This window comes from Amphiura filiformis, chromosome 12 (assembly GCF_039555335.1).
Source record: "Amphiura filiformis chromosome 12, Afil_fr2py, whole genome shotgun sequence".
Lineage (NCBI taxonomy): Eukaryota > Metazoa > Echinodermata > Ophiuroidea > Amphilepidida > Amphiuridae > Amphiura > Amphiura filiformis.
Window position 1 is genome coordinate 9,161,505 of NC_092639.1, and position 121,896 is coordinate 9,283,400.

Here is a 121,896-nt window from a genome sequence, read left to right on the forward strand (position 1 = left end):
TACTATGCTTACTTTTACACATAGGATAAGGTGCAGTTATGCTGTTTGTTTATTTATCATTATTGTTGATATGGTTCATGTTAGAAAGTAGCAAGTAAAAGTCATTAAAAACTATTTTAAAGGAGAAAATGCAAAATATAAATAAAATAATTAAATATTTTGCAATTTTGGACGCGGGCGGTTAACAGTAAACTAAGAATCAATTGTGAAGAGCCTTTAAATATGTTTACAGGAAATGACAGGAAAATACATTAAAAAAAACCCAGAAATGATCAACATTCAACAATCATCATGCACTTCTCTAAAAATACTGCTAGCCGCCCAGCACGTACTATTATTTTGCACAAGGTCCAATGCACATGCTTGACGTCGCGCACGTATATGTATACGCAATATTTAAAAGAGCAGGTCTATTGTGAAAACAACATCATATCATTGGCAAGCTAATATTATGAGGACAATGAATGAAAATGACTCCTTTTTTGAGAAAATAAGACGTTTAATTAAAATTGATATTCCGCAAAAAACAACTTAAGCGGTGAGTTCCTTCGAACGAGACAGATTTGGCCTAGAAAAACGGTGACGTCATGAAATGAGATGTGCCCGCTTTGAGAAAAGGGACTATAAACACTCTCAATGGACAGAACGTATACTGTTGTTTTTCACAGAAAAAAATCCAAATTAAGTATTACAAATTTAATGGTTTTAAACATATGGATAAAATCAGCCGCTTCTTTTTTATATATTAGACAATTGTGATATTACGATTCATACATGTATACATGATCAATATCATGAGAAATATTAGGCCTAAAAACTAAATACATAATTTGAGCTTCGACGGGGAGCTTAGAATTTCATCTGAGAACCGTGTTAAGTCCACAAACTCATGTATTTGATTTCCCTGTATATTGCAATGCTATAGTTTCAGTTGGATGAAATATTACAAAGCAAACGCATAGTAACAATAATGTGCTTGCTTTGTTCCCGAAATGAGAACAATAGTGTGCATATTGTTATGCAGCATTGTTATGGTAAGTGATAGTACCGGTACAACTCTTTGTTGCTAATGTCAAACTTGTCAAAGTGATTGTGATTGTACATGTATGATGAGAGCGTGATATAGTGCCCGCTTCATTTACATACGTCATCAGCCAAACGGGGGGATAACACGTACGCTTCAAACGGGGGAAGAACACGTACGAGGCTGAACTTTACCCACACAATTTCTCCTTTTTCAGGAGAAATACACACAAAAAAATTGCAACAAGTGTCAACTTGTAATGTAATAAATATTCGCTTCGAATAGAGATAAACTTGTTTTTGCAATAGACCTGCCCTTTAACACTGTCAAAGGAACCTTGGAAAAAAATATAGAAATATATTTATATATTTACCAAAAAGGGCGGATTTTGAGGGACATTTTACAACACTTGATTTCTTTCTTTTATCCAAGCAGCAGGTCCTTAAAGGAGTATTTCGTGATCCTAGCATCCTCTATTTATGTCATTTTTCATTAGATATCCACGAAAAAATCCTATTCCCAAAATTTCAGTTGCTTCCGATTTTGTGTTTATGCGAGTTATGCATGATTATGTGTATTACACTGCTCCATAGACAATGCGTTGTAATTTCGTTCTGGTGCACCAGAACGAAATTCAAATTTCACGATATCTTTGCTAAACGAATTAATCTGCAAGAAATATTTTGTACATAAACATTATGTAGCCAGAGGTTTCCAGTGATATAAAAATCTCAACTTTTTTTGAGAAAAGTGGGGGATGAGGCTGTGGATCACGAAATGCCCCTGTAACACACACGTTTCATTATTCATACTTTTCAACAAATTCTGTATAGAAACATTGGAAATATTTCCAATTCTGCAGTGCAAATCGGTCAACCGTGGGCGGTCACACACATAAAACATGCATCACAGGATATTTTAAGTGGATGTCTACTATATATATATATCATATCATAATTGATATGACAGTTACAGTATGAATAGATTATAGATTAGAATTTAGACATGTTTTATTTGTTTATCCATGCACATAATGACATATCATGACATTAATTTATGATAATTTACTTAAGGCCAAGTAAAATAAAAAACATGTTTCACGTCCGGGTTTTTGAAAAAAAGGAGAAAGAGGGGGCTTTTTATTTTTTATTTTTTATTGCAAAATCGGTGTAAATACCCATAATTAGAGCTGTTTTAGCATATACAATAATGCCTGGAAAAAGGAGGAGGCCCCTTTTTATTTGTTGTTCTGAGAGATAGGCCCCCTCTAACTATCACAAAACCTTATAAAAGTGTTTCTTGTATATTAGCAAGGCTATAGAAAGAATCTCTACTTCCTAGACATATTTTTTGAAAAGTTATAACTGAAATTAAAAAATAAAAATAAAAATGAAGAAACCTCAAAAAAGGAAGCGAGAGGGGACGTGAAACATGTTTTATTTTTTATTTGGCCTAATACACAGGATTATCTCAAGTACCCTGTTCACCCTCCTCTTTCTTACATCTTCTCTTACCCAGGCCAGGCCAGTCTCGCCTTAATACTGTAGCTAGTTTAGCCTACGTACATTTATAGAAAGGATTGTTTTATAAATGGTAAGCTTACTAAGCTGAATTTATACTCAATCGCTTTTGCAGAAAAGCGATTTTCACGCATGCTCAATGTTTACTTACATTTCCAGAGCGTCAAGCCGATCAATCGATTCAAATCGCTGAGGCAAAAACGACGTCGCTTTTGCAAGTTGAAAAAATCTCAACTTCCCTGCGATATCGCTTGACACGTGAATGCGTCAACCAATCATATACAACCATCTGGATCTATTATTTTGCTAATTAATTTACCTTTCTCGATTATTAATTTTTCGTGATGAATTAATTCAAAGCAATAATTATTGACAGCAACTGATGTTTTAAAAATGTATTTTGTGGCATTTAGAATATTTTAATTGCCGTCTGCAATCGCTATCGCCGTGATAAGTATAAATGCAAAAGCGACGAGCGATGCATCGCAAAATTCGGCGATTGCAAATCGCTTTTTCAAAAGCGATTAATCGCATCGCTCGGCGATCGAGTATAAATCACAGCTTTAGACTAGTTCAGCAGTGCAGTGTTCAGTTGGTTTCTGATCTTTAATTGATCAGCGTTTCTAAATGTAAATTTGTTCTCTAAATTTTACACCAAGTTCTTCTCCAAAATAACTTTATTTAATCCAATAATATATAACTTTCAACTATCCAGTAAAAACATGCTATAGAAAAGAAAATACAAATTTAAAACTAACTTAAATGAAGAAATTTTCTCCATGTCTGTAAACTTTCTCTAGAAAAACCGCAATCAGCTGATTGATGAACTCTGACCTTGTAAATGTAAACACGGCAGCAACATGTCGACACGAAAAGTTGGTCAAATTGTTCTTAAAAACTCGGCGGTTTTCCTGTGCGATATACAGGAAAAATTTAGCAGTCAAATTCAGTATTTTCCTCAGATTGTTGAGGTGGCATCCAGAATGTTTAGAGCTGCGAAGACTTTGGATATGCCGGTAATAGCTACAGAACAGTATCCAAAAGGTAAGCTTTAAATTCATCTGTGCATGTGTGATTATATTGCATAATTGCTCATCACTCTTGTGTCTCAGTGTGATTTTTATCTGCTGTGTAAACACCGGGTATAAAGAACAAGTACAGGGAAAACAGGCGAGTGCATAAGTGCACATATCAGCTGAAGACATTGCTGATTAGATTATGATTTTTATAATCATGATAGTAGATGGTGCCGGTTGTCGGATTCGATGGTTATTCAATATCCATCAGACCATATTGTAACATTTGCTGAGCTGAGGATGCCCTCACTGCTTATTAAAATTCTTAATTTTTAAACGATTGCACATGCTACTGCTCCTTTTCAAACAAATAAAACCTTTTACAGGTGGGAATGATTTTTTTATATTTTGATTGTCACAGGCAAATACTCCCGGCAAATACTTAAAATTATAAAATTTGATTTATGGTATAATATGCAGGGGCGTTTATTCTTCCGTTAATCGCCCCCAAAGGGGAGGGAATAATTTTACCCCTTTGGGGAAGAATTTTGCATTTTGAAAAAAGAAAAAAAAGAGAGGGGAAAAACAGAAGAAAGTCAACAGGATTCAAGGAAGATTAAAAATAAAATTAACTAATTTGGGGCAAAATGTATAACTGGAACATGTATTATTATGTTTTATGGTATTTTTGGAATGAAATAGATGGTCACTGGCTGGCAGTGGCTACTCTACAGGGTGGGTTAATTCATCAAGTGTCATTTAGGGAAGAATTATAATGGGTACATAACATGAGCATACATGTAGTGGTCCCTTGGCTTTTACCCATTTCCATCCCAAAAATAATTATTTGAGGGAAACTATGGACTTTATCATAAAACCGGGAAAAGTTGGGTCAGTAATTCTTCCCTGCCTGGGCAATAGTGACTAGTGGTCATACTATACATGTAGGTAATAATGCACAGTTTGCACACTAAGATTAAGGGAGCTCTGCTTTGCATATTTCATACAAAATCCATTTTCTTTTTAGTTTGGACATCTGCATATCTAGGGAAGCATATGGGGTTCTAAGGGAAGAACCATCAATTCGTTAACAGCTCTATTGTCCAAGTTTATCTTCCCTTTTAAACCTCATCTTCAAATCCAAATCCTTGATTATTCTTCCCTAGATGCAATAGTTCAGTGGCATTCTCCGAACTCTGCAACAGAAGAATTTTAATTCCAAGGCTTTATAAATCAGGGGCATGCGAGTCAACTCACCACATATATAAAAGAGCTGAAAACGCAAAAACCAGATAGCAAAAAGCTCAAAACACCTAGCAAAAAGCTGCAATTTGGGAAGTTCAGGCTATACTTGTATACAGAGCAAGTGTACTGGTACAAAAAAAACCTGAAAATCAAAACAAAAAAGCTGTCAAACTTTCACACTCCTGTAAATAATAATCACAGCTAGCTCTGAAAATAATAAAGAGCCTAGAGGTGTTTACCAGCCTCTCTTCCCTTTGAACCATTAGTCCTTCAATGCATTTGGTTCAGTCTCCAGACTGTACCATCTAGGAAAGAATTTGATGTTTTTAGGGAAGACAGAATAGAACAACTCACAACTCAGTCAGGGAAGGAAGGGAACAAGAAAATAAGTAAAAGTACATGTAGATAGCACCCGGGGGAGGCACTCAAATATGAAAGTGACATACCTGTGCCCACCAGCATATGAAACTAGGGGTCTATCGGTGGGAAAATTTTCAGAAAAAAGGGGGTCATTCGGTGTTGGCAATGTAAAAAATGGAGTGATTTTGTATGGGAGCGCCTAAAATTTCACATCATTGACAATCAAAAATAGCTTTTTACCCAATTTTACAGTACAACATAGACAAACCTCATTTATTTTGCTCAAAATGTGTGTGAAGCGCGCCGAAATTTCAATTTTGAGGACTAATTGTTCAAGAAAAGGGGTCATTCGGAGATAGCAACCAACCTAAAATTTTCCCTTTTTGGTCCATTTTTTTGGTTTCAGTTGGGGAAGAATCTGGGGAAGGAAGTGACACAGCGCGGTAGGGTGAGGGAATAATTTCAATTTTCTGGAAGAATAGACACCCCTGATAATATGACCAGTGTGAGTGTGTATCTTGATTTTTTTTTCCAAGAATTTCCCTGCACCATAATATTTCTTTAGTTTTCCCCATAATAAAGGTTTCTATCAATTGAAGAGTGGGTTAGTTGGCCCACTGGGTTTGTTGGATCATTGAGATTTTCTGACACAGAGCTCTATTAGGCCCTTCACAATTGATTCTTAGTCAACTGTTTCATGGTTGAAAACAAGGGATGAGGTGACTTTTAATTATTAATTATCTATTATTTTCTTTATTTTAAAACAAGTGGTCGCAACTTACATCAACCCGTTTTGACAAGGAACATGCATTTAATTAATTTACAACTATGTTTGATTTTATACATAAGTAATGGTACAGTTAAGTTCTTTTTTTATTCATCATTATAGTTGATATGATCAAAGTCAGGAAGTAGCAAATGGGAGTCATTAAATGTTATTTTAAAAGAGAAAATCCAAAATATAAATAAAATAATTAAATATTTTGCAATTCTCTACTTTGGATGCGGGCGGGAAACAGGAAACTAAGAATCATTATTGTAAAGGGCTTAATTGTATGATTTTAAAGTTTATGAAATATACTGTAATTAGAGTTTTGGAATTACTTTTTGCAACTTTGCAACATTGTGCCTGGAACCACCAGACTTCATCAGGCAACTGACCCGCTGGACTGGTCACATGATATACAGGTAGGTATCGTCCCAATCCCATGCATGAGCTAAGTTAAAGCGGAGTCCCCCTTTCTTGTTCAGTGATGGTTGCTCAATGCATGAGTCCATGGCTTCTTTTATGCCTCTCCTATGGCTGATGAGAAAATTGCTGAATGTACATTAATCGTCAATTATGGAAGGTCTTTTGTGTTTACATTACAGGTCTTGGTTTAACAGTACCAGAAATTGGGCTAGACAGGTCTGAAGATGAAGTCCACGCCAAGACTTGCTTCAGTATGATTTTACCCCAAGTAGAGAAGAAACTTCAGGATTTAGATATTAAATCTGTCATTATATGTGGTATCGAAACCCAGGCATGTGTGCAGCAGACAACCTTGGATCTTTTGGAAAGGAACATTGATGTCCATGTGATTGCTGATGCATGCTCCTCTAGGAGTATGGTAGATAGGTGAGCCATTCAGCTTGTTTTTACTGAGCAAACGGTTGATGGGTAATACAGGGTAATGCAAGGAATAACGACCTACATGTATTAGAAACAGATCGGGTGAAGGGGAATGAGAGTTTGTATTATAAGAGAGAATATGGTAGCTTTACTGTTTTCATCTTCTTTTTTTTTTAGAATGTATGCCTTTGAGAGAATGCGTCAGAGTGGTGCCTTCATCACAACAAGCGAAGCAATGATGCTGCAATTACTGAAAGATGCCAAACATCCCAAATTTAAAGAATGCCAGAAGCTTATCATGACCTCTGCACCTGACTCCGGACTACTACCAGCGCGTGGATCATAAATTGTCTGACGGGACTAAGCCATTATTTAGGCTATTAATTATTTTACTTCACCCTAAACAGCTGACCTTTGTGCAGTTGACTATACTCAATTTACCAAAACACCAACTTAAAAACTCCTACCAAAATCTGAACAGGGATATGCCAAGAAACTCTCAAGCCCAGCAGATTAGTTAGGAGTCCCCCAGGAGGATGTGTAGTTGAAAGTATGTTCAAATAGGCTAATGTTTTCATGATTTTACAGAAACTCCTGCTTAGCCCCAAAAATGTGAAGGGTTTTGTCATGTCAAGATTATAATAATACACTGTAGTGATCATTTTTTACTGACCCAATAGACCTCTTATGTTTGATTTCAATTTAGCATTTGATATCAGAGCAAACAATATAATATATTATTTATTTCCACATAATACTTATGTAGTGAGTCTGACCCTACACCCAGTGACCCAGCTTGTTTTCAAAAGCAATTTTAATATGCAAGCAAAAAGTTTTGAAGGTCATATAGAATACTATATGTGTGTGAACAAAACATTAGGAAACCCAAATGGACACTAAAAATCCAAATTTAAACCCTGTGGTTAACGAGAAAGCTACAAAATAACACTTGATTAGGGGAAATGCAATCAGATAGACCACCCTTATTTTACTTCATATGTGAGTTTTTAATTATAATTGAAGATTCACAAAATGTATAATTATGTTAAATAAAAACAACTTGTGAGAATTATATTTTAAAATGGTTGTGCAGCTTCAAGACTTGTTCTTTGTTTTGTTACATGTATTCAGCATATCAGGGATTAGAGCAAGAAAGGCATATCTGTAATAGCTGCCTGGTGTCATGTGTACAATATAGAATGCAGAAATGGTCAAATTGTCTATAGGGCAGCTATTGCAGATAGGGCCTTCTTGCACCAAACCCTCGATATCCAATGTGTTGCTGTACCTAATACTTTCACTAGTTAATCCATGATCTGGACAAGCCTGGACATTTCAGAACATTCCTGGGCATGATTTGTGTAGGTTTGGTGCTGGGGCATTTAATATGGATTCCAAAAGCCTTGTGAAATCCTTGAGATAATCCCCTCTCTGGACAACCCTGGGCAGACATGGACAAACAAGTGTATTCCTCCTGAGATCTGTTTCAGTATCGGTGGTGTGTGCTGGTTTTCAAAAGTAAATGATAGCTCCATAATTCCCCCAACTTTGGGTGCAATTTTGCAGACTGACAAACGTGGGGGACATGCCCCTGCCCCCCCCCCCTCCTCACCCCTTGTGCACGCCACTGTTCAGCATCCCATTTCAGTGTACATTTTGCCTGAAATTGGTTCAATCGCAGAACAATGTGGGAATCACTGGCTGCACCATTTATGCAGTTCTTATTTATAGTGAATAGTAGCAGTATTATTTTAAACTGTTGCGATTTGGTAGTTCACAGCATACTAGTATACCGAGCGTGTAGAAGAATTCAAATATGATATACTTTTGCAGGTCCTGTGGTTCTTGAGTTATGTTGTAAAGAGAGCTGAAACAACACTTTTGTAAAACGTAAATAACTCATTAACATCGATAAATCAAGCAGGTTTTCAAAATAATATGATTTCTAGAATGGAATTTTGAAAAACATCACAAAGTGCTATTTTTCCATAATATATATTGATTTATCCGTAAATAAATTCATCAGGATTGTCAATAATACATTATTTGCAAAAGTTCTGGTGTACAAAGGTATGTTTAACATCTATACCGAATTGTACACCATTACTTTTGTAGATAATATATATTGAAGTAGATAACAGTATTTATGATAAACTCTCCGTAAGGGCTTGGTCACACACGTTTGCATAATATTTTGGTGGGACCTGAGTGCACATCAGACACACCGAATTGCATTCTGAATACGAGGAATATCCTTTTGACTTCGAATAATTTAGATTTTTTGAAATTACCGAAATAATACAAAATTTTATGGCAAATTATTAAAAATGTATATTTTTGGCTCCAAGCTTGCTTGACGAGCCATCGTGATCGCGCTAAGTGGACGGTGTATTTTGCTTCATTTTTCGGCCACTTCCGATGGTGCTTTATTATGCTAAGGTTATTTCTGTGTGCGATATGTGCTTTTAAAATTGAGTTCTAACTTTCTAAAAGTTATTTTTCAATCGATTGCACTCCATATTGGGTTGAAATGAGGTGGGAAAAGTAGTTATTTTATGAAAGAAAAGTCCGAAATCGTCATGAGAAACGAGCAATTTCAATCGCTTTGCTTGGTTCCCTGTGTGTGCTAGAGATTATTTTGGTCTGTATAATTTAAGTTGTGAGAAGATGACGGAAATAGACGGATTGCACTATTTTTCTTTGGCAAGTCAAGTGCACCTGTTATCTGAACACGGACCGAAAAGTCATGCAAGCTCTTCGTATTTCGTCACGCTCTTTGTAGATTTAATTGTTAGCATAGTTAAAAACAGTAAATTAAACCATATTGTGGACATGATTCTGAGGAAAAATTATATTTTCAATGGGATTTACCCCTCTTCGCAAAATTGAAAATTTTTCGTATTTTTCTATAGCAAAAACAGTCTAAATAAATGATGTTCCACTTTGCCCAACAATTTTATACTTCAGAATATCAAAGATTAATATGTTTTCTCCTGAAAAACAACATAGTTTTTAGGTCAGGACTTCTTAAGAAATTCAAGACCACGGTTTATTTGATCGATGTTACATCGACTGTGCCGACCAATCTCGCCATTTTTGACTGTTTATTTTGGTTTCACCACACAGGTCATGACCTTACGGCGTATTGATTGATCATGTTGATTCTGATTGGACGGTCCCAAGGTCATCACAGTTATGAATGAATAATTCATAAGGGGGTGGCAGAAATAGAAAAGTTGAAATAAAATGTACATAATTATTGAATTAAAATGTGACTGAGATTAGTGGTTTCAGAAATCATTGATCATGTTAATTGAAAGTTGCCAAGTTTAATGTTTTGCTCTAGGCTGTGCAATATTAATCATGAGCTAATTTTTTGAGTGAAATCAAAAGGAATGTCAAGCAATCAATTACAGCCCGGGGGGGGGGAATCACTTAAAACAAATATTCCCCAATCAGAAAAAAGTTACAAAAAAAAAAATAATAATTTGACCCGATTGCTTCCGGAAATTAGTAACAACTGTCGTATGGGCATGAAACTGGGGTGGGTACAGTCAACATTTGGAGTCAAATTTTGGAAGGTCAATTCAGGGTCACCAGGGGTCATCTGAGGTCAAATTAGTAAAACTATCGTATGGGTATGAAACTTGGTGGGTACCGTCAACATTTATAGCCAAATTTTGTGAAGGTCATTTCGGGGTCACCAGAGGTCATCTGAGGTCAAGTTAGTAAAAACTGGTATGCATCTGTTAAAGGCCTTTATATGTCAAATTAGTAAAAAAATTTGGACGGGCATGAAACTTGGTGGATGCCGTCAACATTTGCAGTCACATTTTTAGAAGGTCATTTTGGGGTCACCAGGGGTTATCTGAGGTCAAATGAGTAAAAATTGTTGGAAAGGCATGAAACCTGGTGGATACAGTCACTATTTAGAGCCAAAGTTTTGGAAGGCCATTTCAGGTCACCTGGGGTCAACTGAGATCAAATTAGTCATACAGGTATTAAACTTGGTGGGTACAGTCACTAATTAATTATAGCCAAAATCTTATTCAGACAACACTATTCTTGAAATTTGCTTATGTATTTTGATACATTTTGATCAGTTTCGGTCCATTTGGACCCATTTCTATCCAATTCCACCAGATTCAATTCATGTCGCTAAATAGTAATTCCCTAAATTGATTGATGTATTCTTGTATGCTCTGCAAATGAGATAGCTACCAACCAACCAGATGTACCCATTGAATGTGATCTGTCACATTGCACAATCGACTCCAAGAACAATTACTTTCACTGTCACCAAAAAGCGCAGAGCCACAGCGCCATTGGTGCTCTTGTTTATATTTAACAGTCCTCAAAGCAATCTAATGATACGTACTTAAAGTGTATGTAGCTGGGAGGAAAAGCCGTTCTCTCATATGAAAATTTTGAATTTTGCATTGAAGATATAGGCGTACATTTTTTTTACCAAAAAGACCTAACATTTTTAGGTCTTTTGGGGAAGTGTATATCTTCAATACAAAAGGTCAACATTTTCAAATGATAGTCGGCTTTTCTTCCCAGCTACATACAATTTTAAATACATATCATTCGATTGATAAAGTTTACTTCGAGGACTGTTAAATGTCAAAAATATCAATTTTTAATAAGTTGCCATAAAATTTGTATTATATCGCGAATTAAAAAAAATATCAAAATTATTTGATATCAGAAGGACATTCCTCTGGATAAGACAAGATTATGGAACACCGGTGTTTTTAGTGGTCTAGCGCCCTCCTCTTATACCTATTACAGAATAGGCCTTTGATGTTGTTAAACTGGTTCACATTAATGTGACAAAATGTCAATCCGAATAAAAAGGTCCAATTTTTTTCTGTAAAAATATTGAAAATCAGCTCTTAAATCAAAAAAGGTCCACTTTTGAGCCGGTCGCACCCCAATAAATCCTAACTACGGACATGTTCATGGCCGCAGTGTCTGGTGCCCTTCCCTGCTGACTTATTCGTATCTCTCCTCAAATAGGCTATTTCTTTGATGACTTTGACCACAATTTTTTAATTTTTTCAAATATCTAAAAAATACAAAAATCTAAGCTAATTGAACAGACAGTAGAGCTCGTTTAATCGCCAAGCGGGCCGAATTTTAATTACTTCTTGGCAACATGGGCGGAACCCGGGGGAGGGGGCACATCAAAAATTTTGGTGGGTATATTCCCCCGGAATTTTGAGGTGGTGGGTCTTTGGGAGCTGATGGCATACCGATAAAAGGGGGTCTTTTGGAGCTGCGAACAGTCAAAAGGGTCTTTCTTGGCTTTCTGGTTGAAAATCGCCTGAAAAAAACAGAAATACAGCCCGTCTCAAAAAAAATTGTGCAAGTGAAAAGCGCCCTCTTTGGCGATTAGAAAATACCGTTGTGACATGATGCTTTCATCAACGTCAAGGGCACATTCTTAGCTCTGAAATACCGTTTGTTCTGTTCAATTTGCTCTTTTTAATCTCGAGATATGTTTAGTTAAGAACGAAAGGGTAAAATCGAAATTGTGCCACTTTTACTATAGGGAATAGGGTGGTACAATGTAAATCAACGATAGCTGATGTTGATGCGTCTAATGCACTCCCCCTTTGGGACTCGTGCATTAGACGCATCAACACCAGCGCGCGTGCATTATTTTGTCTAATTTCATTAATTTGTCAAATTTCATGAACTTGTCAAAGTTTATTAACCCATAAGTGTGAAATATTTGTTTGTCTTTTTACATGTCTTGAATGACAAAAAGAATATTATTTACCATGGTAAAATCATTGACATGCATTTAATTTTACAGCAGGATGTGAAATATTTATCGTTTAATTTGTCGTAAGAGGAAAAGACAATCATTATACCTTTATCATGTTAAAACATTAAAAACCATTTTGCATTGTTGTGTAATTGATGCATTCTTTTGATTTCACGAAGGAACTCTTGATAAACTTGATGCTATCATTGATTTACATGTTACATGTACAAGTAAAAGTGGCACAATTGTGATTTTACCCTTTCGTTGTTAAGTAAGCATATCTCGAGATTAAAACAAGCAAATTGAACAGACTAAACGGCATTTGAGAGCTAAAACTATGCCCTTGACGTCGATGTAAGCATTATGTCACAACAGTATTTTCTAATATTGCCACAGAGGGCGATTTTCACTTGCACAATTTTTTTTGAGACAGGCTGTATGAGGAATGAGCAATTTTGGGATAGGCCTATTTTAGAGCTGAATGATCAAAATCGAGGACCTTTCGGAGCTCCATTATGGTCAAATATAGGGGGTCTTTCGGAGCTGCGAAATCCAAAAAGGGGGGTCTTTCCGGGGGAACATACCCATATGGTCATTTGTGTTAAGTGCCCCCACCCCCGAGCGGAAGTGCCTATACACCGAATACAAGTCAATTGAAGTCATGCAACTTATCGCGAATTTAAGACCGAAAAATTTAGACACTCCTCTCAATCAAGTTTTCATGTCACAAATTAACATAGATCTCCAAACCGAAAACAATTAAATATTCACTTCCTTCAATTTTGTAGCAAGCAACAAAAGACTAGAATAAAAGGATTGTTCACACGTACCATGCTAACACTTCAAAATAACAGTGAGATCTGAAACTGAAAACAAACACAGAAACCAATACAAAGTGATGATAAAGTTGCCTTACCGACACCTGGTTTACTTGTAGTGATGATAAAGTTGCCTTACCGACACCTGGTTTACTTGTAGTGATGATAAAGTTGCTTTACCGACACCTGGTTTACTTGTAGTGATGATGATAAAGTTGCCTTACCGACACCTGGTTTAGTTGTAGTGATGATAAAGTTGCCTTACCGACACCTGGTTTACTTGTAGTGATGATAAAGTTGCCTTACCGACACCTGGTTTACTTGTAGTGATGATAAATTTGCCTTACCGACACCTGGTTTACTTGTAGTGATTCCATTGGGCCTCATGAAAGAACAGAGGATACCTTAAAACATCCACTGAATGAGTAACCCAGGCAAAAGAAGAAATAAAAATAAAACAAAGTGATGATAAAGTTGCTTTACCGACACCTGGTTTACTTGTAGTGATGATAAAGTTGTCTTTCCGACACCTGGTTAACTTGTAGTGATGATAAAGGCGCCTTACCGACACCTGGTTTACTTGTAGTGTTGATAAAGTTGTCTTACCGACACCTGGTTAACTTGTAGTGATGATGAAGTTGCCTTACCGACACCTGGTTTACTTGTAGTGATGATAGAGTCGCCTTACCATCACCTGGTTAACTTGTAGTGATGATAAAGTTGCCTTACCGACACCTGGTTAACTTGTACTGATGGTAAAGTTGTCTTTCCGACACCTGGTTTACTTGTAGTGATGATAAAGTTGCCTTACCGACACCTGGTTTACTTGTAGTGATGATAAAGTTGCCTTACCGACACCTGGTTTACTTGAAGTGATGATAAAGTTGCCTTACCGACACCTGGTTTACTTGTAGTGATGGTAAAGTTGCCTTACCGACACCTGGTTTGCTTGTAGTGATTCCATTGGGCCTCATGAAAGAACAGAGGATACCTTAAAACATCCACTGAATGAGTAACCCAGGCAAAAGAAGAAATGAAAATAAAACAAAGTGATGATAAAGTTGCTTTACCGAGACCTGGTTTACATGTAGTGATGATAAAGTTGTCTTTCCGACACCTGGTTAACTTGTAGTGATGATAAAGTTGCCTTACCGACACCTGGTTAACTTGTAGTGATGATAAATTTGCCTTACCGACACCTGGTTTACTTGCAGTGTTGATAGATAATGTTGTCTTACCGACACCTGGTTTACTTGTAGTGATGATAATGTTGCCTTACCGACACCTACTTGTAGTGATGATAAAGTTGCCTTACCGACACCTGCTTAACTTGTAGTGATGATAAAGTTGTCTTACCGACACCTGGTTTACTTGTTGTGATGATAAAGTTGTCTTACCGACACCTGGTTTACTTGTAGTGATGATAGAGTTGCCTTACCGACACCTGGTTTACTTGTAGTGATGATAGAGTTGCCTTACCGACACCTGGTTTACTTGTAGTGATGATAGAGTTGCCTTACCATCACCTGGTTAACTTGTAGTGATGATAAAGTTGCCTTGCCGACACCTGGTTAACTTGTAGTGATGGTAAAGTTGTCTTTCCGACACCTGGTTCACTTGTAGTGATGATAAAGTTGTCTTACCGACACCTGATTAACTTGTAGTGTTGATAAAGTTGTCTTACCGACACCTGGTTAACTTGCAGTGTTGATAAAGTTGTCTTACTGACACATGGTTTACTTGTAGTGATGATAAAGTTGCCTTACCGACACCTGGTTAACTTGTAGTGTTGATAAAGTTGTCTTACCGACACCTAGTTAACTTGCAGTGACGATATAGTTGTCTTACCGACACCTGGTTAACTTATAGTGTTGATAAAGTTGTCTTACCGACACCTAGTTAGCTTGTAGTGATGATACAGTTGTCTTACCGACACCTGGTTAACTTGTAGTGTTGATAAAGTTGTCTTACCGACACCTTGTTAACTTGTAGTGATGATAAAGTTGTCTTACCGACACCTGGTTAACTTGTAGTGATGATAAAGTTGTCTTACCGACACCTGGTTTGCTTGTAGTGATTCCATTGGGCCTCATGAAAGAACAGAGGATACCTTAAAACATCCACTGAATGAGTAACCCAGGCAAAAGAAGAAATGAAAATAAAACAAAGTGATGATAAAGTTGCTTTACCGAGACCTGGTTTACTTGTAGTGATGATAAAGTTGTCTTTCCGACACCTGGTTAACTTGTAGTGATGATAAAGTTGCCTTACCGACACCTGGTTAATTTGTAGTGATGATAAATTTGCCTTACCGACACCTGGTTTACTTGCAGTGTTGATAGATAATGTTGTCTTACCGACACCTGGTTTACTTGTAGTGATGATAATGTTGCCTTACCGACACCTACTTGAAGTGATGATAAAGTTGCCTTACCGACACCTGGTTAACTTGTAGTGATGATAAAGTTGTCTTACCGACACCTGGTTTACTTGTAGTGATGATAAAGTTGTCTTACCGACACCTGGTTTACTTGTAGTGATGATAGAGTTGCCTTACCGACACCTGGTTTACTTGTAGTGATGATAGAGTTGCCTTACCATCACCTGGTTAACTTGTAGTGATGATAAAGTTGCCTTGCCGACACCTGGTTTACTTGTAGTAGGGATGACCATCAAAATTTCACGTTGCCCCTATTGCTACAAAAGATTGTTTTCTGGAAAGAACTCATCAGCAGAAGTGTTTTGGTGGTTAAATGGTCAAAATCGGTCAAACACTTTTCGAATTATGAATTTTCAAAGTTTCCCATTCTGACCGGTCATTGGAACGAAATAAAATGACAAAGTCCAAAAATAGCAATGGGAGCAAAATTGGTAAATAAGCATATATTTACCTTTTCATATTTCTTTATTTTAATATATATGCAAACCTGAAACAAGCATATTGTGAAAGTATCAAAGGGTTTCTTATGAAATGGCACTTTACTAGTCAATAGCATAAATTATTTCTTCAAACCGAGGCACTGAAATCATGCTTTTAGAAAACATTTGCCAAAAATCATCCAAAATGGCCGAAATGGCACAAAATCAAAAGTCCAGGTGAACTTTTTTCCACAACAATATAGGCCTACACTGCACATAAAAAAAATACTACTACAAAGGATTTTCAACATAGGAATCCAAACAATCAAGTACCAACATGTACAGCTTTGTCGTGACGATGTTGCCTTACCGACACCTGGTTTACTTGTAGTGTTGATAAAGTTGTCTTACCGACACCTGGTTAACTTGTAGTGATGATAAAGTTGTCTTACCGACACCTGGTTTACTTGTAGTGATGATAAAGTTGTCTTACCAACACCTGGTTTACTTGTAGTGTTGATAAAGTTGTCTTACCGACACCTGGTTAACTTGTAGTGATAATAAAGTTGCCTTACCGACACCTGGTTTACTTGTAGTGATGATAAAGTTGCTTTACCGACACCTGGTTTACTTGTAGTGATGATAAAGTTGCCTTATTGACACCTGGTTTACTTGTAGTGATGATAAAGTTGCCTTACCGACACCTGGTTTACTTGTAGTGATGATAGAGTTGCCTTACCATTACCTGGTTAACTTGTAGTGATGATAAAGTTGCCTTACCGACACCTGGTTAACTTGTAGTGTTGATAAAGTTGTCTTACCCACACATGGTTTACTTGTAGTGATGATAAAGTTGTCTTACCGACACCTGATTAACTTGTAGTGTTGATAAAGTTGTCTTACCGACACCTGGTTAACTTGCAGTGTTGATAAAGTTGTCTTACTGACACCTGGTTAACTTCTAGTGATGATAAAGTTGTCTTACCGACACATGGTTTACTTGTAGTGATGATAAAGTTGCCTTACCGACACCTGGTTTACTTGTAGTGTTGATAAAGTTGTCTTACCGACACCTGGTTAACTTGTAGTGACGATAAAGTTGTCTTACCGACACCTGGTTTACTTGTAGTGATGATAAAGTTGTCTTACCAACACCTGGTTTACTTGTAGTGTTGATAAAGTTGTCTTAACGACACCTGGTTAACTTGTAGTGATAATAAAGTTGCCTTACCGACACCTGGTTTACTTGTAGTGATGATAAAGTTGCTTTACCGACACCTGGTTTACTTGTAGTGATGATAAAGTTGCCTTATTGACACCTGGTTTACTTGTAGTGATGATAAAGTTGCCTTACCGACACCTGGTTTACTTGTAGTGATGATAGAGTTGCCTTACCATTACCTGGTTAACTTGTAGTGATGATAAAGTTGCCTTACCGACACCTGGTTAACTTGTAGTGTTGATAAAGTTGTCTTACCCACACATGGTTTACTTGTAGTGATGATAAAGTTGTCTTACCGACACCTGATTAACTTGTAGTGTTGATAAAGTTGTCTTACCGACACCTGGTTAACTTGCAGTGTTGATAAAGTTGTCTTACTGACACCTGGTTAACTTCTAGTGATGATAAAGTTGTCTTACCGACACATGGTTTACTTGTAGTGATGATAAAGTTGCCTTACCGACACCTGGTTAACTTGTAGTGTTGATAAAGTTGTCTTACCGACACCTAGTTACCTTGCAGTGACGATATAGTTGTCTTACCGACACCTGGTTAACTTGTAGTGTTGATAAAGTTGTCTTACCGACACCTAGTTAGCTTGTAGTGATGATACAGTTGTCTTTCCGACACCTGGTTAACTTGTAGTGTTGATAAAGTTGTCTTACCGACACCTTGTTAACTTGTAGTGATGATAAAGTTGTCTTACCGACACCTGGTTAACTTGTAGTGATGATAAAGTTGTCTTACCGACACCTGGTTAACTTTTACTTGCAGTGATGATAAAGTTGTCTTACCGACACCTAGTTAACTTGTAGTGTTGATAACGTTGTCTTACCGACACCTGGTTAACTTGCAGTGTTGATAAAGTTGTCTTACTGACACCTGGTTAACTTCTAGTGATGATAAAGTTGTCTTACCGACACATGGTTTACTTGTAGTGATGATAAAGTTGCCTTACCGACACCTGGTTAACTTGTAGTGTTGATAAAGTTGTCTTACCGACACCTAGTTAACTTGCAGTGACGATATAGTTGTCTTACCGACACCTGGTTAACTTGTAGTGTTGATAAAGTTGTCTTACCGACACCTAGTTAGCTTGTAGTGATGATACAGTTGTCTTACCGACACCTGGTTAACTTGTAGTGTTGATAAAGTTGTCTTACCGACACCTTGTTAACTTGTAGTGATGATAAAGTTGTCTTACCGACACCTGGTTAACTTGTAGTGATGATAAAGTTGTCTTACCGACACCTAGTTAGCTTGTAGTGATGATAACGTTGTCTTACCGACACCTGGTTAACTTGCAGTGATGATAAAGTTGTCTTACCGACATCTGGTTAACTTGTAGTGTTGATAAAGTTGTCTTACCGACACCTGGTTAACTTGTAGTGTTGATAAAGTTTTCTTACCAACACCTGGTTAACTTGCAGTGATGATAAAGTTGTCTTACCGACACCTGGTTTACTTGTAGTGATGATAAAGTTGTCTTACCGACACCTGGTTAACTTGTAGTGTTGATAAAGTTGTCTTCCTGATACCTCGTTAAGTGTGATGATATATGGCGTCTTACTGATACCTGGTTAACAGTTGGTGACGATAATGTTGTCTTACCTTCATCTGGTTAAACCCAGAAAACCCAAAACTTTTTGACATCGTTCGCAAAAGGTTAGAGAAAGGTTGGCAGAAAACTTATACCAAGGGATATAAAACGTTTTCATAACATTCAAAAAAAAATTTTGATGACTTTCTGGAAATATTCTATAATGTTATTTAAGTGTTGACTAAATATTTGGCAAACGTTTGCAAAAAAAAATATATATATTTTACAATAACATTTTGAAAACATTTTAAAAATATTGCTGTTTTGTGTTTTCATGCAAAACGTTTTAAAACGTTTTCATGACCTCTAACCCGTTTATATAATGTTATCAAAACGTTTTTCAAAACCAAAACATAACCCATTTAAAACGTTTAAAAAATGTTTTTGCTGAGACCTTAAAATGTTTTTGCTGAGACCTTAATGTTTTGCTGAGACCTTTTTGCTGAGACCAGGTCTAAAGTTAAGTTAGACGTGGTCTAAGTGGAATTTAGTTTCAGCAGGAATGGTCCTTTACTCTTATATCCTTCCTAGAGTAGCTAGCGAATTCTAAAGATTTAAATGCAATTTTCAAAAATAATACAAAATAACTTAAGCAAATGTAAAGGAAAATGTCCTTTCTCCTGGGACTAAATTCCACTTAGACCAGGTCTAACTTTAGACTTTAGTTCGGTGACTGAAAAGATGATCAGTTGTGAACATCTATCAATTGTGCACAAATTAATAAATCGGAACTGCCATAGCGTCATTTCGCGCTGCTGTAATTGGTTAGCCCCGATTTTGGCCTATTCGATTTTTTTGAAGGGCAAAATATAGGTTGTGCTGTTCACTCAGGATAGAAGCGGGAGAGTCAAAACGTCAAATAATTTTCTTTTAACCAATCAATGAACAAAGAACATAATAATGAAGTATATAAAACAAATATATACTGCCTTTATTCGAAGTTCTGGTTAAAACTATGGTCCCTCGTTGAGATCAATTAATACTATCAGGAAAATAGTACTATTGATCTCACCTCGGGCCCATAGTTTTAACCAGAACCTCTCATAGCAGTATATATTTGTATAATATTTGTTGTCTTACTGATATCTGGGTAACCTTATAAATAATAATGAATTGATCTTTGTGATATTTGGTTAACCTTTAGTGATGATGTTGTCTTAGCGACACGTGGTTAACGTTAAGTGATGAAAATGTTATCTTACAGCCTAATCAAAATCTTTATTTCATTCCAAAAATATAACAACAACAACAACAAAATAATACACACTTGAATAAGGAGATACCTAAAAGGCCTGACACAAACACCTCATTAACATATATATGGGCCTAAGTATCTAATAAAAACATTTACATATACACACATCCCATACGCACCCCCCCCCCCCCCAACAAACATAAAAAACTAAGTAGAACAATTCAATGGGTAAAGAACATGCAGAACATAAGGGTAAGACAAATTAAAATTTCACAACATAATCACGTATATCGCACAAGAAAGCTGTCATATGATTTGAATACATGTATAGTATAAATGCTAGGAAATAAGTTAATTTAAGCGATTTTTTTAAAATGGAAGAAAAAGAAAACTAAGTAGTACTAAGTGTACATTTCAATATAAGGTTTGTTTTAATTTGGGGGCCTAAAGGGTGCCTCCATGGCTATAATGGTCAGCGTTATAAGTACTGTATCTCTGCCAAATGCAGCAAATTTAACATGATTTGCACGATTGTTACGGGAATTCGGCAATCGAGTGTCATTTTCTTGGCCAGGCAGATCTTGTTTCAGAGGATTATTTAAGGAAGCCCCATCATGCACCGTAAAAGTGTTATCACTAGAGTTTCAACTGCCACTTTACTTTTCAAATCCCATTGAATTCTGTGCAAAAGATGTTGTTTTAGAATAATGTGTGTCATTATTACCTGCTCGATTTCAGATCTAAAGTGATGTATGGTATGCATGAAGGATAATTCACACCTTCTGTAGATAACATAATATGTGAAATCAACCAACTTTTTGAAGGTGTTTTTATTGTAAATATATCTGTCCAAATTCAAATTTAACCATGCACATGTGTATGCAGTGGGCGGACAGTGGTGTCATGTTCACTCACACAGCTATGCTAACCGCAAGACTTTCTGGGTAGTGCTTAAATCATCCTCTGATCTTGTTTATAGCAAACTCTGTTTTTGTTAGACAGATCCTGTAATCTCCAGTGTTCTTATGCGATACCTGCGTTGAATTCTCTACTCAACAAAATAACTGTTGAATGAAGGCATTTGGAACTGATTTGTAGAGTAAAATACTTGTACATAAAAGTGGTTATTTCCGGTTCATAAACATTAAGCAAATTGTATTTCTTGAAAATGGGGGCTGAGTGACTAATAAAAAGTAGACTATGCCATAGTCGATTTTTGATAAATAATAAAAATCCCTTTAAAAAGGGATGCGTCTGGTCCAGAGAAAAGATTGGATGCGTTGCGGTCATGGAAACAGACTTGACGAATCAGGATCCAAGTACTAGTATATTCTCATGACTTTTTATTAATCGACATAAATATAAAAATGAATATAGTTGGTGGTATTTAAATAATTTTTGAGAATTATTACTTTTTATTGTTGATGGTATTGGACATATGTACTCAAGTAGCAGCACGATGATAGCGACACTGTTTCATCTCGTTGACCCCATATAACCTGACCCCGAATGACCTCTGTTGATGACATTGATTAATTAATTATTTATTTAACTGACTACTTTCTTCTTTAAAAAGGTTAATATTATAATGCAACCCTGGCACAAAATGGTATAATCCTAGTTGCGGCATGATAGTGGTACTGTTTCACCCCGTTGACCTCCATATGACCTTTGACCCCGGATGACTTCTGATTGATAACCTTTGACCTCGGATGGAATTAATTAATTTACTAATTATTAATTAATGAATTAATTAATTCAATTTATTTATTTATTTATTTATTTATCTTAAAACTCTTTCTGTCTCCATTTATTAAGGGTTAATATATTTAACCAATCCCTGTCACAAAATTAATTAAAATTAATTAATTAATTAATTTTAATTAATTAATTAATTAATTAATTAATATTAGTTATTACTTAAATCTAGGCTGGTCAAAACCCATCTCTGCTTTCTCTGTCTCAGTATGTTAATGATCACTTTGTGAAATGAAGTGCATTACTTTACCAGCGTGCTTCACAATTTGTGTAATATAATTAGCGTTGGATTTTAGAGAACAAAAAATAGTTTCAAATTATACTATTTCATATCATTAAGTTTGGAGGAACATTATTACAAAAATTACAGCAATATAATGTAATACATTAATATTATGGCAACACACGACTATATTCATGTAATTTTGAAGCTGTATGTACCGTAGGCCCCTATATCTTCTGATTTATTATATTGTACTTTCTAGCGTTGACCTATGAACCTATTATGGCCACAATTCTTCCTACTAAATTTATGACACCATATAAGCCGCCTTACCCTAAAGAGTCATAAAAGGCTGGTCGGTCAAATCCCATCTCTGCCGTCTCTGTCTCAGTATCAATGTATCACTGTATGTATATCTTCAGCTGAGTTATAACAGATAACTTCTAGAATGTGTCACTGGAACTCCCTGGAGATTTAATCCCGACACTAAATGCATTTGGCCCCTTAATTTGCAGCTATTCTGGATCATGAGTAACCTAGGAAATATAATCCACATCTACAAAGAAACCTGTATATCCGAATTTGTCTTTGGGGAAGGAAAGAGCAGAAAACAAGAAGATGAAAAGGTAAGCTTATACATAATTACAATACGCATTGGTTAGGCCCGCACAGTGTCGACGTCCTATACGATTAATATAAATTCAATACTCCGTTGGTGAGCGACGGGCGAGTGGTATTTCACCGAACGCAAGAAAAGGAGTTCTATCTGATTGGCTAGCAATCGATCGCTTAGGTCGCTTAGTAGTCAACTACAAACTCAAAACTGAGCAATGTGTTCAATTCGATTGAAATCGATATTCTATTATTGCCGTAGATAAAGAGAGTGATAGTGTGTCAATAATGTACATTGTATTGCAGCTGGATTTTACATGCATTCCTTTATATTATTATTTTCTCAAAGAGTTGAATATGATCACAATTTTTACCCAGGATTTCAAATTTTTACCCGCAAATTGCAGTTAAACATATCCACAGCAAAATACCGGTCCTCACTAATTAGTGTATTTAATTTCCAGTTAGTGTATTTAAGATAAAACCTGACAACAAATAAAATTTTCTTGCAATAGAAATATCATATGGGATACTGATATGGTAGGCCGCAACCGCCACAACGTGGAGCTGCTACGCGTAGCTGACTTTTTGCTCCGTGGAGCCAAATTGACCAATCATGATCATGTTAGAGTTTTTTATTACTCGGAGGTAAAACTGACCAATTAAGTACGACTTACTCATTACGTGAAGCGAATTTATTCATTAAGAATTTGCCAGACGAGCGTCACGTAGTTGCAAGATATCCTCGGTCACGAAAGTTATGATTCAAAAAGTAGTTTATGAAAAGTACGAACTGACTTATTATTAAGATGGACATGCACTCATAAGAAACTCATACAGTATTGTACATAACTATATAGCTAGGCAGAGTGGTGGTAAACTATGCACACAGTTATGCGATCTGCAGTGTATCGCCGGGAGCTAATTTGTATAACTTGCGCGGTGTCCCTGCGGAATTCGACCTTCAGCAAACTGCAAACCAGTTCGGATTTACTTTATATACTAGTAGTAGGCCATACATACTGTAGTTACTGTCCGTTTTCCTATACACAATACTCAGTGCGCTCACCACTGACGCGTGACCTCTACAAATAGTGTATGTTAGAAGTATAGGCCATTGCCTAGTTGACGTCACTGTGTAAAAAATAACCGGCCAATATCTAAAGTATTCTCTGAAATTCTAGAAAATATAGTTTTGTAACATGTCCTAAAATTTTAGCTAATTTAGGTGTTTGGAAATATTGGTACTTTAGTGTTTTAGGAAGGATATGTAAACGACAGATAACACCAAAAAATATGAAGAAATTATTTCTAAACCGTGTTAAGTCATTAAGCTTCTCATTTTCAAGAACGCTGGTTAACAATAAGCAGACTATTGTCTCATTTCGTAATCAAAAGCCCACAGTATTGTTACCTTACGTTCGCTTTATAATCGTTCACCCAACTGAAACTCTAATACCAGCTCATTGCTCATTGCACAGGTAAAACAGACACAAGTGCAGTGTGTATTTAACCAGAGAAGATCTGATGTAACATAGTTGAGCTGTTTTCATTGAGTGTTATCTTGGTTTAATAGCTTTTAATGGGGTTTAAGTCCTTCAAAGGTCGTGGTGAATTCTACTGTAGACATGACTGCATCATGATTATTTTAAAGTCAACAACATTCAACAATATGATCACCGTGATAGTATGACAGTATCAGTACCGTGGGTGTCAGTGATCCTGGCCTGACACAGTACACAAACAAACAAACACGCCACACACATGACACATGCATGCAAGGTAACATTGACTGTACACTAATCAAACAATGGTATTGATCCTGTACAACTGGTCGTGGTTTATTTACAATCGATTCATTTAAAATCCCCATAGTAAACATTAATTTTGGCAAGAGTTTTCTCTCTCTGGAACGAGGATGCATCCACTGGCTCCGCGTAATGAAAAGATCTAACATGATTGGTCAATTTAGCTCCGCGAAGCGAAAAGTAAGCTACGCGTAGCAGCTGCACGTTGTGGCGGTTACGGCCAGCCATATACTGATCATGCGAAAATCGTAAAAACATAGAATAGAAACAGTGTGGCAGGCTCTCAAAATCTCAAATTGTATGCTTAGCCTAAGTCGCTCGGCCTATCTCGAATAAAATCACCATGCGTAGCTGTTGAAAAACGTGAGGATTCATCGTACTATCACGGCAATTTTTGACACGAAGATATAGGGATGATGACGGTGTGGCCCGGTGGCTAGGTAAGCTTTAAAATTTTCATTTTACCGCAGAGAGAAAGCCTGTTTCTGTTTCTGTTTACGTAACTTCCCTTGGGAAACTCAGTATCCACAGACAAAGCTGCACCTTCACTAAGCTGGTTAGACCAGTTACATTTTAGATGAGAAACGTTTTACGTCTAGGTTAATCAGTCATGCTGGCTGACCATGTATGACCATATAAATAATAATAATAATAATATTGAATGGCTTTCGACTCGTGCAATATTTTTCTATCTCGTGCAATATATTCTTGTATCACGAAAATAAGCCATTCAATATTATATAAATATTAATGAGCTGATTCGAATATTTTGCCTCCATTTTCAATCCACTCTGCAGCTTAAACGCAATAACCGATCAACTTCATTATTATGTTTTCAGGGTTATTAGGAGTTAAGAAAACCTAATAATAATAATAATATTGGATGGCTTATTTCGCATGATACCATAACATATCGGATTCGTCATACAAATATCGAACTCGCCGTTGGCTCGTCCGATATTTTTTATGACTCATCCGATATGTTATGGTATCATGCTCAGCCATCCAATATTATATCAAACTTGGTATTGTGATAGTATGAGTATTATATGGTGGCTTGATGTGCTGTATAGTTTTGCCCCATGTTATTTGCATATTTATGAATATTAATTATTTGCATGGTGTATAGTATTTGCATTTGCAAATCTTTGTAATTTACACACCTTTGCGTGGTATGTGAAAGAGTGAAAAATCACTCAAAAAGAGTGAAATCTCACTCTTTCAAAGAGCCATCTGAGTGACAACTCTTTTAGAGTGAAGCTCACTCTCAAGCTAGAAAGAGTGAAAAATTCACTCCGGAAAAGAGTGAATCAGAAAAGAGCATTTATTTATTTATTTATTCATTGTGACCAAAACCCGAATTGAAGATCACAATGACCGGATTACTGAAACAAAAGCAAGTTATTGGGATGCGGTAGACACTAGATCTATACAATGAGTACTCCAGACAAAGTGTATACGTAATGTATCAGATTTGTTTTTATAAACCTGATTCCAACTCCAATACAAATAATTCGAGTACAAAAATGTTATAATTTATTTCAATAACACCAGTCGTTATATTAACTATATGACACGATAGTATTCTATTTAAATTTGAATTTGAAAACCATACACTCGGATTTGAATTTAATAATAATAATGATCAACAATAAGTTTCAATAAAGTTCAAGTGTATGATTAATCAAAAATGGTTTCCAAATGTAACGGTCAGTCAATGCTCGCTTCAATCAAGCGCCATATTGAAAGTGAAAATCCAACATTTAATATAAACTGATTTGACCGATTTATAATCCAAGTTTCTTGCAATTTAGATGTGTTTTGAAATACCAAAATTTAATATGTATAAACCTGTTTAATAATACACAACCTCGCAAAGGTGCATACACAAACCCACGGCCGTTCAATTGAATCTAATCAGAAGAATTGGTACCGATAATGTATTCGCGATGAGTTCATGCGTAAATGACGATGTAGAAATGCCAACGCTGATCGCGAAAGTTCATAAACCGGTAGAAAATGATGTTCTATCTCCAATTGAAGATCGGGTCGTCAAGTTGTGTACGAGGTGAAGTTCAAGTGGTGAAAGCGATTCCGGTCGTTGGTAAACAGTAGCAAACGAAGATATGGTAAAAAAAACCCTCGACCCATCCAGTTCCTCAAATGAAAATATGGACTGGAATATAAACAAACAAACAACCCAAAATTTGAAAATACGTGCGCATTTTGAATAAATTTTAATACAAAATACCAAAACAATAAATACGCACTTTCATTTTTAAATTGATGCACACAACCACTTTTAAACCCCATTTAATTAACAAGGGCGTGGCACTGACGTCATCTAATTTGCATACAGGTGCATCTCTTTTGCAAGTTTCCTTAACAATACATTTTCTTTCCAAAACAGTTGCTTTCGCAATTTACCAAAATTATATAAATATTTCTCAATGTTGTAAATTCTTATTTCACGATTGTAAATTAGGGCCTACATATATACAAATAATACAAACAATAATATAAACACAGCAACGATATTATTAGACTATGCCATAGTCGATTTTTGATAAATAAAATGTTATTAATCATGATGAACGCATTCAGTTGAACTCGAAATTATACTGATATTTAGTAGGCCTACATCAAAATACTAGTATAAAATGGTTATGAAAAAGTTTAGGCTATATAATTATATTTGTGACAGTAAAAGTAAAGTATAGGCCCTACGTGGCTTATATTATGCAACATATCATAATGGCATAATTATAATGACACTTCAATACTGAACAATTCTAATTTTAGAATCTGCCAGTTTATTATCCGAAAAACCGACTATGGACTTTCACTTTTAAGCAGAACTTTACCCCGGGACTCACACACTGTCAATCATACTTGTTTATCAATAAAATCTAACCACAAGACTAAGCATGGTGGTACAATACGCGCTAGATGCATACGTTCATCCACCAACTTTCGCGCCCGCACAAAAGCGCCGCATTCCCTAGATAGTTGTGTACCATGTATAGTTATAATGGTACCAGTACGCGTCGGGAGGATTTAAACAATAACGAGATCTGGGCGACCAATCACAAGCCAGATTCATTTTTAAAGATGCATTACATCATCACCAATTTTAGTTAGGCCAGAAATTGGCCTAACTCTCAAAACAAAGTCAGTAGTCCACTTGGGAAGCTAACAAACAGAGGGCGTACGGTGACTGAAAAGATCAGTTGTGAAAATCTATCAATTGTGCACTCATTAATTAAATCAGAGTTTTAAGCTTAAATGTAATAGCCAGAGTAGTGCACAATTGGCAAGTGGACTACGGAGAAGTCTACGATATTATAGACTCCCAACATTTTACGGGAAGAACTATTCTCACAAAACCGTTTTTTTCTAATTCATTCAATTACAATTTCTTTAGCTAAATTTTTCTTCCAACCCACATTTTGGACATTCCCAGCCATTCATTTCTTTAAACATGGTGTGACGGGATTCGAAATATTAAATATTATTATTTAGTATCCTTTAATTTTATTATCCAAATCACGTAGTGCGCCTTTTTAAAGGCGAATTTAAACGAATTGCATTACGTCATTATCAATCAATCAATTAACTGGTAATAAGCCTCGCTGATTGGCTGCTTACCATGCGGTCTCACTGGAGTGGAAATTTCCCCACTCCGGTGATGATCGTTCTAGGTAATTATATTTCTCTTGTTCTTTCGTTATTCTTTCATTATTTTGATTATTATAAATAATACTAGGAATTAAATCATTCCAACTCAACTTAGATTATTATGTATAGAACACGTAGAGGTGATTTAGGGGTCGTGAAATTGATTTTTGGGTATGTTTCGAGCGATTTTCTGTGAGCAATTCGAGTGATGCTTCGTTGTTTTATTTTCCGTGTGCGTGTATACGGAAAGCATAGCATCTCTGCACATTTCTTATCGGTTTTGGCCACAAATTCACCCCCAAAATCATGCTTTATCGTGTTCGTATTTCAAAATCATATGTTTTAAACAATATAGTATTCTTTGCTGCTCATTTTGGTGCGTAACAGGACTTTCTAGGTAAAGCGGAAAGAGAGAAATGGCTGATTTAGTTCGTCTATCTTAGATTTTTGTAATTAAATTTATTTGGGTTCCATTATTTGCTAGATGGCGTACGTGCAGATTGGTGCATAGTCACGTCATCGAGGTCAAAGGTATACGTACCGCACAGCGCATTACTAGGTAGCACATATACATGTACATGCGCTAATTGCGTTACTCGGGTTTTCCCCGAATATTATTTTGGATCTTGGATTTAATTAATTATTTGAGATGGCGAGTTGCGTATAATATTAATAGGGATTATTATATTTTCGCGTTGTATTATTTTCGTTTGGAAAATAATACTCTCACTCTCTTTCTCACTTTTTTTACAATGTATTATGTGTTTATTTATATTGTCTGACTTTTGACATTATTCATGATTATTATTAGTATGCAAACATGGTAGCCTCAGCTAAAAGCATTTGTTTAATGACGAAATTACATTTTGTCAAAAGGTTTTAACATTTGGATCAGAGTATTTATGTGAAACTCACGCAAGTCACACCCAGATACTATTTTAAATTAATTAGGTCTTTATTACAAAACATGTCGTGTGCAGGGCCTATGATCTCATATAAAGTGTGTGAAGTGTATTTAAATATTCGTGTATTTTTATTTTTATAATATGTGAATATTAAGTGCTCACGGAAAGTTATTGGTAAGATGATATGGTATATTTTTATCATTATTATATGTGATTTCAACAGACATGATTGTGTTATATTATGGTTCCGTGCACGTGTATGTTTACTTTTCAGTGCTTCAGACAGGCCTGTGTGAGAGTGCGGATCTACGGAGTAGTGCACTGGGTGAGGAAATAACACCCTGTAGGAAATAACGCCGAGGCTGCGGAGGCGCCCGGAGTTATTTCTGAGCGGTAGTGCATCAACTAAGGGTGAGGACACCCCGTAGGAAATAACGCCGAGGCTGCGGAGGCGCCCGGGGTTATTTCTGAGTGGTATATCAACTGAGTCAGCTGAGGAACATGAAAGGAAAGAGAGAGACAATGGATCAAAAGGTACTAGCACGGATCCATAAGAGAGGAGGTCTGGGGGCCTAACTACTGCGGGGAGTAATATTTGGCGAGTTAAGGGTAGCAGAGAGGAGGTCTGGGGGCCTATTACTGCGGAGAGTAGTATTTGGCGAGTTAAGGGTAGGAGAGAGGAGGAACACGTCGGGTAGGACTGGTGTCCTGGTTCTACGTGGACTGGTGTCCTGGTTCTACGTGGACTGGTGTCCTGGTGCGACGTGGACTGGTGTCCTGGTGCGACGTGGACTGGTGTCCTGGTGCGACGTGGGCTGGTGCCCTGGTACTGCGGGTATTTGGAGGAGAGTTGGGCCAGTCCGAGTTGGGTGATGGAGGAGTTTGACTAGTCCGAGTTGGGTGATGGAGGAGTTTGACTAGTCCGAGTTGGGTGATGGAGGAGTTTGACTGGTCCGAGTTTGGGTGATGGAGGAGTTAGTCGGTCCGAGTTTTGAGTGATGGAGGGCCTGAGCTTTGAGTGATGGAAGTAGTTGACCAATCCAAATTCTGAGTGATGGAGATAGTGACAAGGCCTAATGGTATAGTAGGGCCTAATGGTTTGTATGGTGCTATTGTTGATAACACATAGTCTGTTGAAATCTGTATTGTTGTTTACCATGTCGTAATTTTAAGAGTGATGATGCATAGAGATATATACGTCATGTATCGTAAAGATACATATGTATGTCATCTTTTATGTATTGTTGAAAATCTGGTCTGCACCTAGAGGGGGAGCCTCTATGTGCAAATTTTCAATTGCGTTCAAAAACTTAGCTGTATTTTTCAAAATATTAATATGTGCCAATGCATATTATATGTCATTTGCATGTATTATACCTATTGGCGTGGGGCCATGCTGCCCAATTTTTCGTATGCCAATAGGTAGTTGTGTTTATATCATATTTGTCAAACTTTGTGATGATACTTTGCCACTACATGCTTGCATGTCGTACGCGAGTGTCGTCAATATTAGCATGGCGCTTCGCGGGGCTACTATGCCCAAATTTTCATTTTGTACTAAATAACTTAGATTTTTGTAGGCCTAACATGTTATATAATTATATTAACACATTTTTCTTATTCACTCCGGTGATGATCGTTCTAGATTCTGGCGTGGTGTATTTTAGCATGTTAATGTGGCCCGGGTTTACAAATCAGACTGTTGCCGTTGTGTAGCGTGTTATTGGTGGTACGGCAACTTGTGTTTACTGTTACCTGCTGCCCGGTTACTGTGACGCGGGAGACAGCCTGCTGGCCAGATTAAAAGCTAGTGTTGATTGATATGTGAGATGGTATTACTTTGTGGAGATAAAGTGTATTTTGGAAGCCGTAGTATGTTATACAGATAAGACAAATGCCACGAATAAATCCGTATACATTGTTGAAGTAAAACGAGGTGTCACTGCGGTTTTCTTTGAGGTCCATCACAGTCTCCTCCAGTGCGTAGCCGGATTCTAGCTCCGGCAAGCCCACCTATAAAACCACTTGCTAAGTACCTAGCCGCTCGGTCCCGTCACAAGTGGTGGCAGCGGTGGGATTTGTTTTGAGATTAGGAGGAGTTGTGAGTTAGATGGACCCAGAAAACTGCGGGGATGTAAACGGAGAGTAACAAGTTGAGCAAGTAGTAAACCCGAAGTCGTGGAAGACCGTGAATTCAAAGAGAGGTGGAAGAGAAAGGTGAAGTAACAATAGAGGAACAGTGAGAGTATTGAGCAATGTCGGGAAGTGAAGTAGGAAAAGATGGAGGTAGTCCTGGATGGAAGGAGAAGTGGAAAGGGCCTCGGCCCGGTGATAGTAATGCATCAGAGTTAAAGTCAACAGAGGGCAAGGTTGAACCAGAGCAATTGGAGGAGGCAGGCAGTAATGAAAGTGATATTGAGAGTGAGTCCGGAAGTAGTTTAGGCGCTGTCAGTGACTCTGATATGTGGGACGAACCTGATGATAGAGGGCGAAAGGCTGCACGATCTAAGAACATGGCTCGGAAAAGAAGGGATAGTACTTCTGAGGAAGGGAGACAGACTCAGAAGAGAGAAGTAGAACGGTTGCAAAAGAGAGGTAGAAGAAAGACTCGAAATGTGTCTGAGGAAGAAGCACCTGGTAGTGATATAGGGATTGAGGGTGATGGCGCTAAACAGGAGCGAAGAGAGAGACGGTACAACCTTAGATCTAGGGGATCCGAGAAGATGGCGTCAAGGTTGGAGGCAAGAGAGGATGGTGATTCCCATGAGCAGGGTCAGGTGAGAGAACCAGGTGTTGTAGTGCTTGATGTGAGGAGTAAAGGGTCAGACCAGAGGTATGGGGAAATGCTTCAACGCCACCAAGCGAATACAGCAGAGTGTGAAGTGCTGGAAAAGGTCATGTGGGAGAAGGAGAAGGAACTCATGGATTGGCGATGGGGGTGAAAGTGAAGGAAAGTAGTATTGAGGATGAAAAAAGGGCTTTTGAGGAAGCAGCTCGGGATGCGCAAAACCTGGAGATGGCACGCAGGGAACGGGAAAAAGAACAAGTGGAGGAAAATGCCCGGGCAGAACGTAAAATGCAGAAATTGGAGGCTGAAGCCCAAGTTAAGAGACAGGAGAGGCAAAAGAGGAAACAGGAAATGCAAAAGGAGGAAGAGGAAGGGAAACATGAGTTACAGATGATGGATCATAAAATACGGGTGATGAAACAGGAAGAACGAGAGAAGCAGGAGAGAATAAACCAGTTGCGAGATAGTCGTAGAGAGCAGGAAGAGCGTGAGAGGGTGGAACGAGAAATGGCGAGAAAACGCGAAGATACTGCACAAGCACAACGTGATGAGCGGCAGTGGAAAGAATGGCAAGAACGAGAAAGGAATAGCAACCAGCAGGCACTTCAAATAGATATTGGGAGTCTGAACCGAGAGAGAGAACTACAAGAGGAATTGCGAGGCACGCAGCGTGAGCAAAAGTACGGGCCTGTGAATATGGCATGGCCATCCAGAGAAGGAGTGGAAGTAGGTTGTCAGACCGATGATTCCAATTCAGGAGAAGAAGTGAACCGGCAGTCTAAGAAGCAAGGTCGGCTGAATAGAAGAAAAGGACTGCGCCGAGGGCACAAAGATAGTGACACTGCAGAGCAAAGCCAACCGCCCCCCTTAAGGCGTGATAAGAGGCTGAAGGGGAAGAGCCAATTTGAGGCCAAGTTTGGATCCCTATCGGGAAAGGCAAAAGCAAAGGACACTCTGCATGGCCGAGAGGCTAAGTCAGGTCAAGCTGTAGAGAAACAGTCTAAGAAGCAGAAGAATAGGGTACAAATAGGTTCGAAGAAGTCACAATTGGCTAGCGAGACTGAAACTAGCAGTGAAAGTGAATCGGAGTCTGACTTTAGGCCTAAATCGTCTCCCAAGAGAGCATCGGTGTCAAAGAAGAAGAAAGCGATAGAAGTAGAGAGTGAAACTGAGAGTAGCAGTAGCAGTGGGAGTGACTCTGACACAGTGTCAGAAAGTGAGGACAAGCCTAAGAAAGTCAGGAATGGGGCCAAAAGGAGCACTGCAACGGCAAAGCTACTGAGAGAGTCCAAGGAGTCCAGTGAGGATGAGACTAAATCACACGCAGGAGTGAAGTCAGGCAAAAAGAAGTCTTCAAAGGGGAAGAAGTCGCGGGGAAGGAAGAAAAATAAACCTGCATTGACATCCACGGATGAGTCCACCAGTGCAGACGACACAGTTAAGAAACGAGGAAGTATGAAGCCCCAAAGTTCAATGGGAAAGGCTCATTTAAGGACTTTGCCGCCCAGTTCGATGCGTGTAGAGACTACAATGGCTGGTCAGATAGGGAGGCAGCCTTCCAGATGTTTTCTTGTTGCCAAGATGAGGCACTGGCCACGCTGAATGTGAATGATATTAATCCACGTGAGGCTCGTTATGCCAAAGTAGTGAAGGTACTTAAACGAGAGTTCGGTCCACGTGAGTGTCCCGAGAATTACTTCCTGTCTCTTTCTCGACGTGAACAGAAACAAGGGGAGAGCCTCCGTGAACTGGGGAAGCAGATCAAAAGACTTGTAGAGTTGGCGCACCCGAAGTCTGAGAAAGCGGAGAAAGATTACATAGCTAGAGAGCATTTCAAGAGGGCGATAGCTGATACAGAGTTGCGCAAGGAACTCTTCCGGTCAACCCCTAAAACTCTGGTGGATGCTATAGGGCTTGCTGAGAATGTAGAGTCATTCTGCAAGACAGAACAAACCAGGGGTCGTGGGAAACAGGTTGGCTATAGTAGAATAGCGAGTGAAGAGAGAGACTACTCACCCAGAGATTCTGAAGTGAGTGAGTTGATTGCACGTGTGAGCGAGATGGAACGTGATTTGAGGTCAGTTAAGCAAGCCAGACCCGAAGTTGCCTCTGGTAGGGGAGAGAGAAGTGATAGTCTTGGATACCAGAGCCAAGATGAGATGGTGAGGGTCTTGCTAGAGAAAGTGGAAGGAATGGAGAAGACGATGAGTACTGGGGCCCAAGGTCCAGTTAATAAGAGTCCTCGGCCATCTCCTGCAGCAAAGTCACAGCAACCACCGCCAAATGGTAGAGTGAGTCCGCGTTCTCCAGCTCGTCAAGACTTCCCACGGAGATGTTTCAACTGTGGAGAGCCAGGGCATATGCAGAGGTCCTGTCCCCAGCAAGCTGGTGGAAGGGTAGACCAGTGGAGTGAGTGTCGCAATTGTGGAGGCCGTGATCATGTTTGGTGGCAATGTGAACGCCCGTTGGCATGTTTTGAGTGTCATCAGGAAGGACACATGTATCGGAATTGTCCTGCAAGATGGCAGGGAAACGAAACGAGGCCAAACCAAAGGTCCTGGGGGAGGCCACCTATGAGGAGGGACCAAGGCTGGAGACCGAACCAATTTGCGAGACAGGGGAACAATCAGAGTCAGACACCTGGGAGACCGAACTTCTCACGGACATAGGAGAATTCGCCTTGGGGATAGGGGAGAATGAGCCCGGGGAAATAAAGGATCTATGGGTTTCAACTGTCATACAGGGAGAGAGAGTAATGCTTTGTGTTGATTCAGGGGCCTCCAAAGTGACATTAACACCAGAGCAGTACCGTCAGATGCCGCAGGCGAGACGACCACCCTTGAAAGAAGAGAAAGTATACTTGAGACAGGCTGATGGGTCCAGAGTACAGATAATGGGATCAGCCTACATGGAAGTGCAAGTTGGTAGTCATGTTGAGAGTGTGCCAGTCTACGTTGCACAAGTCAGCGATAACTTGCTGGGAACGAATTTTCTGAGGAAGTGCGGAGCTAAGATAGATTTTGATAGTCTGCAGCTGATAATTCGCGGCGAGAGAGTGGATTGTCGCACAAAAGATGACAAACCATTGTATTCAAAGCTGGTTACGTCATCAGAGATTCGTATACCTGCAGAACATGAAATGGTGGTCCCTGCATGCTTGGCTGGTAACAGGAGAGGTAGCATGATGTGCTTGGTGGAACCCATAGATCAGGGGATAGAAGATGATGACTTGATGGTAGCCCGAGCCGTAGTAGACGCGAGCTCGGAGATCATACCTGTGAGAATTATGAATTTGGGCTCAGAAGAAAAGGTGCTTAAGGCGGGAAAGGTAGTTGCCCGTTTGCTCCAGATTGAGGAAGAAGATGTGGAAGTTGAATGCGAACAGTCGGTACGCAGATGTGAGGAAGTGGGAGCGGACGTGGAACTTCCAGAGCACCTGAAAGAATTGTATGAGCGATGTGCCACTGACTTAGAGCCTGAGGGGAAGAGACAGATCTTCGAGTTGCTTGTCAAGTATCAGGACATATTCTCGAGGGCGAGTACGACATAGGGCGTACCAAGTTGGTCCAGCATAGCATTGACACACAGGGTGCCCAGCCTATTAGACAGCCATTGAGACGCTCTTCACCTGAGCAGAGGACAGAAGTTGAGAGACAGGTGGCTGAGTTATTGGACAAGGGTCTGATACAACCTTCTGACAGTCCATGGGCAAGTCCGGTGGTTCTTGTGAAGAAGAAGGATGGGTCAAAGAGGCTGTGTTTGGATTACAGGAAATTGAACGAAGCTTCCGTCAAAAGCGCTTATCCGCTTCCGCGGATTGACGACTCGCTCGATGCGCTAGGTGAGGCGATGTTCTTTTCTACTTTGGACCTTGCGTCAGGCTACTGGCAAGTAGAGCTGGACGAAGATGCCCGTGACAAGTCTGCATTCAGGACAACAAGTGGCCTGTATTCCTGGAATGTACTTCCCTTTAGGCTGTGCAACGCACCTGCCACGTTTGAGAGGTTGATGGACAATGTGCTGGCAGGTCTGCGTTGGGAAGCGTTGCTGGTCTACCTAGATGACGTCATTGTATTTGGCCGTACAATTGAAGAGTCCCTGACAAGGCTGTCCTCAGTGTTTGACAGATTTGGGAGTGCCGGGCTGAAGGTCAAGCCAAGCAAATGTTCCCTACTACAGAAAGAGGTCCGGTATTTGGGGCATATTGTGTCCGAGAAGGGGAGACACACAGACCCGGACAAGATAGAAGCCGTGAAGGACTGGCCGACACCAGTTACACAGACACAGGTCCGTAGCTTCCTGGGACTAGCGTCATATTATCGGCGATTCATACGTGATTTTGCTGATACGGCTGCACCATTGCACAGGTTGACGGAGAAAAGTGCAAAGTTCCAGTGGAATGAGGATTGTGAGAAAGCCTTTGGCACATTGAAGGAAGCATTGATAACGGCGCCAATTCTTGCTTACCCTAAATCAGCAGGACAGTACATCCTGGACACAGATGCAAGTAATTTTGCAATCGGGTGTGTACTGTCACAAGAGCAAGAAGGAGAAGAGAAGGTGATTGCATATGGTAGCAAGTCCCTGAAGAGAGCTGAGAGGAACTACTGTGTGACGAGGCGAGAGCTGCTAGCAATTGTAGAGTTCTTGAAGAAGTACAGACATTACTTGGGAGGGGCCAAGTGAAAGTGAGGACAGATCACAGCTCCTTAAGGTGGTTGTCGAACTTCAAGAATCCTGAAGGCCAACTCGCCCGGTGGTTAGAAGTAGTGCAAAGCTTCGATCTCTACCTTGAGTATCGCCCTGGTAGACGTCATCAGAATGCAGATGGGTTGTCCAGGCGCCCATGTAAACAGTGTGGTCGATGGGAAGGGCAGATGGCCAAAGAGGCAGAGGAAAGCCAAAGACAGGAGGCAGAAGTTGAGGCTGAGTTAATAGAAACAAATGAGATTCCTATGGCCACAAATGAAATTGGGACCCAGACAGAGCCAGAACTCGAGCTGGAAAGTCGTGAGGGGGCTGAAATTGCCCAAGTCAGCACTGAAAACGAGTATAGTAGCGGTGGAGAGCACACTCTTGAGGTTGAAGGAGTTGGTGTTATGCTGGACACACCAGTGACAGAAGCAGCAGAGAACAGTGACACTGAAGTATGGCTAAGGCATATCACTACCATGCCTGAGGTTTCACTGACTTCTATCCGAGAAGCTCAAATGGCTGATGGGACCATGTCACCCATTATAGTGTTGAAGGAATCCGGGGGTGAACGACCCAAATGGGAAGAAGTTGCACATCAGTCGGCTGCACTAAAGACATACTGGGGCCAGTGGGACATGTTGACGGTGAAAGAGGGCGTCCTTCTGAAGCGATGGGAAAGTGACGATGGCAAAGAATTCAAATGGCTACTAGTGCTTCCGAAGTCACTAAGGAGGAAGGCACTTGATGCACTGCATGCATCGAAGACTGCAGGCCATTTGGGTAGAGAGAAAACCTTGCCAAGGCTGCGAGAACGGTACTACTGGGTTGGTATGAGCGCTGATGTCAGAGTTTATGTGCGGCAGTGCGTAGATTGTGCCCGTAAGAAGAACCCTCCGTGCAAACGGAGAGCCCCGTTGCAGCAAACCCGTGTTGGAGCCCCTCTAGAGCGAGTGGCAATCGATGTCTTAGGGCCCCTTACAGAGACTCACCAAGGAAATTCATATGTCCTTGTGGTGGGGGATTACTGGACTAAATGGATGGAGGCATACGCCATACCTGACCAGCGTGCTGAGACAGTAGCAAACAAATTAGTGCATGAATTTGTGTGCCGGTTTGGAGTTCCCCTAGAACTGCACTCAGACCAAGGGAGGAACTTCGAGTCAGAAGTTTTCAGTGAAATGTGCAAGATACTGGGCATCACCAAGACAAGAACTACCCTTATAACCCGAAGTCTGATGGTTTAGTGGAGAGGTACAATCGTACGATAACCAATGCAGTGTCGCTGATGTTGTTGCCACTACAAGACCAGAAGGAGTGGGACAAGTGTCTACCCTATGTGGGCTTTGCATATAGATCAAGTGTCCAAGCATCAACCGGTGAAAGCCCTAATATGATGATGTTAGGACGCGAAGTATCTGCCCCAGTTGACCTAGTGTTTGGTGCCGTGCCTGGAGAAGGAGAATGTGCAACTGACTATGCAGAAGAGTTGAGAGAGAGAATGAGAGGGGTACACGAAAGGGCGAGGCATGCTCTTGAAGCGAGTAGTAGGCGCCAGAAGCGGAACTATGACCGCCGAACACGAGATCCTATCTATAAAGAGGGTCAGTTTGTGTGGCTGTTTGATGTCAAGAGGAGACCTGGCTTGTCAAAGAAACTCACCCTGCCATGGGAAGGTCCCTATCTAGTGGTGACAGCACTATCGGATGTCACCTTCCGCATTCAGAAAACAGCCAGAAGTAAACCAAAGGTTGTGCATGCGGACCGCCTCAAACCCTATGAAGGACCAGAGCTAGAACCATGGGTCTTCGAAGCTCCAGTCCCGGCGGAGAAACCGTCTGAGTTGGAGACTGATGTGTTGCCAGAGGTGGAAGGATTAGTGGAAGCACCTAAACCAGATGACCCTGTGGCAAATGGGGACAAACCTGTAGAGAGTCAAGGCACTGAAGAGAAGGACTCAAGTACGGAACAGGGCACAGAGAGGCCAAGTATCATAAGGAAACGTCCGATGAGGGCGGAAGAGAAAAAGAGGGTCCAGTTCAATCCAGAGGTAGCAGTGCGACACATTCCACGATGGGGAAAAGGCAATAGAGTCCCAGGGAGTGGACGTATGGTGGAGCAGGTTGGAGATATAGGAGAACCTAAAGGTGCACCTAATGTGAAAGACACATATGGACCCCAAATGTGGGTGGGACGTCGGAATCCAAGCCGAGTCCGACAGAGACCCATTAGGTACCGTTAGCCTAAGAGAGTCTAGAAGAATGGCCGCAGCTAGTGGCTGAAGAAGACTAGGGATCTGCTGTCATCAGAAAACCGACTCCATGTTGGACAAAGGGAATTTTGGCCTCGGGCATGTCAGATGATCAAGCTGACTACCATTGCCAGGAACTTGTTGGCTTCAGGCATGCCAGATGATTAAGCTGACTACCATTGCCATGACTGAGCCGGAAGGACCATAGGACGCTATATATTTAAAAATGTTGTAGAGTAAATTGTGTATATATATATATGTGTAGTGTAAGACAATTTCGAACCCCGTTAGTGTTTCAAAGATCACATTTTGACGGAGCGTCAATAATGTTAGGAGGGGGCTGTGTGACGGGATTCGAAATATTAAATATTATTATTTAGTATCCTTTAATTTTATTATCCAAATCACGTAGTGCGCCTTTTTAAAGGCGAATTTAAACGAATTGCATTACGTCATTATCAATCAATCAATTAACTGGTAATAAGCCTCGCTGATTGGCTGCTTACCATGCGGTCTCACTGGGTGGAAATTTCCCCACTCCGGTGATGATCGTTCTAGGTAATTATATTTCTCTTGTTCTTTCGTTATTCTTTCATTATTTTGATTATTATAAATAATACTAGGAATTAAATCATTCCAACTCAACTTAGATTATTATGTATAGAACACGTAGAGGTGATTTAGGGGTCGTGAAATTGATTTTTGGGTATGTTTCGAGCGATTTTCTGTGAGCAATTCGAGTGATGCTTCGTTGTTTTATTTTCCGTGTGCGTGTATACGGAAAGCATAGCATCTCTGCACATTTCTTATCGGTTTTGGCCACAAATTCACCCCCAAAATCATGCTTTATCGTGTTCGTATTTCAAAATCATATGTTTTAAACAATATAGTATTCTTTGCTGCTCATTTTGGTGCGTAACAGGACTTTCTAGGTAAAGCGGAAAGAGAAAATGGCTGATTTAGTTCGTCTATCTTAGATTTTTGTAATTTTTTTTATTTGGGTTCCATTATTTGCTAGATGGCGTACGTGCAGATTGGTGCATAGTCACGTCATCGAGGTCAAAGGTATACGTACCGCACAGCGCATTACTAGGTAGCACATATACATGTACATGCGCTAATTGCGTTACTCGGGTTTTCCCCGAATATTATTTTGGATCTTGGATTTAATTAATTATTTGAGATGGCGAGTTGCGTATAATATTAATAGGGATTATTATATTTTCGCGTTGTATTATTTTCGTTTGGAAAATAATACTCTCACTCTCTTTCTCACTTTTTTTACAATGTATTATGTGTTTATTTATATTGTCTGACTTTTGACATTATTCATGATTATTATTAGTATGCAAACATGGTAGCCTCAGCTAAAAGCATTTGTTTAATGACGAAATTACATTTTGTCAAAAGGTTTTAACATTTGGATCAGAGTATTTATGTGAAACTCACGCAAGTCACACCCAGATACTATTTTAAATTAATTAGGTCTTTATTACAAAACATGTCGTGTGCAGGGCCTATGATCTCATATAAAAGTGTGTGAAGTGTATTTAAATATTCGTGTATTTTTATTTTTATAATATGTGAATATTAAGTGCTCACGGAAAGTTATTGGTAAGATGATATGGTATATTTTTATCATTATTATATGTGATTTCAACAGACATGATTGTGTTATATTATGGTTCCGTGCACGTGTATGTTTACTTTTCAGTGCTTCAGACAGGCCTGTGTGAGAGTGCGGATCTACGGAGTAGTGCACTGGGTGAGGAAATAACACCCTGTAGGAAATAACGCCGAGGCTGCGGAGGCGCCCGGAGTTATTTCTGAGCGGTAGTGCATCAACTAAGGGTGAGGACACCCCGTAGGAAATAACGCCGAGGCTGCGGAGGCGCCCGGGGTTATTTCTGAGTGGTATATCAACTGAGTCAGCTGAGGAACATGAAAGGAAAGAGAGAGACAATGGATCAAAAGGTACTAGCACGGATCCATAAGAGAGGAGGTCTGGGGGCCTAACTACTGCGGGGAGTAATATTTGGCGAGTTAAGGGTAGCAGAGAGGAGGTCTGGGGGCCTATTACTGCGGAGAGTAGTATTTGGCGAGTTAAGGGTAGGAGAGAGGAGGAACACGTCGGGTAGGACTGGTGTCCTGGTTCTACGTGGACTGGTGTCCTGGTTCTACGTGGACTGGTGTCCTGGTGCGACGTGGACTGGTGTCCTGGTGCGACGTGGACTGGTGTCCTGGTGCGACGTGGGCTGGTGCCCTGGTACTGCGGGTATTTGGAGGAGAGTTGGGCCAGTCCGAGTTGGGTGATGGAGGAGTTTGACTAGTCCGAGTTGGGTGATGGAGGAGTTTGACTAGTCCGAGTTGGGTGATGGAGGAGTTTGACTGGTCCGAGTTTGGGTGATGGAGGAGTTAGTCGGTCCGAGTTTTGAGTGATGGAGGGCCTGAGCTTTGAGTGATGGAAGTAGTTGACCAATCCAAATTCTGAGTGATGGAGATAGTGACAAGGCCTAATGGTATAGTAGGGCCTAATGGTTTGTATGGTGCTATTGTTGATAACACATAGTCTGTTGAAATCTGTATTGTTGTTTACCATGTCGTAATTTTAAGAGTGATGATGCATAGAGATATATACGTCATGTATCGTAAAGATACATATGTATGTCATCTTTTATGTATTGTTGAAAATCTGGTCTGCACCTAGAGGGGGAGCCTCTATGTGCAAATTTTCAATTGCGTTCAAAAACTTAGCTGTATTTTTCAAAATATTAATATGTGCCAATGCATATTATATGTCATTTGCATGTATTATACCTATTGGCGTGGGGCCATGCTGCCCAATTTTTCGTATGCCAATAGGTAGTTGTGTTTATATCATATTTGTCAAACTTTGTGATGATACTTTGCCACTACATGCTTGCATGTCGTACGCAAGTGTCGTCAATATTAGGATGGCGCTTCGCGGGGCTACTATGCCCAAATTTTCATTTTGTACTAAATAACTTAGATTTTTGTAGGCCTAACATGTTATATAATTATATTAACACATTTTTCTTATTCACTCCGGTGATGATCGTTCTAGATTCTGGCGTGGTGTATTTTAGCATGTTAATGTGGCCCGGGTTTACAAATCAGACTGTTGCCGTTGTGTAGCGTGTTATTGGTGGTACGGCAACTTGTGTTTACTGTTACCTGCTGCCCGGTTATTGTGACGCGTGAGACAGCCTGCTGGCCAGATTAAAAGCTAGTGTTGATTGATATGTGAGATGGTATTACTTTGTGGAGATAAAGTATATTTTGGAAGCCGTAGTATGTTATACAGATAAGACAAATGCCACGAATAAATCCGTATACATTGTTGAAGTAAAACGAGGTGTCACTGCGGTTTTCTTTGAGGTCCATCACAGTCTCCTCCAGTGCGTAGCCGGATTCTAGCTCCGGCAAGCCCACCTATAAAACCACTTGCTAAGTACCTAGCCGCTCGGTCCCGTCACAATGGGAAATTCTTTCAAGTTCAAGAATTGGTAAATTGATGAATCAAATAAATACCTTTCCAAAAATTGAATAAAATTTTCCAACACAAACGTTTGAGATCAAACATGCTAAAAGAAACTTTCCAAATTTCCAAATTAAATATTTCGCCATAATTAGGCCCAAATTAATTACATATACAAAACAATATATTTTACTTACGTTGACTTCAGATATAGTTTATGCGGCGTTGCATGCATCGCTCTGGTAGTCTCTTGAGAACACCCACGTCCAGAACTGCCATCACAGTCTCAAGTGTATGGTTGGCTAAACAGATCATAACGTTCATTAATACGTGTATTCGAAATTTCGAATACGCGCAATGGAACAGACCAATCAGCGTTGAGTTTCGAGAACGTGGGAGGGAAATTTTAAAGCCCGTGTATTTAAATCGAAGCACGTAAACAACCTCGTTCACTGCAGATAAAAATTCGGAGATAATTTAATCCTCACCGTGCTACATCACGCGGTTTTTTGTAAGAAATGACGGGAATGAACAGAACATGCTAAAAGATCAGAGAATAAAGTCGTTTTTGGTATTTTCATACCTTTTAAGGGAGAACTGAGGGTTAAAGGTAGGCCTATCGGCTTCCTTTATACAAAATGCTTTTTCAAAAATTCTCTGGGGAAATTAAAATGCATCATTCCGTGTTGAAATATATTCTGCTGTAGCAAAAAATAGATAGGATACACTCCACTCTTAGTACCAACTTTATTCTATGTGGAATAGGGCCTACATTTATTCCGTCCTGGAATAAAAACATTTTAAACAGCGGATAGTGTATGTAACAAATGAATTAGCAATATCTGTATAATATCTGTCTCCACATTGAATCCTAAAGTATTAGGCTAGGCTTCATATAAATTATAATATGAATTATTCTTTGAAAGTAGAGAATATTAGAACAGTGACCGTATCCTGCCCCTAAAGCGGCCGATACCGAACAACACATACACAGCCTTGACCTATTGTTGTCTATATTCTGAGGCATTTGCATGCTGGTCAGGTAGAATATAAATATACAGAGTGACCTTCAGCTCCTCCGTGTTTGGTCATACCTACCGTATAGGCGTAGGCCCGGGGGCGTAGGCTGCATGGGGTGTATCCTGCATAAGTTAGTGTTTATGTTCAAACCTGGAACTAGTATTATGCCTACCTCAGGTTCAAACACATGTTTTAAAAGTGTACGCTGCATGACTGTATGTTTCTGTTTTTAGGGATGATTATCCGAATGTCTAATAAATGATGAGAAACAGTAATTTGGTAGTTTGCACCCTTACAACTCACATCGCGCGGTGTTTCTTTATGCAAAATAAAAGTTATGCAAAACATCATACTTTGTAAGTATGTAGAATAATCTTCATTCACATTCTTCTCCCGCTTCTTATTCTTGTAATAATTATAAGCATTTTGATTATTAAGTGAAGTTTGTTATTAGTGCACGAGGACAAGTGCCAATTGCTTTGATATCACATGCGGGCAGTCTCACGAGGTCGAAATTGTAACCCACGTTCTCGAATCTAAACGCTGATTGGCCTATTCTATTACGCGTATTCGAAATTTCGAATACACGTATCAATACACGTAATGACCCGAATAGCCAACCATACAAGTGTCTCTAAATATACCCGCGCCGGTCTAACCTCTAAAACCAGGAAACTTTACTCATCGTCAAATACATAATTGACCTCAATTGCTCATAGTACGCATGCAATTGCCCAATTGAGTAATTAATTTCACAGAGGTACTGTGACCGCGCCCATTAATAAAGGTGAACCACCAAGGCGGTGGCGATGAACCAACGTCTTTACACCGCAGAAATTATATCGAAAGTAAATGAAAACGCTCTTCCAATGCGCACGCACAGAGCATACCAAGGATTATTAAATCAGGATGTGACACTTCGTAATTTGCATGTGTCCAATTCATATGTTAATAGCATATTGTTATTTAAAATGATGGTCTGACCTGGCCAGAGGGCGTTAATATAATAGACGTTTGATAAAGTGACAGAGTAGTTTCCGTTTGTATCGGCTACCGAACGAAACATAATTATATTATGCACATTCCGACCAGACTAGCTTTGCCAGGCAGAGTAGGCCATGACGCGTAGGCCTATGTGCCGAACGTACATTTTAACAAAAATAATATTATTTGAAGTTTTAATTTAAAAAAATTACCCTATTTTACTCAATTACCATGTAAATTAACCGGTAATTTACCGACTCACAACACTGACATGAATACAAGTTTTAGTATTATTTAATAATATTATTTCCTCTATCGTTTGATGTACAATGGTACAGGTTGGGAGGGGGGGGGGGTAAAATAGTTTTGTACCTTTAAATATTAAAATATGAGGGTGGGGGTCATAACAGTTTTAGGACCATTAATTTGTGAGACCAGGGGTCAACAAAGTTTTTGGTTCACGAAGAGGGGGGTTAAAAAATTTGTAACACGATATTGCCACCCCACCAAAGTATTTCTGAACACTCCCTAAACTTAGTTGATTTTTCAGCAAATGTTATTTTTCAGTGAGTTTTGCTTTTATTCTGTGTTAAATAATGGCAAACGGAAACAATCAAAATATGATGTAGCTAGAAAACAAATAGGGTAGGTGCAGTAAATATGGGACAGCAGGTAATATGGGACACCTGTTTTCATTTTAACAAAAAGTAGCTTAGAGAAGGTAAATACTTTAAGTTGATTTGTTAAGTGTTTAGAGACATCAATTGTGCTTCTAGAAATGCAGTTTTGGAGTCTGTGTATCAAACTCTTGGAAATCAATGCCAAAAAGAGTGAAATTGCCCAAAAAATTATGTCGTTTTTTTGGCCTGATATAAAATCAATGACGTCACATTTTATGATTGTCCAAAAACTCTGGTACTGAGGGGGCATTTGTCATTTTTTATGATCTTTAGGTGATGGGTTAAGCTTATCAGCAGGTAAAATTCCACTGACAAGTGGCACTTTCCTTTTATAAATGATTATTTTCTCTGATTTTCAACTGAATGGGTGCAGGTAATATGGGACACATAGGAAATTGTGTGCATTGTCAATGCGAAAAGCAAAACTATTTAGAAAATTGAATTTTCTTGTAGAAATTTGCATTTAACATTCAAAATCATGTAACAAAAATGTTTTTAGAACAAAAGAGTGATTTTCTGAACTTTTTGATATTCACCATAGAGATAACACAGTGTCCCATATTACCTGCACATGCAGGTAATATGGGACACTTGACGATGACGTCATTTTGACGTCATAGCGTCCAAACAAACATAAAAAAAAGGTAACATTGCCTGTTTTATTAATCTTAAAGGACAGGTTGTTCATCATAACAATCTCTTGTGGGCATATCTTCTTTAGTTTTTATGCAAATAAGCTAAACGTCCTTAATGGTCCCATATTACCTGCAGGTACCCTACTATAATCGCTCCTGGGTGTCACCCATGCATACTTTTTAATGTAGGCCTACCGGTATAGGGGCCTATTGCCAATCACAAAGTTTGAAATTGTATTAAATTGTTTAATGTAGGCTACTCCCTAACAGAATACGTTTATAGGCACGCTAGCGAAGTGACGTACTTAAATCGGATTAACTACCATGATAGATGAATACAATTTTGACTATATCGCCCGCACTCACGTTCATGCAGTAGGACCTACCGATGCATTGAACCATAGATGTCAAAGAAATGCTAATCACTTGCACCTGTAAGATTAGTCTCTTTGAAAAGAACGGTATTGTATTCAATCTATTATATGATTGAAGACAGGTGTACAGACGGCTTGAAGTGAGCCTATGATTTTTTCTGGGGTCTTGTGGTGTACGCTGGTTATCATCGATGTTGAAGGGCCTATAATAGTTCAATGTAAGAAAATGAGCCAATAGACGTGATGAATAAAGATCGGATTTTTGGATTATTAGTGGCGGTATACAATTAAATGTCAAAATTACGGTGCTATTCTACTTTTCAACAATAATTCATACTGGCAGGCAACACCAATAAGTGTATTAGTGCAGATTGATATTTTTCGGGATACTTTTCCACAGGGAGGAAGCACATGGCAAAAACTATTGCCGCGGGCGCCATTTTGGAAGGTCACGTGAAGTGTCAAATGATTTTTTGACTTCAAATACTCACTGTATTTCATATCTTATGCTTGTCGTATATTTCCTTTCTATTATCGACAGTTAGTTTCAATTTCGACATTACTATATCAACAAGACGTTCCCTTATCAAATTAAAAGACTTTCTTGCAGAAACAAATCACGGTGGCCTGATGGGATCATAGTAGTTGACCCACTTCCGCCCGGTCTAACCTTGCTTGGGGGCGCTTTTTACTATCTTCAACAGGTTCGATTCGCTAAACTTACGACACCTTTATGTGGTGACCTCAATCACATGGGCTGAGTAAGAGTTGATGTGAATTATTCATAACCGATCGATACCTTGCCTCACTGTTGAGAGCAAGCCAACAAAATTTGCTATAGGTTTGCATGGCTAAACAAAAGCCGTGAATTTAGTGTCACCCCCCTGAGCATACCTTGAGAGGACACTTGGCTCATTTGCATGGCAGTCGGACTCTCCATTGTATTTGTTCATTTGTGTATGGAGAGCAATGGCGACCCTTCATTGTATTTGTTCATTTGTGTATGGAGAGCCATTCTTGGAGCCCATGGGACTCAGGCTAGGTCCTCAGGTAGAGTCAGACGCTGTATATACTAGAAACGCATATTCTTAATTCAGCGTTTATTCAATGTTAGCATTAAATTTGTATTGCCCGGCAGCGCGCGCAATGGAAAAACCTGAATTTGTTACATAAAAAGAAATGAAAATTTAAAAAGTCGGGTTCCACCTGAGTACATATTAAATGGGTGTAGAAATTGTTCTGAAAATATTAATTAATTTAGACAAACATACGGGATATAATGAACCTTTGACATGACGCCATGATGACATGATTTTATTAGTCGTTTTATATCACCTATACCGTGTGTCATAATACCAATATTTTGTAATTTTATATAAGAACTAATATTTTGCATCCTAAATGCGCAGTCCATATGTACAAACGAATACTAATCTTCAAGATATTAAGCTTTAGAAGACTTCAAAATAACATGTCACTAAGCAGGTCATATGTGCTGGCCTTGTCCTATTGTACTTGTTCATTTGTGTATGGAGAGCTCACTGACCTGTATAGAGGTCAATGGGAGCTAGAGCTTCTTTACGGGGCACTATCGGTTTCAGGGCGTAGTTCATTGAACTCAACGGGCTGTTATTTGAAGTGCTTTTATGTTATTGCAAAACGGATCGTGGCGAAAGTTAATAAATAATTCATACCAGGGTTTAATTGATCTGGGATGCGGACATGTCATTATTCGCAAACCACCGGGATTCGATATAGGTTTGCGTTGTAAAATGAAAATGTGAATAAGAGTGTCATCCCCCTGTGCGCACGTTAAAATCGGGTCACAATACTTCCATTGTGATTCAAAAATCCCGGTATAAATCCAGGTGGTCCGATTAACTTACAAAGGAAATACGAAAATATTGGCCGCGTGTGGCGCTATGCCTGAAAACTTAATGATCAAGTGAATCAGACGGCGCTGGACATTTACAGAAATAATATTTTTTGTTTTTAAAATGAGAGTTCTGACGTGACATTCATTTAGGCCTATTTTATATACAAGAATATCACAGCAGTTCATAACAGCTACTATGTACTTTAAATTGTTGTGAGGCTAGGCCCCAGGTTTATGGTAGGGCCCGGTCTAGGAATATTGAACTGGTCTAAAGCTTAAGCACATACACAATGTGTCGAACTTCAGTGTGGGATGAATGATGAAAAACTATGGATTTAGTGAAGCTAATAGTCAAACTGTTCAATGGTGAGTATACTTAGGTGTAGGACATAACACTTGGCAAATACCATGTTTACGGTCACAGTCTGGAGAAGCGTGATGCGGCGTAACCTACATAAGCTTACATATGCGTACATGTAAACCGGCACTGGGCCGGTAACAAACTGCTCACATATGACTTAAGCTTACTGCCGCCGTTGTCTCCAGACCAAGTGTATACTTGCTACGAGTTATGACCTACACATAACTGAATGTAATCACTATTGAGTATGCTGTCTATTTCTTCATCAAATCCGCTTTCTTTTCGCCATTCATTCACACACTGTTCGCCATTTTGTTACACAAGTAAACATCGGCCGATTTTCGGCGCTTCTGATTGGCTGACAGTTCACTCCAAGAAAGAGTGAGATTTTGCGCCACTTTTGAGCGAGTGAGGCTCACTCGAAATCGCGAGTGAAATTATGTGTACTGTTTTCACTCTTTTAGAGCTAAAACCCACTCTTTTAGAGCTAACTTAAATTTACTCTGAAATTCAGAGTGGTTTTTCACTCTTTTACATTTAGAGAGTGCACCTTAATTACGAACCGCGTAATTTTAGGGGTTTTTTTTATTCACCAAGGAGGCGAAGTTGTTGTGTTGTTTTTGTTTGTTTTTTGTCTACCTAGTGGGCGAAGTTTTTTTTTCTTTTTCAAAAACTCCCATGCCCGCCCCGGAAGTCGAATTGCGCAAAGTCCCTTATTCGCTCGGGAATAAAATGTTTAAGTTGGTTTATTACTCCAACACCTCTAGATATAATTCTTTGAGATGTTAATATGATACTTCCAAGTTGGATTTTCATCAATTGTCACTCCAAAGAATTATTATTATTATTATTATTATTATTATTTATGATTTGGACCAAGCACCATATAATTAGTCTTGCTTGCATTTACTCATAGCTTATTATTCACTTCTTTTAATTCACAGACAGCTATGCAATCAAGCAAAATTAGTCGGATGTCGGGAATATTGATCTTGAGATATAATCAATAAAAATATTCAACTTCCTTTGTATTTTATTGTTCTGAACAACACTAAAATGGCCATATCTCTGGAACCATAAGTCTAATTATGATGGGGTTTTCTGCAAAATAAAGCTCTGAGAATGGCTCATATAATGAGATTGAAAACTGAATTTTGATTTTGATCGACATCAGACTCATTTTGCTTGATCGCATCACCTGATTGTCCAAGTGTGACTAAGTTATAGTAGTATCGGCACACAAGGCGAATTTTAGAATGGTGGAACTTTTTATGATATCATTAACATAAAATGTATAATAATGGGCGGCCCTAGGATGAAGCCTTGGGGTACTCCACATATTATAATTATCTTTATACTGAGATTTACAAGAATTGTAATACACATATACTGTTTTCTGTTATGTAAGTAATCTTGAAACCATTTAAAACGTTTCCTCTAAACCCATAATATGCCAACTTTACCTTATGTAAAAGCTGCGATCGATAGTGTCAAAGGCTTTTGACAAGTCTATTAAAATCCCAACAATCGTCTCGCTGTAGGCTAGAAACTTTATCTCACTTGTCCCACTCCATCCAGGAACACCTCGACGTGCTTTTTTCAGCCATTACCGGGTACATCTATTGTGGACATGTCATTTGCGGAAGGTTTCGTTCCAGAGCCTCTTAAGACTGCCATCATAATCCCATTAAAGAAGGCTAACCTTGACAGCTTGACAGGTGATATTCCGCTAAAGTGGTTCACAACTCATTTAACTGGTAGATCACAGCGTGTATGCATAGATGGAAACTTCTCTTGTGCTCAGTTTCCACGTTACGATGATCCACAAGGCTCAGTTTTAGGGCCATTGTTAGTTCTAGTCTACACTCGGCCACTTGGGAAGATCATTCGCGACAATGGTGTAGCTCTGTATATTAATGTTGACGACACTCAAATTTATGCATCTGTCCAACTTCTGCTGATGGTGTACATCTTGCTGTAGTTGCTACTTTTGAGGAATGTATTAACGATATACGGAACTGGATGTCGTGAAACTTCTTGAAATTGAACGCAGAGAAAACGGAGGTCATTGTTTGTGGATTTCGGGCCCAGTTGAACAAATTTCATCTCTCCTCAGTTAACATTGCTGATGTGAACTTCCCAATGCAGGTAAACGCAGTTAGAAATCTTGGTGTGATGTTTGATTGCAAAGTGACCAAGATTGTGAAATCAGCAAATTTTCATCTCATAAGCATGCTCACAACTGAGTCGACCTGAATGGCTGTCCACTCCCTTGTAACATATGACAACATCTAGAATTGACTATTGTAATAGTTTGATGGTTGGCATGAGAGCTTCACTCCTGAAACGGCTAGTTAACATCCAACTTACCTCAGCTCGTATTGTAACTAGGAAGCGAAAATATGACTCAATTTTCAAAGACCTCGTTGAGTTGCACTGGTTGCCAATTAAGCAGCGCGTCCTAATAACAAATGCCTTCACCAGACAGCACCCGAGTACCTTTCAGATTTGCTTCATGTTTCAACATCTCATCGTCGTCTTCGTTCAACTTCGACTGCTTCTTTCATACTCGCACAAGACCAATAATTCAACCTTTGCAGACAGATCATTTTCTTGTTATGGACCAAAACTATGGAATGCATTACCAGAACATATCAAAACCGCCTCTTCAACTGATATTTTCAAGAAACTGCTGAAACAACATTTGTTCAATATTGCTTTCAATTAGTAACTGTATTCAATTTGCTTGATTTGGATTTTATCTGATGTTATGTTTTATTGATTATATTATTCTTGTTTACATCCATTGTTTTTGTTTTCATGCGCCTTAGTGCAAATTGTTTTGGTTTTCGGCGCGGTATTAAATGTCAATAGTAGTAGTAAGGCCAAGAAAAAAAGAATGTATGTCTCAGACACCCGCGCGCATTGCTATGTGAAATCCGATTTAGCGCTTTAGCGCTACGCGTTGGCCGTGTTTTATTATGTTAATTTTTTAAATATATTTTTCAGTATCGTATAGCGATCCAATCTTGTCTTTTTTTGCAGTTTGGTTGTTGTTTTTTGTACTGAGTCATTTCGCCATGATTGTAAAAGAGACTAACAAAACTATTCATTGTGTATGTATATTACTATGTTTCTGTATTTGAATATCAAAAAGTACATGAATATTGTGCCTTGACTGTAATAAAGAAATATATCGCATATCGCATAGCTCATTTTCAGAAATAAGAAAACGCATAGCACTTAGCTTTTTTACCAAATGTGTCTGAGACATCCTTTTTTTTGGCCTGATAGTAGGCGAAAATTGGGAGCTGTTAGGGGATGGTCATACCGGCGCCGTTGTTGTTGGTTATAAAATGGCTGATACAGGGGCGTAGCCAGCTTTCTTGGTCAGGGGGGCAAAATAAAATTTTGGGGCACAGACGAAAAATATTGCAGTTGCATCATACAATACATAGAGACTGTATGTCTTCGAGCTTCCCGAAAAGGGCCTTATTGGGATTATGTGCTCGCGTAGCGCGAAAAAAATGTGTATTTTACACTATTTTGGCCCTGAATTTTGCTAGAAAAGGGCTCCTTGCCCTTTTTCTTTCCTTTGCCCTCCTGATTTTCTCTTTCATTTTTTGGCAGAGGGGCACTTTTGCGTTCATTTTTTTTGTCAGGGGGCACTCAGCACCCTGTGTAAGCACCGCATTCTCTATTCAAGTCATTGTCATCATTTGCAATTTGATGTTATACTGATATAGTCATACGGTATATGCCACACAACTTTACACTGTTGATTCTCCAGCGAAGCTATTCGAGATCTCACTTATAATATTTTCAATTTGTTTCATGTTCTTATCCATTAGTACATCCACATTATCAACCTGATCTGGTCCTTTCAATCTCATTCCAGTGGACGGTGTCACTATCAACCCAGCGTGCCATTTATCGTTTTTATCCTGGATGGGTAAAAACAACAGAGAAAACGTAAGTATACAGTCGGGTACGGGTAGGTCCGTGTATATAACCGGCCAATCGTTTTTCGTATTTCATTCCCGGGGGGGCACTCAACTTTGGAAGTGACGGTATGTGCCTGTCAATAGGCCCCCTCTTCTGAAGTCGACTATACCCGATGACCCCCTTTTTTTAACGTCATACCCGATGACCCCCTTTTTTTTTAGTTGCGGCTACCCAATGACCCCATTTTTTTGGTTGCGGCTACTCAATGACCCCCTTTTTTTCTAGGTTTTCTAGAAGAGCATCATCAAAATGCAACAAAATAATGCCGAAACTTTCAAATTTTGCTCCATTTTTTCAAAATTATGCCAAAATTTTCTACCCGATGACCCTTTTTTTGAAATCTTATACTCAATGACCCCCTTTTTTCAAAATATTATACCCAATGACCCCTTTTTTATTTTGTTTGTACCCAATGACCCCCTTTTTTTAAATAACGCTTTGTTACCGATAGGCCCCTACTTCGCGACACCGGTAGGCACATACCCGTCACTTCTAAAGTTGAGTGCCCCCCGATTTCATTTTCAACCAAGCTCAATAAGGCCCACTGTGATCGTTTATTGGTTTCATTTCAACCAAGAAAAACGAAAAAAAAAGCCAATTATGATCGTTTCCGTTGTACATGTTCTATTTGATTCTTTTTGAATTTTTGATTCCTTTTGCCGATGCAAATCGTATGGACGTCAATAGACATTAAGATTAGCCTTTTCTACTTGTGATGCACAATTTTTGTGTTTTTTTTTTTTTTGTTTGTTTGTTTTGTTTAACCTAAGTCACATATTTATAAAAGTCTAGTATTCCAATCTGTAGTTCAAGTGAATCAGTGTCAATATGAGCTAATATGCATATTATAATTGTTTAACCCTAACCCTAACACTGACCCATGCTTTTTGATATCGGAAGTCAAAGAAGATCCGAATTTTTCAAGAAGAAGAAGAATTTTTGACTTGGCAGGACCTGGCGGGATTCGAACCTTTGACCCCCCGCATGCCAACCACACGATCGCGGACCGGTAGCTGCACGGGTTATTGCTGCCCGGCCAGCAATTCCGTGAGCATATCACACTTCGGGTGATTGCGTCATCGCAGACCCTGGGATGCATGCATGCTCAGAATTTTTCATCGTGGTATTTTGTGGTTTTTACTGGTGTTAGGGTTAGAGTATTGAAAGGGTACTCGTGGTAATGTGATTTGAGGTGACATACCTGTTCTAGCATAATCATACTGTGTGTTATATCCTCACAAGCCATTTTTGAATGATGTAATTCTCGTAAACATCGTAATAGATCCGCTTTGATCGACGCAATATCGGACTGGCTCATGAACAACAAGTCAGATCTCTTCCCCATCTCGGACAATAGAATTCGAGGTGGTACATTGTTGACGGATATCATGCTTCGTAATGGAGACAGCAATGTGCGATCCACCGCTGAAAAAAAGTGAAAATTGATCTCATATCAGTTCAGTAATTTAACTGGATATAAACTAACTGGATTATACATTTCAAACAAGACAAAAATTGTTTCGGTTTTAATACTCTACTCTCAGACTCTAAATCGATGTCATAACATTATGTTGATATTACAATTTTTATCATTGGTGTCTTACCACTATCTCCATCCGCAGACGAAAATTGATCTCCAATCAAAGCATGGATGTGTCTTTTAAGGTTAACAGTTGAAAATGTATACAGATATGGATTCAAGGATGAATTCAAAGGTAAAATGAAAACTGCCGTCCATGCGTAGACATCCCCAGGCAGCGTCACAATACCGGTCATTGACATGATAGCCATGATAAAAATAGGCATCCAGCACGAAAAATCTGTGGCGACGATGAAAGCCATTCGGGCGGCCATTTTGATTTCAGCAGCCCTCTTCTTGTTTCGACGCATTCGTTTTGATGTCCGATTTACAGTGCAATATATGTTTAGATAGCAAAAGCATATAATAATGAAACTACAAAGGTTTACACCTAGAAATAGCATCACCGAATATTCCCAACCAGGTGGGCGATCGGCAGTCAAAGGAAGGGCTAAGCACACACTAGATCTTCCATAGAAGTCATCACCAAAGTATTTCAATCCAACCACGGGTATTATGCTCAAAACAAGAGCAATTACCCAGGCTATTATAGTGATTATACGCGCATGTTCCAATTGTAGTCGTTTGCATTTTGTCGCAAAGGTGATACACCAAAACCGATCCAAACTAATGACGGCAAGAATGAAGAGTGAAAGCTCGCACGACAGAGTCGACAACAAACCGGCTAATTTACATAATTTTCCGGTTTGCCAATTATCAGCATGAAGTATGTAAACATCACGATAATACATGTCTGCCCCAGCAATGGTGATCATATAGACTCCCATCAGCAAGTCAGCCACAGCTAGATTCAGGATAAGGTATTCTTGTACTTTACTTCTTGCAGATTCTTCACCAATCTTTGTCCGCCAGAGTATGACGAAGATGTTCCCAACCAAGGCACTTAAACCCAGTATCCAGATACAAACGCGTAATACGCGATTGCGCATAAGATCAGCACATGATGAGAATTGGTCTGCTTCAGGTATACATGATTCGATTTCGCCAATCAAACAACAGAAGAGGTACCGATCAGCTTTTCTGAAAGTATTGTAATAGTAAACCTGTTAAAATAGCATCAAATGGACCAATGGTGGTGATAGAAATCGTTATATTACCTAAACTTGCACTTGTTTACCCTAACAACTAGTGAATATCTCGAGACATCGGGTGTATGTCTATAATATCTACTTACAAAGTCTTCACATCTATTAATCCTTGAAAGATGTCTTCCTGAACTTTGCGCAGTGGATTCTCGCGAATGTCTCTGCCAAAAATATAGAAATAAAACATTAAATTACGAAAAGATTAGTTAGCAAACTTTCTTGTGTAAAAATAGCAACTATTTTAATGAAACGAACTAGCGATGTTAGATTTTAATTAGAGACTGAGGATGATTTACCACTTACATTTCTTGTAGGTTATCTAATCCTTCGAACGCTCCTGGAACGATTTCGTTTAAAGAGCTCGATATGAGAGATCTTGAAGAAAATATAATGAGGTATTAGTCTCAATACGTTGGTAACGATTAAAAATTAGTCGGGCATGATACAAACTTTCTTAAATCTGATACAAAACTTTAAAATAATAGAAAGACAAAATGAAGATTTAAATTATCTTTAGCTTTTATCCTTTTATATCTCTTCTATTCTGTGAGGAGAAAATCAGGGAACTCAGAATTATTACTCAATTGCAATACGCATGGGATTGTGATGTTTGTTTTTCTCCAAACCTTAAGGGATGGGGTATGAACGTTTGGACAGTATTTATTGTGGGACATCAGACATATCGAATTGCATTCTGAATACGAAGAATGTCCTTCTGATATCAAATAATTTTGATTTTTGAAATTCGCAATGTAATACACATTTTATGGCAAATCATTAAAATTGATATTTTTGATATTTAACAGTACTTGAAGTAAACTTTATAAATCTGCATATTTATATTTAAAGTGTATGTAGGTGGGATGAAAAGCCGACGATCAATTGAAAATTTTGACCTTTCGTATTGAAGATATGGATTTTTTCCCCAAAACACCAAAAACAAAAAAAAAGGTCTTTTGGGGGAAAAAAATCCATATCTTCAATATAAAAGGTCAAAATTTTCAATTGATCGTCGGCTTTTCCTCCCAGCTACATACACTTTAAAATATATCATTAGATTTATAAAATTTATTTCGAGGACTGTTATATATCAAAAATTTGAAAAATATCAAATTTTAATAATTTGTCATGAAATTTGTATTATCGTGAATTTCAAAAATGAAAATTATTTGATATCAGAAAGACATGCTTCGTATTCAGAATGCAATTCGATACGTCTGAGGTGCTCTCATGTCCCACAAAAATACTGTCGAAACGCCATAAACGCTCATTCTAGATCCCTTAATGATAACAACAAATTATTGTTTAGCTTTAAGGGAATACACACGTATATTTATTATAGTAAAGAAGACAAGCAACCTGCTACGATGCTGTCAATATTAGTATGATTAGAAAATTAACTTACAGGTTTGCCAATGACACAAGGTCTTTGAAGGTCCCTGCTGGAAGATGAGTTACATGCATTCCTGAAAGATCGCTGTCATGGAGGGTGAAATGTCGACATAATTATTAGATCGAAATACAGGTTCAAAGTTGGAGCATAGCTCGAGATGATCATGGTACGGTGCAGGGGGAAGAAGTATTACAGTCAACAATGCATCAAAATAAAATTTAAAAAATACCAATCAAAGAGCAACGATTCTTGTTGAAACCGTTACACACTCATTTTGAACCTATAATAGATCCTCTTTATATGTATGATTTCGGTTACATATAATATTATATATAAGTATTATTTTTCAGGTGACTAACTTTGGAATTAAAAGTGCTCAAACCCATTACAGGTGAGCGTAGAAACAAATTCAAAGTATAGACCTCTGGAAAAGGCAACCGTTACTACATTATATTATATATTATATTATATATATTTATTAACTTATTCTATTCAGGTATCAAATGCAAAAACTTATAAAGAACACTACAGACTTTTTAGTGTATATAGAATACATATGTACGTCGCTGTAACATATCTACGTCATTTAATCTATTCCCCATTCTATTTCCAGTAATGTTTAAGTTCTAACGAATATTTGATGACGTAAAATCGATAATATATTTCTACCAGATATTATACGTAACACATCGATTCCATGTCATCAAACATTCGTTAGAACTTTTAATGTTTAAAAACATTACTAGAAATAGATTGGAAATGGATTAAATAATGTAGATATGGCACATCAAATATTCTACGTCGAATACTTGGAGTCTGTAGTGGCCTTAGTCTTGAGTTTCTTTAACAAATGAAAAATGATACAATTGGTAAACAAACTTACAGTTGTGGAAGCTTTGTTAGTTGTAGAAAAGCACCAGGTGCAATCCTAGTTAGTGGATTGCCGATCAAGTTCCTGTACAATTGAAAATTGTAAGAGTGATTTGTTTCTATTTTATCTCATTTTGCTTGCAATACATAAATTGAATACACAAATAGAGTGCTTACTGTTACTCTCCTTAATAAAAAAAGAATTGATGAAGCACTTACTTGGTACCACTTATTGAGTATTTTCATGTTTGCAGCATGCATGGCTCACCTTTAAATCTATTTAATTATCTATTACATTCTAAATCGTTTATGTGTAGTCTTTTAATATATCGTAATAGAGAAGCAAATAATTTCTTACAATGAATTGCATTCAATATTTTAAAAAAAAGAACTTGCTTACAAATGTTTCAAAAGACGCAAACCAATAAATGCGCTGTTGGGTAACTCGTTGATTTGATTGTAAGAGAGAGACCTGGGGTTGGAAAGAAACGAGATAAATAATAATATTAAACAACGGACAATCGCGTAGCTTTCAATATTAAACAATATTTGAGCCAAAACGTTAATCAGAATACTCGTATATATCTGATGATAGTTGTTGTTGTTATGCCATTGCCCTTGCTATAGCTTACAATGACGACGACAACGATGATGATAATGATGATGATAGCCTTTTATAAGATGACCTAAATGTTAAAGATTGGAATTCATATTTAGACTGACTATATATATTTACTTACAATCCCTTTAGGTTGTTCAGATTTATAAATGTCCCGTGGGTCAGAAGAGAAATTCCGTTTTGCGACAGGTCTCTGTGAAAATGAACATGATTTCAAATACTTTAACACACAGGAAAACAACCAGGACACCGATTTAATATGTTCATCTACTTTTATTGAATAAGATGTTAAGATTTAATCAATATTATGATTATTAACAAAGGAAAAAGTTACTTACAAATCAGCAAGGAGTAGAAACCGGTCTAGAGATGTTTGCAGTATATCCTCTATGGTAACGTTACTGGCTGATACATCGGCATCTCGTCTCCGTCTGGTGTTAGAAATTCCTATTAAATTGCTAATAAAATGTGATATCAGATAAAGGCGGTATAATCAAGAAAAACAAAAATATATTTCCCTTACCTTACTTTAATTATCATATTTATTTACTTCTATTTTTCTCATAAAAAGTAACTTAACTTTTATATCCTGGCTCTCTTGCTTATTGCTTTTACATGTAAATGGACATGATGATAATTGCGGCCCATAAATCAAAAACTCTCTTCAGTGTTTGGTCATTCGAAAATACAACATGTTTAATATAATAAAACTGACATACAGGATAACACACTCACAGTTGTCTGATGTTGTCTGGAACACTGGCAGCTATCGTTGAATCCCAAGTTACCTGCCGGCACTCCAAGGAAAGACCAGAGCAGGAGCACCCTTCTGGGCATATAATACCTATTTCAGATCAATTTAGTTTCATGTATTTGAGTTTTATACAAGTAAGAATCAGATTTGTTTAAATAGCCATATCTATTTATTTATCTATCGAAACATTTGAAAGTGGACCAACGGCTATGCCAATTTTGTGAGAAATCTGGACCCATCGCTCGCTTTACCAAGAGTCCACATTTTCCCCAAATCTTTGGGAAATTTAAAAATGTTGCTAACATGAGGATGTTTTGCGGGGAAAATGAGAAAATGTTTAAAATTACCCATTCTTATACCAAAATGGGCCATGAAAACGGTACAGTCCAGTATGACCATTTGTACTGACTAACCCCCTGGAATGAAACTAAGACAGTCAGAAAGAGTGACCAATGAATTTTCAATCTTAAGATGTCGCCTTACCACAAAACAACTCATCGTCTCCCATAGGACACTGTTGGATACCATCACAGACCTCCCCAGGTTGAACACAAAATGACGCACCATGACATCGGTAAGCTCCGGGACATGTGAACACATCTGAAAAAGTCAAGTCCCATGTAAAAGACTATATGCAGTTTGCGGTCATTCTTTTTATCGGTTGGTAACCAAGATATTTTGGAAATAAAGCGTCTTTATTCCGTATGAGAAGACACAGATTAGTAGAGATTCAAGAAAACATACTGTACATTATGAAGATACCTATTTTTGTAACATCATAGAAGAGACGCAAATAAGAATAAATGTATTTACCACACTTATATTCATCTTCACCATCCGGGCAATCGATGACATCATTACACCTAAAACGAAGTGGAATGCAGTATGACGAAGGACACTTAAGGGACCAAGACGGGCATTGGAATGACTCTAAATGAAAAACAAAATAACAACTATATTAAAACCAGTATTTAGCAGTATAAGGATACTGTTTCTGATAAAATAGATGAATAGACAATTTTGAATCATATCATGCAGACTCGACTCATAATCTTGAGGTTACAAGCTGAGAAATCAATGCCCGGCACTTTGGGAGTATGAAACTGCAAAGGTCATCTGAGATCAAAGGTCAGGTCAAATTTTAAGTTGCTCCGATTGGGCTGTAACCAATTTTCGTCCCAAGCCATCTCTTACAAGGATTGTGATTGCGTTATTTACGTCGTTTTTAGCCTAACTCACCACAGTACCGTAAATGTGAAACATCTCGACAACCTTTATTGTAGCCATATTGGTCAAATTCATACATGCAGAGAAGATTTGTATCGATGCATTCTCTGTTCATGCAGCTCAGTTGTGTATCTTTGCATGCAAAAGTTTCTTCATGATATGCTGGAATTAAAAGACAAACAACAAATTTCCATACGTTCTGGATTATTGACGATTTATTGAATTTGTCGGGTAATATGTATGATACTTTACAAACGGACTACACTGTTATCTGTGACGTCTTGGGGATTATTGCATAGTACCAAATTATGTGTCATTCAAGTTTTAATGTATCAATTAGTGATTTGGAATTGCTAGAACATTAGATCTCAAAGGGTGAATATAATTATTACAATTGTTTGAAATTGATTATTTTCTAATTTGGAGTTTATCTTTTGTAACTTACGGCACGTCTGTGGTTCGTCCTCCCAATGGTTCCCGGCACAGTCTTTGCTAGCATCACAGTAAGCCCTGGTATATAAACATGATCCGTCATAACATTGAAAGCCCTCGGAGCATTTGTCTAAACAAAATTAAAATCATATTAGAAGTTAAGCAGCTCCTTGTGACATAAATATAGTAGGTCAATAACACGTGAAAACCACTTGTGAAAGGCGATGAAAAGAGCACGTGTGTCTCTAAAGCTTTTCTAATAGTTTCATAGCAAGACATTCTATCCTTTGATGGTCAGGTTCAAACCATACTTACCACAAAAGCTTCCCTCATCTGTTCCATCAATGCAGTCTATTATGAGATTACATTCAAGGCCTTTTGGGATACACTCATCATTATCACAACGAAACTCATCAACGGTACAGTTACGGTAAGCTGAAACAGACATAATGATATACCAGGCATAAGAACGTAATAAGAACTCTAATGGTTATTGGAAATTATTAATAACTAGCGGTCACCCGTCTTTCGCGATCAGGGTCTTTCGCGGTTGGTAAATTTTGTTATATTTTGTGTACATGTAAATGTTTTATTTAATGTGAATAATGGTATGAGAGGAGATTATCATTTAGAACTTAGAAGTATAATATTTAGTATCTTTTCCATATAAATCAATGGCTTGAAATTGCAATTAGATCATGATCGAAGCAAGTCTTCTTGCCACCATATCATATCCACCGTGACTCCGTGAGAAGTCTTGCCCCTGTGGGATGCTGGCCGCTCTGCTATTTAAGATTTTTATGCATTTGTTTCTACAGTACTTTTTAGCCCATTTTGGACAAATTTGTTGTACCTTTTAGCTCATTTTTTATCATTTTCATCCAAGTTTGTTCCCCACCTTGAAATGTACCTTGCTGCCCCTGCCTCCTGCAAAAGTCCTGGCTACATCACTGAGCAGATGAACACAATTGATCTGATATTTTAGATTTCTATGCATTTGTTGTACTTTTTATTTGTTAGCCCATTTTGGATAAATTTGTCGTACTCTTATAGTCCATTTGTGACAATCCCCCATGAAATTTGCCTTCCCCCCCCCTCTCTCTCTCTCTCTCTCTCCTCTCTCTGAAAAAGTCCTGGCTACACCACTGTGCAGCTGAAACAATTTTATTCACATTTCCTTACACTCTATTTCATATAAAGTTATGATTTTTTTTTTTTTTTTTTGATTAATTTGTCCTTCAAAAGTTTCACTTACAAACTAATTCAATAAACAAACACTCTACTGTTGACTATAGGTTCTCCATAAAAACACAGAATACATGCTAATGTTGATAAATTAGTTGAATAAACAATAGATGTTAATTGAGTTTCTACTGTGTTTGAGACTACAGGCATACTTCTACTGTGTCATGTAATAGTTGAGACTACAGGCATAATATCCTCACACCGATGACAGGATCTTCTCTGGTCAACATTAGTGTATTGTGTTGGCCTGAAAAGTTTTAGCATGGAGGTGCTCTGGTAGTGGCTTTGAAACTAATTAACATAATTTGACACCCTTAACGTAAACAAAAACAAAATTGGACGTTTTATTGGGGTGCGGACAACTTTACTCTACGCAACGCAAAAATCCATTTTCCGAAATAATGTAAAACATAGAAGTTTTTAGCCTTACCAAGTCGCCAAACTCAGTAATTTATTATAGATATTATTTCATTACATATAATTCGTTAATGCTTTTTGGTTCACTAATCAATCAGTGTAAGGTTCATTGCAACATTTAGGGGGAGTAGAAATGAACTTGCGTTGCAGGAAGCAATATATTTAATTGGTTGTCTGAATGTTTCTTAAAGAAATACAGCTAAATTATTTCTATTGATTTCTTTAGGAACCAGGAACAAATAGGTTCGATCTTTGGATCGACCGTCAATGCTGCTTCGATGCTTGTTATTAATGAACTATCAACTAATTAATCAGAATTAACGCTTAATTTATATTGGTCAATATCCCTACAGGCAAAAAATAACTATTTTATCACAATTAACAATAGTAAATTAATTGATTTCATAAATAATAAGGATCGACTAAGAATCGATGGTCGATCGAAAGATCGAACTAATTTGTTTCTATTGCCTTAGTATTGTATAAAGCAACTAATTATTCTGATCGATTTCTTACGATTCGAAGTTAACATGAACTAAGGTGTGGGTGTTGATTCCATGCAATTGATAGGTAATACAAATGATTCTTGTAATTTCATTCACTGTTCATTGGAAATTGATACAGTTTTTGACACTGATCCATTGTATTCATTTGTGACACACTACCAAATACTTAAGAAAAATTTGTATAAAATTGTATTTATCTTTAAAATAAAACCGTGACTCACTGCAGTATTTTTCATCTGAGTTGTCGCTGCAATCATTGACAAAATCACAGTAGAAGGACAATGAAATACATTCCCCATTGTCACACTGGAATCCCAGGGAGCATGGCGTCTCAGCATTTGCTATGTATAAGTATGAAATAAAACAAGATGATATAATGCACTAGAAGTAAAAAAAACCCTATTAAGATGTTTCTCTTCCAAAACTCTGTCTCATACTCACATCCATGCTCCTGACGTTACACAGCTTATTAGTACACACGATATAATACTTTTATGCAAGCGTGATTAGACTTTTCTAGAACGGGCGTTTATTATCTGGTTGCCCGGGCCGGATGCTTAGAAATAAGCTGTACAGAAATGCCTTTGTAACCAGTGTCTGCCTCTTCGATCTACTTGACGCTAACACTCCGCCGCCATACGGCCAATACGCGCCAGCGAGCAAAAAACCAACACGGGGATCCTTTGAAATATTTCGGCCTTGGTAAGACAGATTCTTCGCCGGCTGCTTTTGTCATCAAATAGCAAGATCACGGGACGGTCATTATCCCAAATAACCGGTTAAACATGAATACAGATTATTAAAGTATGAATTTCTGCAGTTCATTCTTGTATAGAACTCTTATTATGAGTTTGAGGGCCAATGTTTGGAAAATTTTAAGAAGTAGTGACGTCACAGCATTGTATTATTTTGCCCCGTGGGACACACTTAGAATACAAATTACGTCCAACAGTGTTGCCGTCATATTGTCTGTTTTGCTTACGATATTGGCTGTTGCCGCATTGAATGACGTCGGCCACCGTCGTCTGGCAAATATGATGCCTACCAAACCTAATACCCTTGAACATAGGCGCCTGGCTATAGAGCTATGCGCTCTGTGGCCAAGCGTACCTATAGGCCCTAACCCAAAACCACCCTACTCACCACAACCCCAAAACCGGGACCAAAACCCATTGCATATCTGGGTCCTTTGGGTAGAGAAGGAGGGTGACATGTAAACTTAGATGGTCCTTCATAATCATCGATCCCTAGAAGTACTCGTACATCGCTATGCAATTGTATTGTAAATGTTATCATTATTTTACTCAATTTAATTGGGTTTTTCAAAGTATACTTACATTCTGTTACTAAGTTGGAGCACCTGTAAGTTGGATGAATGCATTCTCCATTTGAACACCGGATAAGTCCGGATATACAGATTGGTTCCTGATCTGTTTGAAATGTAATGTTTATACAGGGTCAGAAGTGCTGGCGAAACAATTAAGCATCAGTAATGATCTCATGTACTTATGTACTTGCGTAATATTTGTTTGTGTGTATTGTAATCCTCGACTGCCTACATTTAGTACCCAGTATCAACCACTCTTTATCAGTGGGAGCTGATGGATAGGGCATCCGTCTAGTGATCGGAAGGTCGTGAGTTCGAACTCCATGCCTGCACATTCCTTTGTTTTTTCAAGTCGGGTTGTGTGCCGGTCGGGATTTGTGTTTATTTGTTGTCTTGTTTAATTGTAACACTTTGGATTAGTAAACTGTTCTTTCTTATTAATTATATTCCGTTTCCTTTCCTTTAGTGGTTCAAAGAAGCTTATAGAGTTTGATCGAGACTTGTCTAGGAATGCAACCATTCAATTGTACACAATGAATGTAAAGACACATTTCCTAATTCTACACTTACCAGTGAGGGTGATATCGGCAATAACTGATGTTGTTTTTCGACCTGAAATATGATATTACAAAATGATGATGACGTTATAATGATATTATTTGTTTTTTATAATGATAGTATAGTTTTCGTGCTATTTTATGCGGTGTATGCCAAAGCAAACAAAAATACTTACTCTTTCTTTTTGACCTGACAAACCTGCTCTTCACTCTTTTGGCTTACCAAAATGCCAACATTTCCTTTCATACTTTAATTTATTCTCCCCTGACCAGGCCACGTATTAATAATTTCATGTCACTGTATCGCCCACATACCTTTAGATCGCTTCTTGCAGATGAATTGTTTGGCTTCTTTAGATGCACAGGAAACATCATGCCAATTGGCCGTAGAATGATATGTATCCAAGATGATCATTGTACAATCTTCTAGATTATCACCATCAGGCTGTGAACGTAGTACACTCTCGTCACTACAATGGTCAAAATCATAATCAAGTTATTGTTCTTATTTCTTTATTGCTATGACGCTCTTAAAGTTATGATAGTAAATCTACTATCTGCATTATAGAAATCTTATTGTCAGTCTCATTAATAGTGGGAGATTTATATCCACAAAAATAAACAACAATTCAAAGGATAGGAATGCAACAAAACTGACATACCATTTAAGCATAGCGGTTTTTTCCTCACCAAATACCATTAATCTTTGGCCAAAGAATCGCAATACACACCTTTCTGTCAAAAATTGTCTTGAAATAAACCAATCTGTGTAGCTCATCGGGGATTGGTCAATCCATGCAAAGTGACCTTCTTTGACCCTGTCTGTCAACCCTGCATCACATGAAAATATTATAAGACTAAATGCAATATGTACCAAACAACATCTTCTTGGATGTAAGGATTATAACAAAATGTCAGCCATTTCAGCTTTGAAAATGTACTCACCGTTAAATTATGGATATTACAGTTCCACTATTAAGCATTACAAATTATTATATTTTAATTAAAATGGGGAAACGGGTTCATGTAACTTACCAATGTAAGTTCTTGGATCCTCAGTAAACCAATCAGTCACCAGCATTGTTTGTATAAAATTGACTTCAGGGTAGTTTCTGATGCTAACCAGGTTGGAACCTATTCCCGTGCAATAACGCTGGGCAGCATTCCAGTGTAGAGGCGTAGACATATTAGAGAACATATAGCAATATCCGTCAACAAGAATCCAGTCTTCGTCACAGTGTTGTTCTTTGAAACAGAAACAAATGATTCACTATGAGATTTCACGTGAAATGGATAATACGAGATAGGAAAGGCTTCACTATTAACATGAGATTTCACGTGAATGGATAACACACGATAAGAAAGGATTCACTATTAAACATGAGATTTCACGTGAATGGATAATACGAGATAGGAAAGACTTCACAATTAACATGAGATTTCACGTGAAATGGATAATACGAGATAGGAAAGGCTTCACAATTAACATGAGATTTCACGTGAAATGGATAATACGAGGTAGGAAAGGCTTCACAATTAACATGAAATTTCACGTGAATGGATAATACGAGATAGGAAAGGCTTCACTATTAACATGAGATTTCACGTGAATGGATAACACACGATAAGAAAGGCTTCACAATTAACATGAGATTTCACGTGAAATGGATAATACGAGGTAGGAAAGGCTTCACTATTAAACATGAGATTTCACGTGAATGGATAATACGAGATAAGAAAGGCTTCACAATTAACATGAGACTTCCACGTGAAATGGATAATACGAGGTAAGAAAGGCTTCACAATTAACATGAGATTTCACGTGAATGGATAATACGAGATAGGAAAGGCTTCACTATTAACATGAGATTTCACGTGAATGGATAATACGAGATAAGAAAGGCTTCACTATTAACATGAGATTTCACGTGAATGGATAATACGAGATAGGAAAGGCTTCACTATTAACATGAGATTTCACGTGAATGGATAATACGAGATAGGAAAGGCTTCACTATTAACATGAGATTTCACGTGAAATGGATAATACGAGATAAGAAAGGCTTCAATTTTAACATGAGATTTCACGTGAATGGATAATACGAGATAAGAAAGGCTTCACTATTAACATGAGATTTCACGTGAATGGATAACACACGATAAGAAAGGCTTCACTATTAACATGATATTTCACGTGAAATGGATAATACGAGATAAGAAAGGCTTCACTATTAACATGAGATTTCACGTGAATGGATAATACGAGATAGGAAAGGCTTCACAATTAACATGATATTTCACGTGAATGGATAGCACAAGATAAGAAAGGCTTCACTATTAACATGAGATTTCACGTGAATGGATAATACGAGATAAGAAAGGCTTCACTATTAACATGAGATTTCACGTGAATGGATAATACAAGATAAGAAAGGCTTCACTATTAACATGAGATTTCACGTGAAATGGATAATACGAGATAAGAAAGGCTTCACTGTTAACATGAGATTTCACGTGAATGGATAATACGAGGTAGGAAAGGCTTCAAAAATTTACATGAGATTTCACGTGAAATGGATAATAAGAGGTAGGAAAGGCTTCACAATTAACATGAGATTTCACGTGAAATTGATAATACGAGGTAGGAAAGGCTTCACTATTAACATGAGATTTCACGTGAATGGATAATACGAGGTAGGAAAGGCTTCACAATTAACATGAGATTTCACGTGAAATGGATAATACGTGGTAGGAAAGGCTTCACTATTAACATGAGATTTCACGTGAAATGGATAGCGCAAGATAAGAACGGTTTCACTATTAACATGATATTTCACGTGAATGGATAACACAAGATAAGAAAGGCTTCACTATTAACATGAGATTTCACGTGAATGGATAATACGAGATAAGAAAGGCTTCACTATTAACATGAGATTTCACGTGAAATGGATAATACGAGATAAGAAAGGCTTCACTATTAACATGAGATTTCACGTGAAATGGATAATACGAGGTAGGACAGGCTTTACAATTAACATGAGATTTCACGTGAATGGATAATACGAGGTAGGAAAGGCTTCACTATTAACATGAGATTTCACGTGAATGGATAGCACAAGATAAGAAAGGTTTCACTATTAACATGAGATTTCACGTGAATGGATAGCACAAGATAAGAAAGGCTTCACTATTAACATGAGATTTCACGTGAATGGATAATACGAGATAGGAAAGGCTTCACTATTAACATGAGATTTCACGTGAATGGACAGCACAAGATAAGAAAGGCTTCACTATTAACATGAGATTTCGCGTGAATGGATAATACGAGATAGGAAAGGCTTCACTATTAACATGAGATTTCACGTGAATGGATAATACGAGATAGGAAAGGCTTCACTATTAACATGAGATTTCACGTGAATGGATAAGCACAAGATAATAAAGGTGTACAGTAAAGCATCAGACGCGTGAAATAAGATGCTTATGCTGTCTGCTCTTGACGGATAGTGCACCGTTGTCAGTACTATGTTCCCGACTACTCCATCTGGTAGGCTATTCCAAACGTGAACTGCAGTGTGGATGAAGGACCTGCCAGTAGATATGGTTCTAGAAACTGGTACTGTGAGAGCATGGCAAGGCATGGACAGCTGGAGCGGGTAGCTCTTCGGACTACAAATGACCTTTGTAGCAGTGCCTTCAGATCTGATGGGCACACAAGCTAGTGTGCATTTTGTGGAGGACGGTTACTGCAGCCACTTGACGTCTTTGATGGAGAGATCTGATGATCAGCTTTGTATTTACTTCCTCTTCAATCACGCCTATTTATTAATGCTAGAGTGGTAAAGCTGGCACCCATCCAAGACAGTGAGAAGTATTCCATCACACTGCGAACTTGAGCCTTGTAATCGGTTGCTCTACCTCTGACATCAAGTTTATTTGCAACTCTCCTCCTAGCGCACAGCTTCTGTCCTGCTCTGGATGAGATGTTAGAAATTTGCTTTGTCCAGGTCAGCTTGCTGTCGACTGTGACTCCCAGGATCACGAGCTCCTCCTTCTCTGCCAGTTTGGTCTTAACAAACAGAATATCTAGCTTGGTTGGATTCCCCTTTTTTGATATTGTCATTGCCTTACATTTCGATGACGCAAAGGTCACCTTCCATCTGTCTGCCCAGATCTTCATTTTCTCCCAGTCTCTGTTCAGGCTAGCAGTAATTGCTTCAGGGTTGTCTCTAGATGTAATCTCACAAACAAGGTGGAGTCCTCTGCTTAGAGGTACGGTTGGTTTTCACACTCGTCACCCAGGCTATCAATGAAGACAAAGAACAAAAACGGGCCCAATACTGGCACCTGGGGAACTGATGCATTGATGGCAGAAGTACTTGATGACTGGCCAGATAAGACAACTTTGGTGGAACGATCTGTCAGGTAGCTCCTAATCCAGGTGAGCAGCTTGTCGGATACTCCTTTTGACATGAGTTTCGAGTAAAGGCCATTATGCCAGACCTTGTCAAATGCTCCTTTGATGTCCAGGGCAATCAGGCGCACTTCGTTGCCTCTGTCAAGGGAGTTCGGCCACTCTTCGATCAGAATGGTGAGGATGTCACCTGATACAGGAACGTCTTCACTATTAATATAGTGTATAACGATAAGTGGATAACGCTTTAAGTCTTCACTATACTAACGAAATATTTGTTAACTTGAAACAGAAAAGCCTTCACTATTATAACGTATTAAATTATTATGAGGTATCTTACCTGCATCGTCTTCCTGATGTTCAGGAGCATTTGATGGAGAAAATACCCGGGCGTGGTATTCGGCATAGAAACCTTCGAAGTCATCGTCTGTATTAGGCGAGATATATTCCACTAACAATTCATTCCTGCTCGACAACACATACCCATCTGGTGGCTGTACATTACAGTATTCAGCTATTGATTCCGTAGACCTGACGGAACTGTCATATATATTGACTCTACCAGGAAAGCAGTTCGCTTGAGATGGGACATCAAATTCTAGAAATAATAGCTCAATATATGTGCCAGGATCAGTAATAATAGTCCATGATGTTCCTCCCTGGTGAACGAAAGATTTCGGATAGTACAAGGAGGCAAATACAGCGCTGTTCAGATGGCATTCAATTTCAGAAGCGGTGGTAAGTCCAAAGCCACACCCTGGCGTAGCTATGCAATTAAAACAAAGAAAACATAATCTACTACAAAATGGTTGTATTTTAATATATGGATCTATTATTGTTATCATTTACTCCCTACCAGAAGTTAGCTCCAAGATGGTTTTGCAAAGTTGAAGCTGTAGTATTCAACTCATGGTGTTACATAACTGCTTGTGTTTACAGCGTCAGTTGGAATTGATATTGCATACTGGCAGAGCGTTACGTCACAAATAATGTTGGAAATAATTTTAAAGATCGCGCACTAACATTCTGCACATCATTGGCATTGCGGTAATGTTGAAGAACCCATTATTTTTTATGTTGCTTTTGAGTTAATGTAAATTAGTTAGTGGTGCATAATGTCACAATGGTACTAAATGAGCTCCAAGTAATTACAAAGTGTTCAATGATAGAGGGAATTAAAGAAGTAAAATGTTCTTATTGTGATCAAAATGTGTAGCATATTATATAGCCTATATCAGATTATCAGTTTGTTTTACCTTGTATCTCGTAATCGGCTTTGAATCCTAACGAGGGTGCATCCAATCCTGTGGAGTACACCACTATCAATCGAGATGTTTCTGATATGTACAATGGAGGTGCCTCATCGCAAAATCCTCCCTGGCTTGGTACACCGAACTGTAGCTGTGTATCCATTTCGTATTCTGTGAGATACACGGCGTCAATACACTCCACGCGAAAATCTGACAGATACAACTTGATGAAAGAATCTTCCGCTGCTTGGATGACCCAGTGGCACAGGGAAAATGGCGGAACTGTGGAAGGGAATCCATATGAGCTGAATGATCCCGGGAAGGTTGTCAAGGTGTTGTTCACATCACACGCTACGTTGCATGACTCTTTGCTACACTCTGGAATAAAAGACATTTGATATTTAAATTTCCAAAAATCATCTCCAGATCCACGACGAATAATATCGTACCGCGGCTGAAGTTCAGATGGTTTAAGAGATTTAAGTGTGTTTGCTTGTTTTTATAAAATGTTTGTTTGTTGGGCAAAGGCAAACATATGCAATTCCATTAAAAACATGTATATTTCACACACGCAAGTACAAATAAAATTATACGCACATAAAAAGAAAGAGAAGGGAAGGGAAGGGACACCCGAAAATGCACCCCACACCAAAAAAAAACCCACACAATACGTACCAATTGCTTCATAATAAGCTACAAGTCCAATTTCGTAGTCCATATCTGCTGTCAGATGACCGATACTCAACTCCCATTGGACATCATTAGACCTAGTAACGACAACTAAATCCGCCTGTTGACCGCAATAAGTGCCTCTGTGTACCACGCCTCTGCCTGTAATGTTGTCTGTTATTTTAAGAGCATCATGACATCCTCCAACAGAATAGTTTCGTCTCAGATTCATCTGCAGAAAACGAAATCTGGAAAAATTTGTCAAGAACATGATAACATAATAACAATAAACTTTTTGTATGTTTTGGCCTATAGAGGGCTTAAGTTGAGGCCAAAAAGTACAAAAAACATTCAACAAATATCATTAGAATGGAGCTATGGACTTCGAAGGTATTGCCAATTGGCGTTTTTAAACCCCAAGAACTACTCAATTTGTATAATTTAAAAAAGGGGAAAAAACTTTTATAGTTATTAGTTCCATTGAAATTATAGGGTGTGTCATAATGCTTAGATGCTTGTTTCCAATGCATCAAATTTATTTCCTCCAGTAATGATTACTATCACCCGAGGCAGTGAGGGACATCAATTATCACACACATCTAGAAGCGCCCAAATAACTCTGGCTAATCGTAAGGCCATCCTACGCGCTCATGTTCGTGTAAACACTTTTGACCTTCGCAGATATGCCTATAGAGGGGTTAAGTTGAGGCCACGTGATTTTTCTTTGTGTTCTCACAAAATTATTTTTCAAACGATATTGAATTCAAACATGATATTTAGATTACAATCGTGATTTTCATTCATATTTAGCCCAAAATACGGTGAGTATTTTTAAAACTATAATGTGGCGCATGCTGGTACTTATTTTGCTATCACCGGTACTGGATCCTGGTATAGAAATCTACAGGGGATGAGGTTGGTTGGTAGGTATTAGGTAACCGTTCTTAGTCAAACGTGTAACCAAACAATGGTCAGTAAGACCAGGGTCAAAGATTTTTATCATCAATGTGATATTTGATAAAAACAGATATGACTTACCTATAAACCATCTCTTCTGGCCCATAGAAATGAATAAGGCACATTGAGCCAGTGTTATACCATGGAGGAAAATTAAGCGACTGGATGTATCCAATTAGAGATGAGGATTCTCTGATAGAAGTGATGTTGTTTAGCCACATGTCTTCGCAACGGATATCATCAAACTCTAAACAAGAGATGTAATATTTTTATATTAATTAATTACTTTATAATTGATTAATGTATTTATTAATTAATAATTTATTTATTTATTTATTTTTATATCATCATGACCTTAAGTTGGAAATTGACTTACGTACCTCTGACGCACATAGCAGCCGCAATATCATCGCAGTTCCTCATTTGGACCATAACACTCTTAGCTTCATTTACTACATTCATAGTTGAGCACACTGACTGGGTGGTTATCGGCGATGAAGTGAAGGTTGAGTTCCTGCCAATTCCTCTTTGGTCATAATCATCACTCTCTGTCCGGACCCAGATCCATTCGTTTTCTTTTGCAAAAGCTTCTAAGTTTATCTGAATAAAAGTTGTACAGCAATTTCGTATTACTGGAAATTATATTTTGGTTCAATATTACGTGTTGTTGAAATGGCTATAAATCCAAACAAGTTAGGCCTTTTTGGTGTGTAAATAAGAAGCACTTATAATAGTATTGCAGACAGTTATATAACATTGAGAATGTTTGAATAATTGCACGCATACAACAAGAAACAGATGACCACCAACCTTCGTTCCATCAGTGTTAGTGACATCATCTAGCGTAACTATACGCATATAACTCATAGAACACGTAGCCAAGGCATCTGACCAAGAGGCTTTGGTTGGATAGGTGAAGCAACGGTCTTGACCTTGAAGTGGTGTATCAATTTCCCACCCACTGCAAAGATCTTTAAAAATTCAATTTGCAAGATAAATTAAATCGGTTCTGCATCTATAAACATAACACTAAAAGAAATCTAAACCTGCTATGTTGTGACTATTTAATTGACACAGTCGTATGCAGCATCAGCTCTAATTTGATACCACATTTGCTACAAAAGACATCAATTACATCTTTCCAGGCTACGATAAAGAGCCAATTGGTACTTATTGGGCACCGATAGCCCTATAGGGCCGAACTAGGTGTTGTGCCTTACAGTACACAGAAAGACAATATTGTTAAGCGGGCACGTAGGGTCACTTTAGGTGGGACATTTTAGACATTGTTTTGTATTGTATCTTTACAAATAATCGCTAAGTACATAAGAAATACATTGTCAGAATAATGCAAGAATTTGACAAAGAAATTGGCATGGAAAATCAAATTTGGCGCTTTTCATAAAAACTTTTTTTTTCAGAAATCTGATGTGCTATTTGGATTATTGACGTCCTTTCCTTTTTGAAAATGTATACTTTTATGTATTTCATCTTCATTACATTTGAAGATCCAATACAAAACAATGTCTATAATTCCCCACAATACTCACTAGTACAGTTATTTCTCCCATCCAAGTATAAATTAGGTGGACATGTACATGCGTAGCTACCCGGATAATTATGACAGGAATGAGTGCAGAGTGTCTCCCCTCCAACACATTCATTTATATCTGAAATAACATTGTAAAACAAGATTGTATGTTATTTGTTTATTTGTTTGTTTGTTCAAATGCCAAGGAAAACAAGAGATGGGCATGGCCCTGTGAGCATTGCTCCAGCATGACTTTACCTTTATCTATACCTTTTTATTTATTTGAACTCTTGTATTGAATATAAAGGCAATGTCCTATCCTTTACACCTATATGTCCGAGGCAGTAAAAACGTAAATAATGGGTGAGGCGCAGCCCAGGACATATTATTTAGGTGTAAAGGATAAGGCAGCAACCTTTATATCTATTTTTACCGAAAAAATACTGCAATTAAAAGAGAAAATACTACTTGTGGTGCCCAATTATTTGGAAATTGTTTACATCAAGGTAAAGTGCGTATTCGTATCCACAGCGGAAGTGACAGCGTGTATCACGGAAATATTGTACACGTTACCAAGCGTAATGCTATGCGTAGAATGTGTTACGGCGCTTGACCCATTATTGCAAGTGTGCCGTCGCGCTTTTGTGATTGGTAGCTCCTGTCGGCGCTAAAGGCTAGCCTGATGGATTTGTTTTTGTAGGGTAGGTTATAATAATAATAATAAATGTTTTTATTTAACAGCGTTGTATTGCATAGAAGAGCATAAAATGCCATTTTGATTTGTTGAAAATGAATGACAGTAATGACTTTGCACCATCGATTTTGAGGTTATCGTGAAGAAATATTCGGGGTTTCTTTTGGGTTTCTATAGTTTTCATCGGGAGCTACTGCCCGCTCGGGAAAATACTCCGGCTCAAAACAAAGCCCTCGGATCTCACACAATGACCTCAAAATTCTAATAGATGGTGCACAGTCATTATTGACTATTATTACTAATATACTAATTCAATCTCCTGTTTTACTGTTTTATTGAATACATCTATTGTTGCTTCTGTTAAATACAATCCGTTTCATATACTAGTTGTTGTATCGACAAAATAATGTTTATTAAACGTCCATTGCCTGCGTACCTATTTGACAAAGTGTAGCTCTTGCTTTATTGTTATCCTTACACGGATAAGCTGACCAGGAGAAATCATAGGAATTCACCGACACGCAATATTCTCTGGATATGTTCTGTATTTCTTGCCTCAAATCTTTGAAGTTGGAGTACGTAACGGGTGTTCCGTCACCAATCCATTGAAATGTCACATTATCCATCTGAGTTGCAGATTGTAAACCTATTACGTAACAATCTCGATCTTCAATCCTTAACTGATTGAATGACTTATGAAGGAAGAATTGGATCCTGTCTCCGTTAATTGTAATAGGATAACTTCCTTCAGCAAAGATGGCATCGCATGCATCAGGGTCTTGACTATCCACAGTGCCCAGGCAAAACCCTTCATAGTTTACTGCGTTTTCGCTGCAGAAATCTCCAGTATCTGAGGTAGCAAAATAAACAAATCGCCTTTTTTCTTAAAGATATTCATGTATATCATTATTATAATATAAAAAGAATGTATCATCAATATTACTCGATGAGAGAAAAAAAGCCTCAGGTCCTTGCATAGAGTTCAATTTTTAAAACGAAGATGCTATCTACACTGCCAATCAATCAATTAATTACGATGCGCTTCTCAGATGTATTCGGGATTATTCTTATTCTCAAAAAAACAAACAATATTAATTTCTGTTAGTCGCTGTAAACAATAAATAATCTTTACGAATCGATTGTAAACTCATACCAAAAAGAAAGTATCTAGTTTAACTTTGGTCCATAAGTCAAAGAAGGGTGTTAAATAAAGACCTGCCAAAAGTATGTTAATGACTTTTTGAATGCAATCACCTCAACTATAAAAGCTTACAGTAATTGCTATTGATTTGATCCTGCTACTCAATATTCATTTTGTTTCACCAGATATTGACTGTGAAGAGTGAAGGGTAAAACATTGAGGAAGGAGTAAAAGAGTATCTGTATTCAATAAAAAACAGTCTTAGTCCGTCTCTGTTATGGTGTACCTTTGTGAAGAATCTTGAGAGGCAGGAAAACTACATCAATAGGAATTACTACAACTTTAAAATGCTGGGTAGGTGCATTCAAAAGGTTATTATGTCATCAATTCTGCATCGATTTGGACAAATGAGGTATCAAAATGTACGAAATCAGTTTATCTGTAACACACATTTGGTAGGTCTTGATTTAAGACCACATCTTTGACTTATGGACCAAACTCAAAGTACCCAGTACTTTCCTTTTTACAATGAACTTTTGTACATGCATATTCTCAATTCCTTGTCGATACTTTACAATGCAAGGGATCTAAAATAAAGATTTCAAATCATGTAGGTCCTATTGTTAGGTATAATATTAAACAGTAGCACATTAACATTTATGTATTTTTCCCACCTTGATAAAGGCATCCTAGTACTTCTAGGCGCATACATGCCAGTGAACTTTGCCATGACATTGGGGTAACTCGTATCTTCGTTGTGACGAATGGTCTCTCAAAATCATTTCGTACCTCAGAGTTCTTGTCATCATTTGCAACGAAAATCTGTATCCAAAACAATTATATATTAAATCTATACTTGGACCAACACTCAGGAGGAAGGGAATGTTAAGGAAATGAGTGAATGTTGATTTTAAACTCAAATGTTAAGAAAGTTTAAGGAACAGTTCAATAGATTGAGGCGATGGGGCAAAAAGCATTATGGCCATATTTTTATCGATGTAGAAGTCCTGCCCAACGGGCCGAAGAACTTTGCGTCGTTTGGGCCGACTTAATTCTTATAAGACTTTTTGAGAACTGAACAAAATTGGTTTTGAACAAAATTCTTTTTTTTTTAAAGCTGGATGACTGCAAATTCTCGTTTCGATATATCATGTGCCATTTTGACCCTATACCCAAGCATATATCATTTTGTAATGACGGGAACAAAGTGTTACCTTTCTTTGACCATCTAAATTTCGATACGTCCGCCAATCTCCATGTTGAAAACGACTTTGATACAACACAGCATACGTTTTGACCCAATAGAACACACCTGCACCGGGCTTGCCTCGTCCTTGTGTAATCAATCCTGTGATTGTATGCATTGATATGAGATCGATTTGAATCCATTCCTCATCTAGAACATGACTGGCTTCCCAACAAGCAGGATGATGTAGGCGTCCTTTCGAGTAATCTAAACTGCCGTAATAGGACGTCCCCGATAATTGGTCATCCGTAATAGCACCCGATTCCATTCCAAGTCGATGGCTGCATACTTTGGTTAAAATGAATGTAACGAACCATATTATATCCTGGACTGAGCACATACCTTAGTCAGTTTGTTATTACACCGGAAAAAATAATAATAACCTATAATCCTATGACATTCAATTGAACTAAAGATGCTAAAGAAATTAACATTTATCCAACTTTTTGATATGTTGTCGCTTTTAAAACGCTACATTATTATATAGTTATAGTTTTTTAAACAATGAGTGGTGATTGGACCCATTCAATTGCAAGAACAACGTTCACTAAAATGGGCACTTGAATGTATAGATCTAAGGAACATTTACTCGATTTACTTTTAACACGCTGCATTTAAACTACACATATGAAACTATTCAATTAATAATACTCACGTCGATGTCTACATCCAAGTATTTCAAATCGAAGACAAATTTGTTCGTACCACGAGAGTGGCTGGATTTGAATCGACTGGCTTATGATTGGTGGGTCTAAGCTATGTGTTATCAATGTGTGCTGATCATGATTCGCCTGAAAAACCTGCACAGATAGTAATTTGCATGAGTTAAAGGTTTTAAATAAATGTTCTTTTTCTTTTTTCGCAAACTATGTCGATATCGAATGAGAAATTTTAGATTTTTTAAATCAGCAACTTTCATTTACGATTGTGTGTGCGCGCGGCATTCTTAAATCGGTTATTGTTAATTAGACGACAATAAATAAATACTCTCTCTTAATCCGTAAGTTGTTTAATGTACAAATGTAAGCTCACACCTGCTGGTGATAAACAATTTCAAAGTTTAAACTGACTTTCAGTACAACATATGCAACTAGCCTTGAATTTTCAATGTGACACACGTCTTCATCAGAAGGAGTATAATAAAGATGTGTGTCACATCGAGAATTCAAGGTTAGTTGAATTTGTTGTGCTGAAAATCAGTTTAAACTTTGAAAATTGTTTAATGCATGTACCAGAAAATTAAACTCGGTATTTTTACATCTTAAAAGATGTACTTTCCACTTTGTGATCCACAGCCTCATCCCGCAACGTACCCTAAACCAATTGAGATATATACCATCAGAAACTTTGGAGTGCATACGTAATGTTTGTGCTCATAACCTTTGTTGCCGATTCGATCGTTTGACAAAGGTATCCTCCCATTTTCTTTTTATTACAACACAGTGGCCTATGGAGCACTGTAATATATTCATTTGTGTAATTCGCAATTTCAAAGTCCAACTCAAAGAAATTTTGAAAAAGGGATTTCTTTGCTTTCTAAAGTTAACACCAATATTGTAACTTACTCTAACTGCACCTCGATGTGACTTATACTTTGCCCATACATCGTCTTCCAGCAGATAAAACACATGGAAGCTGGTCACCCAATATGGTAAATCACCACACCCCTGTGTTAATATCGTGTTGACTTGCCACTGGTAATCTAGTAATACTTTTATCCATTGATATTCATCTGATTGATACGGCATCCATCCGCTACCAAATGAATGGTATGGGTTGATGCGAGCATCAGATGTCGTATGGTCTGCTGATCCACTTGTGGAGGATATGAGTTGAGTTTTGCGAACACCGCCTCCGGATATTCCTGACGAAAAATGGCAATCTGGCAAAAAGATGCAAAATATATATATATAACGCCCTGGTTAATATGTAGGCCTACATAACAAAATAATCTATCAAATACTAGCATCTTGGTCAATTGCCATTTAATTTTTTTTTGCTTTTAAAAATCTTGGAGGTGAAGATGGAGGTCATTGACATAAATATTACAAAGCATTGGCCCCAACACTGATCCTTGTGGCACACCGGAAAGGACAGAAACAAAATTGGACATCTGACCACGGAAAACAACCCTCTGCTTGCGGTTGGTAATGAAAGAAGAGATCCAGTTTAGAGATGTATTATTTATGCACACTCGTCTTAGGGAACAGGCCAAAAGATCGATGACGTCCTATAAACGAAACCCCGCTTCTGGATATCGTTTGAAGTCAAATGATATACCATTTTAAAGCTTATGATATATATTTTCTAAACACGAAATAAAACAAAATTGACCGGGCCGACTTTACGGCTGATTCGTGGTGTCCAGTCAGATATATGCGACAGAGACTTCAGCTTGGTATCACTCAAAACTTTCGCGGCATGCTCGTCGTACTCAGCTATCATGAAACCCCTTATCGGTTACTCGTCATTTGCATATTTGTGTACATCCATATCAAAACGATGCACTTGTCGGCTGCTACATGTGTCTCATTTCACATAATAGCTAGGAATAAATACCAGACTCATATCAAGTGTAGGTCACTTCAAATCATCCCTAAGTCAAATTGTATAAGGAATGTTCTCTGTATTCCTAAACCATGTGACTTGGGATGATTTGAAGTGACCTCCTGTTTGAAGATGTGTCTGGTTTTATTCCTAACTATTATGTGAAATGAGACACATGTAGCAGCCGACAAGTGCATCGTTTTGATATGGATGTACACATTTTAATTTGAAAACAATGACCCAGTTTTGGAAAGAGAAGGAACCGGAGTACTTATCAAATAAAATACATAAACATGATAGAGGCCTACGCCAATAATAATTACCAACTCGCTTGTACTCAGTTTAGTATATGTGCTGGGATTGGGCGATGTTCTTGAAGGACTGATCAAACTATACTTCTGATGAAATATGGTGAGAATAATAATAATTGATATGGGTTTTAACAAGATTTGATCAACTTTGAAATTTCATCCCCTGCATAAGCATCCATTTTGGATTAATCATTAATGCAAATTCGGCGCTGTTTCACAAATTGATTTTCGGGGACCTTTGCTATGTTATTTAATATGCTTTTCTGATATGAATGGTGATTAAATGAATTCTGTTGCAATTAGTGGTGGGTTAAAGCTCTTATTTTTCTTAATTTGACTATGCTACAAGTTAAGCGCAATTTTGTCTTTCTGAGGTGCATTTTTTATTTGGTTATAATTATTTGTTAAATTTTCGTATTTATGTGTTCAACCTTGGTGTTTTTTCACTAAAGAAGGAACCAAGCTTTTATCTGTAGTGTAACAATAGCAAAATTAATATTTAATATTATAGCTACCTGAGATTAGCCTTGAGTCGTGCTTTGAACTGAAATTAATTGCAGATAAATGTAATACATGTATTGTATAAGGCAAGAATGTATATTTTAATAAACAGATAAAGAAGGAACCAAACTCTAAGGCTTTTATCTGTAGTGTAACAATAGTAGAGTTGATTTTTAATTTTATAGCTACATGAGATTGGCCTTGAGATATGCTCTGAACCACGAGACTTATAAACTATTGGGCTTCATATCAATTTTGAGAATGTGTAAGAAAATCAGCGTATTTTTGTTGATATGCAGGCTTTATTTAATATTTACCCACCCAAAACAATACTAGGAATAACCATATGTCCAGTTTAATATACCCAGTTTATACCTTTAAATATATGACCCAACATTTTCAACATTTCAGAATTACGTTTCTGGCAGGGAGGGAGGGGGTCGGCCGAGAAACGAAACTAGTTACGTTTATAGGACGTCATTGATCTTTTGGTTTGTTCCCATATTTAATACTAGAATTTAAAAAAAAAAGGTTTAAAAAAGGGGAATTTATACTAATTGCAGATTCATGGCGCCTAAGAATACAATATGGGTTATGGATACTGATCCGTGTGACTTACCATCATCGATACATCCAATGATATCGATCCTCATTGCAATACTACCATTCCAAGATTTTGGCACAATGCGGATGTAATTAGTTCGCACTGGGCGATCAAAAATTATCGGTCTGGAACAATGTGGCTCGCCATTAGCACGGAATGTCTGTAATTGATTAGCATATGATGATAAAAACAAAATCGGTAATTAAGTAAGATTTTATTCTATGCAATATGCCTGCATGAAGAGTTTGTAGAAGTATTTATATCACCAACAGTAGAACTATTGCAATGAACAACTGAATGCGTTTCCATACTCTCCCTCTGAATCCCATTGACCAAGATATCTTCGTAAGGGATATGATTTGACGGTGGGGGATAAGTAACGTCATTTATCATGTGTTGCATATTTTTGAAGTGTATCATTATCTTCAAAGATTCATTTATTAATTTTAATAGACAAGATTTTTCAAAGGTTTCATTTGTTTGTACCATTCTGTGTCGTTATATGGGTAGATGGAGGTCAAACCCGGGGGTCAAACAGGTATTCAGGGTATTGTGAATTACTGCACCTTGTATAATACGGAGCTACCACTTCGTGTACTTTCCAGTTAATTGTGTACTTTGTATATTTTATTCTATCCCGCTTTCGTGAAATTTGTAGTAAGTCCGCAAGTATTTGTATTTAAACAATTTTAAATGGCTCCTTATTAGAATATTAAACCTAACTACCGAATTTCATAAGGCTAAAAAGTATATCCCACAATGCTGTTCTTCAAAGTCGAGCTGCTCAGGTATACGAACATGAAAAAAGTTATTTGGGTTCCATGGTAGACAATAGATATATGCGTGTGACACACAGACTTGTAACGAGTCATGACTCGAGACTCGACTTTTCAAAAATGAAATGACTCGACTCGTCACACAACCGTGGTGAATTACTTATTTGTTCGTTCAACAGAACTCGATATTGATGTCTGCTAAATAAATACTACTTTGATCTATTGAAAGTAATGTCTATACGGATTGATCGCAAGATTCTACTGAACAGACTATATCGGGTACATTAGTTCGACTCCTTTGTTTGGAGACCAGCAAGCACGTGGTGATTCTATATAGATATGCGTCATTGCTTATCACTTGTTGCACAGTTCACCTCGTTTGAGTAATTTTGGCGGAATTTATCACCCGTGTTTCAATCAAAGCTGTTTATATGCTGGCGAAGTTATGTAATAATCGGATTAACTACCATAGCAATACCAAAAGAATTTTTGGGAATAGTGGGAAGCAAGTGGGAATAGAAGTTTCTGAGCATGTAAGATCACGTTGAATTGTCTGCATTGATGAGGTTCAATAAAGAAAGCCTATGTTGCACTCTGAAGTTACTAATAACCAGCATAATTATTTCTTTGTGTTTTTTGACATACCCACGTTAAATTATGGGAAAATCGGCTTACGTGATCTGCCTGAATCACGTCTCCAAAACAAGAGCGTGAACCAAAACGCTATATTAAATATACAAGCCTATTTGAAGAATTTCAAATGATCATACAAAAGTGACCATGCTAAAATATTAATCTGTAGACTTTCCTCCTTCACATGCACCATAAGCCTACATATTGAACCTGTAATAAACTTTGCTAAGCATGGCAGACCCTTCAAAAGTGTCTCATCCGTTAACATCTTACCATTCTTGGCCTGGATCTTATTATGTCACTACTGAGATCCTCAATATACCACCAATCAATTCCATCTTCACTGTATTCAACTTCAAAAGACTCGACCCAATATGGCGCATTGTCTCCTCCCCCTTGACTAATTATCCCGGTTATGAGCATGCGTCGTTGAAATTCAACCTGTAGCCACTCTGAATCGTTATTCCGGCTTGGTATCCATGACGTGTTGCTGTTCAATCGGGCCTTAGAGGGTTCAAATCCTTCTTGATTGCTTGAAGATGTCAAATGTGTGGCATTGAGTGATCCAATTTCGATACCCAGAGAAAATGGACAATCATCTGAATGTAGAAGATGAAAGTATTTATAAATATTCTCAATCATCCAGGTAGATAAATAGTTGTAATATTTTTTTTTGCAACTGGACTAACTGTTTTAACTGGCTACAGTATTACAACATATCCATGACGCATCATCAGGCCTAGTGATCTTGCACTGGTTCTAATATATATTATTGACCTGTGACGTGAAGGTGGTAGATATTTCTCGGCGACTCCAGGTGGGACGTCACTTGGATATGACATGATACTGTAGCCAGCAAAAAAGTAAGTCCAGTTGCATACGAGAATTATAACTTATTACAAATAGAAGATGGAAGACAATTAAAATTATCCGCGCAAAAGATATAAGTAAGATTATCATTAATATTAATATCAACAAATGCTCATATAATACTTAACTAAGCGTGGAAGTTTGTTTTGTGGAATTTGAAATTACTTAGGCCAGTCAAATTAAGAAAAGTAAATGGATTAAGCCACCACTAATTGCAACTGAATCCATTTAATCACCATGCATTCATTTCAGAGAAGCATAAATAACACATCAAAAGTTTCCAAAAATCCAAATAGTGGCCGTTTATGCAGGGGGTGAAATTTATGGTGATGTGCGCCCGTAGCCTGAAGCGGGTTTCTCCAAATGTCTCAAAGGTCATGAAGTTGAAGAAAGTAAGATGGGATAGCGTACATAATGAGAACATGGGAAGATCGGGGGCAAGATTATGTAGGACTTCGGAAATAAAGTGATTATTTTTCGACTGGAAGCTTCTAAAGGACACTATTCTCTCCTTGTGTATTATTATTATTATGTTCCTTGGAGTCTGTACCTCTTATTCATCATGAAGGAAGGATACAACTCCACATATGGTGGAGAATAATTATAAACGCCACAATATCATTACATTGCTTTCATCATAAGAATTCAGAAAAAAGTATAGTTCCTTAGCAATTTGCAATTTGCAAAATTGCTAAGGTCTGTTTCTGTCAAGTTCTTTCTTTGTTTCTTTCTTTCTTTCTTTCTTTCTGTCAATCTTATAATGAGCCACCGTAGCCATATGCTTTGAGCTATGTTGACCATAGTTGGTCATTAGGACCATTGGGTGGGGGGACAAATGAAACATGATCAACTTCAGGTCAAAGGTCATCCACTTCCGGTCAATGGCCAAAACGTGAGGAAACTAAAAATGCTACTCCTTCCACAAGTTACACAGCACGATGATGGCACTTTGGTACATGCATAAGCTATACCCAATGTCTAAAAGTTAATGTCCAGAATCGGGGTCAAAGGTCATTAAGGGGATACTTCCGGTATATGACCAAATACCCTAAAATGCTGATGCTGTCGCAGATATATATAGTACAACAATGTTACTTGGTCATCAGGTACAATAGCTGGTGGCACAAATGTCACATGACCAACTCAAGGTCAAAGGTCATGGAAAGGTCATTATGGCCGAAAATGTTATTTCCTATTATTTTTACTAAAACTGCTACTCCTTACACGAATTACACAGCAAGATGACGTCACTTGACACATGCATTAGCCTTGAGGTCAAAGGTCATACGAAGGTCATTATGGCTGATGTGATTTTCTGTTCTGTTACTAAAAATTCTAAGTCATTCCACAAATTATAATATAGCATGACATTACTTGCATACATCCATTGGGGTCAAAGGTCATTGGGTCAAAGGTCATTGGGGTCAAAGTTCATGTAGGTATTACTTCCAGTATGAAGCAAAATACCTTAGGAAGTCGCACTATAATAGCGCATTGACCAACTTGAGTTGCACAGAAATATTTACATGAAATTGAATCTTGAATAATTTTTGGTTAGGCCGAATAAAAAAATAATCATGTTTGGCGTCTTCTCCCGCTTCTTTTTTGAGGTTTCTTCAGTTTATAATTTTATTTTTTGAAATTCAGTTATAACTTTTTAAAAAAAATGTCTAGGGAGTAAAGATGCTTTCTATAGCCTTGCTAATATACAAGAAACACTTTTGGAAGGTTTTGTGATAATTAGAAGAGGCCTATCTCGTTGAACAAGATATAAAAAGAGGCCTCCTCCTTTTTCCGGGCATTTTGTGTGCGCTAAAACAGTTCTAATTATGGGTATTTGCACCAATTTTACAATAAAAAATATAATTTATTATTATAATTATAATACTACAAACATCTGTTCATACATGTATATTCCAAGGAATTATACATAATATATGCTGGACCTTTTGAACTTGCATATATGCTATAGGTGAGCTAACAAATTAACCTTGGTCTCTAGCCAAATTCCAAAGTTATAGTGCATTTCATTACCTCTCAGTAAAATCAGCATAATATAGGCCTACTACTGCTTACATGCATTCATGCTATATAGCTGGGCTAATTAGCTATAGGCCTAGTTAATTAGCTATTGCTAAGGTCGCGTATATGTGTATGCGCAATTAGCTCTAGTTTGACCTGTCTCCGACTGTCGACATACAGTTCTTAAGTTATAGGCAAAAAGGTCAAAGGTTAAATTTTGAGGTCCACGGGTGTCCACAATTGAAAAAACCATCCAATCGGTATCAAATTGTTCCTTTGGCAAAAATGAATTAAAATGAGAACAGTTGCATTGTTTGGCTGTTTTATTACATAGGTAGCATCATAAAAATAGGTCAAGGTCAACAAAGCTCAATGGATTTTGATCTTTGGGCCATGTTAACAACGTAACAAACCACCTGCGATTTGGCAAAATATTCTTTTTGTTTAAATGTTTTTGCAAGCGGGGCAATCTGAGACCATTTAAAAAAAAAATTAAATTCAGAGAAATCATATTTTGTCGGCTGTGACATTTGACCTTTTCCCATATAACTCAAGAATTGTACATCGGAGCGTCAAATTATACTTTTTCCAAATCCTTATGGCGAGAGAAATACATTGGTATGATTTTAACCAGATTTGACCAACTCTGAAATATATTTCACCCCCCGCATAAGCAGCCATTTTGCATTTATGCAAATTACTACTTTCGTGGACTTTTGATATGTTTTTGTGTGAGATATATTGCGGAATACGGACGCATGTTAAATGGATTCTGTTGCAATTAATTGTCGGTGATTTCTCTAGAATGTCGAAAGAAAATTAAAAAAAGATCACTCTCTTCAAAGAGAGTGATAGCATGTCTGTCGCAGACTGTGTTTACATAATGTGTTAGTCATGTTCATAGTACATGTGTCATTCCCAGACAAAGTTCAGCTGAAAATAATAATCGCATTCTTTACTTACTTGGTATTCGCGGAGCCCGATATGCATCGCAGACTGTTAACAAAATCAATCACAAATATAATTAAAAAGACGACAAAATAAAACGTGCTGTTTGCTCTTTCATTGAAAACAGAAATAATTTCTAAAAGCTTTTTAAAGATGTGCAAAATTATTAAGGATAACTATCCTATATTATATTAAACTGATATATAATTGACAAATATTAATTAAATGCTTTCAAACTTACTGGTATCTATCCTGGTAAAAAGATCTATTGCTGGACCAATTCTCGGTGATTTATATTGGTCCAATGTATACAGGCTTTCATTGGTCATGATACAAGTACGGTCATCGTGTGGCCATATCTCCCTGAATTCGAAAGCTCGGCAGACAAAGCTTGTCTCTGTAAGGCACCCGATGGCACATCTCTCAGCAGTCATGTTATAACCAAGAATGTACTTCTTATTATAACCACTAATGTATGTCAATATGGCACGATTGAAACTTGAAAGCGCATTGGTTTCACCTGCAAATGAGTATAAACATCAGACTTATTTTTCAATCTTTGTTAAATCACATTTTGACCCACTTTTCAATGAGTAAACTTTCTTTCATTCAGTAAATACATAGTGTGATGTGCTCTGAGTAATTTAATTTGATTATTTATATTTGTTTACAATTAAAATTTGATTTGTTGTCATATATTGTATTAATCAATCAGTGTATTTGTTTTGGGCTATCTTTTAGAATACCCTACCATTTTTTACATTCACAGTGTATGTGTATGGGTCGTTCATAAAAGACCCCCATTGAAAATCTACAGTGGTAGGTATTCTAAAAGAAATCCTTATTTTGTGTATTCGTGTGAATTTGGGTAAAAGGTGATTTTGGCCTTGAGTCATTAAGCGACTCGTAACAATAGCTATAATATTGCTCTGAGCGTTTTGCTACTGAGTTCAATTTAACTTGCTATTAGTTTTTACTTGAATTTGCATTTCAGAATGTGTTTTTTGCTGTTTAATTTAATGTTGATTTTTGTTGTTTGTAAGAGCTCAAAACGTTGGGGTTTTTTCTGTTTGTTTTGTTTCAGTTTGTCTGCTTATGTGCATATATACCGTATGTATTTTATTTGTTTCCTCACATCAAGTTGGAATATTTTTTTCTTTAAACTGTGTACCTTAACCTTTCAAGACTTTATTTGACCAGGAAAAGAAAAGAAAAACCTGGAACGAACTTCAAAGTTCGTACCAGGTTTCCCGGTTTCCCTTTTTTCAGCAATATCTTTGTATGTCAAAACACCATTTCAAAATATCTTTATGCAATTCAACAGCGAACTTTTTATGATTCTCGTTCTCCTGTCATTGGGGAAAATTTAGGGACAGATGGAGATCTTATTTTCTTTCGAAATAATGGAATTCTTTGGAATAATGACCCTTCAAAATATTGTCCCTTCAGAATAACGACTATTTGAAAGAAAGTGTTAATATTAACCACTGCACATCATGTCTTAAAGTGCTAATTTTGAGCATCTTAGCGCAGCGTGATAGCGCTCTCTGTTGTTATGCAGCAGCTGATGCAGCTGATGTTGTTATGCGTTTTATTCAGCCTATATTAGTCTATATAACTTATTTAATCACTTTTGGGTCTGAATTGGGCATGTCTACAAATGCCAAGATGGTATGACCAGTGACCACCCGGGTGTTGTCAAATAAAAGAAAAAAGTTTTAAAAAAAATAGATTTCCCAACCGGGGGTGACATCCCCATAAGATCTGTGCCAATATTCATATTTTGAGTACTTTTCATATCTCGAATGGAGTGAATGGAACGTCTTAAAAGTTCCTGCAACAAATGCAAAAGTGCGCAACAATTAGCCACGTTGAAGGTAAAATGATCAAATATGACATTAAACTGGACAAAAACGTGTGAGCGCGAGAAAATGTGCATCTTAATTAAAGCTAAATGGTCAAATACCGTATGTCCCATGACCAGAAAAAGTAATCAGCATAATTTATTGTGTTTGTCTGGACAATGACCAGACAGTCTGGCCAACAGTGTGATGACATAATGTCATATTCAAACATTACATTATGTCAAAATTGATCTGAAGTTAGAGTTGTATTGGGGACTTAAGGGATGGGTTCATTAAAGTAGCGTTCTCCGAAAAGTTTTTCGATAAATTCATTAATTTCTCAAAAAGTAAAAATCTCAGTTTAATAAATAACGGTTAAAATGAAAGCCATTATTGGGGGGCCTAATTATCGTATCATTATAATAGGTCTGGCACCAATGCAAGCATTTGTTTCGGTGTCCCAAATTCATAGTCAAATATGCTGACGCTATTTTTTACAAATCGCCTGGAATTGCATATTTAGGTTTCAGCGATTGCGGAAAAAAGTGGGGTATGTTTCTGAAAAGCGTTTCCGCTTGGAATGTAGATGGCTATTGCGGAGCTTAATGTCCGTGATTTTAATTAATAAGCTCTTTCATTGACAATTTGTAACGTCTTTTGCACAGCATGCGGGTCGCCTGCTTGAATCCCGATATTTTAAAAAATTATGTTGTTTTTTAACCAAACAACCAGCCAAAAGAGTTCTCTAAACTGTCCTCTAACCGCAGATAACATTAGATCGACTGTGCTATTGGTAGAATTTAAACGAGAACCAAAAGTGTTCGCCGAAGTCATGCAAATATGGACTCTCGGAGAATATAGCGTTTTTGTAAGAAGTTGCATTTTTTGACAATGTTTTATATGTTCTTGCTATGAAGAACATTAAGAATTTACTTCAAACGTCGTATGTAGTTTACATACCTATTCCGGTTCGGCTATGTATATATTAGAATCCTTGATCGTCGTTATTTGCAATGTCTTTTGCACTTTTCTCCTCCATAAAATGGCGAAAATATTCCTATTACAGAACAACACCTCCAAGTCACTTTAAAATACCACAGCACTATATAGCTTGCGTTGACAGTTCTGACAGAATACAAGTCACTCTGCATTGAGCGCATTGGAATCCCAATTCTTTCTCACATTGATTGTTTTCCAACAATTGATTCGAACCAACGCCCTTGATCCTAATGTACTGTGTTCAGAAGTTTTGAATTGAGTTATCAAATTTGTAACAGCTGGACTCAGTCTTGCGTATAATAAGCGTCACATTGTAATTCACATTAGATAAATGAATGTGAAATGAATAAGAGAGTAATTTATCGGTGAGTTATGTACTGGGACTGTTTTCTATATAACTGTATTATTTCTTGTTGTTTTCTATTATATTTGTTGGTTTAGTTTATCGCTATAGCTCCAAGATATAGTATATTAGTATAGTGCGTTTTATTTTTTAATTCATCCTATTATTTTGGCTTCAGATGGACATAAACCATTTTTTACAGTTATTGCTGATGTTATTTCTTTATTTTTGGTAAACCGAAATAATAAACTATAAAACCATTAACTGATAGAATATATTTCCTATAAGGCGCGTGAAAGTCGATTCCGAGTTTATCAAATTTTCAAAAATGCCAAAATAATTCATTATTTTCAAAGTATCAGTGTTTTCACCAGTTTTAGCAATTGGAAATATATATTTTTGTTTGTAAAACATATATTCATAACTTGGAAGCATGAAACCAGGCTCTTTTCTAATTTTTCTAGTCCTTACCCATATAAAAAAAAACATGTTTATAAATCACATGTATGAGTTTGGCTTCAAATCAACACGCATTTTAGGTCAATAATGAAATCTGATGAAATAATGAAAATGAAAAAGAAAAAGTCACCTCACCAACCTGAAAAAAAGTAACGATAAACTCGGAATTGACTTTCATGGGCCTAATCTATACTGTCATGTTGGTGCAAATTAGAGCATTTGAGATTGTTCATCAGGTGGTAAAAGTTGTTCCTGAGAGCATCCGAAAGTCCCGCTGCCTTTAAATTTCAAGCCGTAACAGTATCAGAAATGTTGAATGATATCAGGCAGCTGTTAATTGCCTAACCCACCCCCCCAAGCCTCGAAATAAGCAGGCACCCAGGAGCCAATGGTCATAACATTTTGGCTCCTGGTCCACACCAAAACCAGGCTCCTCTTTTTTTTCTTTCAAATAGAGCCTGTTAGTTAAATCGGTTTTTGTATGTAACATGTACAATTAAAAATTAAATGACTCATAGCTCTTTAAAAATGCCTCCTGGTTCACTAGATAATCACAGGACCAGGAACCGCTTTTTCCAAATGTGTGGTGTCCTGGTCCAGATCTGCTTATTTCGAGGCTTGCCCCTAATAATATAAACCCCGGGCCATAAACACAACACATGCCCCCCCACATCCAAACACCTCGCTCTGCTTTCACTTTGCAATGGAGCTTATAACTCCCCATTAATAACTCAGGAAATCATTTTGTATTCTTACATGTCAAAACTAAGCATACGCCTGTCATTATTTTGCTATCGGGGGAGCACTTCATTATATTATATGAGATCTACTAATGACGCCTACTAATTTCAAAAGACTTTTTGGCAACATTATCAGTGATAAATATAATAAAAGTTGTCAATGAAACAATAAAAGCGTCTAAATCATGATGACGATATATCCAATGGGAAACAAGTGTGTGTGTGTGTGTGTGGGGGTGGATGACAAACCATGTGCTGGGTGATAGCGAAAGGGGGGTCTTAATTTAAGGGCTATTCATTGATCCCAGAGAAAGTATAAAATGGTAAAACAAATTTAAATTCTATATAAAATGCCTAAAAGTGAAGGATAAATCATTAAAATTGTCATTAGATATTTTAAAACGTTTTGGCAAGAACCGAGGAAAGCAGTATAGTATTGATAAAATTATAGCCCCGTTCCATATTTTTTTAATCTTTTAAATCTCCTCTTGGGATTGTTCTTCATTATTGCCAATGCCATGATTGCTTTTTATAATTATAGTCTGGTACAACTGTTATATTATGTTTGACATATTTAATCGGTGGCGTAGATTTCTTTTTGACATGGGGGGATAATGGAGTTGGAAAAAAATTGAAGTATAGTCAATCGAGCGACAATATATGGCAATTATGGTACAATTGCGCGCTAAGTGCTCGAAAATTTTGGTATTTTGAAGCTAAACTGATGAAATATGGTGTAAAAGTAGAATAAATGCGCGCGAAGCGCGTGAAAATTTGCACTTTTGGGGCTAAAATGTGCAAATATGAGGTTAATTTGATCAGAAACCCATTATCAGGCATCGACATGGGGGGGGTGACTGTATGGACCATCCCCTGGCAAAATATTGGGGGGGGGGGTAAATCCCCCATCCCCCTCCCCCCCGGATCTACGCCTATGCATGATATTTTTGGATTTGAGTATATTTTGATGTTTTTCATAGTGCAATAGTATTTTGGTTAAATTAATATTTTGCGTGCAATAATATGACCGAGTGCTTTCTGATCTAATACTTTTTTCCCTATAGATGCAATTTTTGATGTCTTTTAAAAGTTTTCTTAAAGTGTTTAATATTTATATGTATGTTCAAATTGTAATTTTACATGTAATTTGGCCGTTTGGCCACGATATGTGTAAAATAAAATACCGATATTAAATAATAATAATAGCTGATTTCTCTACTAAGTAGAGAAATTACAGATTCATGTAAAATAACTTACTTTGTCTTTAATACAGGGCTTAAGGTTTGCACATCGAAACTAACAAAGATACTGGACAAGGTGCTAAAATCTAAATGTTGCTGATTCATGGATTTCTACATTCTCCGGATGAAATCACTGAACAGGCTTTTTACAGCCCTACATACATGTAGGCCTACTACGCATCAGTCATATTCACCACACACCCTAGAAAATAACGCCACTGAGCTATATGGAAGTCCCCCCGGACAAGACAAATTTCAATACCATTTAAAGTTAGAAGTACTTGCCCACTGAAGCATGATTAATAGCTGCTAGTATTGCATAATATTATTACTATAGTCTGGTCAGTACTAAAATCGCAGTGATTTAAAAATATTACTATAGTCTGGTCAGTACTAAAAGCGCAGAGTGACTTTATTTATTGCATTTTTAATTAAAAGAACCACTTTTTAGGTAAGTTACACAGCTGAAGTTGTGATAGTATTGAGATACAACAATATCATGGTATAAACAAGAATATGTTCCTTTGGTAAAAATTTCTATAGTCTCTACCCTTAATGTCCCTCATAGAGCTCAACGTTAAATGGACAAATTAAACCAGTGGGATTTCTTTCACTTTTATTATCTTGTTATTTCGGCTTAAAATGGACTGAAACTTTTCCAGCCCGTTATTATTATTATTTTAGCACTTTGAGTAAAAAATAACCAAATTAAAATTTGATAGAAATCGGACATTATGGCTTTAATTGGCATTCCAGTAACCAACCTGAAACTCTGGCAGGTGAGGAGGTCAGTGGCATTAAAGCCTTAATGTACGATTTTTTTTCTTCAGAATTTACCTTTATTTTTTTCAAACCCGATTTTTTGGCATATTTGTAATACTTACACATGTTCTAACTTAAATCTATGAGCAAACTGTCAAATTCCCCTATTTGTAGTATAACGGGATGATTTTCTGTTGGTCCGACATAAAATCAAAAATTTTTAAATTATGATTTTATGTCGGCCACGATCGCAAACCTAGTCTCCTATAAAACTAGTTTGGTTACGCTCCCTCCACATGTGGAGGGAGCGTAACCAAACTGGCCGCGTAGGAGACTAACCCTGAGGCCGCACTCGCTGTCTAATCCAAATAGTGCGAGATGTTTCGAGTGATAGAGGTGAAGTTTATGATGTTGTTTCTTTGCAAATTCCCAATGTTTTTCGCGTCCAAGTATTGGGAACTTTTATTGCATATTATCATTTTGGAAGAAAAAAAGAAAAATCTAAAAAATTAAAAAGATCGTACATTAAGGCTTTAATACAAAGGGAATGACTCGTTCTACTTTTAAAAGCCACTGGATTATCGTAGACGCACTTATTGAAATGCACCAGAGCTTGTAATTTTTGTTCGTTTAAGGTGGCACTACAGCCCTGGCAAATTTTGTGCCTATTTTTTAATTTTTCTCAACAATTATAGCTCATTGGTGACAAGTAAGATATGTATAATTATTATAGGGGCAAGGACTACAACTGCTGCACTGGAAATTTTTATTTCAGCACAGACAACAGTTGTGGAATTACAGTCAAAAATGAGGGAAACCCAATATTTGATAAATATATCAATAACTACTTGTCTTGAGTCTCTGAAATTCCAGTGTAGTCACTGGATTCCTTGCCCCTATAATATAAATAACTTTTGTTACCAGTTTTTATGCAAAAATAGTCACACATTTATCAAGGGGTGTAGTACCACCTTAAGTTGGTTGAATCCACAAGGGCTAGATATATTAAAGACTTACATACAAGCACCTGCTCTCTCAAATCACACGGGATTTACAGTAACTGTGAAATTCATCAACTTTATCACGAGTCAATATCATGAATATATCATGTTCCAGGTTAACAATATTCATGTTGTACGGTAAGAGGCTAAATTACTGAATGATGAAATTAAGACTATACGCTCGTATCTATAACCACCTCATCAAGATAAAACTAGGCGACGATGAAGTGAGTTTGTTTATGTGGCATTATTTTGTATCCGACTGATGATTTTTGTTTCAAATGTTTGAAATCTAATCTCCGAAAATACCAAAAATGAGACATTAATGCAAATACAAAATGTGCAACCAATTTAATAAGCAATCCATAATAATGATAATTTACCCCCGTGTAACCGAGATATTTTTTGTTACATGTCTAAGGAGGGGTAGTTGTAACTTCTCCTGAAGTTTTGCTGTAAACGGTCAAAAACCGCCGGGTAAGGTTTTAGGGTCAATTTTGGTTTGCTACAACGAGTGCGGTTAGACAATTACATGGAGCCGTTTGGCGCTTTGTGTCAGTGTTTTACAGCGAATCGATCCGGAGGGGTATGTACCTCCTTTCGTTAGACGAGGGTTAATTGATACGAGTCCTTCATATTGTGTCACGGCCTGTCAAACACAACACGTCTTTGTAACGTTTTCAAAAGGGTGCAAAAATGTTGCCAAATTTGAGAACGTTCAATATAGAATTAAAAAACGTTTTAATAACATTATCAAGATATTGTCTTGACAATAACATTGTCTTGACATTAACATTGTCTTGACAATAACATTGTCTTGACATTAACATTGTCTTGACAATAACATTGTCTTGACATTAACATTGTCTTGACAATAACATTGTCTTGACATTAACATTGTCTTGACATTAACATTGTCTTGACATTAACATTGTCTTGACAATAACATTGTCTTGACATTAACATTGTCTTGACATTAACATTGTCTTGACATTAACATTGTCTTGACATTAACATTGTCTTGGCATTAACATTGTCTTGACAATAACATTGTCTTGACAATAACATTGTCTTGACATTAACATTGACTTGACATTAACATTGTCTTGACATTAATATTGTCTTGACATTAACATTGTCTTGACAATAACATTGTCTTGACATTAACATTGTCTTGACATTAACATTGTCTTGGCATTAACATTGTCTTGACAATAACATTGTCTTGACATTATCATTGTCTTGACATTAACATTGTCTTTACATTAACATTGTCTTGACAATAACATTGTCTTGACATTAACATTGTCTTGACATTAACATTGTCTTGACATTAACATTGTCTTGACAATAACATTGTCTTGACATTAACATTGTCTTGACATTAACGTTGTCTTGACAATAACGTTGTCTTGACAATAACATTGTCTTGACAATAACATTGTCTTGACAATAACATTGTCTTGACAATAACATTGTCTTGACAATAACATTGTCTTGACAATAACATTGTCTTGACAATAACATTGTCTTGACATTAACATTGTCTTGACAATAACATTGTCTTGACAATAACATTGTCTTGACAATAACATTGTCTTGACATTAACATTGTCTTGACATTAACATTGTCTTGACATTAACATTGTCTTGACAATAACATTGTCTTGACATTAACATTGTCTTGACAATAACATTGTCTTGACAATAACATTGTCTTGACAATAACATTGTCTTGACATTAACATTGTCTTGACAATAACATTGTCTTGACATTAACATTGTCTTGACATTAACATTGTCTTGACAATAACATTGTCTTGACATTAACATTGTCTTGACAATAACATTGTCTTGACAATAACATTGTCTTGACAATAACATTGTCTTGACATTAACATTGTCTTGACAATAACATTGTCTTGACATTAACATTGTCTTGACATTAACATTGTCTTGACATTAACATTGTCTTGACAATAACATTGTCAAGACCTTTTTAAAAGTTGCCACAAAACATTTAAAATAGTAAAACGTATAGAAGTATCATTAATGCAAGCAGGACTCATAATAAAGTGAAGTGGAAATAAAATAATACATAAAAGACACAAAAACAGAAAAAATACTAGTCTTGCATCAAGTTGTGTACGGTGTAAGCCCAAGCACAAGACCGCCGGTCTAGGCTAGTCTTCGCGCTGGTATCATTGCGATAATAAGACGGTAACCTTGTTAGTACGGTAAACCGTGAAGGACAACAGATTATGCACATCTACCTCCAACTTCCTATAGAATTAAGTCGCTGGTAGAAAGGGACGCGGTTGTCAAGCGTTAAAGAGGGGAATGGTTAGTTGGCGAGTTATGTGGCGGTGAGTTAAGGGCGAGTTACTGTTAGACCATTGGGCGAGTTACTGTTAGACCATTGGGCGAGTTACTGTAAGACCAATGGGCGAGTTACTGTACTGTTAGACCAATGGGCGAGTTACTGTTAGACCATTGGGCGAGTTACTGTTAGACCAATGGGCGAGTTACTGTACTGTTAGACCAATGGGCGAGTTACTGTACTGTTAGACCAATGGGCGAGTTACTGTTAGACCATTGGGCGAGTTACTGTTAGACCATTGGGCGAGTTACTTTTAGACCAATGGGCGAGTTACTGTTAGACCAATTTGGCGAGTTACGGTTAGACCAATGGGCGAGTTATGGTTAGACCATTTGGCAAATTTAATTTGTAATTTAAATTTACAAATTTAAATTTACAAATGGGAACATTTTTTTGAAGTTGAATTTCTACTTTTTGCACGATTGTAAATTTGTAATACTCAATGGTCGGACGTCATGGTAAAGGCGCGACTTGATCGATTGCTGATCTGCACAGTACAGCATTTTGGTCCAGTTGAGAGGACGTCATATGAAAACCAGTCTTTTTTTTTTTTTGGTCTTCAATAATAAAAACAAGCAGAAAACAAGGATGGGCTGCCAATCTGAAGAAGCTACCAGTACGGTAGTGAAATGGCACTAAAATTTGAGTAAATATCATCTTTTACTTCCTTTTCCTTAGAACTAGATACAAAGAAAACCAATATACAGTCTTTATTGAATATTCCAAAGATCTGATGTTATTGATTCCCATGATCTGTGCCATGAAAACACAAGAAACTATTTGGCTTGAGTGAATCTCACCCCCCTGCACACACACCCCCCACCTCCCATACACAAAACAACTTAATTTTTGTTTTTTTGATAGAGTTCTGATGCTTAGTTTAGTCATATAATCAGAATGACCCCAAAATGATCATGCCATTTCTTATCTTCGTTCAGTAATCATTCCGACCAAATTTCATGAACATACAACGATCTATGGCGATTTGACCTTGGATGGTCCCAAAATGACCTTCACATATTTTGTCTCGCTTCAGTGTTCGTTCCCACCAAATTTCATAATCCTGCGACAATCTATAGTGATTTGACCGCAGATGACCCTGAATGACCCCAAAATTAGCTTAACCCAACTCCCATGCTCTACCCTACCCACCACACCTTAACCCACCACAAGCTACACTATAACTGCTTTCCACCCTGTTCCTACACTACACCACCACCATCTTAGCATATATCCACCCAATGGTCTAACCGTAACTCGCCAATTGGCCTAACAGTAACTCGCCCAATGGTCTAACAGTAACTCGCCCATTGGTCTAACAGTAACTCACCCATTGGTCTAACAGTAACTCGCCCAATGGTCTAACAGTAACTCGCCCAATGGTCTAACAGTACATTAACTCGCCTAACGGTCTAACAGTAACTCGCCCAATGGTCTAACAGTAACTCGCCCACTGGTCTAACAGTAACTCGCCCATAACTTACCGTCACTTAACTCGCCATTTATCCATCCCCGTTAAGGGGGTACTACACCCCTCGATAAATTTGTGTCTATTTTTGCGTTTTTCTCAAAAACTAATAACACACTGGTAACAAAATTTATGTATATTATAGGGGCAAGGAATCCAATTACTACACTGGATTTTCAGTGACCCAAGACAAGCAGTTCGTTATTTATGATAAGAAATAAGGTACCACTAAGATGTACCTCATTTCCTATCATATATACTGAACCGCTTGTCTTGAGTCACTGAAATTTCAGAGTAGTAATTGGATTCCTTGCCCCAATAATATACATAACTTTTGTTACCAATGTGTTATTATTTTTGAGAAAAATGCAAAAATAGTCACAAATTTACCACAGGTGTAGTACCCCTTAAAGAGGAACCAACACATCTGGAAATGTAGCATGTTTAAGTCCATTTAATCCAGTAACATTATTTTTATGAGGAGAGATTAGTGACATTCACCCACAAGACACAAATGTTATTGCACCATATCCCACAATGCAAATTGATTCTGAGGTGACCTTCAAGAGCAGGTGGTGTAAACTTATATTTATGCAGAATATGTGTTAAGTCCTAGTGCATGCATGATGGGATATTATCTGAGTTTGAGATTTCTTGCTATGTGGTAGGTATATTGCTACAACTTTACCACAGACATTCCTGACTTTCTTAAAGTTGATCTGGTCAACGTTTATTCCTCTTTAAGCCTGCAAGGCCACTAAGACCAGGTTGAATTTGCGTTCAAGAAATCCGGCTACAGTTAAGACTCGGGCTTCGAGAGCGGGCTAGGCTTAGTAGCCTCAAGGCCACCTTAAGCCCAAGGCTTACTAAGACTCCTATCGAGAAATTCGCCCCTAATGTCCCTCATAGAGCTCAGCGTTAAATGGACAAATTAAACCAGTGGGATTTCTTTCACTTTATCTTGTTATTTCGGCTTAAAATGAACAGAAACTTTTCCAGCCCGTTATTATTATTATTATAGCACTTTGAGTAAAAGATAACTTAAAATTTGATAGAAATCGGACATTATGGCTTTAATTTGCATACAGTGACCAACCTGTAACTCTGGCAGGTGAGGAGGTCAGTGCCATTAATACAAGGGAATGACTCGTTTTACCTTTAAAAATCACTGGATCGTAGACGCACTTATTAAAATGCACAAGGGCTTGTAATTGTTGTTCCTCAAAGTTGAATCCACAAGGACTAGATATATTAAAGACTTACATACAAGCACCTGCTCTCTCATATCACACGGGATTTACAGTAACTGTGCAATTCATCAAGTATGTCACGAGTCATTATATCATGTTCCAAGTTATCAATATTCATGTAGAGGCTAAATTACTGAATGATGAAATTAAAACTGGCATCTATGACCACCTCATCAAGATAAAACTAGGCGACGATGAAGTGAGTTTGTTTTATTAGTATTACAAACATTATTTTGTATCCGACTGGTGGTTTTTGTTTCAAATTTCTGAAACTGAAATCTAATCTCCGAAAAGACCAAAAATGAGACATTAATGCAATTAGAAAATATGCAACCAATTTGTCATAAGCGATCCGTAATAATGATAATTTACCCTCGTGAAACCGGGACATTTTGTGTTACATGTCTAAGGAGGGGTAGATGCATTTTCCCCTAAAGTTTTGCTGTAAACGGTCGGAAACCGCCGGGTAAGGTTGCAGGGTCAGTTTTGGTTTGCTACAATGAGTGCAAAGTGTGGTTGTACAATTACATGGAGCCGTTTGGCGCTTTGTGTCAGTGTTTTACAGCGAATCGATCCGGAGGGGCATGTACCTCCTTTCGTTAGACGAGGGTTAACAACACGTCTTTGTAACGTTTTCAAAAGGGCACAAAAATATTGCCAAACTTGAGACGTTCAATATAGAAACGTTTTAATAACATTGTCAAAACATTTTTAAAAGTTGACACAAAACATTGTAATATAACGTTATTATTTAACAATATATTTTGTTAAACGTTGCCAAAAAAGTATTTTTGTGTAATCTGAAAACATTTTATGTTTTAAAACGTTGTTGTGTTCTAATCTGTTAATATAGTAACGCGACATTCTAAGTTATTTAAAAGTTGTACACCCTTGGTTTTAAAAAAAAAGTTTCATAATATATTTTGTTGAATACTACGACAGAGAAAAGCAGACAAATTATACCCAGTAATATTCACATACAATATTAACCTACATAAACCGGTTTCAGAAATAGGCGTTAAGGGTACATTCGGTATTATTGGTCGAAGCAGTCAAAAAAATCGATTGTCATTATCTAAATCAATATATTATTGAAAAATAACACTTTGATGTTTTGCAAAAGTTCATTCTACAAATCAAATACTTTGAAACCTTGCTTGATTTATTGTTGTTAATGAGTTATGTACATTTTACAAATGTGTTGTTGTTTCAGCCCGCTTTAAAACATAACTCAAGAACCACAGGACCTAAAAAAGTATATCTGTGATATTTGAATTCTTCTACACAATCGCTATGAAGCGATTAAGGGCCTGCAAGATTATATTAGGTTATAACAAGTTAATTTCTTACAAACATGCTCTCCGTACTTGCAACTTGGAACCCCTTTCCACTAGGAGGGAAAGCCATTGCCTTACATTTACTCAGTCGCTTCCTTCTTGTGAACGCACTAACGGGCTTCTGCCTCGTAGAAGGGCGGAGGTCCATGGTAGGAGTCTCAGGAATGACGATGAATTTACCAGGCTGACAATGCGCACAGAAAGATTCGCCAACAGCCCGGTACCCTACTATATCCATCTTCTCAATAAGTAGGTTGTCTCACCTCTGGTTTAGTCCTCTTTCTCCTCAGACTTCTACCAAAGTTGTTGTTTGGTGTTTTTTTGGTTGCTCACATTTTGATATTTCTCATCTTGGTCTGTTTTTGCATAATATTGTATTTATGTATATTTATATTTATTTATTTATGTATTTTTGTATTACGGTACACAATTCAGCCTTTGGCTGCGATGTATTTGTTTAATAAAAGCTAAACCTAAACCCATGAAATGATCAAATTGCCAAATCTCACTACCATTTGCAAGATGCTGTGAACTACCAAATCGCAACAGTTTAAAATATTTGCTAACCTTAAGCGTCCATTTCCTACACTCTAGGTGAATGACCTTAATATAAATGATTACCCTCTTATTAGTCTCATATTGCAGATAAAAATTTTATGGTTGCATTGTCGCAAATATAATTGACAGCGAGAACAACTCCGAAGATTAGAAAACATCAAAATTTAGTCCTTTATTGTAGAATTGCATGATTAAATTGTGACTACTGTAACTTGTAGCATCTACCCTCGATTTGATGGACCACTTTATAGCAGAATTATGAGATTTGGTTTGTCGCAATTGACTATTTTGTTCTTATTTATGAGAGACCATATGATGATTAACCTTTTACTGAAGATTTTATGATTTAATTTAATTGTCATTATAGAACTATTAATAACTAATGTTTAAAATATTAAATTGTTCAATTTTACCCAAAGTTTCCCCATGTGACATGTTTCAGTGATGAAAATGGCTATGGAAGCTATCATTCCAGCATATAAAAGTACTTACTCTACATATCAAAAATTACAGTTGGTCCCAGAGGTGACAGTGTGACATAGGGATAATGTAGTTAGGGGTTGCCAAGCTCAAACAAAAAATTGCCGAAAAATTATTTTCAGATAACATTTTAATTCTACATGTTCCCAGCGTTTTCGACATCATTCGCAAAAGGTTATAAAAGGTTGTTAGAAAACGTTTAAATGTCGGGTTATATAAAGGGTATATTAAGTTTTCATAACCTTAAAAACATTTTTGATAATCTACTGCTCAGCAAACAAAAATGTTTTACAGAAAACGTTTAAATGTCGGGTTATATAAAGGGTATAAAAACGTTTTAATAACATTCCAAAACATTCTTGAAAACTTGATACAAATCATGCTAAACAGAATGTTATTTTGGGGTTGAAAAAATATTTTGCGAAAAATGTTTGCCCAAAACATTTTCAATAACGTTTTAAAACCGTTTTTATGACCTTTATATAACCCGACATTTAAATGTTATTAAAAGGTTTTGAAAAAAACATTTTAAGAACATCTCTGTGTGTGTTGGGTTCAAATATTTTAACATAATGTTATTTAAGTATTGACACAATATTTGGTAAAAATGTTTGCAAAAATAGCTTACAATAACATTTTTTGAAAACATTTAAAAATATTGTTGTAGTGTGTTTTCATGCAAAACGTTTTAAAACGTTATCATGACTTTTATATAACCCGACATTTTAATGTTATTAAAACGTTTTTACCTAAACCAAAAGCCAAAATATAACTTATTTAAAACGTTTTTGTGTTTGCTGGGTTGTGTTATTTGCAGCATAGACTCAAATTTAGAGTCTATGATCAAACAAAACATCCGAAATCAAAGTGTGCATCCTTCCTTGCATCACAAACTCGGTGAGGGGCCGGGGTCTCAAATTTTGTTTGGGTGATGATGGATCACAGAAAACTTACCCAGAATTTAAACCATGTTTGACGAAAGAGAGACTGGAATTTACATCAATTTTCTTTTGAATATTAAGGTAAGACTCATAAAGCGCCATATATTAGTGATGTTATAATAATATGGATAATTTTGTAAAATTCTGGATTCATTGGTTTATTTTTTGAGAGACATTTATGAGAAATGTTGACAAAATGAGACCATCAATAAATCAACATGGTCAAAATGCAGCCCGATTCTAGACTCATCCGGGAGATCGTAAAAATCATCAAAATTCAGATTTTGGTACCTCATATAGATATGCTAACGTAGCCTGCTAGTGGTTCAGCCGAAAGCCGTGTATTTAAGACAAAATAAGGTATTTGTAAATTAATATATTAGAGGTATTTGAATGGTGTTTCAACTTCGTCAATACTGCTGTTTTCTTCGTTTTTTGCCAAATCGTCAGCCTGCTACGCTAAAAGTCATTTTTTGTAATTTTGAGAACAAAGAACAAAATGTGGTTCAAACATGCATTCCCTTTCGTTTGTATCATTATCATTTGTTCTTGTTAAAAGATTGGTGGATAAATATGTTTAAATGCATGATTTGTTCTTTGTTCTCAAAATTACAAAAAACGTCTTACACACGCTTTGTGCATAACGAAAATTATTTCTTGCTTGTCCTCGACCGACCGACCGTCCTAAACAATCTGCCCGCAAAACATTTTTCTTTAAATGAATTCCGTCAAAAAATACCGACATGAAGAAGCTCAAAAAAATCGTTTTCCGGATTATGCAAAATCATTCATGTTCGCCAACGTTGGTTATTATAAATATAACGTGACTGCAGGCGTCACATTTCTTCAATTTGCAATAGACCTCAATATATTTGACTTGTGCATAAAGGAGTTTGTACAAACAAAAGTGTTGTTGACAAGAAATAAAGCGTCAGATATTGCCTCTGATTCTTAGGCGAGTTGTAGACCCAAGTAAGAATGCATGAATCGGGACATTGCATACTGGTCACTTTTAGAGAGCAAACAGAATAAAAATCCTTTAAAAAGGAATGTGGCGCCCAATGTGAGCTGGACGGGATATGGTGAATTCCATGGTGATTAGATTTGGTATTATAATGATTTTTTAGGGAAGAGTAGAAGATGATCAAATACGAGAGAAATGCTTCATGGAATGAAGCTTTCGTGTCAATTTGCGATTATGTGGGGTGGGAGTTCTGTTTTGGGGGCCTATTGTAGTGAGGATATTGCTTTGGATATTGAATATTGTTGAATTTCGTTATGCAGGGCCTAGGGTATATGATGGATAACTAGAAGACACAAATAAGTAAGCTTCCCCTAGTCATCTATACACTCATTCTTGTCACACGACGAATTTCGACAAAGTCATGTAAACGTAATTTCGTTTTTCACCCGACCTCCGTCCAGAAACAATCCTGAAATGTTGAAAACTTGGGGTCGGCGCACTCATGCCAGTTTATCCTAAGGTGTAGGCTACTCTGTGTCTTTTGTAGCCAACCATGTGGCTAAGAGAGGCTAGGAAATACTTAAACTAATACAAAACAATCATACCCTCCTTTCATATCAAACAATACCAAGAAATTGACAGGCCTGTTAAATCAAGGGTAAGATCGATCGTTATTCTTCATGAAACGGGCACAGCCCATTTTTATGTTATTAATTCTGCTAAAAATTAATTAATAAATAACAAAATTACGTCATAATTATGACTTTAAGTCGGCCATAGAACTCTATTTTAACATGATTTTAAACAGACTAAATAGCCATTGGGGTTTCTTTCACTTTACCTTAAATTGCTAGGAACCCTTCCCAGCAGTTAGGCATATTACAATAAATATTATTTTTGCAAATAAACTTCTGACCTTCAACACAGTCATGTCTTCCGAATTTATTCCTTTCTCTGCTGACCAGGATTGATTTTCGTTAATTAATGTTTTTTTATCAGAGATAGTCACCACAAAGATACTGAGCTGTATTCAAGCACATAAACCAATTAGTGATTTCATGTTTGGTCAGTGGTTGTGTTGGTCAACTATAATTAATTGGTGTTGGTTTAAGGATTAGGTGCACTGTGTGCAATCACTATGGACCACAATGGCCTCATTCCAGTGGCATATTATCAATAACCTCAATTAAACAATCATAGTGCAAAATTTGACCTTAAGTTGCAAAGTATGAGTTTTTGTACTCACATTTTCAAAGGTCATTCAATGAATGCACAAATGTATTGGGGTTAAAGAACTGTGCCCTGATAGATAAGCATGTTGTAGATTCTTCACACTGTAAACAACTAGTTCATGTGCAAACATGTTCAAAACATACATAATTAGAATGGTCAAATGTCACCGTCTATCGGGTTCTAAGAGGCGGTAAACTGGTTTACACCATACAAAGGTCACGGGTTATTTGGTGTTTTTATAAGTCCATTAATTTTGTATTTTAAACAAAGAATATACACACATCATTTTATCCCGTGCATATCAGAAAACAATAATAAAATAAAATCCTAGCATATTGTGGTTTTATTTCTGAGCTGGGCATAATTTTAGCAAAACAATAAGGAGTACATCTAGCAAGAGTGAAATTAGAAGCCTTTCACAAAGTGATGCCTATTTGTGGCCCCTCCGTAGAGGGCGCCACAAAAAAAAATTTTACCAACCGATCGATCGATCCATCTAGATAATGGATAAGCAAACAATCTTTTATCCTATATCGCAGACGTGGTTTAAAGCTTATAGACGAATCCAACGAGCAAATGGTGGTAAGAGTTCAGTCGGCCATTACTGGGTCCAGTCTACACCAAACTGGTGTTGTTACTGCCCAGTTGGGTGGATTAAATCCGCTTAAAAATCGACGTTGAATTGTATTGTGTTGTAAACTTTCATCATTCTTTTGTCTACGTGTAACACGGGTGATGGAATGCAGTTTAATATCCCCGCCAAGGCCACAACATTTCACATTTTAGGTGAGATAGACCTAAGGGGGACCCAGCTATGGCTGCTATTGAGGTGTAGGAATGCGTGAAAATGGATTCGTCTATACCCAACGTGAACAATTTTAATCCACAAGAACTAACTAATAGCTATCCATCATACACCTGATCATTAAAAATCACACGGGACCTACGATAACGGCACTGACATTCATCAACCATGTCACGAGCCAATGACGATATGCATCATGTTCCAGTTCATTAATATTCATGTATCAAGGCAAAATGAAGAAATTAAAAATCGTTTAATCCATGACGATCTCATCATTAAGATGAAATTTGGCAACGGTGAAGTGACCTTGGTTATCACATTAACATTATTTTGTATGCGACTTATGGCCTTTATTCAAATTTCTGAAACCTAATTTTAGTCTGGTCGCTAAATGTAATTTTTACGTAGAAGCTTGTTTTGGCGGCATGTTTTTGATAGATTTTACTTCCCATGTACATCAATCACTAGATGAATAAACTTACTGGCCTTCAGTCAGCATTGAACAATTTGAGATAATAAGCATTAACCAATATGGCTCCAAAAACCCTCTTTTCTTAAAAATTGTTCATAATGAATGTCTAAGTAGCTAAGTTGTAAATTATGTATCTACCCAGATTCTTCTAACTACAGGTTGGAGATTACATTAATAATATATGCTTATTGCTAAAAAAAAAAAAAGTCCTAGAATTGTTTTAGGAACCCAGCAATGTTTATGTGATATTTTATTAGTTATGGATTATGGATGGTCTGTGGAGCGACATGTTCAAAGAGACTACCTTTGACATTGAAACAATAACCAGAAATTTATACGCCAGAAACTCCGACGACTTAGGCACTCAGTCTGCACGTATATATGTGGACAACTATAGATATATTAGCCTTGAGAAAGGAGAGGTCGTGTACTACCCAAACAACTCACAAGGAAGAGTCATCAGCATGAATAGCTTCCTGGATAAAGTTGACAGGGAAGGTACTCGTTGGAATCGCAGTGGCGTAGATTTCTTTTTGACATTGGGGGATGGAGTTGGAAATTTTTTTTGAAGTATTGTCAATGCACCACCTTTTGGCGACAGAACAAGTTTATGGTACAAATGTGCGCGAAGCGCGGAAAATTTCTTGCTATTTTGAAGCTAAGCTGGTGAAATATGGTGTAAAAGTAGAATAAATGCTCGCGAAGCGCGCGAAAATTTGCACTTTTGGGGGCTAAAATGGGCAAATATGAGGTTAATTTGGTCAGAAACCCATTATCAGGCGTCAACAGGGGGTGATTGTATGGACCACCCCAAGCTAAATATTGGCTAATAGGCTAAACAACCCCCCCGGATCTACGCCTATGAACCGTGACGTGAGCATCAATCCGATATGCCCCAGCAACATCCAGAAAACAAAGTCAATGTAGTAAATGAAAGGATTGCCCTACCTCCGGTAAATATTGAAATTTGAACGGACATTGCCTTATGGCTTCTATGACACCATATACATGTAGATTAAAATTAAAACCGTGGCCGTCATGATGAAGAAGTCGTTCAATGTATGGGAAAGTAAGCTGTATAACACAACCTGATTTATACAGGAGTCATAGTTATACAAGCCAGCTCAAGATAAGTAAAACATCAACGACGTTTTGTCATATGTGACGCGATCAAGCAAAATCAGTCGGAACTCGGCAATATTGATTTTGAGATATAGCCAAACAAAGCGAATATTTCCTTTTGTTTCCTATTGTTTTGGAAACACTTTAATTGCTAATATCTTTGGAACTGGTTGTCCAATTTCAATGGGTTTTTCTGCAAAAGCAGCTTTGTAAATGCTATTTAGTAGCCTATAAGAAACTGAAAATTTAATATTTCCGAGTTCCGACTGATTTTGCTTGATCGCATCACATATGAGCTGTCACCAATTCCAACTGCGCTCTTCAAAGATTACAATTTCCGCCAGACATGTGACACCAGAACATACACGATTATTTATGGATGTGCTCTACTGTGGATCCACAATTGGCCATCATCAACGTCAACAAACCAGTCCTTTGTAATGGACTTTGTAAGGAAATTTAAGTCTCACATACTTAGTTCAAACAGCATCTGAAATCTAAAGACATAATTATATTGAATCTTCGACAAATAAGACGACGAGTATGAAGTGTTCAACGCGTATCTTCAGAAGGATACGGATTCTTTCAACCGAGCCCCACGTCGTTCCTACCTTCTCAAAAACTAGTCCTAACTGTGAGCAAGAACAAAAGGCAGTTAATATAAATAATATGCAAGGACCTGCAGAGTGATTAAGATTTCATGAAGAAAATAAACCACAAGCATGTCATAACAGGCAAGAAGAAAGACCGGTGGAGATGGCGAACAAAATCGTCAACAAAACATGAAGCCGATACAATCATTTTACACCAGCTATTTAACTTGCCTCTCATGAACAAAAAACACGTAACTATCCTTGCAGATGGCACATGTCTACATTCTCTTACTCTACCATTATCACCAAGAAGGCTTGAAGAATGTGAATCTCCTGTAAAGGAGAGTGCTGTCATTGATATCCCAGCCACGTAGATAAACATCGAGGCACCAACTCAGCAATGTTAGAAGGACATGCGATTACAGGATGCAATACTGTTCCCACGAATGTATGTCTCGCTCCTGACAACATACCTAAAGTGTGATCACTCCTTCCTGTTCAAGTGACACTCCGTGCATATCCTCAGGATGCCGACGCAACCATGCAAAGTTACCTTGTACAATGTTTTGTTCTTCTAATGCAACAATTGAATGCTATAACGAGCAAACGCACATAATTATTTGGTAGCCATCTTGAATTATGCAGCATTAGCATGTAGAAGATCAACTAAATTATCCGTCATTAACTGCAACCAACTTGTTTAAAGGAGTATTTCGTGATCCTAGCATCCTCTTTTTATGACATTTTTCAGTACATATCCACGAAAAAAGCTTATTTCCAAAATTTCAGTTGATTCCGATATTGCGTTTCCGAGTTATGCATGATTATGTGTATTACACTGCTCCATAGACAATGCGTTGTAATTTCGTTCTGGTGCACCAGAACGAAATTCAAATTTGGTGATATTTTTTGCTAAACGAATTAATCTGCAAGAAATATTTGGTACATAAACATTATGTAGCCAGAGGTATCCAGTGGTGTAAAAATCTCAACTTTTTTTGGGAAAAGTGGGGGATGAGGCTGTGGATCACGAAGTGCCCCTTTAAGCAATCCGTAATAATGATAACTTACTCTAGTCTAACCGAGGCATTTATTGTTACACGTCTGACTAAAGGAAGGGGGGTAGTTACAACTTGCCCTGAAGTTTTGTTGTTAAACCACCGGGTAAGGTTGCAGGGTCAGTTTTGGTTTGCTGCTACAACGAGTGTAAAGTGTGGTTGTGCAATTCCATGGAGCCGTTTGGCGCTTTGTGTCAGTGTTTTACAGCGACAGGAATCTGAAGGGGCGTCTACCCTTTTCGTCAGACAAGGGTTATTTCATTTCACGAGCCTTACCTCCAACAAAACAAGTAAAAAAGGTTTTTTTAGGAAAGGCAAGTTACACGCGTGACGCATTTAGGGTCTAAAAACACTGATTTTGAAAAGTAAGGGTAGTTTTCTGAAACTGAACAACTTGTTTGGGGTACCTTTTCAAATTTTTGCCAAAAGGGTACATTTGTTGCACTTTTACTAGGGGGTAAATTCTATATTAAATTGCCATATTAAGGGGCTAAATTTGCTGGTAGGGTAAAACTCGTTTAGGGGGTGTTTTAAAACAATTTGGTCACGCATGCGTACACTGTCATATTTCAGTGGCCCCTGGGGACACCGCATTAACCTGTTTCAGATTTAACAGTTTTAACTTAAAAGTGTCCATTTCCTGCACTCTGTGTTACATACCCCAGAGGCAAGCCCCTTTAAAGATTAACTTCTTATTAGTCTCTTCTTGCAGATATGAGCTATATGATTGCATTGGTGCAAATGTAATTGGCAGAGCAAATCTTTTCTCGAGATTAAAAAATGTCGAACTTTAGCCCTTTATTGTAGAATTATATGATTGCATTGTGACTAATGTAATTGACTTGTAGAATCTACTCTCGAGGTAATGGACCTCTTATAAGCAGAATTTTGAGGTTTGATTCCTTGCAATTATTGACGTACACGATTTGTTTTTAATTCTCTGCGTACTCGGTCATAGACTCAAAATATCAAGAGCTATTCCAGAACCGCTGAACCAATGCTTGGCTTATTTGAACCAATTTTAATGCATTTTCCAAGCTGACTCCAAATATGGTCATGGCTCTGAAATTTTTGAATTTTTAAAGAAAATGTTATCGTCTGCAGTTGTCACTAGTATGGAGAGTATATTGGAGGCTGTATGAAGATTAACCTTTTATTGAAGATTTGATATGATTTAATTTAAGTTTAATGGAATTTTCTTCATAGAATTATTAGTTACTAATGTTAAAAATGTTAAATTATTCAATTTTACCCAAAGTTGCCCCATGTGACATTTGTTCAGTGATGCATGGAAATGGCTATTATGGAAATTGAAGTTGTCATTGCAGCAAAAAGTGTTTATCAAAAATTGCAGTTGGTCCCAGACGTGCACTTCTTCAAAACGATATTTGTGCTTTGGTGTATTGTTGACTAGTCCAAATTGTACCATTTTTCTGTGATTTTTCAGTATGTCATTTGTTTTCAATCCATTCCAATGTTTTTATAGCTACTACGAGAGGATACACCTTTCATAGACATTCTGTCAGATATTTCGATTTTCGATTTTTGAATCAAGTAGATTATACACTACGTGTGTATGTCAAAAGCAATACCCTGTAGCAAACATAATAAGCAAGGCACTGGATCAGTTCAAATACTGCATAATACATGACACCATGATGACACGCATTTCTTTCACGGATTTTGTAACGTACTACTTTTAGACTTGTTCATACGGTAATTTATTATCGATGGTAAATTTAACAAAAGATTAAATGTAAACAAGTACAAATTAGTAACTCATTTTCTTAATTCCTAGTTTGATTGCAGTGCTCAGTTCTCTGCGGACCCGGACTTGCTTGATAACCGTTTTGTTTTGTGGAGTTTGTCCCAATTTTTCCCCAGGGCGCTCAATAAAGGGGGGATACCAAGTAACTATTGTTAACCGGATTAACCAATATTACTCCTTTGCAGACGAACCTTGCTGATGCTGCACGTCTTTAAACAGCTTCAAGTTCATAGGTCACCGATGTACGGATCCCAAACCGTTCCTGAATACGCTAGGTGCGGTCTTACAAGGCTTTTGTAGGCAGTGGATTTCAAGTCAGTGGGGCAGGAATGGAATTCCTGCGGATTACACCTCACACTCTTATTTTCACCTGAGACCGCCGCGGCGCGCCGTGTACCGACGAATGTGATGTACCGACAGTCCATGATTTGGGGGGGGGGGGGGCACTGGACCACTACCCTCCCTAACTACGACACTTCCAATACCAAAGACTTGAACCGTACCCACTGCATCATAACCTATTAATTCAGCTGAGTTATAAATAAAGTATGCACAAAAAGTAACTCAGCTGTTATAAATACGCCTATAGATTCAGAACAAATAATTGTTTTCACAATATTTCAACATAAAGAGAAGGATGATTTATTTACACGCATTTTGATACCACATTCGTCAAATGTCGTTTAATAATAACAACACAGTAGTGCTTTTACAGAAAAATACCCGAATTTAAAAGTTGCAGCGATCAATGGTTATAATACCAGCACTGTCAACACGTAAAGCCCGCCATTATCTTCGCGTTTACTTCAAATCAATACAAATAACTGCAACTTTTAAATTGGGGTAATTTTCTTTCAAAACACTGCTGTATTGTCAATATTGAACAACATTGGACAAATGGGGTATCAAAATGCGTGTAAATAAATCATCCTTCTTTTATGTTGAAATATTGTGAAAACAATTATTAGTTCTGAATCTATAGGCGTATATATAACAGCTGAGTTACTTTTTGTGCAGACTTTATAATCAAAATACATTGGTATAGACTATACAGGGTGTCTCTGAAACATTGGTGCCGGAGCTAGTTTGGATTCATTTGCTTTACTTGCAAGGATATATTCAAATTAAAACTCAGAAATACAAAATATATGGGGCGCAGAACTTGAAATATGGCGCTAGGTGCAGCTAACAAGACATTTCTAGTATAATTATGATAAATCCGTTTAACAAACCATTTGCAGGGACTCCGAGCTGCTTTGAATGTAATGTTAAAATCGTTATCAATGCAATGATCACACATTTCGGTATAGCCATCACCATTATTTCTCCGAGAAAACCATTACATCAATAGTAATTTTCCGTAACAATCCTGTAGAATACGTGCTTTTAATTTACTGTGCAATGGGGTTTTGTGAGCAAATCATTATTTTACTCAGGGATATTAAATACATTAAGGTGAATTAGGCTGCATGCAGCATGGAGCTTTCAGTGCTTTTGAAACTAATTAACTTAATTTGACCCCCTTAACATTAACAAAAACAAAATTCGAATTTACACCGGAAAAGTTTTTAGCCTTACAAATTACCTAATTTATAATAGATAACGTGACTGCAGCGTCAATTTGCGATCTCTTCAATTTGCGATAGACCTGGATAAATTTGACCTGTGCATAAAGGAGTTTGTACAAACAAAAGTGTTGTTGACAAGAAATGAAGCGTCAGATAGTGCCTCTGATTCTTAGGCTAGTTGCAGACCCTATAAATAAGAATGCATGAATGCTGGCATGCTGGTCACTTTTGTAGAGCAAAAAGAAAAAAAAAACTTTTACCGACCGATCGGTCTATAAAAAGACGACAAGCTCACAATCTTTTTTTCCTTATCGCAGACGTGGTTTATACCCAACGTGAACAATTTTAATTTCGTTGAATCCACAAGAACTAGCTATCCATCATACACCTGATCATTGAAATCACACTGGACCTAGAGCAGTGACATTCATCAACCATGTCACGAGTCAATGACGATATACGTCATGTCGGTTTCTTTCAGTAATATTCACACATCGCATTAACCTGTTTCAGTCCGTAGGCATTTATAAGAAGGTCCATTTCCTGTACTCTGTGTGACAGACCCCAGAGGAGACACCCTTTAAAGATTAACTTCTTATTATTGCAGATATGAGCTATATGATTGCATTGGTGCAAATGTAATTGACAGAGCGAATCTTCTCTCGAGATTAAAAACGTCGAAATTGAGCCCTTTATTGTAGATTATATGATTGCATAACGTAATTCTCTGCGTGCCTGGTTATAGACTCAAAATATCAAGAGCTATCCCAGAACCACTGAAACCAATACTGGGCTTGTTTGTACTAATTTCAATGCATTTTTCAAGCTGATTCCAAATACGGTCATGGAAATGTTCAATTCTGAAATTTTTAAATTTTTGAATTTTAAATAAAATTTTATCGTGTGCAATCGTCACTAGTATGGAGAGTATATTGAAGACTGTATTGAAGATTTTAATTTAATTTAAGTTTAATGTAAATATCTTTATAGAACTATTAGTAACTAATGTTAAAATTTTTAAATGATTCAATTTTACCCATTATTATGTTTTGATGGATCCAAGTTGTGATAATATTGGATCCAAAACATAATAATGATAAAATTGGATGCTTTACGCCCAATATTTATTGGTCTCGCTATGAGTTGTAAAATATTGGACTCGACTACGTCTCGTCCAATATTTTAAAACTCATAGCTCGACCAATAAATATGGGCTCAACCGATCCAATTTTATATCAAAGTTGCCCAATGTGACATTGTTTAGTGATGCATGGAAATGGTTATCGTAGAAGCTGTCATTGCAGCATTCAAAGTGCTTATCAAAACTTGCAGTTGGTCCCAGACGTGTACTTCTTCAAAACATTGTGATTCGGTGTTTTGTTGAATAATCTTATCCAAATTGTACCATTTTTCAGTATGTCACTTGTTTTCAATCCATTCCAATGTTTTTATAGCTTTTACGAGAGGATACACCTTTCATAGACATTCTGTCAGATATTTCGATTTTCGATTTCTGAATCAAGTAGATTATACACTACGTGTGTATGTTAAAAGCAATACCCTGTAGCAAACATAAAAGCGAGGCACTGGATCAGTTCAAATACTGCATAATGCATGACACTCATTTCTTTCACGGATTCTGTAACGGACTCCTTTTAGACTTGTTCATACGGTAATTTATTATCGATGGTAAATATAACAAAAGATATTAAATGTAAACAAGTACAAATTAGTAACTCATTTTTTTAATTCCAAATTTGATTGCCACTTTTCTAGTATGGACTCGGACTTTTGTTTTGTGGGGTTTGCCTCAATTTCTTCCATGGTGCTCAATAAAGGGGGGGGGTACCAATTTTGATTCTTCAAAATTGTCTTTTTTCATTAGTAACTACTGTTAACCGGATCACATGCCACTAGTAATGCATCAATAACCTATCAATTCAGCCTCCAATAATATTTGCTCGACCTTTGGATTGATTTTTCTATGTGGCTACTTGAGTTATAAATAAATTCAAAATGCTCCCGGAAAATGCTGCAATTCTTGGTGAAAATAAAATAATTGAATTCCAGCTATGCATAGACACACACAACTGACACGTTAACATCAATACATTGTTACGGTAGTATTATAGACTATACAGGGTGGTTCTGAAAGATTGATGCCGGAGCTAGTTTGGGTTCCTTTGCTTTAATTGCAAGGAATATATTTAAAACTCAGAAATACAAAACATGGGGTTTATCAATAGTAAATCATCATTTACTAGTATATTTGACGAAGTACAGATATTTTCCGACAATTCATGATACAGATTTTTTTTAATGTTTAAAATAAACCAGAGTGCTTTCAAACGTTAAAAAAACATATATTTATAAGTAAAAGGCACACCTCCTTACATTAATGTTCAATGAGAGCGAGTAATGGATGCTTCGTCATATTGTTAATTTTGCACACAGATTATAAAATATAATGATTTAGAAAGAATACTGTACTAGTGGTAGAACCCTGTATTTTGTGTTTCAGAATTCCAATTTAGATATTTATCCTTGCACGTAAAAGAAACAAAACTAGCACTATACATGTACCAATTTTTCAAATACACCCTGTATTGTTTTTTTTAAATGCATTGGTGATGAAAAAATATCTCTCTACATTTGTTTCTATTAATACGTTATTTCTCACAAATAGGAAATTAAAGTTTTCCATTTATAATGACGTTAGTACTACACTGAAAATAATCGATTCGAGAATTTATAAGAAGGCGCACAACCTGCAATATGGCGCTAGGTGATATTAACGAGACATTTTCAAGTATGATAAATCCGTTCACAAACCATTTACTCCGAGCTGCTTTGAGTGTAATATGCTAAAATAGTTACCAATGGTCACATATTTCGGTATATAAATGTGAGAATTTTGACATAACTTTAAATATCTCAACTCCATAGCTTAGGTTGCAATCACCATTAATTCGAGAAACACGATTGCAATGGTAATTTTCCGTTCGAATGCGCAATCCTGTATCGTGCATTGAATTTACTGAGCAATGGGGTTTTGTGTGTAAATCGTTTACTCAATAAATGTGCTAATTCAGGGGTAATACATAATAAATAAATACCATTCGGATCATTTCTGTACATAATTTGGAATCAAATTAAATTATCCGTAAGTATGAAGATAAGTAATAAGTAAGATGAATAAGTAATTCTAAATTGGCAGGAAAAGTGGTACGTGTGTGCAATTATTTAAAAGTCTTATTACATTTTGCCCATTCTTAACAGCCTCTCTGCGAATAGAAATTAACATGATGAAGGGGGATTCGAATTCATTGGGCTCGGATAGCGACGTTTGCACAGTATTGTTTGTGGAACAAACAAATTGCATTCTGAATACGAGGAAAGTTCTTCTGATATCAAATAATTTTGATTATTTGGAATTTCCAAAATAATATAAATTTTATGGCAAATTATTCAAAATTATAATGGTATGTACTTAAGATGTATGTAGCTGGGAGGAAAAGCTGTCCATCATATGAAAATTTCGACCATTTGTATTGAGATAATATTTCAGGTCTTTTGCATTTTAAGTACATATCATTAGCTTTATAAATTTTACTTCGATGAATGTTAAATGTCAAATATATCAATTTTTTATAATTTGCCATAAAATTTGTATTATATCAGGAATTTTAAAAAAAAATCAAAATTATTTTGTATCAGAAGGACCGTCAGAATGTAATTTGGAGTATTTGATGTGCTCTCATGTCCCACAAAAATACTGTGCAAACGTTACTATCCGATTCCGTAAACTGACCTTCAGCACAACAAATTCAACTAACCTTGAATTTTCGATGTGTGGCATACATCTTTGTCAAAAGAAGTCCTAAGATGTTGCGATGAACTTGCCCGTTTGTTGACCATTGGCGACGTTTGGTCCATCATAACATCTTATGACTTCTTCTGATGAAGATGTGTGTCACATATCGAAAATTCAAGGTCAGTTGAATTTGTTGTGCTGAAAGTTAGTTTAAACTTTTAGAAATTGTTTATGACCAGCGCGTATGAACTTACATTCGAGTATCATTATGTGATGTGGTCAAGCAAAAGTCGGAAATATTGATTTTGAGATACAGTCAAACAAAGCAAGTATTTCCAATTGTTTTGGAAACTCTTTAAGGGGTGCTACACCCCAAATTTGTGACTATTTGTGCATTTTTCTCAAAAAATAATAACACACTGGTAACAAAAGTTATGTATATTATAGGGGCAAGAATCCAGTTACTACACTGGAATTTCAGTGACTCAAGACAAGCGGTACGTTATTTATGATAAGAAAAGACGTATATGGTTGAATCCAACCAAAAGTGTCCACGGGCCAAAAATAAAAGTCCAAAATTAAAAAAAAATTCTCCACAATTTTTTCCTTTTGCCCATTGATTGATGGCATGTTGGCCTTATAGGAACCAAAAGTGCCATCACTAATCTTGACAAATAAATCCAGGACGTGTGATAGTAAATGTGACATCAAAACCCAATGTTACCTACGAATACCACTAGGATGCTGTCACTATCGCAATACTAATCAACCTAAAACAAATGGAATATTCCCATTAACACTTTTTTCGTGTAATGTAGACCACGGGGTGTCAGGAAAATGCTAGCTCAACCAGAAAATATTTGTTTTTATTTTTATAACGCGATCAATATGATCTTAGTCAATTTATGCTAGTTTATTTTTGAAAATGAAGTTTAGGTCAGTTTCTGTATTTTATTTATCAAATGAGTATGAATAAATTTACATATTGTATAAGAACGAGTGGGATATCTGTTTTCAGGAATATTAGGAATTATACGCATACACCTAATGCTTTATAAAACGATAGGTGAAGAAACCCGGGTATTCGTAGGTAATATGAGCGATTTAACAATTTCTATATTGAGTTTAGAGGTTCAAATTTTGCTATTATCTATCAAAAAAATTTTGATGCTTTTAGCAAGATTTTGAACACTTCATTTTGATATACAAATAGTTAAACAGCAAATTTACATAATAAATAATTGTTGAATGAATCCGTATATGGGTAATAATATTGTCCGGGGGTACCGCTTAAAGTTTTTGACAATTAATTTCCATTGGTAGAGACACTTCATTACACATGTCATGTATTATGCTGTATTCGTAAGTAACATTTCAGTATTTGTAGGTAAGAATTAGACTTTTGGTGGATATCGCAATCAAATCTTCATTTTATAAAGCACTTTGAATGTATTATTTTCTTTATGTGCGTTTATTGATACTTGAGACCCTATCATGTATATTTAATGTCGGTTCACAGTGGTTAATCGCTTAAAACCGTTATTGCAGACTTGTGAAGTCCATCTTGGAGTCAGTTACGTCTTGTGGCCTTTCGTTTGAGGGCAACTATAATTAGCTTTATACTAGGGTCCACCACTGTGTTGTCGAGATCATGAGACAATGAGAAAAGTCGTTTTTGTCCATGGTATTCGTAGGTAAACTTAGCGAAAACGTCAAAAGTTACCTTCGAATAAACCAATTTGGACACAAATTACTCAGAAACCAGAAGGTCGATAAACGTTTAAAATGAAACATACATGACAGCTGACAAATCCAAGTATTTATCACCTTCTAATCTTCTTCGAATCTGATTTTTCTTTCAAATGAGCAGACCGTCGTCTATTTCAGTACATATTTTTCAACAATTAAGTCGTATTCAGTTTTGCATGGTGGGCATGTATGTGAATTCGCAACTTTCATTGACATATGATTTGATAGCAAACATACCGGCCTTCGTTATGTACCAATAGGCCTATGGGCATTGGCATGAATGGCGGTGTTTCACAATACTGTCATGATGTCAAATTGTATTCGTAGGTAACATTCGGTTACCGAAATTTACCTACGAATACTTGCTTTTATTGTTGACATCTCAGAAATATTTAAACGCAGGCTATTGAAACTTGGTAGAAATAAAGAGTGTATTACCCTGCACCTATTGCTTAACTATTGTTTACTATTCTCTCGGTTTGTGGAAATGACACAGCTTTTAACATGTATTCGGAGGTAATGCATATTTTTTACCAAACCTACCTTTGTGCCATTTAGAATTTCTGGCAGCTAAACACAATAATAAAGATGTCCGAATGCAATGCATTTCATTATTGGACATATCAAAGCTTGTATCAATTGCGCATTTATTAGTGATTTCCACTTTTTAAAGATATATCTAGTGCTATGAAAAATTGTATTCGTAGGTAATGTAAAAAAATACCACTCAAAAAATTATCACAAAAAATTCATAATTATGTACAAATATGTGAAAAATTGAACAGGCAATCTTTGAATACACACCTTTCAGGAAATCAATTTAGATTCAATCCAATGACTTCTTTTCATAACTGATTTAGATGTTTTTAAAAATACTTTAAGAAATATTTTGAAAAAATGGGTAAAAATAGCATGTTTTGGGGGCCCTGTGTCTACGTTTTTCACAGAAGGGGGTCTTATTATATATGGCGCGAAGCGTATGATCAAGGCGAATAAACACAATACAAAAACGAATGCCAATTGATTAATACTTTTAAGTTATGGCCCCGAACATGCCGTGTACACTTTTCGTTGGATTCGACCATATATACCTCTAGAATGTACCTCATTTCTTAACATAATAATAATGAACCACTTGTCTTGAATCACTGAAATTTCAGTGAAGTAATTGGATTCCTTGCCTCTATAATATACATAACTTTTTTTACCAGTGTTTAGTTATTTTTTGAGAAAAATGCAAAATTAGTCACAAAGTTTATCAGGGGTATAGTACCACCTTTTAAAACTGCTCATATCATGATCTTTTGAACTGGTTGTCCAAATTCAATGAGGGTCATTGCAAAATGTAGCTTTGCAAATGCTGTTTACAATAATTCTATATTAAAAAAGAGAGAATTGAATATGTCCGACCTCAGACTGATAGTTGTATAAATAGACTCATCGAAAAAGTTATGGATAGTTTGAAATTGCATGCAACATCACACAAAGAGATCTCAACATCGGCATTTGTTCCTGTAAGTCAATATAAATTGGAATATATTTTAGATTCAATTTAGTGATCTGTTCTATTTCCCCTTCATTTCAATGGTCATTATATTGAATAAAGCAGAATAAAGCAATTACTAAAAATATCATTCATTCATTGAGTCACAATACAATCCTGGATCCTTTGCACATGTGACCGTACAGCACGAATGAGCCGTAAATGTCCTCAATTGTATTCTGAGTTACAGTGTAAAATGGGCATGAAGGTCGTATTCATAGGTACCTCAATTTGGTGCTACGTGTACCTCATTTAATGAGATACACGTAGCACCAAATTGAAATACCTATGAATATGACCTTCATGCCCATTTTACACTGTAAGTCAGAATACAATTGAGGACATTTACGGCTCATTCGTGCTGTACGGTCACATATGATAGTAGTATAGCCATGATAGTATGAGAACAAAACTAAAAAAGTGTATATACGAGTATGTGATACGTTTCTTGCCCTCATTTAGTAAACTTCGTAAACATGGTATAAACAAAGATGGTATATAGGGCTCCTATGCGATCTGGTATAAACGATACCCGGGAAACGATATAACTGTCCACCCTCTATACGTTACAATTCTTGCGTAGCACTAACCATTAAAACTCTTAAAATATGACATTTTGTGATGCAGAAAATCTGTTCAATAAATACCAAGCACATTTGCAGGGTGTAGAAGGATGATCAGATTAAAACCACTAACACCCTCTGGATCAAATCTCCCTCACAGAGCAAATATAATGAGTTTGAACCATATAATCATTATTAACTTATTATTACCATATCAAAGACAAGATGACAGCTGTTTTTTGTTTGTTTAATTTCCGTAAACATTCCAGGATTGAACATATCCGTCGGTTTACTTGCCCACTACTATACAATTTTCCATTTTCAAGAATTCAGAAAGGCGAAAATCAGTCACATGCACGCAACAATAAAGACAATAAAGCATTTTAATGCTTTTAAAAAGCATCAAAGCCCTCGTTTTACGTCCCAGGGGAAGCGAAAGCATGTCCATCTGTTATTTTCTTCTCCAATAAGATCTTTTAATTGGATCACATATTTGAAAACGTAGGTGAAAACCTATTTCAACCTTAATGAACAGAGTAAGAATTAACAGATTAAATTAAATACTTAATTTCTGATGGTCATGCTGGTTGCAATCCTGCTTCATAACCACTCTACGTATTCCATTAATTGCTTTGGTCTCGGGACAGGTACATGTACGAGTGCATCAATTGAAGGGCACTTCATGATCAACAGCCTCATCCGCAAACTTACTCAAAAAAAGTTCGGCAAATGAATCGTCCAATATGTAAGATAGTGACATATCTCACATATACAACACCGTGCAACTATGCGTAATTTGCAAATTCATTGTCCAAATCAACTAAATTTTAGAAATATGTTTTTTTTTTCGTTGATATCTCAATTGAACCATCAACAGAATATTAGGCCCTTCACAATTAATTCTTAGTTTCCTGTTTCAAGTTTGAAAATAAAGGACGAGGCGACTTTTAATTATTAATTATTAATTATCTATTAATTATTAATTATCTATTACTTTCTTTATTTTGAAAATGTGGTCGTGACTATTATCAACAGTCCATTTGGTCATTTTGACTAAGACTACGGATTTAATTATTTTACCTTTATAATTGATTTTTTACATTAACATTAGTAGGGGACACTACAATGTTCTTGTTTTATATTCATAATCAAAGTTGAGATGATCAAAAACAGATATTAGCAAATAAAAGTAATTAAAAAGTCAATTAAAAGATGAAAATACCTAAATAAAAATAAAATAATTAAATATTTTTCCATTCTTGATTTTGGACGCGCGAGGGAAACAGGAAACTAAGGATCAATTGTAATAAGCCCAATCGCCATTGTGACTTCCGGTTTTTGAGAGCACTTTTAGGACACTTTGACCTCTGACATTTCGGGAAAATTACTCTAATTATTATTTATTTTTTTATTATTCTAATAATGTTACAATTGAAAATATTTAGATAATTGATTTATAAAATAAATATATTTTTTGGATTTGTTTTTATTCAAGTTAACCTTTTTTGATTATATTTTGTATGCACAAAAAACAATTTTTGTGAAAGGTCAAAGGACAAACTGTCCTAAAAATGCAAAAACTGTCCCACAATGCATTGCAAACTTCTAATGCCGATTTGGCTTATTGGCCTAAAAAGAGGATGACAGAATGTACTTACATTGTTTTATAGTACAATACTCCCATTCAGTAGAGTTATCATCATTCAGGTAGTAGCACCAAGGATGGGATTCGTTGTTAGGGTTTCGACAGTAATTCCTTTCGAGACCTAATGAGGAAGAAAGATTAGCATTACTATACAAAATGCATCAAAGAATATTGATAACATTGTGGTGAATTGTATGGTCGCTGAGCAAAAGAGCTTTTAATTTATAACCAATGAGGTCGCTCGATTGATGCTGTTCTGGAATTTACCGGTCCAAAGCAGTCGCTCGTCACTCAGTATAAGTATAAATAAAGTTTTAAAAGCCGTGCATTTATAAGATGCACATGTTTATTAGCCTAATTTCTAATTTCCTAATTTTTAAAGATGATAGCCTTTTATAGATCAAAAGTCATTTAAATTTACATTGATTTCGCTTCAAATTTATTACCTTCTACTTTTCTAATATGTACATTACTGTATAACTTGAATTAATCGCTAATTTGTATAATATTATAGCGTCTATGTAATAATAATGAAAGAAACGTTGAAGCCCCAAGGAAAATACATTTTATTATGCTATAGTTGTTGCTACCCGAGGTTAATATTAATTCCAGAGGCACTTCGCTAGCGCTTAGTCCATTAATCCTTCAACATTTTTGAGGAATACGTTACACTATTAGGTGACCATCTAATTTTTGACTGCATATTACAGTCTCTGTGTCGGGAGGGTCGGTCGTGATTAAGCATCCAATTAGCAGATGATGATATCAGGTTACCACCCTTCCTATCAGTTTACCACTTGCAATCAAGATATCGAGTGCCCTATTTGAAATTACCATATACTTCCGTTATCTTAAAATGACCGATGTGCGTTTCAACGGTCTAAGAAAGAAAGGGGTTGTGTGGATGTGATCCACGTTTGATTTATATACTTCATTATTGTTTTATTAATTTTTTATTTACTTTTTCTGTTCCGCAAAGTCTGGTTGGCATCCCTTGAATTTCGTAGCCTCTAAGCGCTATTGGACGTTGCCTGGCCGAATGTTATAAATAAATAATTACGGTAAATAAATAAATAAATAAATAAATAAATAAATAAATAAATAAATAAATAAATAAATAAATAAATAAATAAATAAATAAATAAATAAATAAATAAATAAATAAATAAATAAATAAATAAATAAATAAATAAATAAATATTCGATAGCCATGCATGCTTTCCTGTTTCAACGGTTGTTGCTTACATCTTTATTGAAGTGTATGAACATAAAAATACTCACCTGCGTTTGGGTTAGTAAATGGATTCACAGACTGGTTCATCATATCCTCCCAAAACAAGCATTGGTATCCATGCTTCGTAAACATAGCAGTATCTCGATAATCTCTCCCTGTTCCATTCATACAGCCTGAATGTGCTGAAAGAGGTAATATACCATGACGTGATAATGCAATGAGTAGCGGGTCTTCTGATTAACGGGCCCTTTGCAGAATCACACCCTCTATTCAGACAACCCGCCACTCAGAAAACCCATTTCTCAGGCTTAGCGGTAGGGTTAGGGCTAGGGTTAGGGTTAGGGTTAGGGTTAGGGTTAGGGCTACGGTTAGGGTTAGGTTAGTGCTAGGGTTAGGGTTAGGGTTGGGGTTAGG

At 37.1% G+C, this 121,896-nt stretch overlaps 3 protein-coding genes across 3 annotated transcripts in view; 1 reads left to right on the forward strand and 2 right to left on the reverse strand.

The window, feature by feature from the left end:
• Positions 1–2,631, reverse strand: part of LOC140165752 (GDH/6PGL endoplasmic bifunctional protein-like) — a 16,716-nt gene extending 14,085 nt beyond the window's left edge. Inside the window, 1 exon segment of the mRNA XM_072189073.1 lies at positions 2,539–2,631. The gene's annotated coding sequence lies outside the window, so the exon portion shown is untranslated.
• Positions 2,632–3,377: 746 nt separating this feature from the next.
• Positions 3,378–7,859, forward strand: LOC140165754 (isochorismatase domain-containing protein 2-like). The gene is made up of 3 exons (XM_072189074.1): positions 3,378–3,588; positions 6,537–6,783; positions 6,955–7,859. The coding sequence occupies exons 1-3, from the start codon at positions 3,405–3,407 to the stop codon at positions 7,121–7,123; spliced, it is 600 nt and encodes a 199-aa protein (XP_072045175.1). The 5' UTR covers positions 3,378–3,404; the 3' UTR covers positions 7,124–7,859.
• Positions 7,860–52,058: 44,199 nt separating this feature from the next.
• On the reverse strand, positions 52,059–121,659 carry LOC140165755 (uncharacterized). The gene is made up of 40 exons (XM_072189075.1): positions 121,530–121,659; positions 120,262–120,369; positions 85,790–86,068; positions 85,564–85,596; positions 81,982–82,307; positions 80,315–80,459; positions 77,902–78,218; positions 76,992–77,136; positions 76,305–76,624; positions 75,765–75,912; positions 74,386–74,799; positions 73,275–73,394; positions 72,535–72,695; positions 72,105–72,324; positions 71,806–71,971; positions 70,774–71,015; positions 70,105–70,476; positions 69,189–69,614; positions 65,464–65,673; positions 65,160–65,259; positions 64,744–64,898; positions 64,442–64,483; positions 63,882–63,974; positions 62,766–62,885; positions 60,692–60,811; positions 60,390–60,506; positions 59,957–60,106; positions 59,531–59,647; positions 59,201–59,317; positions 58,699–58,807; positions 58,302–58,421; positions 58,085–58,156; positions 57,745–57,816; positions 57,358–57,429; positions 56,487–56,558; positions 55,385–55,456; positions 55,171–55,242; positions 54,001–55,016; positions 53,598–53,821; positions 52,059–52,335 (listed from the first exon to the last, which is right to left on the reverse strand). Exons 1-40 carry the CDS (start codon positions 121,648–121,650, stop codon positions 52,162–52,164), a joined length of 7,479 nt encoding a protein of 2,492 aa, XP_072045176.1. The 5' UTR covers positions 121,651–121,659; the 3' UTR covers positions 52,059–52,161.
• Between the last annotated feature and the right edge of the window lie 237 nt (positions 121,660–121,896).

What these genes read in the sequence shown, in the direction of transcription:
- LOC140165754 (XM_072189074.1), top strand. Translation starts at nt 3,405, where the DNA reads ATGTCGACACGAAAAGTTGGTCAAATTGTTCTTAAAAACTCGGCGGTT. An exon ending in TACAGAACAGTATCCAAAAG is followed by an intron (nt 3,589 to 6,536) that starts GTAAGCTTTAAA and finishes TTTACATTACAG; the next exon opens with GTCTTGGTTTAACAGTACCA. An exon ending in TCTAGGAGTATGGTAGATAG is followed by an intron (nt 6,784 to 6,954) that starts GTGAGCCATTCA and finishes TTTTTTTTTTAG; the next exon opens with AATGTATGCCTTTGAGAGAA.
- LOC140165755 (XM_072189075.1), bottom strand. Translation starts at nt 121,650, where the DNA reads ATGAATGGAACAGGGAGAGATTATCGAGATACTGCTATGTTTACGAAG. An exon ending in ATTTAGATGGTCAAAGAAAG is followed by an intron (nt 75,913 to 76,304) that starts GTAACACTTTGT and finishes TTTTGGATACAG; the next exon opens with ATTTTCGTTGCAAATGATGA. An exon ending in TGGGAGAAATAACTGTACTA is followed by an intron (nt 72,696 to 73,274) that starts GTGAGTATTGTG and finishes GAATTTTTAAAG; the next exon opens with ATCTTTGCAGTGGGTGGGAA.